Genomic DNA, 144,179 nt, shown 5'->3' on the forward strand with positions numbered 1-144,179 from the left:
ATTGGCACTCAGGAGTTTATACAGATAGCCTATGTATATAGGGTTAAAAGTTGTTAAATTGTTGCTGGACGCCCCCTGGAAGCCCCTCAAGGACCTCAGAGGGTCCCCGGTCCCCACTCTGAGAACCGATGATATCAATTAACAGGGGAGATGATAGGAACCAAACAGTTTCACTACATTTTGTCTGTGGAGAATGCTGATTCACCACATTCATCTGTGGTCAAAACAAGGGGAAAGAAATCAACTCGTTACCACCATCTGCTGGCCAGACACCCACCGTTTCTAGACCAGTGATTTTCAATTTAAGGCCCATTATTTATCCGGCATTTGATGAGATGTAGCCTCTCAGACCCCAAACTAAAGAATATTTTGTTGTCGTTGGATAAGATTTTGTCCAAAATTCCATGCTGTATTGATGTTGGTACCATAGGAGAGATAACAGGCAAACAATCAAAATAACAATTATTCTACAATCTCAAATTGTGTAGACTTCTTGTAAATTAGGTAATGCAGATGTTTAACAATAATGTAACTCTTGAGAGCGTAAAACTAAGAATTAAAGATCTCTAAGGGTCCATTTGTTTAGCAACTCTCCATCATTTAGCTGGGGACCACCTGGAACCCCCTCAAGGCCCACTGGTGGTCCCACTGGTTGAAAACCACTGTTCTAGACATAGGTTTATAGTATACACATCTGTATTCTGTTTCGTTATTAAGTAGTGTCATGAAATAAAATGAAAACAAACCATATGTACACAGTTGTTGCTGAAACTACATTGACGTCTCCTCAGTTTCAATCAATCTGATTAAAGCTTCCATAAGGTTTGAATGTTTATTAAATACATGAATCCAGCAGTCTTGAGCACTTACATGGCCTCTGGTGATACACTCATAGCTTTTCAGAATAACACCTTCATTTAATAAGGCTCAAAAGAATGGATGACAGTATTTTTACATTTATGCAATGGTGGAAAGTAACCTACTACATTTACTGTAGCCTACAATTGTGGGGTATTTTTACGTCACATTTTCAATACTTTATACTTCTACTCATCTACAACAATCCTGAAAACGTATTTACAAGTTAATGTGTAGATAGATGTAGATTATTATCACAAGCCCCTATTTTATACTTTGTCTGTATATCTGCCGATATACAAGCTCACAACGAACTCCATTGCATTGAATCATGTTGCTTTGATTTTATGTTGGTACGTGTAGCATATTTTGTATACCGTACTTTTGAACACAGAATCTTTACTTGTAAGTTGTAACAGAGTATTTTCACATTGTGGTATTTTCAGGACAGGAACCCCTTTTGGTGTAGATCTGCTATTTTTGAAAAATCTTGAAAATGTGGCGCAAATCTTTGAAGAGAAAACGTTTTTAACTCAAATCTTTGCTTCTGGGGGAGGTCCCTGGAACAACATATTTTCAGATGGGGGTCGGCGGCCAATTCCATATATTTCTGGGGGTCCTTGACATGAAAATGTCTTAGAACAACTGACATAGAAACAAGAGGTTCAGAATTTTGAAATTTGTAGAATCGTCCTCGGGTCTAAATGGCTTAAGTACTTAATCCACCAGTGCCATTTAACGAAGAAGTCATTTTACACAGGGGTGGTGGGAGGCTTTTCTGACTTAGTTAATTTCAACAGTCTCTGGATGTCAGGCTCGATGTCTATTGTGGGGAACTTTTTACTGTATCTTTTAAAGGGCTCGCCCTCTGGCCCGATGAGAAACTTCTCAAAGTTCCAAGAGATGTCAGACCTGCAGATGGGATTCCACACCAGGAACTTGGGGTCCTGCATGAGAGAGGTGGGGTCATCGTCGGGGAAGGGCAGCTTGTCTTTGAGGTAGGCGAACACAGGGTGGGTGTTGGTGCCGTTGACCTCACACTTCTCTAAGACGGTGAAGCCGGGCTGGAAGCCTCCGCCCGGACGCACATGCTTCAGGCAGTTCAGGATCTCTCCGTTACTGCAGTTCTCCTGAAAATTCACACACACACACACACACGCACGCACACACGCACACACACACACACACACACACACACACACACACACACACACACACACACACACACACACACACACACACACACACACACACACACACACACACACACACACACACACACACACACACACACACACACACACACACACACACACACACACACACACACACACACAATATTGTTGATTTTGATGTAAAAATACATATAAATGATAATGTTTGCAGTGGTGGAATAAGTACTCAAAAAGTTGCAATACCACAAAATTCATCACGATGACAATACATTATTTATTTCCCCCTCACTGTGTGACTAATAAACAAAGTGCTTTCTAATGATCCATAATGAAAACACATTAATTTACTTCCATTATCTTATTAGTATTGCTAATAAAAACAAATGGAAGAAATGTGACACTCACTGTCAAATAAACATCTCCATATATGGACATATTGGTCGAAATGGTGGTGCAACATGTGTGAGCACTGTAGTGGCCAGAACTCTAGATGTGAGGGCTGTGTAGCATAGTGCCCCCCCACCTCTAATTTAGGTAAATGTCCTGTGTTAAAAATGTTACTCAGTAAAATAACTTAATCTAAATAATATTTACAGTAGTAAATGTGTTCTTCACTTTAATGCTGCAGCTGGTAAAAGAGGGGCTGATTTTAATTACTTAATGTGCTGGGTAGCTTAACCTATAATAATACATAATTCATCAGTCAAAGTGTTTTATAAATCTGTAGTAACCAGTAGTATAACCATAGTAAAAAGTACAATACCTGTAGCTTTGCCACCTCTGTTCTCTACAATTCAACACATTTGCTGGTAGCAGTGTGTTTGACTGTTTCCAAGTACTGCTGCTATTGACTCTAAGTACTATTTAACCCATTTAGACCTGGTGTAACCTATATGTTGTTTTCAACCCTATCTTCATATAATTTGGTCCTCACAAATGTACAAGCTCATTATCCAAGACTACAGCCTTTCTCTCCTGCAAAGTTAGCATGCTGAACTAGAAGCCATTGTCCAGGCATACATCAAAGAAGCTCAACGTTAGCAAACCTGTGAGTCGTCTCTGTCCGGTGGAAACCTCATCTGTCCAAAACTTTTATTTTTGAGGATCCAAAAGTAGCAGATCTACAAGCTCAAAGAACTTACACATCTGCTACTTTTTAGTGACACTGTGGTATGATCAATTAGGGGCGTTCATTTACAAAAATCTATGGAGATAAGAGGTTATCATCATCATCATGTCACTGACCTGGTAACCAAACTGGTTACAGGGGAAGCCCAGGACCACAAAGCGGTGGGGGTACTTGCTCTGCAGCTGGTTGAGCTCAGTGAAGTCCCGGGTGGTGGTGCCTCAGAGAGATGCCACATTCTCGATCAGCACCACCCTTCCCCTCAGCACGTTGAAGTCCATCTTGTCCCCTTCCACCGTGGTGGCCTGCGGGACATAGGGGTCATCACCGTCGTGACATTTTAGTTGACTAATAATTAATTGTCATATAAAATTGTATAACTTATACAATTGGGTGAATGTATTGTGTCTCCCTGCTCTTCTATTTAGATCGTGTCAAAGGTCATGTCTCACCTAGACACAGGATCCGACACGAATGGAAGCGATTCTAACGATTATACCAAAAAGAATTGTGATTATCTCAAATGAATTGTTATCAGTCGATTATATACAGTATATATCGATTAAAAATAAATAAAACATATACTTTCAATTTGCCTTTGGCACGCTTGCATCCAGTATACTGTACATACAAACAATAAGAAACACAACTAATAGGCCTACATAGATTACACTAATGCAATGAAATATAAGAATTGTGACAAGCGTATCACCTGCAGATCGTAGAATGTCTTGGCGATGTATGCCATCTTCTTGTCCCGTGCTGCGACTCTGTGACACACTGATGGCAGACAGGATCCCAGCGTGTGACTGTACCCAACACCCTGACAATCACCTGGCTGATGAGAGAGAGAGATAGATGGAGAGAGAGAGAGAGAGAGAGAGAGAGAGAGAGAGACAGGATCCCAGCGTGACTGTACCCAAAGCCCTGAAGATCACCTGGCTGATGAGAGAGAGAGATAGATGGAGAGAGAGAGGGCTCGCTTCCACGGGTGTCAAATGGCCCAGTCTGTGGGCAATCAATATGTACCTGACACCCGACACTCTCACACGGTGTAGGTAGATTACTATTACATATAAATCAAGTGGGTTGATTGTCTATAATATAGACTATAATATAGACCGATTGTCTATAATATAGACAATCAACTACTGCGATATATACTCTATATATCGCAGTAATCACATATGGCACTTTATCAAGTCAAAGATAAGATGCAGTTGTGAATGGTACAACTTATATTTGTGACATTTTCTTGCGTCAAAAAATCTCCAAATACTATGTGAATGAAATGTAAGTGTAAGTAGTGTGTAGATTAACTAAGTACATTTACTCAAGTACTGTACTTCAGTTTTTTACTTTACTAGATTATCTACAAGCTCACAATATATTCTAAATTCTATTTTATACATTTGAATTTGAAAACATGTGAAATGGGACATTCTGCATAATGATGACTTCCACATTTGGTACTTTAAGTACATTTTGATACCAAAACTTTTACTTAGTAAATTTTGAATTCCAGACTTTTACTTGTAACAGCGTATTTCTACATTGCTGTATTAATACTTTTACTTACTAGCGAGCATACATGATTGGTTACAGGTAGAAAAGGGCTACACGTGTTCTGTTATGATATTCATTTCATGACAATGTTGTGACCCATCTTGGCTTCTGGGTCATAAAACATTTAACAAGTCATTACCTTTCTTTTTACAGCATGTGATGAAAAATGAATGAACACTGTGCAGTGTCTGTCTCCCTCAATGGGCCAAACTACCCCCCTCAGTCCTATTCTGGAGTCACCATGACTCTGCAATTCTCACATCTCCAATCAATCTGCTTTTGACACTCAAAATGAAAGTTTCTTCAAAGTTTAATTTCCTTCAAAAATATCAAATTTAAAATAAAATATAAAATACAATTTCAGTGACACTTCGTTTCTATGTCAATTCAACGTAACCATTTGTTGCCCTCGAGAGGACCACCACTTCACCCATTTTCAAGCTATCCTCACTCATTAGAAGAAATTATTTCTGTCTACTAGTACTCGGTCAGAGAACATGCCTACAAGTACCAGCCAGGTAGGTTTGGTCATGTCAAACAAGATATCAAAATTCAACTTCTTCATAATTATGCAAGGCCAGTGGCTTCAATTTCAGCATTAACTTTTCCCCAGGAAGAAAAAAGGCTGTGGCTTTCAACAGACCTGGTGGACAGAGTAGACGGAAATGGTGCCATTTTATAATGAATGAGCAATTGAAAATACAAAATTATTAAAACTCAACACACAACAACACAGTAGGACTTTGAACAGTTTCTCGTGAAGATCTTTAGCCTTTTCCCCAGGACCAAGAAATCAGCCACCGAAACAGCTGGAAAATCTGTCGATTGTGTTTGAAAATGGGTGAAGTACTCTTGCTGGTACATTCTTTGTCTAAACTGGTAGACAATAAACATGATTTGGATTTACGGTCATCTTGTTGGAGAATGACACGTCTATTCCTCATGCAAATAAGTGAGGCGAGGTAAATTAATCCCTCCTCACCCAGGTGTGGGTTTCACGGTGTAAATAATTTAAAGTTTGTCCTCTGGCTTCCTTGACGTTGACCCTAACCCAAACCACACCTTTAGTCACCTTAAATAGTAGGCTACTTATGTTATACAACAGTCACACAAACACACTGCTTACTGGCAAATGTGTCGAATTGTACATGTGTCGAGTATTGACATATTCACAGTTATAGTTAAAAAGTTATAGAAATATTTTGTGCAAAGACATTTCTCAGAAGCAAGGCTATCACAGCATCATAGTGGGAGTGAATCAATGATAAAGAAAAAACATATAAACCATATAAATATACAAAATATGTAATGGGCTTAAGTGTGGTTCAGATGGTTTTGCACTCCCTCTGCTGGTATAGTCAGGTACAACAACCTGCTTTCAGTCCATCCATAGGTGTACTGTACAACAAGTGGAAGTAGTATGATGGAAGGGAAAGAAGTGCAATGAACTCCAGGTTATAAAATTAAATAATAAAATAAGGGGTGCAGCATCGGGGCACCATCGATGGTCTTCGCTAAACATTCATACCATTTAGAATGAAATGCCCCACATACTATGCAATTCAGTGGTTGCCAACCTTTTTCCTTGGAGCTTCTATACATGTGACAAAAGCGGAGAGACTCCACGCAAGGATATGCAGTTTTCAGACATTTAGGCTATTTTTGAGTGACATACTGTATTGGCCTATTGGGTATGTCATATACAAAATAGGGATGGAAGGTTATAAGTGTTTTTACTGTCGGTGTGGAAGCCTCATATGTCCAAAACTGTTACTTTATAGGATTCAAATTCAAAAGCATCAACAGTAGCAGAGCTCAAAATACGAGCTTGCGGATCTGCTACTCGCTAATTTACAAGAAAAAAAGTTAAAATATGGAGATAAGAGGTTTCTGCCCGACAGCAATGTTATGTTAAAGTTAAAACGTTGAGACTACCTTCAAATCAGACAAGATCTTTGGCGACCCCCAAGGGGTTGGGAACCACTGCTCTGCATGAAGAGCCAGACACAGTGGTGAAAGGTTTGGCACCATGAGGGTTGGTTTTGTGGCTAGCAGCAGGAGGAGGTCTTGTTGGCATCGTGGGGCTCTTGAATGTCCTGGGTTTCCTCCAGAGAAACGCGGTCTAGATACTTATCTAGTGATCCTAGCAGGTTGGCCGCCTCTCTGTTGTGAGCCTGCAGCACCAGTTCGGTCAGACGAGTGAATGACTGTGTGGAAGGAGGAGGAGGAAATACGTTTTTAAGTACAGCAACACTGTCATCATGGGGGGAATTTCCACAAACATGAATGACTACACGCTTAGCTAACTTAGACATCATTCTATCAATTACTTATTTCATTAATCGAATAACTGAAGCACATTTTCTAAATTCTTTGAAACTGCTAAATTTTAATGACCTTTTAATTGATTATTAACTTAAATTATTTTATTAAATTAATTTAACATTCTTTTATAATTTAAATTTAAGATAGGGTAAGTGATATTTTTTGGTTGAAACACTATAGCAATGAGTACTATCAGAATGTTTAACATGTTTTAACCAAAGAAAATCACTTGCAGTACCTTGAATTAGTTATATTAACTGTTCCAGCTCTATTTGCTCACTGTGCTATTATGAGAAACATAACATTTGTGACATTGTGATATTTGACAATATAATTTAATAAGTTTAGCCCTCAAGATGTTGCTCTGAAAAAACTAAACTAACATAATACATAATACATAATACATCTATATTTTGAGTGGCCTACCTCATTGATGTTAGTGTTTTTAGAGGCACTGGTCTCAAAGAAGTCCATGCCATTGGACTGTGCCAGCTACAAAATGAGAGTTATATGGAAGAAGATACGTTAGAACTTCTGTCAGGTGGAAACCTCATTATGTCCAAAACTGTTACTTTTCAGGATTAAAATTCAAAATGTGTTGCTTTGCACCACGTTTTGAGCTTGTGGATCTGCCTTTGATGCTTTTGTGTAACACTGTAGTATAATCAGGCAGGGCGTTAATTTACAAAAATAATACAAAAGAAATGTGACACAAGAAAACTGCCCGACAGTGACGATATTAAATCATTTAAAAAATAAATGTTTTTTCAACTTCATGAACTAAAAATAAATTTAAAATGGTAAATGGTGCAGACTGGATTGGAATGACGTCTGAAATGTGTACCTTTCTTCCTTGTTCCTGGGTGACCTGCCTCCTCGGGTCCTCGTCAGACTTGTTTCCCACCAGAATCCTCTGGAGCTCACCAGGCCCGTACTGCAAATAACAGCAACAGGACACAGTCAGGAGTCAGTACCCAGCTTATCACTGACTCACACACTCGGCAACCTGCTGCTTCAAATTCACTAGAGGTGCTGCAGTTGGCTCATTAAGACCTGATGCCGATTTAATCAGTTGCTGTCAAACTTTTTCATATCAAGGACCCCCAAAATTATACGTTTTGGCCACCGACCCCCCTCAGCTCACCTCATCCACATCACTTGCCCACTTCACTATGTGCTGAAAGGAAGGCTCGCTGGTGATGTCGTACACCAGGACGATGCCCTGGTTAGGATGACAGAAAAGGGGAAGCATGAGGGTTAACCTCGCACCACCAGACTTTCCATCTCGGAGGAAAGCCTGTTCTGTGTTCCTAAATTGTTTAATTAATGTTTAAAAAGTGATGATGTTTGAAAAATGTTTAAAAAGCAAAAAGCTCTCCGTTGTTTGTTTTTAAGTCTCGCCAGTCGCTACGAGTTGGAATAAAATATGGATATACCAAACAAACTGTTCCAAGAAGTACTTGAAGAAATTACTCTGAAAAGCCCTGCCTTCCATTTCCCCCAAAACTGGGAGGCATAATCTTCCATTACTACCTCACACTGTGAAGCCTGATCTCTCTTTAGAAGCGTTAATATTCAAAATTAGATGCTTGGTTGAGTCAGAAATTAGGAGAACATCATCAACAGCAACGTATATTCAGAGATAATAGCAAGGTTTGTCGGGGCTGTAAACAAGAAAGTGAATGCTACGCGCATGAGCAAAAAATGTCTGGGAGCTCTGTGTAACGCGTTGCCTAGCAACGGGAGCTGTCAAAGAATAGATATTAGCGATTCGGTTTTATACCATTAAAAAATACCTAAAAACTTCTCCAGACGTCCTGGACCTCCTACGGTTATAATTATAAAGACTATGGGCACGTCTTGGGCAAAAATAGTGTTAACAGGTTAAAAGTTAAAACCTATGAATAACTAGAACTGCACTCTGCCGAGTGCATACTTGCTTGTTGCACACTAGTAGGCCATAAATGGCCTACTAGTGCGCAAGCAGAGCGCGCAAGTACTTTCGACCGCTGGAAAGTATCACATCTCAGTATCTCTGTGAAGGAACGTTTGAAATGTATAATCATTACGTGTAACTATTTGCTACCTAACTACTTTTTTACAGAAAAATGAATCATTGATATGTGATGAAAAAAAAAGTAGATTTACAAATTACAAATCACATTACAAGAGTATGTAGTTGTAATTTGATTAGCAGTATACTGTGGTTACTTGGTTCCAAAAAGTGAAGCCAAGTTTTTTTCAACCGTAAGTCTGTGCCTGGTTTGCTGGGACCAGTTACAACATTACGTCATCGTTGAGAACTGGGACCAGAGTACATGGTGTGTATATGTATGACTAGCTCTCAGTGATGACGTAAGAGATATGGTCATCTGTGTAGTCTGGTCCCAGCAGACCAGGCACAGATTTACAAATTACAAATCACATTACAACTACATACAGAGTATGTAGTTGTAATTTGATTAGCAGTATACTGTGGTTACTTGGTTCCAAAAAGTGAAGCCAAGTTTTTTTCAACCGTAGGTTTGTGCCTGGTTTGCTGGGACCAGTTACAACATTACGTCATCGTTGTGAACTGGGACCAGAGTACATGGTGTGTATATGACGTAATGTTGTAACTTGTAACTAGTCCCAGCAAACCAGGCACAGACTGTATGTAGTTGTTCTAGTTACAACTACATACAGAGTATGTAGTTGTAATTTGATTAGCAGTATACTGTGGTTACTTGGTTCCAAAAAGTGAAGACAAGTTTTCTTCAACGGTAAATCTGTGCCTGGTTTGCTGGGACTAGTTACAACATTACGTCATCCTTGAGAGAGTACATGGTGTGTATATGACGTAATGTTGTAACTTGTAACTTGTAACTTGTAACATTACGTCATATACACACCATGTACTCTCTCAAGGATGACGTAATGTTGTAACTAGTCCCAGCAAACCAGGCACAGATTTACCGTTGAAGAAAACTTGGCTTCACTTCGAAGAGACCAAGCGAAACGATTACTTGCGCGCTCTGCTTGCGCAAGTAAAAAGGGATATTGATCATAATAATTATCAATGTGTAGAATACTCACCTGGGCCCGTCTATAGTACTGTTTGGTAATGGTCTGGTACCGTTCCTGTCCAGCCGTGTCCCTGCAAAGAAGACCAAATGCAACCACACCAAACAAACTCAACAACTGCATCAACATACCAACAAAACAGCATTATATCCCAATCTCTCTCTACGCCATTTCACTCACCAAATCTGTACTCGTACCTTGACACCATCTATTTCTAGCGTTTTCATTTTGAAGTCGACACCTGCGAAATGGAAGAAAACATGTTTATTGTCTGGGACGGACGGACGGACGGACGGACGGACAGCAGAATCATCACGATCAAATGAAACTTTTAGTTCTTTTCCATGGCCTGTCACGATTATGACATTTTACGTGACAATTTATTGTTTGTCCAAATAATAATCTGTTGTTGAACATTGTGAATAAAACTAAATCTTTTGGCTTTGTAAACAAAAATATGAACAGGGCATAATTTGACAAATAACTGATATAATTTTGACTTTATACTTAGTGAAGTGAAGATTGACAGCAAAGGTCGTCATGAACGGGACTCGAACACGTAATGCACTGTCATGCCAGAGCCTATATGTGGCATACGACTGGACCACAAGGTCAGCGGGCGCCCACTACAAGCTCAAACGCATCACAATGAAACATGATTCAGAGACACTCATATCCCTAAAAGGGATATGAGTTAATTTCAAGTACCTCCAGTTTTGAATACATTAACCATGGACACCCAAGAAGGAAAGACATCATTCATAAAAATCAACAGTCAAATGGTCAGAAGTTTATATGATAGGGTTGCCCACTTCCAACAAACAAAAAGAAGAAAAAAAAAGCCTTTGACATCTTCCACCTCCTTGTCATTGTAGCATTTCAATTAATTCTCACTCAGAACCCATAACTCTCAAGAGTTAAATATGGGAGTCCGACTCCTTCAAATACAAATGTTTAATAACCACTCGAATGTGATGTGAATGTCTGGCCAGGGAAAGGATCACCATTAGACAAGCTCTTTTGTTTGCCATAACAACCCTCTGGTCATGTAAAACAAAGAAAAGATAATGTGTAAAACAGACCAGTCATTAGCTTATCTCAAAGACAGGAAGAGAGACATTAGTAATGCAGAACACTAAAGTTCAATTTGGCAGTCTCTACACATTTGATTGTGAAAAGGAAAAGAAATAGCAAATATGCTCTGATATTATCAGTAGGCCTACATTAAACAAGTCGTCTTTGGAAAATAAATCATCATTTGGTCTATTCAACACACTTCAAACGGTGTCCATGTGTTTATGTAATGGGGATTTATAGGAGCCTTAAGCCAAACTTCAAATAACAGTGCTGCCAGTGCCAATATGTTTCTTTGCTGCTCAAGCAGTTTGCACAATCCCAGCTAATGCTTGGGAGACCAGGAACTATAAGATTAGTCACAAGTACAATTGACTGTGGACAATTCAATGTTGAAACAACAGCTTTTCTACTCGTTTATATTGCAACCGAACATTGTCTATTCTAATCTAGACAAACTTCCATAGTAAGTTTTGGAACAAAAACGTCACTGCCTTCAGTGGCTGCTTGCTTACCGATCGTGGATATATGCGATGGATGAAAATCGTTGTCCGAAAACCTGCTCAGCAAACAGGTTTTTCCAACACCAGAATCTCCGAGGATCAGCAACCTAAGCAAGACGTCGTACTGCTTGGAAGAAACCATAATAACGATGTGGGTATTTATTTATTTAGATGCGGGTTCAAAGCCAACTTAGCCAAGTGTTTTTTGCTGCTCTGACTCTCACTCACACAAACAAGCCGGTGGAGAGAGAGAGGTGTTCTGTTCTCCCCATCACTGTGAAGTGAAGGAAGGGGCGGGGCGCAGACCGACAGCCAGACACAGTGGGAGGGGTCAGGTACAAAGTTAGCAGGTTCTCAAACTTTTTCATGTCAAGGTCAAGGACCCTGGTCGGGACCCCTAAATTAATGTGCATTTGGCCAGAAATATTTCGTGCCAAGGACCCCACACAAGATTTATGGTGTTGAAAAGGTCAAAAAAAATATTTCAGGATTTAAAAAAAGAAGGCCCTGGGGGTCCCCGGACCACACTTTGAAAACCCTGCACTAGACCAATGTGGATCACCATGGTAGTAACCTCGCCACACCAGGCTTTCCACCATCTCGGAGGAAACCATGGTAGTAGTCAGGTCCCAAATGACATAAGGCAGAAATGGATTTAGCACATAATTTTATATATAAATATATATATGCAAAATAGAAACATCACATTAAGTAACTTTCCTTCAGTTTCTGAAGGGTTTTTCTTTCCATTTGGGAACCAGACTATGGTCCATCCGTTATCTGGGGACCACCTGGAACCCCTCCAAGGACCAAGAACCACTCGAGTAGTTTATAGTGTTCTAGTTCAACATTTTGTCTGCTTGTTTCATTGTGTCATCATCACTTCCAATTTCACTTGAGTCTTTTTGGAAAAAGATGTGTTGGGTCACTTTTGTACTATTGTCTTAAATTATTGGATACAAAAGCTTTTGTACTTTTATTCAAGTATAATTTTTAAAATACAGGCCTTAATTGTAACAGAGTAGTTCTATATGGTGGTATTGCTAATTTTACTTAGTACTTCTTCCAACACTGCTCTTGGCATTCCTGGTGGACTTATGGAAGTCATACGTGTCCGTAAGTAGTTCCCAAATCTTTTCATGTCAACTTTCTTAAGGACCCACAAATTGATATGCATTCAGCTACAGACCCCTGTCTGAAAAGGTATTGTGCCACAGACCACCAGAAGAGAACCCCTTTAAAAATATATAATCTAGAATTATTGCAAATAATAATATTCTCAAATATCAATGTACAAGCTCACAGAGCAGCACAAAATGATGCGCTGTGAGCTTGTAGATATATATTTGAATAGCCAACATATAAATGGATACAGTGGTTAAAAGGATTGTGATGCTGTTAACTGTGAGGACCCCTGGAAACCCCTTTGAGAACCACTGTTTTACCAGAAAACTGTCCCAAGTTGAACGTGGTCACTACACTTTAAATTTTTACACACATTGCTGATTATAGCCTATCTACAAGCTCACTTGTTTTAACTGTTCACCTTACAGTGACATGATTCTCCTGACTGAACCAGCTTTCCAACCTTGGGGGAAAAAATGTAAACATCACAAAAGGATAAAATAGTTTTATTTATAGTCTCATAGTAAAGGTACGCCTCAACTTGCAAGACAATTGTTGGCAGTATGTACAACATACCTGTAATTTCCATGGAATGGAATAAACAAATATCTATTTCGTACACACTAAATTTACCTCTGCAAGAAGAAAAAACATAAGATATCAAACAAACATTCCCAGGACAGGCAAATAACTCCAGGGAAGGTTTTTTCCTTTGCAGAACTGACAACATTTACAGTATACAGTATGAGTATACAGTGTTTATTACTACTAACACACTGATATGGAGTTGTTTTTTTGTTCCAATAACAAAAATAAAAGGTTTACTATCTTTTTAACTGCATTGTGTAACATTCAGTATCCGTTTGGGGATTTGTTTTTGCTTTTTATACCCACCTTTTGTTTCAAGATAACGAAAATAAAAAACAAAATTAATAGTTGGACTGGTGAAGTGAGAAATATATTAAAACAAAGAGGTCAACATTGTTCGTCCATGTATGTGCGTCCACTGAAGAAAAAAAGAATATCCAAGCCAGACAACAATGTACATGAGATAAGAAATCAATTCAATTGTTTCATTTTAAATATATAGGGATTCTTTTGATTTCACAAACATTTCAAAGACGAGAGGAAAAAAAAAGAAAACTTCAGCCATCTACACTGATTCAGAACGGTTGCATCTTGCATGACATAAATTTTTTTTCTCCAAAGCAACTTCACATTCTTTTCTGGAAAAGTACAAATATTAAAAAGGTAAACTATGTCTAAGGACAATTTTTCCAAAGATCTCCAAGTCTCAAAAACTTTCCAACAAAGTTTGCAGAGGTTGCCCAAAAATGTTTAAACAAACGGGGGGGTTTTGTTGTCGCTGTACTCAGGCTTGATTTATACTCCGCTGCGTGCCAGGGCCGCGCGCCGTAATCACAGACGATCTTTTTTTTAAACATAGCGGATATACAAGCTCACAGCGTGTCATCTCGTGCCGCGAGCTTGTACATCTGCTATTCTTTGGAAAAATCTTGAAAGTGTGAGAACTACTGATTTTAGAAGGCATTTGTAGAATCTGCCTCGGCTCTGAGACGCATTGCCAACATGGATCGGCTTGTTTTCGGTGCGCGACACCCAGGCACGCAACGAAGCATGAATCAGGCTTAAAGCTTTACACACCATGTCATCTCCATGTGTTATATATGAATGGTAACCAGAGAGGGTTTCTTAAAAGCATCAAGTCCTTCAAAACTGCAGAGCTGCCTCACTTGAGGGGGTTGTGTGTGCGTGTGTCTCGGGAGTTGTTGCTGCTGTGTCACGAGAGAAGTGACAGGACTGTTTGGCTGAGAGGAACACAGAAAAAGGTAGACGCGCTTTTTTTAAGTTTAGACATACTGTAGTAGCAGCCCTCTCTCACGCCGTATCTCCACCGGTAGCTCCTGGACTGGCATCAGAAGGCTGGATTGGAGTGAGGAAAGGTAGGAGCGGCGGGGGGAGGGGGCAGGGGGAAAACAACAAAAGAGTCTCTAGTGAGAATGCCGGGGGTCTAGCCTATAGAAGAAAGACACCAAGGATCCGGTCAGTGAAGTCACAACTAAGCATCACCAAGACAGGAAGTGCTTCAGACTCGATGGGGGCCCGTTCGAATGCAAAAAAATGCACCATTGTCACGTTAAATCACACACCGGGGCGGGGGGTGGCTAAATAAACGATACGAAAATGCAAGCATTTCGCATCAAAAACTATTCATATAGTTGATGCTCCCCCTCATTCATACAGGCGGATGCCTTTAAGCTCAGAATAAATCAACCTTGTTCTGAATTAAAAGAATTCATCACCTTATCGCCACCTAATGTGAGAACTATGACAAAAAAAAATTTAGTCAAAGTAAACGGACGAGGAAAATAAATAAATCGCATGCCTCCGGGGCTCCGGTGTACGGACCCAACAGGCTCAGTTGGACGATCCTTCTTGATGGACATAAAATGCCTTTTTTTGGGTCTACATCGCTTGTGAAAAAAGCGTGACAAACTATATTAATGATGTCTGGGCCCCGCAAAACAGCTACAGGCTAAACACGCACACTTCCTTTCTGATTTGGTCGTTGTGACGCCACCGATCCTTGTGTGTCTTTTGGTTCTAGAGTCTAGCTGGGCTCCACGCGCAGCTTCTTCCTGGTGGGCGGCTCCTCAGGCTCCGACTCGGAGCTGGAGTCGGAGCCGCCGTCGAAGGCGGACACGGCGCTGCCCTTGCGGTTGGTGTACAGGCTGCTGTCCGAGGATGCGTAGTTGGCCTGGAGCTGAGTGTTTCCCTTGGCCTTCTCCAGTGCACGGACTGCTTCCACCACAGACAGGAAAGGAAAAGAAACGTAAAGTTACTTGCCGTCAGTCAGAAACCTTCTATCTCTATATTCTAAGTTTGTGTTTCTTTTCTTGTTTTTTCCGTAAATTAACGTCCCTCCTTGATCACATCACAGTGTCACACAAAGGCATCAAAAGTAACAGATCCACAAGCACGTTTCGAGTTTGTAGATCTGCAGATTTTTTTGCGATTTTGTGATTTGCGGTACGGGCCTGAAAAGGTCTAGACTTGAGGGTTTAACCCATTTTGGGCAGGAACCCCTTTGTGTTTGAAGCATTATTGAAAAATAGCAGATCTACAAGCTCATAGCGTGGCACTCTGTGCCTCACTACGAGCTTGTAGATCTGCTATTTTTGAAAATTCATGACAATGTGGTGCAAATCTTTGAATATATGCTTTCACAGAGAAAGTTTACAACTAAAATCTTGGTTTCTGGAAGGTCCTTGGAACAACATATTTTCAGATGGGGGTCGGCGGCCAATTACATATATCTTTGGGCGTCCTTGACATGAAAATGTTTGAGAACGATATAGAAACATGAATCTTTCAGAAAACTGTCAGGATTTAGAAGACATTTGTAGGTCCTCAGGTCTAAATGGGTTAAGCGGTTAAGTATATATTGGTATTCCCCCATGATGACTTACCCTGCTGCTCCAGCAGTGAGTTCTGCTTCTTCAGGTCATCGATGTCCTGCTGGTGGGTGTGGTTTTTTCGCCTCATGTACTGGATGTATTCTGTGGCTTTGTCTAGAATCTGTGCTCGGGACGCCTGTTTGATAGCGCTCTGTCAGCACAGAGTACAAGGATAAGACATGTGGCAAGTGCTACATCACACATACATAGTTATATAAACTCAGCAACAAAAGTTTGGAAACTTCACTTTTATCCATTATTTCCCTACTTTATTAATACCAATTGGTATTGTATTTTCTATCATTTTAATCTTTACAACGAGGTATAGATTGTAAGGATTGGGCTTTTAGGAAATGAGCAACACAGCTAAACATGTGGGTAGCAACTCCAACAAATGCACCAAAATGACAAGTGGTTGGTATTCACCCTTGCTTTGAGTTGCTTAGTGGATTGGATGATTGCTCTCTCCAACAGTAATAAGGAAAATACATACCGGTAACAAATAAATACACACATATTGGCAATTTTTACACTTTACACTACATTAATTTTAGCGTCGGGAAGATCCATACGCAGCCACAACAGCTTGGTATGGTATGGGACAGTATCTGTCTCACAGGCAAGAGAGAACTTGAATTTGTCATGAAGGCAATCTGAATGCAGTGAGATATCGGGGCCAGTGGCGATGCCATATCTTCAGAATCTGGGATCTAACGCCATCTCCTCCAGGATGACAACACGCCCCACAGAGCCAGGATCATCACAGAGTAGCTCCAGAATTTGGGAGTGGAGAGGATGGAATGGCCTGCCGTGAGACCCGACCTGAAAATTGTGGGATCAGCTTGGGCTATACGTGCTAGAGTGACCAACAGAACCACGTTGGCTGACAAATGTCAGCCTGACATGCAACAAAACCTGTTTGAGGAATGGGCTGCCATCCCACAGCAAAATGTTGGCTAGGTTGGTTGACCAGCATGGTGCCAAGCTGTTGCAGCTGCTTTTGGATCTTCCACCCGAGTGTAAAATTAATAAAGTGAAAAAATGGCCAATATGTGTTGTTTTTAACCTTTTTTCCTTATTACTGTGGGAGAGAGCAATCATCCAATCCACTAAGCAACTCAAAGCAAGGGTACCAACAACTTGCCATTTTGTATTTTTGTGGAGGCGCTACCCACATGTTTAGCTGTGTTGCTCATTCCACGAATGCCTCGTTGTAAACACCTCGTTGTACGTGAGGAGTATGAGGAGTAGGCCTAAACACAGTTGGAGACGGAGGGCATATTTTACACAGCACAAAGATGTCCCGTTACCGTGGATAGACGTGGTCGTATAAGGAGACCAAAGCCCTCACCGAAATATGGTCAGACGAGAACATTAAGTCTGTCTATCTGTCTATGGACAGTGTGTGGGGACTTAATTCATCTCGTTTAAATTAAATAAATGAAAGATTGAACACAAAAAAAACTGATGAAAATGGGTACCTCACCTCTCTCACTTTCTCCCCCTGTAAGGCAGGCACGGAGTCTCGTAAACTGTGAAAGCTGTCTTTAATGTGGTCCCTGCGTTTGCGCTCCAACGCATTGTGATGTGCTCTTTTGTCCGCCTGCAAACACACAAATCAAATGGTTATTTTTAAAACATCTCCTTTTCTTGCATGTAAGACAAAACCATCAAATTTCATGATGCAAATTGCAGTCAATAAAACCCTGATCAAACTCAGTATTGGGACCACAGCGGCACCATGGGAGCCACTCCACTCAGATTGAGTTCCATTTAAGAATTGTACTTTTGCCATATAATTAGCTGTTGACGTTTCTTCTCAATACGCAAATGATTCTGTGAAATAAACAACTTCCTTGGGGTTTTACACATTGTAAATGGCACCATTCATTCTAGTGTAACGGCATATGAAGGACACCACCCTTTACTCAACTCAGAAGCACATAATAGACATTTTGGAGCCTTTGGTGCAAAAAACATTTTACACAAAAATAACAATTTACAACAACTAAACGTCATGTTCATGGTCAAATCCTGCACGTCCCAAACTCCCAATTCACAATTTGAAAGGATTGCAGAGGTCTACAGAGTAATTACCTGAGAACCAGCCCTCCATTACTCAATTGGATCCGAAAATAATCAGATTCAGCCTAATACAATAATAATCTAAATACCGGTAAGTGGTTCTTAGAGAGGGTTGGTCACTTTGGGTCCTTGAAGGGGTTAGAGGTGGTCCCCAGCAAAATGTGTTACTTTAGCTTAATATTGTGCACAAAGATGCTTACACACACCAAAGTCCTTGTCGCGGTGCCGGCCCACGGGATAAAACTGAAGAGGGAATCTTGAAAAAACAACAATGTGGCTGCACACGCTAATAGCCAAAGTGCCAATATTTTATTAGGACGCAGCAGATTAAGACATCATGAATCCAACTTTTAGGTGGTTAATGGTGAAGGCTTAACCACCGAAACGTTGGATTCATGATGATTGTAGATATTTTGAATATTTGTGATAGATTATTTTGAACACCACAAATCTTAGAAGGGGGTCCCTGGCACAAGTAATTTTCAGGCCGTGGCCAAACTGGCCATACACACATCTAAATGTCATATTGTCCGTCGGGTGGAAAAGTGTGTTACTTTATTCAGGATTCAAATTAAAAAGTAGCAGATCTACAAGCTCAAAACGTCACGCACCACGTTTCCAGCTTGCAGATCTGCTACTTCCGTGTGCCGCTGTGTGTAGTATGATCAAGTAGGGCATTCATTTGCAGGGGTGGGGTGGGGGGATAATATGGAGAAAAGATGTTTCTGGCTGACAGTGACGATATCTTTACCCATGTAGGAAACATGTTATGATGACAGACTAGTAGGCCAATATGTGCCAGCAGAGTAACACATCACAGCTGATCTAAAGCTGGGGAACCAGCTTAGCCTAATGGGGGAGGGGAAGCCCTTCCCATTGCTATGGCAAGAACCATGCATAGGCTACAGTACTGCATCAACAATCAGACATGGCTTCAAATTAATGTTATATAAATAATGTATAAACTTAGTCATTGAAAAACACATTGTAGATTAGGCTAAATCTTTTTTCTAACTAATATGCGATTGTCCTATGAATACATAGCAAATCCCCCTTGTATATCAAGTGAGTACAAGCAGTTAAGATTTCTTACAGGCACAAACGCACACTCTACAGGGGAACTTGTTAGCCTAAAACCCCAAAGTCTCACTGTTTGCGTTGGCTAATTGACAAAACATGGAAGCACGACAACAACAGTTCTGTTCCACTACCCATAATCTGTTCTCGTACGGTTACATAAGAGAATGCAAGCTGGCTGCTGGCAGCAACATGGCTACATGTAGTTATAACACACAAGCTAGTATGACATCTAAAGAGATCATATTGAAACAAAATGGGACATATTTGTTTTACACTGCTAGTTGTCAGCTAAATATAGCCAGGGACAGGGACACGCTTGCTTGGGTTTATGGGATGGGATTACGGTACCCTTTCGTGGATAGTATTTACCACACTTCCCCATATGCATGTCTTTAAAAAAGCAGAACTTCCAGTTCCAAAGTAAAAGATAATGCAAAATCGGTGTGTACTGTGTGTGTAGCTATTCATTAGCTATACAACACTATATCCTGCATGACATACAGGCTTTGCTGCTGCTGTACGTTACACCCACCACCACCATCATCATCATCACACGAGCTCAGCTGACCTTATTTTCAATGCAGTGTGTTTATGGTCGTGGCAACACAATCAACAACAACAATCCACGTCACGTCTAGAATGTCATTTTCTAGCGGCCTGAACAAAATGTCAACCAGATTGAAATAATGATCTACTCAGGCCAGGGGTTTGGTGTTGGTTGGTGGGGGATGACATTCAACTAAAGGCCGTTTCAACTCTAAAATGATCAAGGGCTTGCTTATGTAATGTTATGGGGGCAACGCTGGGTCTTCTGCTTCGAGGCTGCATGGCCCCAAGAACAACAACAAGTGGCGATGCCACGCGTTGTTAGCTTGTAGATCTGTTATCATCATTATTTTACAACAACACGATTACTGATCCACTGGACTGAGCTGTGCCTTTGCTCTGACGTGATCACATCAGATCTACAAATGTATGGCCTGTTTTTCTTTCTATTTTTACCGAATCAAGACCAGTAGGCTTAACATGACCGTTTACTGACAAACATACTGGGCTGGGCCGTAAAAGGGGAAAAAAGGGTTTATTTTTCTCCCACCCCCCATCTGCTCTTCTCGATTCCGTCGCAACGTTAGCCAACCTTTAGCCTATCTTGGCTAACGGGCCAGAATACAAAAAACACCAAGGATTCACAAGTGACGTCACGGGCCAACATCGACTAGCAGGAAATAAACGGGGCCTCCTCTGGACCGCCACGTTTTTGTTATTGTTATTCTGCTGCCTGCAATGCCCTGCATACATATTTGTACTATTATATTTTTAAACACGTTATAAAACATATTTAGAACGAATTATTTGGCGATCTGTCAAATAGCCATACTTTGTATTTTGTTTATTTTAAGCTCTATTTTGTCATTTTATATATCAACTTGGATTGCTATTATTTAGTGCACTTAATATGTATTGTAGACTATGATGTTCTTCATAAATACATTAAAGACAATAACGCCTGGGAGCGCCACCATTGTGGAATTAAAAGGCATAATGTAAAGAAGACACAAGAGTTATCAAATCAAGTTAATAAAAAAGGGGGACACTGATTGGAACTCGTGGAAATAAAAACGTCTGGGTTTCCGAGGCTACTGCTCAGAATTGTATTGAAAGGATAGCCTTTAAGCATCTCACTTTAGAGGGGGTCCCGTACACAGGGAAAAACATTACATACATTAATTGGGATACTGATTGGGAGACAACCATAGGGAGACAACGCTAACACTTCCCACTCGCCTGTGGCGTCATCGACCCACCCTTGCTACCTTCGTCCGAGTTAGCAGAGAGGGTCAGCTAGGGTAACGTTAAGAGCAGAAATGTGAAAAACACGTTAGGAGGGTTTTAGCTTCTCCCACTAGCTGAGACGGACGAGCCTTTTTCTAGGAGCTTAAACACACGCACAAACACTCACACACAAACACCAACCAAACACTTACATCACTGTCGACTTCGATGTCATCGTTGTCGCTCATTCTTCGGTGGAGGAGGACGAGGAAAAGAAAAACAAAAACAAACAAACGGCTGTCTCGAAAATAAAAAGGGGAATGCAGCAGCAACTAACACGCCAATAATAAAAAGCTATGGGAGCATGAATCTGGCTGCTACTACAGCAGAGACATCATCATTATGACGACGAGCCAAGGATCCTCTACACGTGATTCGCCTACACACATGGACGGGAAAACACAAATGGCGCAGGCGCGGCGACCGCGTGGCTCCCTGGGTAGTGGAGTCCTTCATTGCAGTGTTGCCAGGTTGCGTGAGAGAAATAAGCAGCCATGTCAATCTTGAAAAAAAAGAAGACAAATACGGTATAATAATTATGGATGTCTGCAGCGTTGCCATGTCTGCTTATTTTAAGCGGCTTGTTTTCCCTGTATTTATAGTTGTGTAATTGGGGGCTTGTTTTTAAAGTTATTTGGGCATACAAAATAAAAAAAATATATATTCAATTGTTTAAAACTTATCAAACACTTTTTTTCTTTTTCTTTTCAAGATAATTTTGAAAATAGCAGATCTAGGCTACAAGCTTTTGTGTTGGTAATGTGTTGTGATCTTGTAGATTGGCTATTTTCGAATAGCCAATGTATATAGTTAAAAAATGCTTCTTTTGGGCTTGTTTCCATAGAACCAGCTGCTAATATTCCTCTAACAAAACCTGGCAACAGTTATGATGATGATCTGCAGGAGCAGTGGTTCAGAACTTCAGCCCTTTGAATCACTTTAATAAAGCCTCTACTCTATTCTCATGACCTGACTTATAACCGTACTCGTTCATGGGCTGTTTTTGTCCAATCTACACATAATCTCTTGGGACGCAGGGGTTCAAGTTCACTTTCAAGTTAATTTCTATTTTGGTCAAATGTTCGCCTTATTTATGCCGAATGTTGGCCTATCACGTGGTTAAGCCTGCAGATCATGGGGCTGCCTGCATGCTGTTTGCTGTGGTGTTCAGCCAGACATCACGGTATAGTGTCAGCAGCAACAATAACCTCTTTGCAGCTATCTATGATTATGAGGCCAGATGGTGGCTCAGTTTCAGCATCCCTCCCCCCACATCAATGCATGCCCCACTCGCCATTCTATATAGGGTATAGATAGATAGACTACCCCAGTGTCAAGAATCAAGCACTTTGCCCATTCCTGAGTGTAGCCTATAGGCCTACAAAATCACTGCTGCAACATACACTAGCATGATTCATGCTTCATGAGCAGGGTTCATCAATATATGATATGTCCAACATGTATACACAGACAAATGTGTCAGTGGCAAAGACTCGGCCTTGGCCTTTCTTCTGTTTTACACACCATGTTCTTATTTTGATCATACTAGGTTTACAAGTGAGTGTGCAAATGCATCCTCACACCTTGCATACACGGTAAGCAGCACAAATTTTGGCTTCAGTAGGACTGGTGTCACTGCCAGTATCCATCTGCACGTAGCTCTGGTCCATAGCTCCCTCTAATGCCATCATTAGAGCTATGCTACTCGCATGAAATGCAGACCAGTCTCTCGACTGGAGTGGGGAAAAAATAATGTTTTCGCTAATCACCAATACAAAGGCGGCTTGTGTTATTAGAAAGCCTACTTTCCTTGGTGGACGCACTCTGAGCCCCCGCCACACGTAAAAAATTTACTTTTTGGCCAGAAAGGGATTTGTTTTTCATCGGAAGAAAAATACTTTGTTACTCCACTGCGCCCTCTACCAATATTGCTAAGAGAAAACCCCATATATTTTTCCTTCCGGTGGGAAAAAAATCCCTTTTTGGCCAAAAAGTGTAGGCCTATATTTTATGTGTGGTGTGGGGGCTCAGAGTGCGTCCACCGCGGAAAGTAGGCTTTCTAATAACATACAAGCCGCCTTTGTATTGGTGGGTGGCGAAAACGTTCTTATTATTTTCACTAAAGTCGAGAGACTGGACTGCATTTCATGCGAGCGCAGGAAGATGAGAGTAGCATAACTTTAATGAAGGCATAGAGCTATGGACCATATAGCTATTATAGCTAATCCGCACGCAACAGTGCCTCAACCACCATTGAAGCAGAATAGGGTAATATTTGTTCAAAGCAAACGTTTAGTTTCAGCTCCAAAAATTCAACAAATTCCTTAAGAAGATCTGCAAAGACTAAAACTAAGCTAAAAACTAGTAATTTCCAATACAAACATGTTTCCTACTACTATTTATACACTCGTAAACCTAAGTAAATTTTATATTGATCACATACATTATGTAGCCGCACGCATGCATGCAACGTTATTAAAATACCATTCCCCCTGGGGGGAAAAATCACCATTACACCATTGCCTGTGGCAGGGTGTGGATTGATGATTGGTGTTGCCATCAGCTGCTCCCTCTAAACATCTGTAGACAGTTGTCACAAAGTAATTGCCTGGCATTGAATTCACTCACAACTTCACAAGTTCCTCCACATTGATCACGTGGGATTCACTCACAAGTTCCTTCACGGTGGAGGAACTTGTGAGTGAATCCCAGGTGATCAGTCTGGCAATGCCACTGGCAGTCCTCCTCACTCATCAGCCTCTTTGTTCCAATGCTGAATGACTCTGGAAACTGGTTTTCCCTGTTTCAGTTCTGCAGGCAGCAGTAGAGTGGAGCAGTGGTCAGCCTTTCCAAAAGCAGGGCGGGTGAGGGGTTTGGTTTTATAGTCTCTCTGAATAGACTGAAACAGTTATCCAGGGTGTTGCTCTAGTAGTCTCTCCTGGTGGGAGGTGAATCTGTGTTGATGAGATTTTGGGAGGACCTGCAGGTTGACAATCTGTTAGTTAGGAAGCTCTGTACTCCTCCTACAAAGGAGGAGTCACCAGAGAAAACAAATAGGCCATTGTTTGCTTTGTAATTGTTTAGTTTTTTGTTTCCTAGGATAAATTAAACAACATATATAGTCAAAATATTAAAAAGAAAATGTAAACTAAAAAAGTCACAACCTTTCATCAATTAAAAACAATTTTCAAAAAATCATATAATTTCTAATAGAAAAAAAAAACTTTAAGGACGTGTGAAAATAGCAAATCCTCCAGCTTGCAACGTGTCACGAAGAAACGTGCTGTAAGCTTGTAGATCTACTATTCGCTCGCCTTAAATTACGCTTGCATAATTTCTTTCCGTCGACCCCTCAGTGGGCTGGTTCTTGTATTTGTTTTACTGTGAATAAGGTTAGACATTTTTTTAGGCTTCGGCATAGTTTGTTTGAGTTTAGGAATAGGAACAGGGTTAGGCTAGGAGTCTAGGACACGAAGACGCTGCAGAGATAATAAATGGTGCAACTGTTCACGTGTTCTATGGGCATAAGTCTATTTAGACTAGGACTCCAATGTGTTCATGATTTAATGTTCAAGGTTGTCTTTGTCTTCCTTAGGAGAAATTGAGAGATTTGTCTAGTCAGGCTTTTGTGAACAGCTTTTTTAAGTTGCTTGATTCAGTATTTAGATATTTGATAGTCTTTTTAGCTGCCCCGCCCTGTTCCCATACAAACCCATTGTAACTTCATACTTCATACTCACCCATCCTTGGTTCTGGTGACTGATATTTTCCTTTTAATATGAGAGGAGGCCGTGTTTTGTCAATTACTTTTTACAACACGAGAGAGACAACATGGATGTAAATTTGTTTTTATTAAAAACTAGTACAAATACTGAATAGAAAAACTATCATTGATTCACAGAGAAGAGTTGTGTGCATCAGCGAGATTCTGCCATTTGGTGTGATGTTATGAAATGCACAGTAGCCTATGTCAATATCATTTGTAATCATGCATAGTATCTGTTTTATTTATAAGTTAAAGGTAGAATAAGTGATATTTTTGGGTTAAAACAAAGGCCCCTGTTATTGGAAAAACTCTAGCAATGATTATTATCAGAATATAGAGCTATTCACTTATTTCATGAACAAATATCACTTACCCTACCTTTAAATAGCTCTCTATAACACCATAGTAATCATTACTATTAGTGTTTGTTCAATAATAGGGCCCTCCTCTATCTTTGCACATTTTCAGGTTGGGATACCAACTTCATCCAATCCGGAAAGAGAAGGATAAACAGGATAAACAAGTGAAAATCACTGGAACACTATAAAAATTGAAGATGGGTTCTCTCTCCTGATTGGATGAAATTGGTGTCTCGCCACTGTTTATTGGAAGCTGGAGAACCCTGTTAGTGAATATACTCTCTAATAGAGCAGAAAATATAGAGCTTTTTAACAACAACAAAAGTGTTGTTTTAACAAAAAAATATCATTCATTAACAGCACCTTTAATGAAACATTCACGTTCAGTCGTAGCAATATGATAATCTTCTCCATAATGTATACAGTGGCTCAATATAAATAATGTATTTAGAAAGCCACAGCGAGGCTGCTGAGTAACCCCTGCTTTGCTTCGATGAATGCAGCCCCTGGAAGCTTTCACAAGCTGTAGGCTACAGTGACTGGGGAATGGACACAAGAATATAAAAATGTCTCTTATTTGGTTCAATCTCACTATATCAGTGCGAGATTCTGTTCTCCCTTTTGCACAATTTAAACGCTCGGCCGTACGACCGCATTGCGGACTGAAAATAGTAAATAGCAGATCTATAAGCTCACAAAACGCTCGCTATTTTAGGCCCGCAACATTGTTGTACGACTAAGTACAGTATATAAAATAAGCTTTTGTCCTCCTCTCCACTAGTGCTGCTGGTCTTTCACATGGTGACATCTTGTTTTGGTTTGACTCTCTTCCAGTGGTGACACCTTCCCTTCCTCTTCTTTAACGTCAACAGCACAGTATATCTTTTCTGTGTGAAAGAAAATGAAAACGTATAAGCAAGCAGGTCACACAATCGCATAAATGTGCAAAAGAAATAGTCAGTCTTTGGGACATGGGTTGGATCAAAAGCAATACCGAAGTGGCAACGATAAACAAAAGATAAAAATAAGATGCAGGGGTCCCTGGCACAAAACCTTTTCAGTTGGGGGTCCACGGCCAAATACAAATCAATTTTGGGCGTCCTTGACATGAAAAAGTCTGAGAACCACTGGTGTACAGTAGTTCTCTGGGTACCAAACAGTGTGTGGGTCATGGACCAATTTTTATGGGTCACAAATAAAAGTATAGATTTGACAACAAATTCCATAAATAAATATTCATAATGAAAACGTTGCTTGTAGATCTGCTATTTTCACTAGTTTGGGTCTCGGGGCAAACGTCAAATCTCTCCTTTGGTTCTTGACCTGAAAGGTTTGGGAACCACTGCTCTACGGCGTGCGTAGCCCAGGCAGCTGTGAGCTTTCTTCTTACCCTCGGACTCGGTGGGCGGCCGGAACGTCTGGTAACATCTGAACAGCAGGATGAAGAGCAGTGCCTCGCCTCCCTGGAAGATGATGTAAATGAGGGGGAACAGATAGAGGGGTCCGATGACCTGGGGGGGAAAGGCCACCTTCAAGATGGTGCCGCACAGCTGGATGTTCTGACAGCCCGTCTCCATGGAGATGGTCCTTCTACACCTGGAACACAAAGTGCAGTGGTATAAAGTAAGTAACCAAGTATAACTTTGAGGTATTTTTTTTACTTTACTGGAGTTATTTCCAATGTTCAGTAGTTTCACTTCTACTCCACTACATTTCAGAGGCAAATATTGTACTTTTACTCCACTACAATTATTTGAAACTTTAGTTACTACTGTACTGTACTGTAATGTAGTTACTTTGAAGATTTTGATTATTATTACAAAACATACATTAACCACTTCAGCCCTATACATTTCGGCAATTTGAATTTGTTCTCCAAAGATGTACTTAAGTTCAGTAACTAAAGTTTATGTGCTTAGTTAGTTACTGTCGACCAACCGAGCACATTCTGTCCAGAATATTGTGTGCAGGTGTCTGACAGGCTATATGCGGCTTACCGATGGTTGAGTTTGAACAGGGTGGACATGACATATCCGAGCATGTAGCCGATCAGTGGCATTAATGCGCCCACTGCCATGAGCTGGGGTGAGAGGACCACCCACACGGCCCCCCCGACCGTGATGCCAGACATGACACCTATCGCCACGGCGGATACGAACAGGATGCTGAGGCCCACCTGTTGAGAAGAACAGACGCATCATTTCAGAAAGATATGCTGTAGGAGGACAACATAAGCTTCACTTCTAAAACAGCCAAAGTAGTGGATCTACTTGTAGATTAACTTTTGGCTATTTGTTTGTTGGCGGAGAGAGAAAATGGTTGAAAATGTTGAATAATGACATTTCCAAAATGAATGAAATGCATAATATGCATAAAATAACGGAATTTGGTCAAAGTATCCATCTAAACCCGGGGTCTTCAACAGGGGGTCCACGTGACCCCTAGGGGGTCCTCGGAGTTATGAAAGGGCGGCCGCCAAATCATTGTGTGATACACTGATATTAAAGCAATTTGTTTTTTACATTAATAACATAACAACCCCCAACATCCCTATTGTGGGGGGAGAATCCCTGACTCTTCTTTCTCTCAGCTAGGGCCTAGCTTGGCCTTTTTTGGCCTGAAAAACATTGAAGACCTCTGGTCTAAACAAGTTGGAACACCATAAACCCAGGGCTAGAAACCGTTAAACCTAGTGTCTCTGGGGCAAAAATATCAGATCTCCAAGCTCTGACACGGTGACACGTTGTGAGATCAGATCGGTGCTGTTTCTGAGGACGAGATTTGATGTAGAATGGGTAAAAAGAAGGGGGCCAAGTACAGACCCCTGGGAGACTCTGGTATAGGCTTTAACTGGTTAAAGCAGCACTACGCAACTTTTAGCAACTATATAGCATTATTATTATGTCCCACAAAATGATAAAGTTACGTTTAAGCAATAACATTCATTCTTCCATAAAAGTCCCAGGGTCCCTGCTAGGGTCTTGACTGTAGGCCTATTACTATTTATAGGCGAGACAATGAGTTTCAACCGGGCATTTGCCAATTATGGCACCAAGGCAGAACTTCCAGTATGGCCACACACAGCGCATCCATGCTTGCAGAGACTCTTGGGAAATTAAGTCAAAGACATTGGCTGCCATGTTATTTGTGCCCACTTACTTATACCACCAATAGCCAAATTGGTCAGGCCCAGTTATGGCCCACATAATCCACTTACAGTTGGCTTACTTGAAGCAATGAATTACGACCCTTTTATGGCCCAGATCTGGTTTGCCAGAGCTGTGAAAACGGTATCAGGTATCGTCGCCCATGATCCATCTGGCCCTCGCTTCTTCCGCTGACCTCACGCCGACCGCTCTGTGCGGCGGTTCTTGTATTCGTTATTGTGTTTTACTGAGAATAAGGTTAGAAATAAGTTTAGGGTAAGCATAGTTTTACTGGGGTTAAGTTTAGGAATAGGGTTATGTTTAGGCAGTTTTACTGAGGTTAAGGTTAGGAATAAGATTAGGTTTAAGCATAAATTACTCAGATTACTTTAGGAATACCAGGCTGAGCAGTTCCGCAGGCTGTACGCCTGGGGCGAGTTGGTAAATGGGCGACTCGTTTGGTATTGGTGGAAACACTGTTTTGGCCCAGCAGGCCAGCACTGGGCCTATGTGGGTACATATAGTGCTGCTTTAAGATCACGATAGTATAGACTCACTTTGATGATGATGGGTGAATATTTGGGCTTGTGGTGGTTGATGGCGACGCCGACGGCGCACGGCACCAGGGTCATGATGAGAGCGAGGGTGATGCCTTTGTAGGGCACGGCGTGCTCCAGGTCGCCGAAGCTCTGGCAGTAGACAAACAGCAGCAGAGGCATGAGGCCCAGGGCCAGCACAGTGGAGCATGTTGTCATCACAATGCTACACACACACACATAATGAGAGGGAGGAGAGACGAGACAGTGGTCATGGCGGATGTACTCACATGTTTAAGTAAAACGTATGCCAATCACCACAATATAGAAATGTCACAAAGTTCTGTATTCACATTTTACTTCAGCCACCCTGGTCACCCCAGGCTGCAGGAAAGCCCCCAGGTGCCCAAATCATCGTGACATCAGCCCCCATATATGGTGCCCAGGTAAATAAAAAGATATAATCTTATCGAAGATAAAGCTAAAGAGGTAGGCCTGTGGTGTTCTAAAAGTCAGGAAAAGATAAAAACACTAAGGTTTGTTTGTTTTCAGAGTCAAATCAGGCCTTCTTCAGGGCAAGCATGCAGAAAGAAATACACCACGAAAACAAACCAGTAAGATAGTACAGTGTCCTGATCTGATCGATAAATCAAAGCTAATTAACGGCCTACTTGAATATATACTATACAGCGTCCTGATCTGATCGATAAATCAAAGCTAATTAACGGCCTACTTGAATATATACTATACAGCGTCCTGATCTGATCGATAAATCAAAGCTAATTAACGGCCTACTTGAATATATACTATACAGCGTCCTGATCTGATCGATAAATCAAAGCTAATTAACGGCCTACTTGAATATATACTATACAGCGTCCTGATCTGATCGATAAATCAAAGCTAATTAACGGCCTACTTGAATATATACTATACAGCGTCCTGATCTGATCGATAAATCAAAGCTAATTAACGGCCTACTTGAATATATACTATACAGCGTCATCGCACCGCATTTTGAGCTTGTGGATCTGCTAGTCTTGATGTTTTTTAATTTAAATCCTGAAAAGTAAACCGTTTTGGACATATGAGATTTTTTACAGAGACGATATAATCCTTTTCTTGGTTCACTCAGTCCAAACTGGGCTCAAAATACACAGGATGTTTTGGCGAGATGCTCTTCTGTCTCGTCAGAAAATCGACGTGTTCCTATCTTACAACAATAGAAACTTTGAAACCTGGCGTAAAAAGGGTATCGCATGCTTGGAGCATTGTTATATGGAGAGATTTCTTCAAACACACACACCACACACCACACACCACACACCACACACACACACACACACACACACACACACACACACACACACACACACACACAAGTATGTTTCATTTGATCTTATTCTTATCTCGGTCATGTGACACTGTTACTGCTGTCTCTGCTATGACACCTGGATTTCCTCATGGGAGTTAATAATGGTTTAATCTTATCTTACAATGGTCTGAACCTATAGGGGCATCCATCATATACCGTTGATTCTCAACCCTTTTCATTTCAAGGACCCCCAGGCCACTTTGAGATGCATTAGGCGGCAGGCCACGGCCCCGGACCCCCTTTTGATATAATGTTTTGTCTCTGGGACAAAATCCTCAGTGTTCACATAACTCTTACAGACCCTTACGGGTGCAACGTTGGTCCCCAGACCCAACGTTGAGAACCAGTGCATGACTATACAACAGTGTCAACGGGGGACATTCTGAGGGACATAATGTTCTAGAGTAAACTTGCCTCTGAGATGTAGTGGCATAGAAGCATTAAGTATCAATAGGCTACATTGAAATGCTCAATTAAAGTTAACGTGGCTTGAAATTGTAACTTAAAGTGGCATTATGTAACTTTCTTTTTATGAATGAAATGAAAATTTGTAATATGTTAATACAATATTTTGTCTCCCTGCTCTTGTGTATATTAGGTGAGACATTACCTTTGACATATGATCCTGTTTCTGGTTTGACACAAATTTTGAAACTGAAGGTCAAGATTAAATTCATCCCCCTGAGCAAGCAGGCAGGCTCTATTAGCGAGGTAGCCTGGCTACTATATACCGGGGTAGAAGAGGAAAATAACATTTTTAAGTACAGTAAACTTGAGAGTAATCGCTTTTCCCACCAAACTGACCTGAGGTTCATGTCCCCCCTCAGGGCCAGGGCGAATATGTTGGAGAGGTTTCCCCCCGGACAGCAGCCACAGATCAGCACCGTCACAGCCTCCATGGGCCCCAGCCGGAAGACCTTAGCCAGGCTGAACGCCGTCAGCGGCATGATGCCAAACTGGGCCACCACCGCGATGGCCACCCCTTTGGGCCTGACGATGTGTCCCCGGATCTTGGATATCTCCATGGTGCAGCCAAGGGACACCATGGTGATGAAGAGGATGATGATGGTGAAGCCGTTGATGGCCTTGTCCATGGCGGGGGAGATGTGGATCTGGAAAGCCTCGCCATCGCCGTGGCTCCCGTTGATCGCGCTGATGCTGTTGTTGTTGTTGTTGTTGTCGTCGTCACCTCCGTGGCCAAAGACATAGCTGACGGTGGACACGAGGCCATCAGTCGGGTTCATGGTGGTGAGCCCGATGCAGTCTGCTGCTTCTTACTGGGCTGGGCTTTTAACCTGCCATGCAGGGACAGCAAAGGAACTGTGTTAAATATGTGCAGTGGCTGTCGAATGTTTTCATGTTAAGAACCCACAGTTTGGTATATTTGTCGGAACAGAAACCTCCTATATCCGTGTTTTTGTGGGGTTTTTTCTCCCCGTAAATTTACTACAGGATCACACAAAAGCATCAGAAGTAGGAGATCCATAAGCTCGAAACGCGGCAGTGTATTTTGAGCTTGTAGATCTGCTACTTTTGCTAATTTGAAAAGTACGAGTTTTAAACATATGAGGTTTCCTTACTTTGAGAACTACTGAATTATGGTATTATGTCAGTTACGTCAGTAGACATTAGACATAGACAAAGAGATTCTGGCCTACAGTAACTTGTTGTTCTTTAGTTTTCATTGTTATATATCGACTTTCTTTTTTTGGTTTCTTTGATGTGCTGCTTTTGATGCGTTTGTGTGATGCTGTAGTACGATCAAGTACAGCGTCAATTAAAAAAACACAGTTAGAATATGGAGATACTTAAGAGGTTTCGCCCGACAGCAACAATACCTAAAATGACATGAAAGGTAGAACAACATAGACTTTCCAGGTCTTAACGGGTTGATTCACTCTTTGAATTCATAATGTCGCCTGATATGATTCAATGTGATTCAGGTTTCACATTCAAACAAGAAAACATGAGTGTGATTGGACAGTGCATGATATGAATGGAGGTTTTTGTCTGCATGGGTTTCCACGCTATCGACCAAAAAAAGCCCCTCGGGGAGGACCGGTGGATCTTAAAACACATGTTTGTCACCCCTGCTCTGGAGAACAACTGCTTGTTGATGATGGCACATCATCAACAAGTCCGGTAAGGCCTGGTGTTTGTGTATGTATGTACTGTACTGTATGCCTCGGTCTCAGCCCCAGGGGGTGGCAAGAACTCAGACCTGATGTGTGCAGCGAGGGGAAAAAAGCAAATGTCGTCATAAGGATCCAGGCTCTAATGTAGCCCGACACGACAGCGAGGGGCAGGTTCGATGCCGAGCCTGACGACCTTTGTTGCGTGCCACTCCCTGTCTCTCTCTCCCTGTGTCCCATCACTTTCTACTGTGTTATACTATCAATAAAGGCAGAAAAGCCCCAAAAATATCTTAAAAAACAAGTGATTATGAAATACTACCAGTTGCTAACAGCACTGACCTACACAGTGAATCACCATGCACATTACCGCCGGTAACTTTTTTGAAACACCCAGTGAATCACAGTGAATTACTGGAAAGTAACATTTGCACAACAGCCCATCTGGACGACACCAACAGTTCATGAAGGTAGAGAAGAGAAAAAAGGGCTCTCTGTTAAAAGCTCTCTTTGTGTCTTTAGTTCTCGCCTCGTTCCCTTGGTAGCTCTACTGACACCACTGCCTCGCCGATGGCATTCAGGCAGTGACACACAGTCACACAGGCCCAGACACAGTGGGGAAGCAACCCAATCACACATTAAACCAGAGGCCCGCCGATGGGGGGAAAAAGCACTTTCCTTATGCATGTCTCAGAGACACTGTCAGGTGTCTTCTCCATGACAAGACTGTCTGAGGATAGTTATAGATATTTCCTGCTTCTTCTCAGTTTTAGACAGTATATATAAGCTTTAAAATATCAATGAATCTTGCGTACACATCTCCTGAGATCAGATTATAAAAATGTCTTCTACATCCTGACAGTTTACTGAACTGTGGTTCTTTGATTTTTCAAAAATAGCAGACCTACAAGCTTGTAGATCTGCTAGCTAACAGCTAAAGCATAACATAATGCTAACACCAAAAGGGAGAATGGGTTAAATACACAAGTTAAAATTAGATATCCAAGTCGGGAAAGCACTGATATCAAATGTAATTTATATCACATTTAGGTCCCATACGATAAGAATTACATTTCTCACTTCATGGTGTAATTTAACAAAAGGAACTTGACAGCCTTTGTCAACAAATCCACCAAATCCAGTCTACTTACCCCCTGAGGTCCCATGCCTTAAATTAACTTAAATGAATGTATACATTCTGATCTTTTAAGCATCTTAAACTACAGATACTTGAGTAAATGTACTCAGTTACTTTTCCACCACTGGGTTAATTACATGCCTGAACCACTTAAACCCCAGCATCGCGTTGTGAGCTTGTCGATCTGTTATTTTCAGTGAAAGCTTTTCACACAATAACAGAAAACAGAAAATACACTAGTATTGAGCCCTGAAGGACTCCAGTCAACCACATGGGGTTTAAGTGGTTAATATAGCTGCTGGGTGCTCAAGTTCCAACAGTGGATATTGGTTAAGTAAGGTCAGGAATGTCGGATTGCACTGTCTAATAAATGCAGAATAAAAAATAATGTTTAACTTCATAACAGTTGTCAATATCAAATGTTCCCTGACAGAGTTTAAATCACTTTAAAACAAACCTAAAACTAAACAGAACTATATAGTACTAATGTATAATAAAGTGAAGTGTTTTTTCCCCTACCTTCATAGTTGTCCATGTCCTGCTCGCTTAAATCTTAAGGTCCTGTCTGAGCGGTTCTCCCTCCCCGATTGTATTATTCTCTCCTAAAACACACACACACACATACACGCACGCACATGCACACACGCACACACACACACACTCTCCCCATCCCTCCTCGCATTCTTCTGTCTTGCCCCATTTCTCTCTGACCCCCCCACTCCCCCCCCCCCCATGTCACATGGAATCATGATCACATGGTACAGGACAACCGTGTGTGCAACAGTTATCCTCTGATGCATTATGAGGATAACTGAACCCCCCCCCCCTCCCCTCACACATTCTGTAATGAGCTAAATTTAACCCAAAAACACTATTGAACAGTGGAGTTCAATAAAAGCAGTGGTTCTCAGACTTTGTTTTTCATGTCAGGTCCCCACATTACCCCATCAAGACCTGAGGCTGATTCTACAAATGCGTTCTAAATAAACCTTTTCATTTTTAGGCTTTGTTTTTTTACTGGGGCCAGTTCCGAATTGCAGTCACCTGTATGTGCTCTTCGAGAGAGTAAGGATTCACACTTTCTTATGACTGGCATTCCACATTTTTGTGGCATTGCAGTAGAACTAATTTAACCCCTTGTTTGAGCCGATATCTGGAGCTTCGACTGGTAATTCTTTATTTGTTACAACGTTTCGACCACTGTGGGTCTTCATCAGGTATGAGTACACAACATCAAGAGGCGAGCTTGTTCCTTGTAATAATACGCCTGTTGTTGTGGTATGTCAGGTATGTTGTGTACTCATATTGACGAAGACCCACAGTGGTCGAAACGTTGTCACAAATAAAGAATATTCCTGGGAGCTACAATTCAGTGTGCGGACATCACTTGAATTCACTTCCTTTTTCATGTTACAAAAGTCCAACACAATCCCCCCACACATTCCCCATAACCAACAACGACATGCTATTAGATCTCAAACGGTTTTATTTCAAAGACCCCCATTCCATTTGGTTCCATTTGTACACTCTCAGAGTTACAGACATGAAAGGGTCCATTTGTGACCCTGGGATCCAAGCCACCCAATAGGCCGGGATGCTACAGAGCAGAATTTAAATGCTGAAAAGTAACAGTTTTGGACGATATATAAAAAATGAGATGCTATAATGTTACTTTTGTTAACTCCGAGTATAGTGTACAATGTGCATTATACCCCACTCCAGTCCTGGGAAGATTTGCTGGGTCATCCAAGTGCTATATGGTGGAAAAAATGTCCAAATGGATTCAACAAGGTCAGCTTTGACTGACCTCGTTGAGTCCAAGTCAAGTTAAGTCCTAGGGGGGGCGAGTCCAAGTCAAGACCGAGTGTGGGAGGGGGTCAGGTCTGAGACGAGAACGACGGGAGGCGAGACCGAGTCAAGGCCAAGACAAGATTTATTTTTCTTAGATTTCATTGGCTGAGCTCTGGCTTTGGCTTATAATGCAAGTGCTCTTGGCTGCCTTCATATCCAGAATTTAACCAAGAGAAGAGGCAGGACCGTCAGATCCGTTACTTAACAAGCTAGCTCTCTTATGAGTGGATATAATATGGATATAATAAAATTATTCCATTTCATTGTAGTGACTCATGACTCGAGTGGACGAGTGGAAGAGTCCCGAGTCCCTTGGCTCGAGACCAAGTCAAGTCCAAGTCAAATTAAGGGCGAGACCGAGACGAGACAAAGTAAATGAAGATGTGGACTCAAGACCGGACTCGAGACGAAAGGTCTCAAGTACTACAACACTACTAGAAAGATACAAAAAGTTGAGCTGATTTCAACTTCAGATACAAATATCCTGTGTAGCTTTGTATCATTTCTGCCAGTGTGAATTATGCATTAGGGTCCAGTAATAATGGTCAAACTGATTGCTTTTGGTCATTCTACCTAGCCAAATGGGAGGGAGATGTGTTCCCCAAATAGTATCACTGACAGAAACTCTGTACAACTCTTTGAATAAAGAAACTACCGGTACTAAGAAAAGAAGAAGGGGGGGGGGGGGGGGGGGGAAGAGAACCAGATGTCCGAAGGATAAAGGCTCTGTCTTTCATTTTCACTTTGGCTTTGAGGGAATTGGAAATGGAGGGCATCTCCTGTAAACACCTACCTAAAATGCCATTCTGTGCCCCCTATGTGCCCCCCTCTCCCCCTCCCTCCCTCCCCTGGCGTGGGAAAGCCCTGTTAAGCAGAGGCCTTCTAAACAGAATGACATTGTTGCGGTGGCACTGAAGAGGCCCTTTTATTCAACTTGGCTTCACTCACGTGTGTAAACACACCATTGATGAATATTCAGTGGTGGAAGAGGAAGTACTCACGTTTGTAACTTTGAGTAAAAAGTAGCAGTGCCGCAATTATACGTACAAATGCCAGAGCTGTTACAAGTAAAAGGCCTGTATGTAACTTTCGTCTTCTAACACGGATTTAATGTGAACCCGGTTTCCCATTCCTGTAAAAGTGCTGACATTTTTACCAATGAGCTAATATAGAGCCTGCCTGCTTGCTCAGGGGATAAATTGAATCTTGACCATCAGGTCAAGATTCGTGTAGTATTTGAGTGTACTACATACTTAGTTACTTTCCACCACTGTGAGTGTGAACATTATGCAACAAGACAGAGGGTTCAGTTGGCCTGCCTGGCAACGCTATTGGTCCTTTCTAAAGGTAAACCCACCCCCAGAGGCAGGGATATTATGGGATATCCCCAGTGTTGCCAAATCTGTGGTTTTTGGGGGTTATTTAAAGATGAAGTGGCTTCTTTGGGAAATCTAACAAGCCAACATTTCTTTGGTGTATATAGTATAAATACATTTCCCATAGGTTTGGGGAGGAGTGTGAGATATTGACTGACAGAATGGGTCTGGTTTTCTACCACAGTTTACCAACCTCTTGTGTCAGGGGACCCCCCATACAAGATTTGTGTTGTGTGTAAATGTCTCAAGATTTGGGGGAAATAGTTGCTCTACACAGTTTACAAGCTCATAGTCACACATTGTGAGCCTGCAGATCGGCTTTGAATTTCAAATAGCCAATGTACATATAAAGGTTTCAAATTAGTGAATTGATCAAGTTTTTATGTTACTGAAGTCCACGTGACTAATAATATTATTTTTTCATTATTTTTATTGTGTTGTCAACGTTTCTTTTTTGTTTGTTTTTAATCATTTTCCAAATTCCCTCAAAAATATAAAAATTGCATTTCAACAATATTGTTGTGAGCTTGTAGATCTGCTATTTTCACTAGTTTGGGTCCTGGGGGAGACCCAAACTAGTGATTTTCTATTTTGGGTCTCGAGCTAACAGGTTTGGGAACCAATGCTGTAGCAGAACATCAAAAGAACAATCTCACTCACGAGTGGAACGTATCTAACATCACAGTCACAGGACACAGACCAACTCTTGGCCTTTGGCCCTTATCTCCCTTATATTAGGAGAAATTTGAGCTGCATACAGTATATACAAGAAGAAAAACCCCATGAAATACACCAACATGCAAAACAGAGATATATTACACACATTCCCTTGATAAAGTGCACACATTGATAAAGTGCAATTCTAGTCAGTTAATCTCTGATTAAACATTTTGATTGACAGAGGAACAAATGAGTGCTTAAATCTATTATACACACACTGTGGAGTCCTATATCTCCTGCCTGATGGCAGTAGCTCGTACTCTTGGTTCAATACAGTACATGTATGCAAAGGGTCGGATACGATATTCCGAGATTGTCTTATTACTCCTTGTTCAAAAATGGCATGGGGAGTGATTGGGGGGTGGACATTCCAATGATCTTCCCAGTCATATTTGGTAGCCTAGCAATTTGAGATTTGTATTCAACAGTTAGGTTGCCAAACCAGCTGGACATACCATACCTTAAGATAGATTCTATACTAGCTCTGGAAACATAATAGCCTACTGACTCCGAAAAGCCTCAGGTTGAGACCGACTTCAGCAGTTTGGGGTTTGATTTCAGTTCAGTTTTAGTTTAACTAGTGCACAAGTAGTTTTAAAGTTAGTTTTTAGTGTTAGTTTGAGTTTTGAACGAAGCCAGTCAATTGAGGGGTGAAAACTAAAACTAAGTGGATTTTACATGCAGTTCAATTGTTTTACTTCTACCTTTTAGTTTCACTTAATTATCAGTTATAATTGTGCAACAATATCATCACGCTTTCACCCTTGTTGGAATTTTGTGTCTGCCCAGGAAGCTCTCATTATAGTTCATAGTACATTTCTGGGACATAATCCTCTGCTTGTGGTAATTATGGAGCTGGATTTCCAGCCTGTGTAGCTGACTGCATGTCAGCTGATTGGGCCAGGCGCTTCACGAGACATGTATCCACAGGCAGTCTGCAAAATATGCATTCTTCTGAATGAGCCTCCACAATGGAAGAGGTTTGAGCCTATACGACTACAGGAACAGTGGCTTTTTTGTGTTTTGGGGAAACATTTTCTCAGCTTTTTCGTTTCCTGAAACACTTTTGAGAGAAACTGAGTTTCATAGGAGAGTTGGGTGGAGAGAGCACGTACGTCATTAGGCTACAGGAGAGTTGGGTGTATGTCATTAGGATACCAAACTCATAGATAGTATGCCTAGTGCCTACCCTCCTGTATGTCGTTATCAGCCAGAAACATCTTATCTCCATATTTTAACCTTTTGTGTTTTTTTCGTAAATCAATGCCCTACTTGATCATACTACAGCATCACACTACAGCAAACAAACATGAAGTAACAGTGTTGGACAATGGACATACAGTACGGTTTCCACGCAACAGAGACGATATGTCGTTGCGGTCAGGCATAAACCTTGTTGTTGAAATATGCTAGTGGTGCAGAACAAAAAAATAGAATCAACCACTATAATCTATTCTTATTTTACAACCTTGAACCTTCCTTATTAAACTCATGTTAACCGATACCATACTGATTTGTAAGATTTAGGAGTGAGCAGACACATCACATGCCATTACATTTTCCTTATGACACCCTTCTTGAGATTCTAACTCCCTTTTCAGTGTCTTGACCTCAGTACAACTTAGGTTACCAGGTCATTTAGTCAGCCATAGGCTTTCTCCTTGAGTTTCAAATCCTCTTAGCAGACCCTGACTAAAAGGGAGGTCGGAAACAATAACAGGTTACCGAACTGTACTACTTTCTTTTGTAAACTGCTAAAATATTCAGTTTGTAGTATCCATTCATTCACACAAAATATAATATTTCTTATTACTTTGTTTTGTTTGTATTTTCCTAGCTAAAACAATGGATATTTTAAAAGAAGGTAATTGATGTGTGTGTGTCAGACATTGGACATACAGAGACAACTCTGAGGTAGAGCGGTTCAGGAGGTCGATCGGCCGCATGGGAAACGGATGGTAAAAAGTTCCCCCCCCCCCTGAATTAGGATCATTTTCCTCGAGTAAGACACAAACCCGTAACTGCTTCTGAAAATCAGGTTGGTGCCTTGCATAGTTCCCTCCGCTGTGTGTGTGTGTGTGTGTGTGTGTCAATGGATAAATGCAATGGACATTGTAAAGTGCCCTGGTTGATAATAATCCAAACAAATTCAATGTGTAATTGTGTACACCTCAATTCATATTTAATCAAAATTATCACATGATATATATACAAAGTCAATTTTAACTTAAAACATTTTTACAAATATTAAAACAATCTTTCCACAAAGGAAAAAAAAATGGTCCAAAAGGAAATTCAAAGGAAAGTCAAACTGAATCTTGACATTTACAATAAGCTGTACAATAATAATGTTCTTTTTTTTCAATTCGTATTGGATTCACCTGAACATTGTTTTACATCATCTCACACATGCCGACAGTTAAAGCCTAATTTAAACTCTGCAGTACAGCGGTGCTGCATGCCCCGCAAGAACTACAACAATAACCACTCGAAACGCATATGGTTGACCGGAGTCCCTCAGGGCTCTATACCTGTGAAGTTGCAGTTTCCCGTTATTGTGGGGAAAGCTTCCGCTGAAAATAGCCGATCCAATAATTTGATGACCGGGTCATGCCAGAGTTCTAGTTAAGGTTGGGCGCCCAGTTTTATTTAATAATGCACAGGTTAGCAAAGACGTTAAGACGAGGTATGTTAAATTAGGCTTAATCTATAGTTTTTAAAAATATGTTTTACCTTGCTCCGTCACTAGCCGCTAGCGTCCATGTAAGAAACCAAAATCCCCGAGTGCACGCGCGCACACCGGCTTTAGTGACATTATGGCTCATAAACAATATGAGGTACCATGATCGGAGCCTAATAAAACATTAATTCGAGCTCCCGCTAAACAAAACTACTGTATGATCGGCTCGCTACGCTAGTAGCCTCAGTAGACCTACTCAGTAGTAACAACAAGAGCTCTTCTTCTCTGCTCATGTTGCACATTTACAGTAGCTGGCACTCGGCACTGAAGAATGTGGATCTGACATGCTGCGGGAACAAGATAAATCCATCTTAAAACACAAAGTCAAATTGTCAGACCCAGGCCAGCCACGGTCAGTAGGCTACTGGAGACTCCGCCGGTCATCACAGACCCAGGCAAATTATTGCTTTAGGAATGCGATAAAAAACAAAAAGATGTATCCAAGGCTTCATGGGAAATAGAAATTACGGTAGGTAATGTTTTGGGTGAACTACTCCTTTAAGCCTTATACTGCAGATACATCTACAAGCTCACAATGTGATGTGAGCTTGTAGATCTGCTATTTTTTGGGAGAAAAAAAAGCTCGACAAATGTGAAATGTTTGAGACTGCTTTCAATTTTTTCTTTTTTAAGTATATTGTAAAAAAAAGATGTCGATTTTGTACTTTCACTCAAGTAACATTTTGAATGCAGGACTTTCACTTTGTAACGGAATATTTTGTGCATTGTTGTATTGCTACTTTTTTATTATTAAGTAAAACATTTCAGTACTTCTTCCACCACTGGCTGTGAGTAAAGCAACACCGCAGTGCAACGCAGTTGAGTCCAGCCGAAGCAGCAACGTGGAAACAAATAACTATTTTTAACAAACCTTTTCAAAGAACGGCGGAAGCGTCAAAACTGAACCAAAATGGCTGATCAACAGCGTCCTAGAGGTGAATATATCAAATACTCAATTTAGTTTTAAAAACTTATTTAGAACAGTAATTTCAATACACACCCGAATAAATTAAGTGTATTATTATTATAGTATTTTCAGGTGCCCATTGGTTCTCAACCACTGGTGAGCCGGTATAGGCCCCCAAATAATTGAGAACAGTTGAGAACCACTGCTCCGGTATTAACGTCACCAAGTTGTGAACACAACAAATTTTGTTTGAAAATGACATGAAAATTAAAACTGCTTAAGCTGGCTGGTGTTGCATGCCATAAATAGCAGATATACTATTTACTGTGCATGATGTCCGTCACGGCAAACCCAAGCATAACCGTGCGGCTTTACAGATGCTTGTGCATAGAAATGGAAAGTTAAGTACACAGGTCTCAAAGTGGGGTTCCAGCAGGAGTCAGTTGCCAAATATATCAATTTTGGGGTCCTCCTTGGCACTAAAACATTTGACAACTCCTGCCATACAGGGAGAAGAGATTAGGACTCGGAGAGGACATGATAAGCCAGACTGAAACAGTGAGAACATGTAGAGAAGTGATGAGGTTAGGAGAGGACATGATAAGCCAGACTGAAACAGTGAGGTTTAGGAATGTGACAAAAAACTAAAACAATAACCATGAGTCTCCATGGGGATGTAATGGGGTGAGTAAATCGGAAACCAAAAAAAAAGTCATGTTTTTGGGTGAACAATCTGTTTAAGTGGTTCATTTATGTATTTTTGGGTCCCGGGTAGAGATACCAAATGTATCTTTTGGGTCTTAAGGGAACTCTCATTTCGATGTTGTTGATCAGCTACTTTAGCTTTTTTGGAATTTGAATCCTGTAAAGTAAGTTTTGGACATACAAGGTTTCCACCCGACAGAGACAATATAAAAATAAAATGGTTTTGAGGAATTAAATCATATCAAAATAACATGCGACAAACTGACTTGGACAATGTAGTAGAGCAATCATCTAATCTAAAAAGCAAACTCCTGTGGAATGATGCAAATTAACTACTAGTTAATTTACAAAAAGCGAAATTCTACTTTTCTTTCATCACAAGGGGAGCAACTATCGATTATCTTCTTAGCGATTACTCAATGACTTATCGAATAATCGGAAAAGCACAGCTTTTGCTTATATTTAAATTGAATGTTTTCTAGTATATCAACAAATCGATGAACGACTTAACTTATTTTATTGTCGCACATCAGTGAGAAAACACTGAAAATGCCAGATCTACAATCTCACAGTGCATGTTGTAAGCTTGTTTTTAACCATTTAAGGAATTTTCTTTTTTTAATTGCCATTTGTTTCCATATCTAGATATTTCTATATTTCCATAACCTTTGTGTGAAATGATTTCTAAATATAATATTCAATATTTAGTTTTTTTTTTTTTTTTTTTTACAAACTTGTTGAAAATATGAGCATTATTTTAATAAGGTGAGCATTTTCTTTTCTTGTCGTTCTCTAAAAGCTAAGCCCATAATGACATACCCAAAATAGGGAATGTTATTAACCTATTATTGTATTAAATTATCAATAAATGCTTTATTTTTATTTATTTTATAATCGAATAGTTCGATTAACTGTTGCACACATACTCATCACCAAAGTAGAAGAAAGTGTTGCGTGAGAATTACCTCAATGACAGTCTAGTAGTTTTCCTAACATTCATGCATCGCTCCTTATGGCTACTTACAGTGGTTCTCAAACAAGGACCCCCGTAACTCTGAGATTGTACAAATGGAACCAAATGGACCTGTAAGGATCCATTTGGAACCACCCCTTCAAGGAGCCAACACTGAGGGTGCCTGGACCCCAGTTTGACAACCACTGGCTTACATGATGCGATACGTTTGTAGATTTATCCATTCATTTACACAAAAACATTGTTCATCCCCCAATAGCCGTCAGAACTCTTTCACTTTCTGTGTTTTTCCTCATTTTCAAGCTAAACCAATGGTTGTTTAAAAGAAGCTTGTGTGTCAGTGTGTGTGTGTGTGTGTGTGTGTGTGTGTGTGTGTGTGTGTCAGACATTAGACGTACATAATGTAACAATTCCTATAAAAGTTTTAAGCATGTATTTACATCTTTGCGATGGCGGGCTCGTTAAGAGCCCACCCACAGCGTCATTAAAGGCTCTTTTCGGCTAAGAAGGGTTAACCCAGAACCTTTCAGAACCTGAAACTTTACAGAACCATGAAGTCCTGTCATATCATTATCGTTATTATTATTAAATTAGGGTAGGTTGTTTGTTTTCAAAATGTTCAAAAATAGCTAAAATAACAGATACACAAGCTCAGGTGAGCTTGTAGATCGGCAATCTTCTCTATAAAGAAATAATAATTGGACCGATCCAAAGCAACAGCACCGCTTGCCTCAGAACTCCTTCCTGAGCAGGGGCCCAAAATTAGGTTCAGAGAACTGAGCCACAGGCAGCGTATGTACGCAAACAAACCCAGAACCCAAGAAATACGTTTCCACAGCACTGTTCACTTAGTTCTTGTAGTGGAAAAGAGCGGTCGGTCCCAAGTGTGTTGACGGCTGCTGTAGTGAGAAGCCTTTTTGGGGAGAGAGAGACCGTGGCAGGTTCACTCACAGACACGGTGGGGTGGTTGGGGTGTCTGGTACAGGATATCCTACAGAGGGGCTGTGGCGTGCTTCAGACCTCCTTCAACAAAGGCATATCTGCAAAGAGATAAACACAACCCAGCATTATTACACAGCACCCATTTAGTAAAGCTAAATAACATCTCATGCCTGAAAGATTTCATGCGATATCATTCTAAACCTCATGTTGCCATTATACATACAGCCAACCAGTTGAAGAAATCAAATCACTGTTTGAGGCTTTTGCTTTCATGACATTTCTAAGACCATTCGTGTTTTATGGAAGATAAATTGCTATTTTGCTAGTTTGACCGAAAATAGCCAATCTACAAGCTGCTATTGCTTTCAAAGAAGACATGCTTCTATGATATTCAAATGACTAGTTAGGCCATACCTAGTCTCACGTACTATTCCACAATAATGATAGTCTGGAACTAAAGAAAGGAAACCGTCATGTGTTCTCTGGTCTTACCGTCAGAGTAGTCCATTTCAGAGTCCAGCAGCAGGGGAAGGCTGTGCTGGTCGCTGCCTGTGGAGAGCCGCCGCTGCGAGGGAGCTGCCAGGGGCGCGGCGGCCGCGCCCGCTGCATGCTCCACACCCCAGCGGGAGGACGCGGGCGAGGGCGGTGTGGAGGAGGAAGGCGAGGAGGACGACGGTACAGGGTGGACCACGGCCATCTCCGAGTGCTGGCGGCCCGCCTGGGGCCCTCCTCCTCCTCCCGGGGCATGTTGGCCCTCCGACAGCACGATCTGCACCCGCGAGTCAGAGCCGAGGGCAGTGCCAGTACCGCCGCTCACGGCCTCCTCGTAGGTGGGCAGGGTCACCTGGACCCCCTCCACCATGATGGACACAGGGTGGCCGCTCACCCCCTGCTCCCTCCTGGGGGGGGCGGAAACAGCACTCCGTCACAACAACGGACCACCAGGGTGCTCCCAGTGGTGGCACAAGTACCGATTCTACAAAATGCCTGAGGTCTCAATCTTTTGGCCAAGGAACCCCAAAATGATATGCATTTGCCCGTGATTATCCCACTTATTAAACTGCTACTTATGTATTGAATTGACTCAAAGTATTTCATAGCTTACTGTATTGATTTAAAAGTTCTAAAAAAGATAATAAATCTTGAGAGCAATGTTTAGCGGTTAAAGACATTGTGTGCTTGTTTACATAGCAGCCAGGTTGGAATGGATACAGCACAAAATCAAGCGACGCAGATTGATATGAGCCAGGTGCTCTGAGCCTTTGATTAGACTACATCGGTATCGGCAAATAAAGCTGACATTAACCGATGGCAGTAGCCGATAAGCATACATTTTGGTTTGGAATCTACAGATTCTACAGAATCTCTAGATTCTGAACAAAACAGAACAAAATAAATAAATATCGGTATCAGTATCAGCTAAATTATAATTTTAAACATTGGTATCGGTCAAGAATTTCCATATCGGTGTATCCCTAAAAAATATATTGTGATCCGACTCACCGGTGGAAGGACTTGAGTTTGGGCTGCAGCAGCACAAACAGAACCACCAGCAGCAGGAGGAGAGCCACGGAGCTGGCTGTAGACGCCACGATGGACAAGGTGGGCATTCCCAGGGGGAGAGAGGGGTCTCGCTCTGCAAGGTGGACCACCACAAGATTCAGCAAATCTAAATCTACCTCGACAACTGCAGTGTAAAGTGGATTCTCGTGGTTCCTTTGGTTCTGAATGGACTCTTACAAGTCTGTAAAACCTCAACAGGTCCATTTGTAAACTGACAGAGTTAAGGGAAGACCTTGAAATGTAAAAGTTTGAGAACAATTGCTTTATAATTGCTGTCTAGCATCACATGCTGGATGAGTGAGAACTATCTCAAGTTTATTTTTGGGCCACCACAATGCTTTTCCAATGGGAGTCACATGGTTTGACCAAACATTTTTGTTTGATGAGGGGGGAGGGGCAGAACACCACCAGCAATCAAACACAAATGTTTGATCAAACCATGTGACTCCCATTGGTAAAGCATTGTGGTGGCCCAAAAAAAGACCAAACATTGCTTGATTGGTGTTTGGTACGTGTGAATGAGGCCTAAGAAAACAACTGACAGATTACAACTTGTCCAAAATGCAGCAGCCATAGTTTGAACTAAAACTAAGATGAGAGAACATATTACTCCAGTTTTAGCTTCACTGCACTGGCTTCCGGTTGTTTTTAGGATTGATTTTAAAATTATTTTACTTGTTTATAAAGGGGGGCTCGCACCTTCCTACCTACATGACTGCCTGCCTAAATATGTCCCAAACCGCCACCCTAAGGTCTTCCACTGCTGGCCTGCTCACTTTGCCTAAAATAAATGGCAACTAAAAAATACGGGGATTCGGGGAAGCAGCTTTTTGCTTCTACGGGCCAAAGGCGTGGAACAAACTCCCACTGTACATTCGACAGGCAGCCTCTGTAGACATTTTTAAAGCACAGCTCAAGACCCACTTATAGTGTCTAGAACGCCCGTTCACTGAGGTACAAGGCAGATACGCTACGATTAAACACCACAGTTCTACACGAGTACCGGGAGTCGTGTCTGCAAGTGATCACCGAGACGTGGTTGGACGAGTCGGTTCCGGACTCACTAGTTTCCCTGGACGGATTCACTCTGGTACGTTGTGACAGGACAGCTGACTCGGCTAAGAGCCATGGAGGAGGGATCGCGGTTTACATAAACAATAAATGGTGCTCCCAATTCACTGTGAGGGAGTCGTTGTGTAACTAGGACATTGAAATACTATGTCTAAAGGCCTATTCATAGTCTGGATTTTCGGTGGTGAGCTGACCACCGCTCCGGTGGTGAGGTGACCACCGGAGCTGAAATAACGTTGAGCGGTGGTGAGTAAAAACAGAGAGAAGGGCTGGGGCGGTTGCGGTGGTTTGCTCTTCACCGCGGCTCGTGACGTCATGTTGTAGTTCGGTGGTCACCTCACCACCGAAAATCTAGACTATGAATGAGCCTTAAGTATGCGACCCTTTTATCTACCGCGCGAATTCGGTAATAGTGTGTTGTGTGTTGTTTACATTGCACCTAGCGCAAATGCTGCTAGGGCAGCCACCGCTGTAGCTGACTGTGTTCACAGGCAATTGAAACGCACCCCCGAAGCACCGTGTTTTGTCTTGGGTGACGTAAACCATTCAAGGTTCAAGGTTCAAGGTTATTTTATTAGTGTCCCCGAAGGGCAATTGGGTTTTACAGCAGGTCATAAGGCATTGAAACATGTGAATACATCAGTCAAACCAAAATTATTGCTGCTGGTCGCAAGCGTGAGCTGCGCCCGGGCCTACTTGCATCTTCAGAAAAGAAAGAAAAGGGATAGGGGGGGTGGGGGAGGCATCGAGTGGGTGAGGGGTATTGACAGATAGGGAGGGAGGGGGGGGATGAGGACATCATATCACATACAGTTGCATTGTGTAGGCACGGAAACTTGGGTGGGGTGGGGGTTGGGTTTAAGGTCAGAGGACAAAAACACACTGTTGTTCACATTGTAAACTTGCCCACAAATTCCCACATATAAGTCACTGCTTAAGACCGTTAAAACCATTTATGTGAGGGACAACGATGGCATCGAAACGTTGAAGGGATGTTTTTGTTGCACTGACTGGAGCCTCTTCCATAGCCTAGACCTGGAGGAGGCTACAGATACCATAACAGAGTATATTCAATTCTGTAAAGACAATGTGTTGACTAAAAAGACCATAACGATGTACCCCAATAATAAACCCTTCATTTCAAGGGAAATCAAAGAATGCATAGCTAAGAAACAAAGGGCATTCAAGAGCGGGGATTTATTAACTATGAAGAGCATTCAGAAGGAGATTAACCTTAAAATAAGGGAGGCTAAACGGAAGGAGAAGTTTGAGCGGTTGAGGGACCTAAATGTCCATCCGCTTATTATTAGATGGTACCATTCATTCCTAACTAAACGCACACAAAGGGTCAGTGTGAATGGAACCATGTACTGGAGCACCCCAGGGCTGCGTTAGCTCACCTGTCCTTTTTACTCTGTACACAAATGAGTGTAGAAGTGGCAACCCGAACAATTACATCATAAAATTCTCGGATGATACTGCCATCTTAGCCCTTCTGGATAAGGATAGGGATTTAGCTGACTACTTTTCAGAGGTACAGCACTTTGTTAAGTGGTGTGACGACAACCACCTTAGTCTTAATGTTAAGAAGACACAGGAGATGGTGTTTGACCCCAAGAGTATTGGTGACCACAGGCCTGTGGTCATCCATGACTCGACCATCTCACAGGTCTGCTCATATAAATACTTGGGGATCTGTATTGACAACTCAATAACTTGGAATACACATGTTGACAGTTTCTGTAGTAAACTACAGCAAAGACTGCACTTCCTCCGACGTCTCAGGGTTCATGGTGTTGACCAAAGATTTATGTTAGTGTTCTATCGAGCAGTCTTGGAAAGCCTGGTCAGGTTTGGCATCACAGTTTGGTTCAGTAACCTCTCAGTGCAACTGAGGTCCAAATTATTCAGATTGGTGCAGACTGTAGGGAAGATCATAGGGGTAAGACAACTCCCCTCTCTTCAGTCTATTTATGAGCAGGCTAGATTAAAACAGGCTCAAAGAATTGTCAGTGATGTTACCCATGTTTTAAATGGCGAGTTTGTACTTCTGCCCTCTGGGAGAAGATACAAAGAACCAAAGTGGAAGTACATTAGATTTAAAAAATCGTTTGTATCAGCATCAACTAAGATTCTGAACGAGGCTCTGAAACAGCGGTAACTACGTGAGGCCAGATTATCCACATCATGTGTGCAATTGTGTAATGATGTGTCTTCCTCTGTAATGTATTTTTGTTGTCATTGATGTTTTATGTGTGGCTGTAGCTGGGGTGAAAGCCCAAGACAAATTTCCCTTGTGGACAATAAAGTTTACCTTGACCTGCTTTGAATTGATATTTTTATTTTTTTTGTTATTCATGTCCTCACTGTATTGCATTACCGTTTATGCCTTGCTTTTCTTTTCTTTCTTTCTCCATTGCTCTGTAAAGCACTTTGAGCTGCATTTCGTGTCATGAAAGGTGCTATACAAATAAAGTTTTATTATTATTTAAACAAACAAGTGTTAATTCAACTCAAAGAGTGTACGTGAACAAAAACACTTTGCCTTACCGGCCAAGTGTTTTATGAGCTGTCAGCATCTTTCTGCAATACAATTATATGGTTAAAGACCTGTCTGCTATGCACTTGACTTCTATGGTTAAAGACCTGTCTGCTATGCACTTGATTTCTATGGTTAAAGACCTGTCTCAGTCTGCTATGCACTTGACTTCTATGCTAAAGACTGCACTGGAGCGCTCCTCTTCCCAGCGCAGGGTATCGTGCTTCAGCGCTCTCAGCGCCCAGTGTTTTTTTTGGCAGTGTGCTAGCGACGCTTCAAGCTGGAAAACAGTCAAAACCTTTGCAGAGGAGTGCTGCTCATCAATGTCACGCTTGATCCTGCAGGCTGTGTCTACTGTCTGACAACACATTCATTCATGACCTGATATTTCAGCTAGTCTACTACTTGTGCCAATAACGCAGATGGCGCAACGTTTGAGCAGAGCAGCGGTCAATATAGGTTTGAACGCTGTGGCCGTCAAATGCTCTGTGCGAGGCGAGCGCTCTGGTCATGACCTGCAAACCTCCAAAAGGCTTTAATGTGGACTCTGAGTTAAAGACTAAGGGCTTTACTGCAAAGTCTCTGAAATGGCATGGACAATAAGTACTTTCCAGGTAAAAGGTTCATCATGCACCACGATAACCGACTAAATCTTGATCATGTACTATGTACCATGTACTTATATATCAACAAATCTGAATAACCATGCAGTTAACCCTTTGTTATACTACATTGTACAAGTGACGTACAAAAAAATTGTTAAAACAGTTCACTTTCACATTTCAAATAATCGTTGATATTGATCTGAAGCCTTATCGACCCACCAGCCCCATTTCACATCAAACGATGAGGTGTGTTACAAATCCCAAGCGTCCAACATAATCCCTTCCTCACTGGGCACAGTGTGTGCACACACTGCTATAATAGTCCTGAGCATGTGCCGCCCGGCAGCTAATCTGCTCTCACCTTGGTCAGTCAGTGTGGAAGGTAGCCAAGACATTCAACCCACTAAGCGTGGGCATTAAGACATTCTAAAAGTTATGTCTTATAAATTCTAACAGTTTTCTGAAAAGAAGTTTTCATGCCAAGGACCCCAAATTGATATGTAGCCTATGGACCCACACTGAACATATTTTGTTCCAGGGACGACCCAAAAAGGGAATTTGATGGGACCCAAACTAGTGAAAATAGGAGATCTACAAGCTCACAACGTGAGATAAAATTAACTCACGATCCATTAAAATGTGTCCGCGACCCACAAATGGGTATGTTTGGGAACCACTGAACTATAGGACACCAGGTCAACACAAATGAACCACTGACCTTGGTCCAGGAGACAGCTGATCTGCATGGGGCCGTCCCACTCCCCATCCTGGCAGGTCAGGTATTTGTAGTCTCCTTTCAGGATGAAGCCTTCGTCACAGAAGTACTCTATCACAGTGCCGTGGGACAGCCTCCGGCAGGGGTTCGGGTGGCAGGCGTAACCCCCGTTCTCCGGCTCGTATGGGGGAAGACACACTGTGAGGCGTGCGAGAGAGAGAGAGAGAGAGAGAGAGAGAGAGAGGACGGAGAAACTGTCACGACTCATTCTCAAACTACTAGGGCCAGCAGCAGCGCGATCATTTCAAACCTCTGCTAGGGCCTGTCACAATTATTACATAATCGCAATTATAAGTAATAAGTCATCAGAATAATTTACGTGTTATTCAATCAAAGCAAACGGCGGGGCGTTGCCATGCCTATGCTCGGACACAAACGGAATTTGCGCATCCACCTGTGAAGGAAGTAGGGAAGGGGCCCAAATTCTTTCCAAAATGGCGTGTGTGCATAGAGCCCGATGCAACAGTATGCCTCGTGCCGGTGGCTGTACTTATACCATCGTGTGGTGGTGGTGTCTCTGTACTTACCATCGCTGCGTATGCATCGCGGCGGCTCAGAGGACCAGCGTCCCAGCGGGGTGCAGCTGAGGATGCTGGGACCGTCCGTCAGGTATCCTGAGTCACAGCTGTACTGCAGCACGGTGCCCACGGGGAACGAGCCCCTGTTGCTCTCCGTCAGGTTGGTTGAGCCGTGCTGCACCATGAACGGCCGGACACACCCTGACACAGAGAGTTAGAGGCCCGTAAGGGTCCATTTTGAATTGAATACTTAATTAGGCCCTTTATTACTCCCTCAAAAAACACTGAGGGTCCTTGGACCCCACTGTCCTAGACCACCCGAGTACTGATGTTTTGACAGATTAAAAAAAATGCATATACACGTTTATGTAATAAATTAAATATTGTGCATCACGCATCACACACACACACACACACACACACACACACACACACACACACACACTTAACATCTTTATTTGTATTCACATTTTACAAGAAATTTCTTGAACACAAACAATAGTGGATGCGCAAACTTGAGAAAAGTGCTTCAGATACAGATCACGGGTACAGAAAGCATCGTCTTCTCCATATATGGCGACTGCCAATTAGTGCAGACACTGAACAGAATTTTTCCGATGCCTTAGCTCTCGGCTTGGGCATGCCTGCAATCTGCAGGCCCCTCATGACTGATTTGTGGACATTACAGAGGCTTCCAAATATGAACACAAGTAGTTTACATCTGTAGCCAAGCTGTATAATAGCATCCTTAAGACGCTGGTACTTAAGCACCTTGGTAAGGAATGCCTCTTCCAGACTGTGGTCAAATGTACATGCCACTTCCAAAATGGTCTCTTTTAGTATTAGTATTAGCTGTGACATCTGAAAAAGCATCATTTTCATTATTGTGCATGAACATGGCAGTTGAAACAGTGAGTGCTTAACTGCTTATACATTTGGCAGATGTCATGAAACTTATGTCCTTAGCTAATAGGTCAACAATTCTGTCATGCCTAGCAATGTACATTCCCTTATATACATAGCAGCCATTAAGAATATGTGACAGTGTTTCTGTAACTGGAGTGTGGTCATGGTGCAGACAATGAGGAGGAAACGTGTTAGGGTACCACAGAGAGAGATTGAGTCTGGTTGGAAGGACCTGTAATCTGGCTTTGACTGTAAAGGTGACTATATCCTCATCGACTGCATAATTCTTGAATATTGTATGAGATACGGTGTGGTCTGCATCAAGAAGGAAAGCTAGCTTCCCCTGTAGTTTTAAACCAGTCCAGTGTTGTTGTTGTTTTTGCTGTTGTAACATTATAAGGTACCTCCGTGCATTGACTGGTGATACATGGTGTTCCGTATCAATTACAGTACTCCTTACTGAGATCAAACAGTTGGTAATAATGTCCTCAGAAACTTCTACAGATTCAGAGACAGAGTCAGGTCGAACCCAGCACAGAGATACTCCAGTTCTCATACAGAGGTCATTGAGGTCAGGCCAATCTGACGACACCCCAAACCCAGTAGCATGCGAGTCCATTTTAAGGTTGGGCTTTCTTCTAAACCCCAAGAAACTTGGCTCGACCTCTACTGCAAGTGGCACTTTACGCCGTTTCATATCTAGAAACAGAGAAGATCTAGAAAGTTCCCTGACAGTCGTGTCATCACTGTTTAGCATGTTTATCAAGTGAGCCAGCCTTGTGGCGTTATATATCCACTCCACGTTCGGCACGCCAAACCCACCGTCCTGTTTGGACTGGAAAATAATGTCTCTGGTGGTGTGGGTGTTGAGCCCGAACCACTTCCTCACAAAGTGAACTACACTGTCATTTAGATCACTAAGTGTTTTACATGCCAGATGAACGTTGGAGAAGAGGTGTTGTACTCTAATCAGGGCAACCTGCCTAATAGCCTCCAACTTCATCAGCAGTGGTAGTGGTGAAGCGTCAATCAGGTTCAGCCTAGCTGTAAACTCAGATGTTATGTACTCAACCTGTTCTTTCCATTCCCCTGCAATATTAAATCTATGCCCTAGTAAGATAGTTGTTTGACTCATGTAGGTCATACACACGTATGGGCTGTGAGTTGATGGTGAACTCAGCGGTTGCCACCACTACGCCTCTGGTAGAGAACAGCACACTTAGTGTGTTTTGCCTCTAGACCGGACCAGTCTAGAAATCTATCTGTTCTAGCGAGCATGTTTTTAATAACACTCTCTTCCCCACACACCCACCCACCCACCCCCACACACACACAACACACACACACACACACACACACACACGAAAGTGGGGTGTGCTCCCCTATTCCCCCACTGACACTAGCGTTCATATGGTTAAGTTAACAATGGGACAGAGAAGAGCTTGAGGAAGGAAGCAAACCTTGGTTAACACAGTGGATCTGCATGGGACCGTCCCACTGGCCATCCTCACAGGTCAGGTATTTGTAGTCTCCCTTCAGGACGAAGCCTTCGTCACAGAAAAACTCGATCACAGTGCCGTGGGAAAGCCTGCGACAGGGGGACGGGTGGCAGGTGTAACCCCCCTGCTCTGGCTCCGAGGGAGGCGAGCACTCTGCCGAGAAAGAACAAACAAACAAAAAGTCTTAAGACAACCGTGATGAAACAGAATAGAGTAAAGGGGATTATTAAAAACTGACATTCTCCTTTACTTGTGTAATTACGAGAATGAAGGCCAATTCTCAAATGATTGAGATATCAGCCATTATTTGACTTTTCCCCGGTACATTAATATCAGCAATATGCAATTGATCGATTTCATTGATAGATTTTTCTCGTCAGGACCCAGACCCAGCTATTTTCACTTTTTCACTTAGTTCAGAAAGATCATAATGTCTCCAAATGTACAAATTAGAATACTGTAATGGGAAGTATTACCTTCATCGGGTGATATCAAGATGACCCCGATGAAGTACCTTCTGCTATGTAGCTGTCCCTGAATGTTTTACAGCACGTGTGCAAAGAAGCATTGCTTTTCAACTAATAATTACAGAACGATGTCGCCGGGCACCTCCTTACCATCGCTGCGTATGCATCGCGGCGGCTCAGAGGACCAGCGTCCCAGCGGGGTGCAGCTGAGGATGCTGGGACCATCTGTCAGGTAGCCCGAGTCACAGCTGTACTGCAGCACGGTGCCCACGGGGAACGAGCCCCTGTTGCTCTCCGTCAGGTTGACCCAGCTGTTCTGGACCATGTACGGCCTCAGGCATCCTGGGGAGAAGACAATTGGAACATTTCGGAGAACTATTGGAACATTTCTCTGAGAACCGACGGTACCATATACAGTATAGGCTCTGATGAAGTCAAGGGACTGATTCACGAGCCAAGCAGAGATTAGAAAACCTTTTCTGCACATCACCGTTGATTTGGTCGACTAAAACTATGACGAAAAATGTTTGTCGATTACCTTTTTACCTTCACAGATATAAACTAAATATAAAAACTAAACAAAAAATTTAAACTAGACTAAAATCATGTTAGGGAGGTACTAGTAGAGAAGAGATCCAGTTAAAAGACAAGCCATTTTATGTTGGTTGCCCTCGGGTATTGCGCTCTGAAAATAGCTCAATGCGTTCTGAGCTTTACATTGAGGCTAGTCTTGTGTATCCAGACAACTATTCCACAATCTCCGAATGCTATATGTAGTCTGGAACTACGCCTCCCGAAATCCGAGTAAGGAAGTTGCTATTTCCGTTCACGAAATTATATTTTCAAATATCTTTACATTTTATTATTTTATTTTATTTTCTACTAAGCATTTTTTCTTTATATTAGGATAAATTTGCACGACTGTAAAGACAAATGGAAGTGGGGAGGAGGCTCCACATCCGCTTTATATTTGACTATATTAGCCTTTCCGTTGCTCCAGACTGTATGACGGAAGCATTTGGAAATTGCGAGAGGCAACAGCAACAGTCTGGCAACGCGAGACTACATTGAGGCCAATGGAGACAGGAGTTTACACTTCCAGTTCAGGACTGTTTTATCTGTCTCTTAGCAACCGAGAGCCATTCATACTTTGTCGAGGAGCGCAATCTAACATAATCAATGAAAACCCGAAATGACGAGATAACTCGTCAATGGCAGTAAACCGTTGGTTCAGACGCTATTTTCAGAATAGCAGACACCAGATGCCAGGGATCCTGGCCGCAGTGGCCGGCACAAAATATTTTCAGATGGGAGTCTGTGGCTGAATACGTGTCAATTTGGGGGGATCCTAGAGATGAAAAGGTTTCAGAAACCAAACACTGTGCTTAGTGTGCTATAAAACAATTTAGTACAGCCTTCTTACCTGAGCCTTGCCCGGTTGACAGCACGGTCAGGAGCAGCAGCAGGGAGAGGGGTTGTGTGTTGGTTGGGGCACAGCAGGGCCACAAGGCATTTGATATTGACTCTAACATTCCATTGCACATCTTACACTCCCCCCTGAGCAGAGCCAACGCAAACCTGAGGAAGATCAAAGCGGGTTCATCATTTAATTTCCACACTCGGATAGGCCCGACACAATCGCCTAATCACAATTAGTTGAGATAACCATCACAATCATGTTGAAAAATAACTTCATACATTCATCATGTCTTTTCAGACAATAGCAGACGCTAAACGCTCACAACCCACCAAGCATTTTGAACCTGTAGATCAGCTATTTACACCATTATAAAAAGGTAGGATAACTTAAGTGATAGTTCTTTGTTAAAATAAGTGTTATTGCTCTATATTATGATAGTAGTCATTGGTAGATTGTAAATGCATTTTCAAGTCAAGATACCAATTTTATCCAATCAGGAGAGAGAATTCAGAGGACATAGGATACACAGTCAAGTAGCCTCTGTCCCTCATCTGCGAAGAGAAATGCCTGGTCACAACCTAAGGCAGAAAGTGTAACGGCGGTAGTGATGGACAGTCAGATGCATTTCCCCCGGATATATTCCCCCAAGATTCACAATAGAGGGTATGCGCGTGACATCATCATCAAACCCGGAAGTTATACAGGAGTGCCTACTGAGTGTCAAAAAACGACTTTCTGGCCTTGACAACCAATACATCCAAACAGTCATCACTATCTGATTGCATTAAACAATGTTACACAATGTTAAACTCACTTTGCATGTTGCTTTGCCACTCGATGTGCCATTCACTTTAAGCATGCGCATCACTTTATACTTGTTTCATTCACGGAGAATGTAAACTGATTTGTAAAGCGTCGACGTCATTTCCTTGAGAAGTACTTCCGCCAAAATCCCGCAACTTCCGCACCCCAAAAAAGATAAATGGGTACTTTCTCCTGAATCAGGAGTCCTGATTGGCTGGCGATTGGCCACCCACCTGAAAATGTTTTTTCTGCATATTAAAGGGCTGGGGAGACAGGGAAGAGACTCCTGTTACTGAACAAACACTCTATGGCAATGTTAACTATCAGAAATAATATAGTGCTTTAACCTTTTAACAAAATACTTTTGGCTTTAAGCAAAAAATATCACTTAGCCTACCTTTTAAGTCATCAAATATGTTATGTCAGTCATGTTTTTTATTAATTTTTGTTATTTGTAATTTCTGCCATGTGAAACCACAGGGATGTTTAAATGTAGTTATTTATGTTTCGATGCCAAAAACACACAAATAATTAAATGTGTGCTTGCTAATCATGATGATATACTGCACACTGAAACCTAACTGCTGCATATTTATTTATTTGACAGGGACAAAGCTCATTAATCAACATGTCAGTTTTCACCTCAATGTAAATGGGCCAGGAGTTAGCCAAAGCTACATTACATCTGTAGTCCCTGGGCAGGCTCTTAAAAAATTAATGATAAAAGAAAGACAGTGTATAGCATAACCTGATGCCAAAAGAGATGGGGGGGGGGCGTGGGACAAAGGCATTAACCTTGGCATAATACATTAATAATCAACATGGCACGGTCAGTCACACAAAAACAAAACACACCAAATCTCAAAGCAAAGCAGTTCAGCTTGGTGGTAGGTAGGCTAATATGACGTGGCGTCAATGAATGAACTGCAGTGTTGTTGTCGCTATGTTGCCCGTTATAATAAAGCTCACCTCCAGATTCTAGGAGCTGTGTGTGTGCGCTTCAATCTCGACAGCTACAGTAAGCACACCCATTTTAACCCATTAAGACCTGATGCCAATATCTACAAATGCCAAATACTTAATGGTTCTAAACTAGCACGTTCTCAAGAGTTTTCTAAAATAGCAGATCTGTACAATTCTCGCTCGCAACGCGCTGAGATCTTGTACTGTAGGCTACTGCTATTTCTTTTTAAATAGCCGTCGCAAAAACAGAAAATGACACAGATGCTTTCGGGCAAGCTCTTTCTTGTTGTTATTGCTAGGTAGCATTAGCTGGGTTCATTACAACACAGCGGGACGGGACAGGACAGGGCCAAACTAAAGACAAGAAAAGTGGCACCACATTTCCCCATAAAAAGGAGCACTACAGCAAGCAGCCAATGCCATGGTTACCGTCCACCACCATCACATAAAGATGTGGACGAGGAAGAACAGGCAACTAGCTCTCTCCCATTGTTAGCTTCTTCCTGAGACAGAGAGAATCTTTTTTAGCCTGTGTCGCTTTACACAAAAAATGGCCCAACCGTGAGCCGTCAGCATTACCAACCCACCACGGCCCGTGAATCCGCCTCCCTCTTCCACGCTCAACTCCTCGGTCACACCACGGTAGACATCCAGTAGTAATGGAGGCTACGGCGACGCTGCTGAAGACATCAGCCGGAGAATGAGCTCAAAACCCGGCGGGGGACAGATCACTGCTCAGGAATAGCTGCTAACACAGTGAGCTAGCTAGCAGTGAGCACTGATAGCAGTCTACTGAGTCTAGTAGAGCGTTCATTCACTATCAGCTGGTGCTGCGTTCACTGCAACTCAGAAACTGTCCGAGGTTGGATGATGGACTATTAGCAGTGGTTCCCAAACTGGGGATCGGGACCCACGTTTGGGTCGCGGACTCGCGGCCCGGGTTCATTGTTATTGTTATGGGCTGCGAGTAAATTGAGTACATTTTGTTTCTTACATTTTGATTTAAAAAAAACCATTTGAACCATGTTTTGAACAAATTCCGAGTTGTCTTGAACGCAGCAGCCTCGAGCTCGTTCCGTCCCCCTATGGTTCCGTCACCATAGGAACCATGCACCTACAATCCGGGAGAGTTTCGAGTTTGCGTCCCTTAATAGAACTTAGTAGTATATTTGGTGTTGTTGGCAAATAACTTGGTTTTGTTACCAATTTGTTCTTTCTCACAGATGCCGTAATACGCCTACTACGACTGCAGTATTTGTAAAAGGTGGTTAATTATCCTTGTGAGCTGATATAAAACGGACAACAACATGGAAATTACTAAAGGCAGCTTGGAGAATATTTCTCGACCTGCGTCTAGTAGTAGTGAGCGAACATGCAGCCGTGTGTCCAGTGTGTCATTGTCACTCATCTCTCTGACCGACGCGGCTCCTGATAGCCAGGTAAGGGTTATGGCACCACTGGCTGTCTGGCTCTCAACCTTTTCAGTGACCCCACGGTGGGGTCACTGAAAAGGTTCGGGTTCGGGTTTGGGTAACTTATGTGAGTTAACCCTGGTATAGGGCATAGGCCAGGGCATACCCCGGAGCATTTAGGTGGACCAGGACTGTCAGCTCAGTTAGCCCGTGGAGCATATAAGGCATATAAAGTTTTCGCATGGCGAGTATGTGCATTTATACTCTCAGAGTAACTTGACTGCGTGTGCGTGCGTTTGTTTTGATTTGTGAGTTCTCTTGTGTACGCATAACAAAACCATGATGCTTCTATGCAACAATTGGTATGAAAAACATAATTGAAGCTGAGAAGGGCCATGCCTGTGGGTTAGGGTTGGGGTTAGTCGGTCATGCATGTGGCTTAAATAGTTGTGGTGTCAATTAAGGTGTGGTTGTGGTACTGTACTCTATGTTGTTGAGAAAACTGTACAGATGACAATGGAAACATACCTGAGATTCAAAACAAATAATTAAGTACATGATGAGTGATTAATGAAGGCTATGTCAGGTTTTAAAGGAATGCAGTGTCACAATTGTAGTTTGATTGGGGTGCCCAACCTTGATCAGAGCTGAGGAGGAGGTCTGAGGATCAAAGGCTTCCATGAATTATGCTTGTTGAGTGTTATTATGATTTAGTTGTAATTGTAATTTGACACTTTGAAACACTTTCTCTCAACTGACAAAAAATATAACAATTTACTTGCGTGATCAGCCCAACACCAGCCAGTGTTTGTGTTCACACAAACTCGGAAAGCTGGGCATACCCTAAAAATTGAGGACAGAAAAGTCAGGACGCCAAAAGTGACTGGCCGGAATGTGATTATGTATGATAAGAGCGCCCCTCGCTTCACACAGGTGTGATTTTTATTTTATTACTACTGGTATATATGATGATTTATATATCATACATACATGCATACATATACATCATACATATTACTGTATATTATGTTTTCTTTTGTCTTTAAATGTCTGGATGAATTGAATACACAGGACCTTAATATAAGCAAGCCCTGAGGGCTTATCTGGGTTATCCGTTCTTTTGTTGGCTTTTGTAGGTTATTTTGTAGTGCCACCGCCTTTTTGTAAACTGTTAATAATGTATTCAAAATAAAAATCACACCCGTGTGAAGTGAGCTAATATATTAAACTCATGGTGATTAGGTGATGTAATGGTTATGTAAAACAAACAGTGCCGACACAAACATTAAATAGACAATATGACGTAATGAGTTACATTATGACGTACATTCTCCCTTCATTGTCAATGGCGTTTACAAAACAAACATTGAACTAAAGACAAACATTAAACCTGTGTATAGGAGGGGCTAGCGCACCTCAAAAATAATGTTGCTTTATGATGACCATTATCTACTGTGCATTCCCACCATGCAGGACCAAGGCAGTTCTCAAGAGAACACTGCAGGTAAGATGTACATACAGACCAGAGGACTGAGTTGAATCTGCACCAAACATACTATAAAACATTAGCTCTCAACCTGTGGGTCATTTAAGGAAGGATTTTAAAACTTTTTCATACCTAAAATAAATAAATTTAATAATATAAAAAAGAGGCAAATTGTTGCTCTACAAGCTCAGTTATTTTAGGAGGATGCCAATTTCATCCATTCAGGAGGGAGATCTCATACAGGATAAACGTGTAATTGTAAGTGATTATACAGAAATGGGAGAACATGTTATTCAAGTGCTGGAGAGACAATGAAGTTGGTTCCTTCCTTTTCTTTTATGTAAAGCAACTTTGGGTACTTAAAAAGGTGCAATATAAATCTGAGCTAATTGTTATATTATAAATGCACTCATTCGGCGGTAAGTACTGTATAAATACAGTAGCCTATCTGTCTAACTACTATGTTTGTACTACCAGGACAGTTGCATGCAGATGTTGCCGATGAAGACAATGAGTCAGAACTCCAGAAAGCCTATGAAGAAATGCAAAGGCTCGATGACATTCTGGCTGCAAAGGTCCACAAAGAAAAAGAAGTCAAGGCCCAAGGGCGGGATCTTAAAGAGAAACTATGGCTGGAGCTGCTGGTATGCACATATTTCATCTGAGGACCCCCTTCGAAAACGAGCTAGATGCTGCATCTCAAGGGGATTATCCTCTAGTGAAATTTCTAAATAAAAATAAAACATACCTAGGTCAGTGGTTCTCAAACTGTCTAACCCTAACCCAGGGTGGGTCCCCAGATGATTCTTTAAAATGTATTTAATTTAAAAAAATGATTAAGAACCAATGACCCAGGTCATACTGTATGTTTATGATGCGCTTGATCAATGCTCCTTTATCTGACCCTATATTAGTCAGATAATATTATCAGAACCCTGGGAATCAGAACCGGATTCCCAGGGTTCTGTTTTCACTCTACAATACAAAATATATTTGCTGAAAATAGCCACTGCGTTGTGAACTTGTAGAGTGACTATTTCTGCCAAATAGGGATCCTATGGGTTTGAAATAGCTAAAGAGTGAACAGATTTTGGATGTTTAAGTCTATTTTACATTTCCGGTGCTCGGGTGGCAAGGTGGTGGTTTGCCCACCACCATGGAGTGAAGGATTTGGAACCAACTGTGTTGCATCTGGCTTTGAGATCTACAGTACGTTCTTCCGGAGGGCGGTCCTCACTGACAGGTGTAGGATACAACAGCAGTGAGAACACAGAAATGTGTGGGGACTGAGGAGGAATTAACCCATTTAGGCCTGACATCGAAATTTAAAAAAAAGTCTTCTGAAAGAATATATATTCAAAGATTTGTGCCGCATTTTCACGATGTAAACATAATGCTTAGTTAAAACACCAAAAGGGGTTCCCGGCCAGAATGGGTTAATAAACTTTCTTTTAAATTTCATATTGTTGATCTTGTCTACAAACTAAGACAAAAACTAGGTTTTCTGTATAGCAATAAATTCTGTTTTCCAAATTCCAGTAAAAAAAAGCTATTATTGAGTCCACTTTCCTCTCGGTCCTGGACTACGGGGACATTATTTATAGGTCTGCTGCTCCTTCACTTTTAAAGAGGCCGCTAGACACTGACCACTCTGCCTTGCGGTGCTGGTGGATTACTGGTACTGATAGTTATGGTACCCAGCACTGTGCACTTTATGAGAACTCAGGTTTATCCTCCCTGACTGAGAGGCGAGATAAGCATTGGCACCTATTTTTATATAAAGCCATTGCTGGGATGCTCTCTGACTATATTTGTTCCATGATGGAACTGAACAATAGCACCTATCAGACCCGCTCTAGTGATTTCTTAAGGCTCAAGGTTCCTCAGGCCAAGACAGAGTTGGGCAAGACAGCTTTTTCTGTCAATGGCCCAACTTCGTGGAATGAACTCCAAAACTCTTTCAAACTGAGCTCCCTGCCATCCTTAGGTCAGTTCAAAGGAATGCTCCAGAACATTTTTCACCATGATTGCTCCTGCTTCTGATCTATTTTACTGATGGTTGTTCTGTATAAAGTTCCTTTGTAATTTATCCTGATTTATAATGTTGTTTGATGTATTGTTTTTTGACTGTATTTTGTGTATTGTAACCTCGGCTACATTGAAAATGAGGGCTTGCCCTCAACTGTATTCCGAGTATAAATAAAGGTGATGATGATGAATTGGAATAAGGACTGAATTGGGATGGGAAAAAAAGAAAAGTATTTTATATTTCTGTCCCTGTGATGGTGGTGTGATAATACATTTCTTAATGTCTCTGCAACAGAATAAATGTGAACATTCTTCTGAATGTGCCACTGAAGCAGAGAACACAAGGCTGTTTTTGTCCCTGGCTACAGTTAGTGGTATGTTTAAACCCTATACCATGAAACAACATTCTAATACAGTTGCAGTTAGTATGTTTAACTTGGCAATAAAACAACATTCACTCATGGAGACCTTTGTACCCATTATCATTCTCAAGGTCCCAAAGAGGAAGGTGACTTTGAGCCTGTCTTTGGAACGCAAGTCCCTGAAAATGAATATGACCTGGACAGCAGACACCAGGAGCAATGTAAGTTATTGTTTTAATTTAAAGCTGCTCTGTAACTTTCCTATTCTACCCTGGATTTGAACCACGGTCTCCTGTGCTCAAGTGCTGAAATGACCACTATGCAAATAGAGCTTGCCTGCTTTCTCTGGGGAGAATTTTGACCTTCATTTGACCTTCATTTTAAACCATAAACAGGATCGTGTCAAGGTTTTGTCCAACCTAGACACAGGATCTAAAGGTCTCAATAGAAGAGCATGGAGACCAAATACAACCACCCCCAGTTATATTGTATTATTACTAGTCTACATACAGTAGTACATACATATTGGACAAAATAAAAATGTATTCACACAAAAGTGAAATTTGTTTTTGCTGTAATCAGAGTAGACCATATGAGAGAAGTTGTCTTTTCGTCAACATACAATTGGATTCTGACATTCCCAGAATAATTAGTACAGGATCGGGGTCAATGTGAATACTCAAAATATCGGAGAATGTCTCAATTAGCCCTTCACTAAATCCCACCCCAAAAAGAGATTGTCCAATGCCAATCCAAATAGTTTAGCAACGGTTACTATGCAGGTCAAGCTTTCTTCGCTGCTAACGTGCCTATTGGACAAGGATGGGTTGGGGAGGGACTTAGTGAAGGGCTAATTATCTTAATCCGATATCTCTGATTCCGAGGGCAAATGGTGAGTGATCTCCAAAATTCGATATTATGAGTGCGTGCATGTTTTTGGCTTTTCTGCTGATAATGTATTGATAGTTTCTAGTAAAGACGTACAGGAAAGAGGTAGAGAGAGATGGGGAGAGACTTGCACCAAAGGTCGTCATGAACGGGACTCGATCATGAGACACGCTGTCATGCTAGAGCCTATAATAATGCGCCTGGACCGCTAGGCCAGCAGTTGCCCCCACAACACATTTTCTTTTTAAATTACATTTAAGGCCCGATATTTCTACAAATGCTACTACACACATTGCTACACAACCTGATATATGTGCCATGCATGTAAATACCTTACTTTATTTCCAACCATTTTCCAAAGAATACATTTATTCTTTATTTTCATATATTTGGGAAAGAAGAAAAAATACTAATTTAACGTTGAGGTACCCACAAGACCGGTATCCCTTTCTCCAACAGGTGACAGGGAACCAGGTGGGATGAAGATGGCGAGGTCTTCTGGCTTGGGCCAGGAGGAGAAGGAGCCAGATCCGTGTGAAGACAGCTACTGTGGAGCTCCCAGCAGCAAGAAGACACAACAAGACTTTGTCAAGAAAAACATCCAGGTATGTCAAAGTTCATCAGTGTTCATTTTGACGTTACAGTTTTCCAGTACAAATTACAATGTGATAGGTCAGGACATACTGTATTCCTTATATCCTTAGCCTGATTCATGCTTTGTCTGTAGGTCTGCCATTCTATGACGCTCTCGGTGTGGTACAGTACATCATTGCGTGACAGTTTCATATGACATGATTGCTTGACTTTTCTCTCTTTATTGGCGACGTTGAAATGCAATAGCTGGCCAGTGGCGCTGGGAGCCACGCGTTGACGATGAGCCAGACGGAGATGCAACGTCTGACCGAGCTCCTCCGAGAAACTGAGGAGGATGAGGAGGAGAATGAGGAAGAGGACAGCACCGTGGGAGCAGACAGCACGGTACGGTAATGAAGACATGATGGAGACCATCCATCACATGCTGGAAAAGGTGCAGTGGTGCCCACCTACTGAGGACCACAATGGAAACACTTAAGGCTCATACATAGTCTGGATTTTCGGTGGTTAGGTGACCACCGAACAACATGACGTCACGAGCCGCGATGAAGAGCAAACCACCGCCACCGCTCCAGCCCTTCTCTCTGTTTTTACTCACCATCGCTCAACGTTATTTCAGCTCCGGTGGTCAGCTCACCACCGGAGTGGTGGTCACCTCACCACCGAAAATCTACTATGAATAGGCCTTAAGTTATGCTTTTAGACTTATAGGGCCCTATCTTGTGCGAGCCTTACCCCTTATCCCTAAACTTATTAGCATATGTTTTACTATTAAGTAGTTCAACTAGCCGATCTGCATCGACAGCACGTTGTGAGCTTGTAGGTTGACTATTCGAACTATTTTAAAATGTTTTTAAAAATAGTAAAACATGGCAAAAGTTTTATGTTAAGGGCTAAGGTGGCGCGCCAGATAAGCCCTTAATGTCTTACTGTACCACGTGCTGTTTACATTTTAGTATTCAATCAATCAAAACGCAAGTAATGCTGTTGCTGTAACATCACTTTCCACAGTAACTAACTAGCAGTGTAAGTCATTGTAAGTCACATAGGGGACCATTTAGAACCCTTTCAGGGAACCCTGAGGGTTTTTTCTGGTTTTATCAGATGTTTTTAGCAGATTTATTGACCTGTACTTTCGTTGAACTTCTACAAACCGTTTTTCAATCAATCAATCAATCAATGCATCCTGGCATCACTTGTGGTCACAAATGAAGACAGATTTGGCTCCCTCTTTCTGTGAATGTGCAGAAGCATGTAAGCGTCAAGCGTCAGACAAGGATTACCTCACTGTACTGCTTCCCACTCTTTCCTAATGATGGAATGAGAGCCTTATGTCAACACAGTGAAGAAGAAGCAACTGTTAAAACCTCCGGCATTTCTCTGCATACTTGGAGAGTATCAACATCCAGTAGTGAATACCTACTGATAGACCCAGACTGTTATTGCGAATGTAGGTCGCATTTACTATAAAAACCTGCATTTCCCATCCGTCCATCAGTCCGTCACATAGAGTAATAAAAGGATAGAGACCGAACTGGAGCGTAAAACTCTGTCTTACTCTATGGCTCTGCTACAGGCTGCCTTGCTGTCGGATGAAATCCTTACTTTTCAGGAAATGGACAAAAATATATAAATATTAATAATTTCGCCCCCATCAGGATGATGTGTGGGCTGTGTGTGTCCCACCAGGCCAGGGTTACACCCCAGAACCATCCAGCATGGAGCAGCTGATCCACATCGACTCCACACTCCAGCTCCTCCGCTCTGCTGAAGACTTCCTTCATGTACCAAGATGCTACACCAACTCCAGTATGTGTCAGGTATGTACTATGTACCCTATAGTCTTAACATCACCAACTCCAGCATGTGTCTGGTGCTTTAATAGTAATGTAGATCGGCTATTTTTGAATAGCCTACTGTAAGTATATCTAGGTCTACAAGTCCACTATAGGTCTGCCTGTGGACTGTATTTCCTCCCTTTTCTTTTTTCCTTTACAAGAAATTCTCTAAGGAGAGAATAGCAGCACTCACGGACATGTCATTTGGTTTAAGGCACTTTTTATTCTTTTATAATTCGCACAGTATGCTGCAGAGCAGACAGCACAACGTACGCGTTTCGGCGTATAGCCGTCGTCAGCGTTGTACCAATCTGTCAACAACAGAAGTGTCACATTTTATAGTGTCTGTAGGGTGTGACACCTTCCACTGTCCGTGTTAATGCAAACAACATATAGCCAACAAGAACCCAACCCAAAAGTGCAGTCATAGTACAGACAAGGCAGAGGCAAGGAGGCAACCAAGGTGCTCAGGAGGTGTGCAGGTATAAAAATAGTAAAAAGGTGCTCCTGGGATCAATCGGGATAACACATCGATATTGAACAAAGGGGAGATCCGGGCACACTTGATGTTAAAAGGAGGAAAACTTTATTGAACCGACATGTTTCGACCTATATGGTCTTCATCAGGGCCAACATAGTACAGACAAATTCATTACATAACTTTGAAAATCAAGTAACACTAAATGGCCTTTAGACAATGTAAGAATATAGATACTAAAAGATCAAATGTGCAAAAAGGGCAGCAGGTAGCCAAGTCCTTCAGGGGGAGGGGGGGCAGGATTTATATTGCAAATAGTAGAGAATGTAATGTTCTTTCCATGATGAGAGGACAGGTTGAGCAACAACCCAAAACTAGCAATACACTTGTTAACTAATAAAGAGCATGTCTTCTCAATCAAAATTCAATTGAAGTCCACCCCTCTCTAAAAAGGTTTTTATTTTCCCCCACACTATTGGTTCCTTCTCCTCCTCATCATCATGGTTGCACAATGTGTTACCGTAATTTCGCTCAGCCTCATCAGCATCGACAGACACCACTGCCCTCCATTTTGGGCCCCTCAGCATAGCAATAACAACTCTCCTCGCGTTGTCTCCTTGCAGTCCATGTCACTGCCGACACTCCTAGAGGACCAGTTACACACCCTGCTAGATGAGAGCATGTTGACACACACTGAGGAGACTTTGGACATGACGCCACGGGGTCCTCCTGAGTCTGACAGAGACACAGAGGGTCATCATCAGAGCCTTGTGTCTCTCTCGGAGGCCCTGCTGTCAGAGCTGCTCACCGATGAATACACCACCAGCTTCAGTAGACTGGACAATGATGTGGAGCTGTGCGAGAGGAGCATCACTGCCAGCACACAACCGCTGCACTCTGAAGAAAGACATTAAGCACTTCAACCCTAGCGTCCCTATTCTGGGTGGACATTGGTTGAAAAATAGCAGATGTATAAGCTCACAATGTGTCACAAGTTCACAACCCAAACGCGTTAACCGTTAACTTGTGAGCTTGTAGATAGGCCTATGCCATTTTCACCCCCTTCTATCCCGGATAATTGTAGTCAAGAATCAAATATTAGACTATATTAGAATTCAGGACAAAAGTGGAACAAACTAAGATACTCGAGAAAGAATAAACGAAGGATGACATAAGTAGGGCAATATTCGCTATGGGGCATAGGCCTAATTATTTCACTTATTTCAGTCACAGAAATTCCACAAGAGGGCAGTATTGGATCATGAAAAACATTTTGTCCAAGACCAGCACAATTTTAAGACCTGCATATTGTTTTATCCTGAATAACAGTTGTGCTTGGCAAGCCATTACATGGATTGTTTATTAACTGAAGGTGAAATTGGGGTATAGCTCTGTGCTGTTACTTTGGGACTTTCTTTCATCTTATTTGCAGTTTTGCACAACAAATAAGTTTGTGCATTTATTTTAGGTTGTAAAGTCGCTGTGTTGTCTATTGTGACACAATAGACAATGGCATTTTTTATTAAAAATTCCCCTCATCTATACCAAATCCCATCGCTTAATTTAACATCTGAGATGGTCACAGAACACTTTCATTCAAATTACATTAAAATAAAGAAGATAGGGGAGTTAAAAGCGTCCAATGCCGTCCATCAACTTCCAGCCACTAGATGTCGCACTATACTCAACTAAATCAAACACTGCTGTCCAGTTGAATAAAGTGGATGCTGGGTCATTCATTCCAATATTGTGAGACAAGTAGTAGACAACAGTAGAGACTAGAGACAACAGAATATTGTGTGGTAGCAGACCTAATTACATTTTGCAACATGTTTATACTATAGGTTTAGTTTTGTTGTCCTATCTGCACTTTACATTTAAAGGACAATTATTTATTTGTTTTTTTCAACCAAGGTTCATGTTTTAGGTTGAGTGTTAAAGGGTTAGCAAAATTGCAAACAAATTATACTACTACTACTACTACTAAAACTAATATTGCATATAATAGAGCAATACAATTTGCGAGATGGGAAGTGGAGATGATGATAGATGACATACTGATAATTTTGAACTGCAGTGTAACACAATACACAATATCTTTTCAGTATTTTAGCCTGTTGATGTTATTTTACTTTCGTAATGAACTCGAATAAGTTAAGTTAACTTCACGGAGAGAATGGAGAGAACCAAGTACAGATCTATGGGAGAACTTGGACATGTCGTTAATAAATGCACCTGTGGCTGTGTCTGCTGTTAATATAATAGGCCCATAATGACCCATAATGGTCCTCTGAAGTCACACATGAAGAAGGGTTTGGCTCCCTCTATATCTGAGGCGCTGTAAGCTTCAAGCAGCAGGGCTCCAGCCTTACCTCACTGTACTCTTCCCTCCCTGGTGAGCTCTCCGCCCTCCCACTGTTTCCTTTAATGATAGATATGAGCCTTACGTCAACATTGTGAGGAAGAGGCAACTGTTAAAACCTCAGTAGATTGGGCTGGACCAGAATGTCAGATGGGGGTTGTGATGTGCTTTTGCTACTGATAATATATTTATGTTGTAGTTTGAATTTATTATATTGGGTAATTCATGGTGACTTTGTAAATGAGAAAATGGAATTACAAACCAAAGTGCATGGCTTCACGAAATATCTGACTGACAAGACACCCCTGGTTGCGACCCGATAGGCAGAGAATAGTAAATCTTCGTCCCCCCTACAATGAACACAGCAGACTGTCCCAATCACAAGCTGCGGCGCTCCTTCCAGCCCCTCCCTCCGTGGGACAGAAGACGGGGTATGGGACGGGTCACCTCCACGGTAACAAGAAGACTCGCGGGGGATTATCTGACGAGGTACCATTTTAGTGTGCAAAACCTTACATATACTACCACTACCACTACCTGACACGGCATAAACAAAGAAAACAATTCAAAACCACATAGTAAATTATCACCATACTCAAGTATTCTTCATGTTTTAGCAAACACAATACAGTTTCAGTCGCCACGTAAACTCCGGGCTGTCAAATGGTATGTTCCTTCCCCTCCCAATAAATGTGTATGTTTCAACTTTCAAGCATGCTATATTGCTACTGTCTGTGTACCGGTAATTGAAGAATGTAACCTGGGTCAAGAATGATGTGAACAAACAAACTAGCATTCAAAATGTTTGCTGCTGACCATGTGGCTATAACAAAGGGAAATGCGGAATGCAGATAATCAGAAAAAACATGAAAACAAAACATTGAAAAGGTGAGGCTAAAAATAAGTGAGAAAGGCAGTCTCTGTCTTTACCACAGACATGTAAATATGATAGTGGATTAAATATATTTATGTATTTATTGTATGTTATTGTTTATAGTACTGCTCTTTCATTTATAATACACCCCATTAAATGGTATAGTCCAGGCTCATTAGCGCCAGCTGGGTAGGCCTATAAAAGGCTACCACTTGCCAGTGAACTGCTGGGAGTGGAGAGCTATATGTATTTGTCAGTTGGTATTGTAATGTTCTTTTGGTGAATTAATATACCAGCTGGTTTTATCTTTGCAAAGGCTTCTGTACTGAATTCAAACCGCAAAGACGGTCATTCTCATAAGCAGTCATGGGGTTTTAAAAGTCATTAAGCCTGTAGATAACTGTTGTTTGAGTCCCATACTCCCTTACCGCGAGTTAGCCATACATTAAACGTACATTCTGGTGAGGATTGTACAGAGTTAGGATGTTTAGGTGGGTAACTGAAAACAGTTGTATGAGATTTCTGCCCGACAGCAACGATATGATATCTGTATGTAATATGTATAGGCCTACTGTGTGTTTTATTATTTTACCTTTTTACATCCTGTCTTTCTGTTCCCTCCTGCTTTCAATCTACTTCTATCCTTTCCCTTCTTACGAAAAAGTTAAAATAATTTTACCCACTTCTTTACACCTGTAAACCTGTGATGTGACAACAATAGAGCTAATTGTGACGTGATTGTTATTCTCCCATCAGGAAGATGTGTGGGCTGTGTGTGTCCCACCAGGCCAGGGTTACACCCCGGAACCATCCAGCATGGAGCAGCTGATCCACATCCACTCCACAGCCTCCGCTCTGCTGAAGGCTTCCTTCATGTTCCAAGCTGCTACACCAACCCCAGAATGTGTCAGGTATGTGCCCTATGCCCCGGTCATACCATCTACACCAGTGGTTCCCAAAACTTTCAGGTCGAGATAAAAAGTATTCTGTTGGACCTTATCTGCTTTGTTGCAGCAGTCAGTATCTATGTACAGCCACATCTCGACTATACAAAAAAATAACACCTGTGTGAACTGAGCGGTGCAACTATAGATGTATTGTAATAGTTACTGTGCTCTGTACTGTATTGTAGTGTACTGTGGAGGGGTCCCCAGAACATCCAGACTACCATAAACACGCGCAGGGTGCCGGCCCAGTTCCGACGAGCCGCCTCGCATAAAAAAAGATTAGATGTTTGCCCAGGACCCAAACTAGTGAAGATTACCGATCTACAAGCTGTCAAGCTCATACACTACTTATTATTAATATTTTTTTAATGACATTTCTTAGATTTAACTTTTTTATTAAAAAAATAGGCTATATATTTTCATGTAGAAAATAATGGTATCTTTTACTAGAGTCCTGAGTAACCAATAATATTTTTTCTGTGACCCACAAATGGGTCCCGACCCACTGTTTGGGGAAACGGTGATCTACAGTGTAGATCACCGTTTCCCCAAACAGTGGGTCGGGTTGGATGTAGATTCTACACCAACCCCAGAATGTGTCACCTACATAGTATGTAACCTACCGTATGTCTGTGCTTCTCAAACCTTTGATGGTGCACCCATATTGCATTAGGGCTACGGACCCACATCATTTTAGACTTTTTGTTCTGAAAATGTTAGATTATTCTTTTTGAAAACCTTTTAAATATGAATTGCTCTTCAACACTGTAATAGCTCTGCGTCTATACTTAGATGCTATTAAAAACCCTCCGCACAGCAGGCTGCTCTGAGCCAAGGTCATTATGTCTCATTACAAGGTCAACGCAGTAAGGCCTCCATGCCTCTTGTAAAAGACGTTTTGTTATCGGCCCTCAGGGAGTCCCGCCCACGCGGGGCGACGTGGTATTGTTACAAGACTCTGTGCTAATTTTGAAACTAATGGTTGACTCACTGTTTCCACGTGACGAATGTAGCCCGTTGTGCATCATTTTCCTCTAGTAAATTAAATGTAGGACATTTTAAACAAAAATGGGATTTTCATTATACAATGAAACAGGTTTAGACGTTTTGTGTGTTTTATGTGAGCCTTTGTTTTTATAACCAGTGTCTGCCGTTTATGTTCTAGCGGAAAATAAATGATTACATAACATTATTTTAAACACTTCACCCTGACACCTCTACGTTGGGACAGTGGTGGAAATAGTAGGCTACTCACATATTTAAGTTAGTTACAGAGTCGGAGAACTCCGGAGCTTTAGGGTGGTTCATATTGGGACAGTCATATGATTGGTTTCCAAAGCAGAAGGCACTATGTTTGTTAGCGTCTGTGTTTTAGTTATGTTGAATTTAGATACCACTGGACATAATATTGTCCTTGATCAAGATTCCAAACACCCAAATGATATTGTTTACCTGCTCACTCACTGATGCGCATCCATAGGGGTTAAAACAAATAGCAATTTCTTTCTCACCCGGCCTTAATAGTGAGTTTAAGTGTAGTGGCCTACATTTAAGATAGACTACACTCTTAATAAATCACTTTCACAACCAGACGTCTATTCTGCCTCAGTGGCGGTAAATCCAAGGGTGGTCGTAAAAGTAAATATGCTTTTGTTTTGCGGTTACCTTTCTTCTCAGCGGTAGCTTCCACCAGTCAGGGATTCCTAATTGAAACCTTTTGGTCTCGCACGTGAGGGAACCTGCTTTGTGTGACTGTCCATACCACTCTGAGGCAGTGGAAAGTGTCAACGTATGTAAAACATAACGCAAAGCTTACGTCTGTGCCTCAGCAGCAACACCCCTGAGTACTGAACCCTGTTCTAAATCAATCCACATCGGAACGTGCAGCCAAGGCTTTCCAGAACACTGATGCAACCATGTCTCAATTCAGATCGATGGCCTCTTATTGTCTTAGGTGGAGTCAGTTCATGACTCTGAGTGCTCACTCACAGGATGCGTCAAGACACAAATCTGTGGCTTTAGAGCAGTGGGTATCAAAGTGGGACCATGCAGTGCTTTAGTTTTAGAGATTGGCTTAATGCCTTAATCCATTCCTACTTTTACCAGATCAGTGGCCTTGTGGTTGAGTGTCCGCCCTGGGACTGGGAGGCTGGCCGGGGTTCAATCCCCAGCCAGGTCATACCAAAGACTCTAAAAAATCCTCCCTGCTTGGCACTCAGCATCAAGGGTTTGATTTGGGGTAAGTGTACATCAAGCTGTCTCACGCTACAGTAACAGGAGATAGGCTCCTGCCCTATGGGCCTCATGGCTCGGCAAGGCTACGTACTTTGTCACTTTTGCTGCTTTTTAATTTGAATCCCGAAAAGTAACCGTTTTGGACATGCTGTATGACTGCAGGTTTACGCCCGACAGAGATGACTATGTAGTATGTACATACTACATACAGTATATAACCTCTGGTGTCCATAGGTTGTAAATGGATGTCTTTGTTTACACTATGTCATGGGCATTTGGGTGGCACAGTTGAATGCACCGTGGTGCATCTGGCTGGAAGCCTGCGGGAAGGACAATGTTTGTTGCAACCCTAGACTCCTACAGGCAGTGGGTGTTGAACAGGAGGAGTGGGACGTAGGAACTACTGTATGTGGGGGCTCCGCACTGTCAGCTGAGCTGAGACAGTATATGGCAAATCTAGCAACACAGAAATGTTTCAGTAGGATGAATTGATTAAATGAGCAAACCGGGAGAAAATAATAGGCTACTTGGAGAAAAGAAAAAAATCTTTGTACCGGATACAATCATTAGGCCAGGGGCGGTCTTGTGTGCATCCTGCCTTAACATCAGACACAATGTGTAGCGTAGCATCAAAACATACCAATGCCCCTGGAACGAGCTATTTAACTTTGAAGTTCTATGTAATGCGAACCAGCGGCAGGTGAACATTGTACTGATTAAATGGAAGATGGCGTTAAATGGGTCATAAACCTCAACGAGGTCAGTAACTGTGGCGCATGAGAATAACGGCTCAAACGGCCGCTTCATAGCGAGTCAGGTCTATCATGTAGCGCCTATATGTACGAAGGGGCCTCAGATTCTCATCATTATCATTATTATGCCATTGTTTCCCAAACACTGGGTCGAGAGTCGGGAACCATTTGTGGTCGCGGACACATTTCTTTGGGTCCCTTTATTTTTTTGTTCAATTCAATCCGTTTTTTTCAGTAATTTCATGAAGAAATAAAAGAAAGATCAAAGGAATTCCATAAATTAGAAAACAATGTTTAAGAAGTAGTGAAAATACCCGATGTACAAGCTCAATAATAATGTGGCACGAAGCATCACTTCACATCTAATTTCTCTTTTTGGGTCACAAGCTAAAAGGTTTGGGAACCACTGCATTATGCCATGTGTACATTGTAGTACGTTCACCGCCAACCCTAATTGTTGGTCTTGGGGGAGGTGTAGAGTAACCACACCTAGACGACCACACCAGACCAATCTGCCAAAGATAAATAAACGATGTCGCCACAGTCACTTTTCACCAGACAGTGACCAGTTTGACCAGGAGGATGCGGAGGAACCTGATATCCCTCCCAGCTCCGCACCTTGCTGTAGTAGTCGCTATAGTACAGTGACAGAGATGGTCATTTCCTGCCTGTTTCCCGCCCACCAACACAGCCAATTGTATTTTTTCTTGGATCGCCCTGCCAAGCCAGAGACGAGACACCGCTGAGGAATGGTATCTATAGTCTCCACAGTGGTAGGCAGCAACCTTGAGGACCCCTTTTCCATCTGGATTTCCTTCTTTGGTAAAACATTTTGTTTTACTTTTTGACCCTGGGAAGAGGTCAGCCAGCCACGTATCATTTCAAGCTATACCAACAAGCTGCAGTAGAGTTGTCAGAGGGACACCGTTTTGCACCGAACTATAAATTAATCACTTAAGCCCTATTTAAAAAATAGCTAAAATAGCCAGACTTGTTTCCCCAACCGATAATGATATGCCCAAAATAGGGACGTCTGGGTGAAAGTGGTTAAGCTTTACTCACACAGTGAAACAGCTGCCTCATCAGGGTGGCCTGGGAACAGCTGGGCCGTCATTCAGAAAGAATATTAGGTGACAAAAAGCTACTGTACCTACGCCCACACCCGCGTGAACTGAGCGGTGCAACAATACTGTTATTGGTAATGTGCTGAACTCCTGTACCACTTGTACTGTACTGTACTCTGTAGTGTACTGTTGTGTACTGTAATATACTGTACTGTATACTGTACTGTACTATAGTGTACGCATACTGTACTCGTACTGTACTCTTACTGTACTTGTACTTGTACTGTACTAATAATAATAATAATAACTTGAATTTATATAGCGCCTTTCAAGAAACCCAAGGACGCTTTACAAAACAGAAAAACAGACTTGTTACTCATACTGTACTTGGTACTCATACTGTACAGTACTATACTCATACTGTACTCGTACTGTACTGCATTCATACTGTACTGCACTCGTACTGTACTGTACCTTACTGTACTGTGCTATGGTACTGTACTGTGCTCTGTACTGTACTACGTGCTCTGTAGTGTACTGTACTTTCTGTACTGTACTGTACTGTACTACTGTTTACCTGTATTGTACTACTGTGTACTGTAGCCTACTGTACTCTAGTCTGTACTGTAATCTGTGCTGTACTACTCAACAGTGCCACCCCAGGCCACATAGTGCTACTGCAGCTGTCCGTGCTGAAATGGACATGCATTGCATACTGTACATACACGGAGACGGACAGACATAGCCGGTAGTTGGAGTGGCTGCATCGCTCACAAATATTGAAAATAGTGGATCTACAAGCTCAAGCTTGCGACCCGTTCTGACATTGGTTGTAGATTCATTTCGCTGGTGGTAGGTAACAGAAGATGTTTGAACATGCCAACATAGGGGTGCCCAGTTGAAAGTGGTTAATTACTGTTGTATGGTTGTAGACCAGAATGGACAGGCATGGATTGAGGTGCACTCAGCGTTGATCTAAAATCAGATTAAATATAATTAGAAGAGCTGCATTTTGCGTAAAATGTGAACACTACAGGGCCCAAACTGAAGTCCCTGACTGGAAATTAAATGCAACGTTCTTCCCTGACCTATAACAGTTTTTCTTGGACCATGACAGTGTGGCGCTTGTGACGACATTTTGGTCTTTTTGTTTTCTGGAGTTTTCTCAGGGCTGAAGCAGCTGCAGTAGCTCATTCTTTTCATTAAAAACATGTGTTTGCGGTTGGCACTTAGCGTTAATGTACGACACACACACACACACACACACACACACACACACACACACACACACACACACACACACACACACACACACACCGTGTGGTGATGGTAATGCCTGCACCACCCATGTGTTCAAACCTCTGTGGGGGATGCTGTCATAAATGAGTGTCAATGGCTGGTGGGTGTAGTGTAGTGTTTGTATACTGTACTGTATGCTCTACTGGTTCTCAAAGGGAAGGGGGGGGGGGGGTTCCAGGGCGTCCCCAGCCAAATTAGTTCAATTATGGCATCAAAATCAGTTTAATGATAATCACTTCACTTTAGCCCTGTACACGTGGGCTTGTAAACCTGGGGAGAAACTAATTCACGTCTTGTATGGGGGTCCCTGCCCCCTGGCACAAAGTATTTTTTATAAAATGTTGAACATCTCTGAAGATTCTTCTGAATAATATAGTCTCCACTCCTTGGGGTGTTCTTTTTTCGTCACTGCGTATTTGCACATACGTGACATTTGTTCCCTGCATTTACCCATCCTGTAACTATAGGATATATTTATATATACGGAATGTGTAGATGTATAATTTATAAACAGTTTATTTTTAGACAGGTCTCCGTATGCCACATTGAGAACCACTCGTTTAAACCTTGATGTGTGTGTGTGTGTGTCATTATGTGGCACAGTAATAGTACCAAAGTATTGGCATCACAAATGTACCTTTCAGTAAAGTTGTGACCTTGTTCGCCCTGGCTATGAACATGATTGTGAAGTTTGCGGAGCCAGAGTGCCGTGGACTCCGGACCCAATCGGGGACCCGCCAGCCCCCAATCAGGGCACAGTCAGTGACCACAGAGTCAGTGCCAGGATGCAGGTTGATCCTCCAAATGCTGGAAAGGCTCGAGCGACCCAAAGGTGTCCCAGGCAGGAGTGGTGATGAAGACCGGAAGGAAGTGGAGTGCCCAGGCCGCGCCACAGAGTTCTGGTGTGCGTGGTGGCCCATGGCAGAGCAGACCTGGGGATGTTCCAAAACCACCTCAGCACAGGGAGTGCAAGGGAAAGGAGGAGCGAAGGCAGATGCAGTAGGAGGTCAGGACTGCAGTGAAGGAAGCAAGGACAAGCAGAGTGGCGGGTCTGAGGCAGCAGGGGGCCTGGACCAGATGGGAGCACGCTATGGACCCTAAAGTCACCTGGACGGATCTCTGGCAGACTGAGCCACATCTCATCAGCTTCCTGATCCGGGCAGTCTATGATGTCCTACCTAGCCCAGAGAACCTCTTCACACATTCTGAGTTCCTGCCCAAAAGCGCTGGGCCGGGGCCGTCACACCTGGCGCCACAACCAGGTGCTGAAACCAATTGCAGAAGCCATCAGCAAAGGTATCAGCAGCTGCAGCCTCCTGCACAACACCTCCTGCACAATCGCTTTTGTCAAAGCAGGTTAGCAGGGGCACTCGCTCCACAAAGCCTTAAATGCCCTGGGCATCACGGGAACAGCAAGGAGCAGAGCCATCAAGAACATCACTGAAGCAGCCTCGAGATGGCTCTGGATCCGGAGAGGAGAACCATGGGGACAAGTGAATGCCACCTGTACACAAGCTGCAGTCTGATCAACCACGGCTGGGTCGCCTGGGTGAGGGTGTCTAATATTGAAAGACCCAAAACACCTTACGACCCGAGTTTACATTACTTATTTTGTACAGGTGCATCAGAAGATTCTGATAACTAAATCTTTCAAAAGATAGCAGATCACATGGCATCACAATGCAATACATTGTGAGCTTGTGGATCGGTTATTTTCAAATACCACTAGATGAAGTTTAAAATGGAGCTAATTGGTAAATTATGTTGTGTATCGAAATATATAAATCTACAAACTCTAAGGGATCTAACATCTTTATGTGAGCAGTCTGTGTTAGATGTGCACACACAAACACACAGACGCAGGCTGCAGACACAGATTTAGAAGTGGAGCTGCACGTGGATGTAAATATCCATGCATAGCGAAATAAAAAAGGATTTCAGACCTATAACTATATTGACCATATGCGGACCGCGGCCATCTTGCCATTAAGGTAATGGCAGGGTGGTAACTTAAACTAGGTGCAATTTGCCATTGACAGTCCATACATCTGATTGTATTAAACAACGTCAAACTCACCAACATTGCGGCTGTAAAGCTTGAATTATCCTCTTTCTATTTGCAAAGTGTTTGTTTCATAACAATCCACTGAAGTCAATGGCTCTGCTCAGCAGAGGGACGGGTCAGACGTGCAGCAAAAAAAAATCACATTAATCATTAAAAAAATAAGTTAATAATCCAATCTTTTCCCGATCTTTAGAAAATCATGTGATCGGCCCCGATTTCCGATCACATGATCAGATTGGGAGTAAAATATAAAATATTTGCCTCTGATGTGTGTGCAGTATTGAAAAAGAAAGGAGGAATAAGTAAAAGGACCTCAAAATTATACCTACAGTACAGTTTTCTGTTTTCTGTTTTTGTGGGGAAAGCTTTTGCTGAAAATAGCCTATCCACAAGCTCACAGTGTGTTGTGTGCATGTCGATGGGAAATTTTGGGCTAAGGCTAGGTACAGGTTTAAGAAAGTGGTTAAGTACAGTACTTGAGTGAATGGGAAGTACTTGGTTACTGCATGCAACACTGATGCGTGCACTGTAGTGAACAGTGAGTCAGAAACGAGAGGGAGGTAGCCGGAACACGCCCTGTGGAACACCACACTGTGGCCGGCATGCAAATTAAGCTTATGACTTGTTTTTGAAAATCTGCTTCTTTCAGTCTTTCACATGAATCCGCAGTGGTAGACCAATTGCTCAGCGCACTTGACCGACTGTAACTGTGCCCAAATTTGGAGAATTTTAGGTCATCGAAATGAATTATAAAAGATGTGCAAGTGCCTTTTCTGGGCGGGTTAACACAGTTCTTCTTCGGTGTAATCCTCCTCAAATTGTCCAACTCGGTGTCGTGCAGCCACGCCCTTGTCTCTGGTCCCCCTGCACTCGTCATTGGATGAGACCGGCCTCATCCAATGGGGTGGTCTGTATAGGGCACATGTTGTGGGGGTCATGTGTTTGGCAGTCTGCTCAGTCTGACTGCATTCACCTCGCACATTTTGCATTGCATAATGGAACCCTTTCCCATTGTTATTGTTGTCACAGACCCGAAAGGGTCCATTGGGTCCAATGTGACTGTCTTGTTACACTCTCAGAGTTAAATGAATGTGCGTTCACACTCTTAAAACAGGCCTGTGTTATGCCAGATGATCTCAAGTAGGCTACAGTGTCACAGATGGTACAGATAGCACCTTCACTTTAAAGTTTTACTTTGACTAATGATCTTTTCCCCAGATGTAGTGTGTCTTGGCCCCAGAATTAAGAGCCTAGTGTAATTTTCAGTAGAACAATATGTTCTTACTTTATTGCCAAGCTGATCGACGTGAACGATAAAAGGAAATGAAGAATTTTATTCTCAGCGTTAAGTGTCCCCAAATTAAATATAGGAAGCTGTCCTCACTGAAATATTAAAAACACACTATCCAATATCCAAAAAGAAACGTGGATATGTTTTAATCTTTGGAGTGAGCTGACAGAAATGGGAACTTCTATTAACGACCAATAGTGAGGACCAGTTATACTTGGTTGAGTATCCTACTTGTCCATCCATCACTGTGTAGTCAGACATGACTTTTTTTAGGTGTAGCAGTTAGTGAGCAGTGACATAATATTACTACTGGCTGTTTTCTGTGCTTGCTCTTTGGCGTACAAACAGACTCATTAATTTAATTGGCTGCAGCTGTCTTTGCGCTGCTTTGACAACTTTTTCGCAACTCGCAACTTTTGTGTGTACGTGTCCGTCCAAGCACGGAAAAAGCGTTTTTTGACCACCAAGTGCCACTGTTGTGCAGCCTAGCACACACACACACACACACACACACACACACACACACACACACACACACAGAGGGCAGGGAGGAGAGCCAGTACAGTACCATTCACTCAGTACAGACGGGTCTGATTCTTTTTTTTTTAAACAAGATTTAAAAATATATATATATTTAGCTTTTAATTATAGCTTTTTATTATATTATAACTTTTTATCATAGCTTCCATTATCACGTTGCAACTTTTCAGGAATAGAAAGCCTGCAGTTTGTCACTGGTGGACGGGTTTCTGAACTTCCCACACAGCCATCCTATGACACACAGACAGAGTAGAAACTAATGGTGGCATTTTATCATGAACATTAGTGAGGAACACTTTGTTATCGTTCTTAAAGCTGCGTTATGTAATATCTTCCCTGAGTTCCCTCTTCTACCGTAGATTTGAAACCGGTTTCCTGCCGTCATTTTACCATTTAGGTAATGGAGCCGGTGTCGTATCCTGAGTCTATGAGATGTGACCTTTGACACGATCTACTGTAAATGTCTCAATAAAGAGCAGGGAGACCAAAGATGTCTTTTTGTGTATAGAGGGTATGCGCATCAGCGCATACCCTAAAGTGAATGGCACATCGAGTGGAAAATCGAGTGACAAAGCAACATGCAAAGTGAGTTTAACATTGTTTAACGTTGTTTCATGCAATCAGATAGGACTTTTTCGTTTGGATGCCTGCTTAACTTACGGGTTTGATGATGATGTCACGCGCATACTCTATTGTGGTTGTTTGTGCACTGTAGTCCACTGGGTGTTGTACATCTTAATAATTAAGATATTTTTCTCTCCGACAAACTTGATAATTTGTGAATCTATGGCTGCTGGGTGCCTCTCGTCTCTGTCCTGAGGTGAGACAGAATGAGATGGGAGTGGGGCTGCAATCTGTTAATCAATAATTAACACTTTTCATATCAAGGCCCATTATTTATTTATTTTAAATGTATCTATTTATCTATCTATTTATAATATTATTATAAATAGATAGTCCTACTGTAGCTGCAGTCCTAGATGGGGTGCTGTAGCTGCAGTCCTAGATGGGGTGCTGTAGCTGCAGTCCTAGATGGGGTGCTGTAGCTGCAGTCGTAGATGGGGTGCTGTAGCTGCAGTCCTAGATGGGGTGCTGTAGCTGCAGTCCTAGATGGGGTGCTGTAGCTGCAGTCCTAGATGGGGTGCTGTAGCTGCAGTCCTAGATGGGGTGCTGTAGCTGCAGTCCTAGATGGGGTGCTGTAGCTGCAGTCCTAGATGGGGTGCGGGTGTGTTGGCTTCTGAAACTACTGAGCTCTCTCTCTCTCTCTTGCTCTCTCATGTCAAGGCTTGGCATCTCGCCTGGCTCCACGTGGCATAGCCAGAGCCCTTTACTACTACAACTCCTTCACACTTGGAGCGAGAAGCGTGTAATGCATATAATGCATTGCTGTATTGACCCCAGCCCCCCTAGAGAGAGACACACAGACAGAGAGAGGAGAGACAGACAGACATAGAGGAGCATGCTGTTCCCATGCAACAACGGCATGCAGTGACTCAGTGTTGGCTATAGCTTCTCCTTTTCAGTGAGCTCAGAGCTAGGCTCCACAGTGTACACCCACGGTTCTCATAACGTTTTTATATCAAGGACCCCCAAATTCATATGTATTTGGCAGCGGACCCCCGATCTGACAATATTTTGTGCCCGGGAGTCGGAACCCCCAGAAGAGATGATTAGATGTAATCGTTTTAATTGGATAGCAGAGTTCACACCAACTCCACCAAAGAATATAATAAAGCTAATCTCTCCACTGTCAGCACCACTGGCCTAAACGCTGTTGTTAGTAGGAATAAACAATGAAGCACCCGGGAGGAGGTAGTGGACTAAGAAAGTGGGAGGAGCCAATCCGAGTTCCTGTCTGTTTACACAAAAGAGGAGGTGGTGCACCAGAGGCAAAAACCTACAATTTATTTTTTATTTTTAACCAAATGGGTTCCCAGAATATGCTTTAGCAAACGATTTAAAATTGCTTGCTTTTTAAAATTGCTTGCCAATAAAGTATTCAATCTATCCATCTACTCACAGCACAGTATGAACTTATCGTCTCTGTTGGGTGGAAAAGCCATATGTCCAAAACTGTTACTTTTCAGTTTTCAAAAACGGCAAAAGTCGCAGATCTACAAGCCCAAAACGCGTCGCTTCGCACCGCGTTTCGAGCCTGTGGCTCTGCTACTCTTGAGGCTTTTGTGTGTACTAGCAAAAACATTCAAATGACATTTCCGTTCCACAGAGACCACAGGGAGCTCTGTGAACTGACATCTCTTTGTGCCGTGCGTCCAAGATCCATAGGAATAAACTGAAAATGAAGTGTTTGGCTTGAAAAACGTGCTACTATATTTCTCCCCTGTTGTTGTTGCTCTGGGTATAACGCTGATCAGCCACTGCAGCTGTTCCACATGCTGCGCGGCAGCCATGAGTGACAGCATTCTAATGGAATGTAGCCTATTGATACTCCAGTGAAATGCTTGCTACGGCGCACGCACGCACGCGTTTTTGTTTTTAATCAGTCGGACATATGAGGCCTATGATTCATGTCTATGTATCAAGGACTCTGACCTCTAAAGGACACTTTTAGGCTATAGTTATTGTACTGATTGCACTGTGAAGTCTGTCTGTCTCTCTATAACACTTTGACAGGTCATTCAGCTGTATTTAGTTTTTTGAAGGATGGCAATAAAAATCTAGGTATGTTTTGGAGCTTTCCCCACATTCATCCCAAGCTGACTCCGCACGCAACTTTAGGTGCTTATCGTTGCTGTTGGGGCAGAAACCTCTTATCTCCGTATTTTAACGTTTTAATGTTTTTCTTTCATACATCTTTCATACGTCCTACTACTTGATCATACTACAGCGTCACGCAAAAAACTTCAAAAGTAGCAGATCTACAAGCTCAAAACGCGTAACGCATTTCGAGCTTGTAGATCTGCTACTTTTGCAATTGTGTTAATTTGAATCCTAAAAAAAGGGACATATGAGGTTTCCGTCCGACACTATATGGAATCCAGTGCAATTTGACTTTTATTGCATGCAGTTAATCATTATTGCCAGGCATAATGTCAACACCACAACCCAAGAAGGTATTCTTCCAGTGAAACGTTGCGACAGCAACTTCATATTCCATCCAAACATAATCTTTGCTGTCAGGCGGAAACCTTGTGTCTCCATATCTTTGTCATACTAGTGTACACAAGAGACACTTTCTCTTATTTCTCACGTCACGAATTAGGCCATTTAAATTAGGCCTTTTAATGGCCTAATTAGCGACGTGACGTGCATATCTGCCATTAGAAAAAAATCAGTTAAAGTGAAAGCGATAAGTCTTTTTGTGGAGTTTATGAATATTGAACCAATAAAAGGTAAGAAGAGCTTGTAAACACAGTGTCTTTTATTTTCCATTCTCTGAAAAGCAACTGTTTTGGACATGCAGTACATGGTTTCCACATGACATATATATATACATGCGATATATATGCACAATCCGTGAAGCTGTAATGGCGTTTGACATGTTTTTCATAGCTGAAGCCAACAAAGAGCAGATGCTCCGTGGCCTCCTGAAGATCTGCTGACCCAGATAGGAGATGTGATCATTTGGTAGATCTTCAGCAGCCTAGTCTCAGTGAAGATCTGCTGACCCAGATAGGAGATGTGATCATTTGGTAGATCTTCAGCAGCCTAGTCTCAGTGAAGATCTGCTGACCCAGATAGGAGATGTGATCATTTGGTAGATCTTCAGCAGCCTAGTCTCAGTGAAGATCTGCTGACCCAGATAGGAGATGTGATCATTTGGTAGATCTTCAGCAGCCTAGTCTCAGTGGCGGCGCTCAGAAGTGAAGCCAATTATCCTTAACTGATGTAACAGATAACACAGAGCCCTATTAGCTTCTCCCCAGTCACTCACCCTGAGCCTCAACAACCAGATCTGCTTTTAGAAATACTGAAGTCTTCAAAAGTTACAAATTACAAAGTACACTTTCTCTTTTTTTCTATAGGCCTACTGTAGGCTATGCACTATATACTACAACAAATCCATTGCATGTTCCAAGAGAATTAAAGTAAGTGATTTGTTTTGGTTTGGTAAAGTAAGGGTTAAATATGTTATTGTGCTCATTGGGTGTTTGTTCAGTAACAGGAGTCTCCATAACTCCAGCTCTTTATTGACCAGGACGGGACAGAGAACTCATACATGATACAGGATAAACAAGTGACATCGGAAGTGATTTCACAAAGCAATGAGCAAACTGAATTGAAACTGATAAATGGGTAGCCTATTTCTCTCCTGAAAATGTATTTTCTGTTTATTAAAAGCTGGGGACTCCTGTTGCTGAACAAACACTCTATAGCAATTACACAATATCACAATATAGAGCTTTAACTTAAAAACAAAAAATATCACTCACCCTATTAATGTCAGAATACCCTAAACAGACACGCTCAATGGTGCAAGATCAGTGGTGGCATTTTTTCCCCGGTTACAATATACTATACCCTCACCCAAGACAGAGGTGTGACATGGGTATACCCTCACCCGAGACAGAGTGACATGGGTTTTAAGTGGTTACAATGTTTCTACTGCTGGCACAAAGGAATGAATCACCACCATTTCATTTGACTGGCAAACAATGCCAGTTCCTATACGAAGGCAATGGCAAGTCTTCACTGTCTTCCTTTCCTATTTTATTTAATGTAGATCCAGTCACCTTTTAACCCACATCTCAAACCCAATAATTTACATCCTTGTTGCCGAGAAAAATTCCCAAAAGACTTGTAGTAAATCTCAAGTATTAAGCCTTTTTATTTGTATAACTGGGTATATCTTCATTGAGGTATTGATACTTTTACTTTCACTACACTCCTCATTGGGGTGAATATTAACAACATATTGATGGTTGTCCAGGTTCAGCAGCTCCACAGCAGCGTCGAGTGGTGTTCCAAAACAAACAGAGAAACTGGGTCAGAAGGAAAGGGATGAGTCATGCCTGGACGCCCATTGCATGGACTGTAAAAAAATATATGGACGACGGGAACGGTGACATCAGCCATTGGTTTCTACCGACTATAGTTTTTAAGCCACGTTTTCAGTGAATTCAAATCTGCACATCTTGGAAATAACTTCCGGCCCTGAACAGCAACCGAAAACCAATAATGTTATTGGCTGGAAGGGCAGCGATGGTGGCAAGGGTGGGTCTTCACTACTAACCCTCTAAGACCCAGCGTTGCTTTATAGCAACAAGTTATATTAATTACTTAATTATTATTATTTCTTTCTGTTCTTTTTTCACCTAAACGTCATCAGTGATGTTCATTGCAATGCCATTTCAATGCCATTGGTTATGATATTTGCATATAAATCCATCCATTCAGCCATGCAGTGTACTTGTACATCATGTCCAGGGGGTGTACCTGTACATCATGTCCAGGGGGTGTACCTGTACATCATGTCCAGGGGGTGTACCTGTACATCATGTCCAGGGGGTGTACCTGTACATCATGTCCAGGGGGTGTACTTTCCAGATGGAGCTTAGAATAGAAATAGGGCGGTAGTTGCCAGGGTCTAATTTTAATTTACTCCCTTTCTTGTGCAAGGGGGTTACTTTGGCCAGTTTGAAATATTGGGGGACCACCTGTCCCTGTTTGATGGAGAGGTTTACTATGTGGGTGATGATTGGAGCTATAGAGATGGCTGAGTCTCTGAGAAATTTGGAGGGAATATTGTCATGGCCAGTGGCCTTGTGGGGTTGGAGGGCACTCAATTTCCTCAAGTACCTCATCAGTTGTTACCATAACTAGTTTAAAATCGTCTTTACAAACACCTAGGTTTCTGTAGAAGGTTTTAATGCGCTCTACACCAAAGAGCCCAGAGTGGGAGGGCAGTTTGCTAACCAGCGTTGTTGCTATGTTTGTAAAGAAGATATTCAAGTAGTTGGCCACATCACTGACCAGTGAATGACCTGTGGTTAAGTCAAAATTGTGACCTGTAAAAAACACTGAGCGGCTCTATAAAAGTGCAGCTAGGTCACGAAAACATGGCTGGGACTGGGAGGTTGCTGCCAACCGCAGGCTTGTTTTTGAGCAGCCATCCTGTGCCATGTGGTTGAAGTCTCCATCTCTCTTGGTCAGCCTGCATGCCAGGCAGGCCTGCGTGCTGTGTGATCTAATAACGTTGTAATTGATGGATATTTCATGAAATGCAGACAAGTCAATAGAGACTTTCTTTGCCGGGTATAAATGGTGGGTTTCTTTAGACAGTTGGATCCAGTGAAAATTATGAACTTAAACACCAAGTTAACAAAATCCACTCTGACACATTTATGGCTGGATGTAATCTTAGTTTAGCTTTCGGGGCGGGAGAGAAGCTAGTTAAATTGTCCAGCGTGGTCTATGGAAGATATACTTATCTCCCTTTGTCTTGTCTGTGTAAGCATTATATTAGGCTACATAATGAATCATAATTGTTCAAAAACTCGACCTCCCGTTCGTACGGATTTTTTCTCGTTTTTCCCTACTCCCTCCAAAGTGCGTGTGGCCTCACCTAGCAATGCCCCGGCTCTCTGGAGGGAAGCTAATGACAGCTTCTATCTGAAGCCTGTTTGAAGTGGGGGTTATTAGAGAGCCTCTCTCTTCAGACACACGCACAGTCGCACACACAGACTACAAAAGCCTGGACCACTAGCGGCATGAAACTATACTGTGATGATCCAGGGTGAGAGACTACAGCATACCGAGCAGGGAAAATACAACATTAAAGTCTAGTTTTACCCACCCGCCTCCTCACACCACTAAATGCACGTTTCTAAAAAAAAGTCTGAATCTTTGGGAAAGACGGTTTATTTAGTTTGGAAAAAACATTGGTGACTTCTACCCTACTTCATTTCTTTAGAGAATTACAGATGGTAAACTGTACAACATTGAGCATGTTTTTCATGTATGCCGTTGACTCTTACACTGAAATAGTTCAAGCACTGATCGATATGTCATCGATGTTGCTATGATGCAACTGGATCTGTTCCAGGGACGATATTGCACGTGCCCCCCCCCCCCCCCCCAAGAAAAAAGAGACTGGCAGTGTGTGTGTGTGTGTGTGTGTGTGTGTGTGTGTGTGTGTGTGTGTGTGTGTGTGTGTGTGTGTGTGTGTGTGCTGTCCACGTATGGTTATTTTAAGACACAACATACTTGGTGATAACAAAGGGAGTACATGGTTGAATATTTAACACCTACATGTAGTGTATGGATAAATTGTTTTGTTTTGATGAAAATGTCCATTCATTCTCTGGTTTCATTTCATAGAGGGAGCTGTAGGGGGAAAGCAGCAGATAAAAGTAAAAGTTCCAGGAAGTGATCACTGCTATAAAAAAAATCACACCCGTGTGAAGTGAGGGGCGATAATATATTAAAGTCTAACTCATGTTGCTATGATTAGGTGATGTAATGAGGATGTAAAACAAACGTTTAATGTTTGTGTTAGGGACAAGATGACGTAAATTTTCGCTTCATTGTCAAATGCGTTTTTAAAACAAACATTGAACTAAAAACATGGGCTATAGCGTCCCTCAAAACTAAGGAGCAGATAAAAGTTCCAGGAAGTGAGGCTATGGGGGTTGTGTGTGTGAACGAGTGTTTGCATGGTGTGGGTGTGGTTTGACAAAGAGACATTATTGACATAATGTTGGGTGAGAGGAATATAATTTATTTTTTAATTATAATTTGGACTGGAGCATTACTTGATTTTTGGACAAATTTTCAGCTTTTGTTGGATATTACTGAATTACTTTGGAATACTTTTCATTGGAATCATTCAGGGAACTTTCAAAGACCATTACGTTAAGAGTCAAAAGTTCAGGGTTTGGCATGTTTTCTGTCTCCATGACGGCATAATGCATTAATGCAGGCGAAGGACCTGCATATACATGCATACTGTACATGCATACAGACAGACATTGAGGGTCCTTGAGAATGAGAACCACTGATACAAATAGGTATTTGTAGAAATGGCCTCAGGTCTTCATGGGTTAACACAAAGGAAGTGATTGTTCTCAGGTGGACTATGGAGTTGCTTCCAATATTACTGTTGCTGAGTGAAGCTGTTGACCGAATGCCCCCCACACACACACGCACGCACGTCTGCACACACACACACACACACACACACACACACACACACACACACACACACACACACACACACACACACACACACAAGCTTAAACAGTAGATCGGCTATTTTTGAATAGCCAAAAAATAGGGCTTCATTGGTTATTGCATGTTGTGTAGTAATCTAAATCTGCAAAGTAACTAAAGCTGTCAAATAATTGTAGAAGAGTAAAAAGTACAATATTTGCCTTCGACAGTAGAAGTATAAATGGATGAAAAATGGAAATACTACTAATACTAATATAAAGTAAAAGTACCTCAGAATTGAATTGAAAGGACGACCCTCCTTTATGTATGGTTCTCGAGTAAATGTACTTAGTTACTTTCTACCATTGCAGGAAAGAGACCTCCAGCCCATCCAATATCCAACATCCAACCACAGCTGGAGATGCTGGAGAAGAGCCAACACCCGATGGTGAGTTCAAAGCAGCTATGTACGCACGCACTCACGCACATATGCGCGCGCACACACACACACACATATGCGCGCGCACACACACACTCACACACACACACACACACACACACACACACACACACACACACACACACACACACACACATGAATGCTCAATGTAGTCAAGAATGTAGACATTCGTGCAGTAGGCACATGGTATGAACGAACACAAACACACACACACACACACACACACACACACACACACACACACACACACCCTAGCCCTAACTCATTCTCAGATAATGGGTGATGACAATACATCGGGTGTGGAGCAGTTGGTGAAATGATAGATTCAGGACAGTAGACTTGGACAGTTCATTGCAGTAAGGACACTTATCTTAGATGGTTATACTGTGTTCTGCTCTCATGACATGAATCATTATGCAAGCAACACTGTTGATATACCTACGTGTTGTTGTTCATTGTTGACGGTGTGAGGTATTTTATCCTGCTGCATCTACATTGGTGTGTCTCAAACTTTCAAGTCATATCTAGACCCCCGAATTGACATATTATTTGGCCCGCAGACAATTACCCTATAGCTTTCAATAATAGCATGATGTACAAGCTCATAGCTGTAACCCCCCCCCCCCCAAACAGCCCCACTTTGAGAACCCCTGTTCTACTGTACTCGTCTTGCCCTGTAACTGTATCTTAACTGCTGTGCTGACTTTGGCGATAGAATTTCCCTCTCAGGATCAAGAAAGGACGTATCTAGGCCTAGTGTTATGTCTCACTGACACCTGTTTGATTGTGCTGCGCTCGTTGCATATTGTTCGACCCCTCTCTCCTTCTTTCTCTACTCACTTGCTCCCTCGACTCGGTTACTAAAATAATGGTAGGTGAAGCTAATTAGATTATATATTAGATCAGGGGTTCCCTATATCCCTATCTGTTGTTTTTGGTTGAATATTCCCTCTCAGGACAGTGATGCTGGCGTGGGGTGGTGGTTAATGATTAGTTGTGACCAGTATAAGCCACTGTGTCAGTCGGTCAGTGTGTCAGGACGGTCTGTCTGTCGGCCCCAAAGTTTCAAGCGTAATTCAGCTCATCACGAATTACGCGCTTGTGTATTTATGAGCTCAACCCCCCCTCCCCCCCCCCCAGTGTTCTCAGTGAAGAACGAGAGCTTTTGAACGCACCGCTTTACGTGGCCACTCATTAACCACTTTAACCCACATCATCTCTGTCAGGTGGAAGCCTCATATGTCCAAAAGTGTTACTTTTCAACATTAAAATATTCAGATCAGAATATGCAGATCTGCTACTTTTGATGCTTTGGTGTGACGCTGCTGTAGTAGTATGATCAAATAGGGTGTTAATTTATGAAAAAGAAAAGAATGGAGATAAGAGGTTTCTGCCTGATAGCGACAATATACCTTACATCTACAAGCGCACATGATTCTGTAGTGTTGTAGAGCAAGCTCACAAGAACTTGCTGACAAATGTTTGCCCCAGAATAGGAACACTGACTATAGGGTTCATGTGGGTTAACTGTAGAGGTCCTTTCCTCCGTGTAGACTTTAATGACCTCCTTCCATTCTTGTCTTGGACTGAACCTCCAACAATATCCCCCTGGAGACTTTTGAGCATAGTCTTGGTAGGGACCCTCTTTTTTTCCACCTCAGAATTACAGCCAACAAAACTGCCACTCTTTTCCCCCAAAGCCCAATGCAGTAGCTAAGGGCACAACACAAGAATGTCTCCGGAACAAAGGCCCGCAGTCATGATTTCTCACTTCTCTTTGACATTCTGTGACTTAAATGTTTTCCGTGCAGCAGAGGAGAACTTAAGAGGTGGATCGGGGTGTGTTCAGTCATGTCATTGTTCAAGGGGGCAGCATGTCTTGACCTTCCACGCCAGGGTGCTTGTTTCATCTGGATTGTGTGTGTGTGTGTGTGTGTGTGTGTGTGTGTGCGTGTGTGTGTGTGTGTGTGTGTGTGTCAGGTCACAGTAGTGCTTGTGGTTAACCACATGAACGCTAGCCTTGCTATTCTGGGCTGAGCGTTCGGTGAAAATAGCAGATCGTCTATTTTTGGCAAAAGAGATTTCCTGTTTCCCAAACAGTGGGTCGGGTCCATGTTTGGCTCGCAGACTCATTTGTATGGGTCGTGGGTAAATATCCCCCTTTTTTGTTTTTGTTTACTACATTAAAAAATATATTATTTCAAATGATTTTTCAAAACAATTCCAACCAAAAGTATTTAATAAATAATTAATAATAATTTTTAGATAAATTAGATAAAAAAACTTTAAGAAGTAGTGAAAATAGCAGATCCACATGCACGCAACGTGGCACGAAGCAACGTTTTGCGAGCTTGTAGATCTGCTATTTTTTACTATAGTTTGGGTTTGACGACCACTAAGAGCGTGGCGACATGTGGAGAGACAGAGGACGGCCGGAGAGACGGCAATCTGGGACGGTGACTGTGAGGGTTGGGTTGGCAGTCCAAACCACTTCCTACCATGCATGAGGAGGAACCACAAGCTGCAGAGAGCGTTTCAAATCAGCCTTGTATGGTGCAGAGGCTGAGATGTGTGCTGTTCAGCCTTGTATGGTGCCGAGGCTGAGATGTGTGCTGTTCAGCCTTGTATGGTGCCGAGGCTGAGATGTGTGCTGTTCAGCCTTGTATGGTGCCGAGGCTGAGATGTGTGCTGTTCAGCCTTGTATGGTGCCGAGGCTGAGATGTGTGCTGTTCAGCCTTGTATGGTGCCGAGGCTGAAATGTGTGTCAGAAGGAGGAGCCAGGCCCAGACACGCCCCACAGCACCTGGAGCCTCTTAGTGTCACCAACATCTCATCAGCCATCTTCTTCATCTTGTGAAACATGCTACAGCCCCCACTGTCTCTTGGGAGACTGAGAGACAGTCTATTTACTGCGGAGAGAACACATTCAGTCTCGCAAGAGACAGTGGGGGCTGTAGCATGCCACTTGGACACTGGTCTGAACTGCCTTGGTTGGGTTGCCTGGAGGAGGAGGGTGTATGTTCCAGAAACAGGTGCACGTTTACAACACTGATGATGTGTCCAAGTTTGTGCATCAGTGGATGCTTAATTTACAGGGTCCCGGTCAAACGTCTAAGTTCTCTTTTGGGTCTTCTTGAGCTAGAATGTTTGAGAACCATGCACTGGTACACTGGCACACTTTTGTATGTATAGTATGTATTGCCATGCTTTTTGTTCTTGCTTAATGTAACTGTACCAGTCACTAGGCAACGCTCACTTCCTCTGTGGTCCGTCAATTAAATGTTTCCCCGCCGTACACTTCCATTATAAGTGCAATCTTTAGCAGCGTTTTTCTTAGAATTGAGGCTCAGGTTGAGGTGATTGAACAGAACGTCGATGTTAGCGGCTCATTACTAAATCGTCGCTCCCTCGTGGTTACGATATTAACGATTCTGATGACTTAAAGTTACAATGCTCACATTAGCTATACAGTGATTTTGCTTCCTGATTTTTTTTTGGGGGGAAGTGAAAGTGAAGGTTTTCATAAAATACCCATGCATGGGCGTCGATAAACCGAAGTCTTGGTGGTGTCTGAGAGGCTACATCTAATCAAATGGTGGTCCGTGGCTCAAATACCGACAAAATGTGCCTTGATATGAAAAGGGTTGAAAACCACTGATAACTTGTGTTATTATTTATTTTATTTTTGTTTTAAGCGGTGCCTAATTGCTCCAATGGCTAGCTGCATGTGTCTAACTGTCTGAGTACGAACAGCTGCAATACCGCTAGCCAGAGGTGTTGTTGAGCAGCCCAGTTATCACACAGCTCAGTTCACACAGGTGTGATTTTATTTCCCCCCTCTTCTTTCCTTTTCTTTTGTGGAAACAATCAAATATAGCTACAAGCAGTTGTTATAAGACGGGGTGGGGTCAAGCCCAAAAACAAACGAGAATATGGTTATAGGCAGCCATAATTTGCCATAATTTCTAATGTCAAATGAAGAGATTATTTCAATGAAACTACAGAGAGGCATGTACAATAACGGAGTGGTAGTGATATCATATTGATGACGTCATTCTTGCCCAGATATGAAGAGACGGCAGCCTGCATGCGCACATCGGTGTAGTCATGCATGGCAACTGGTTAACTCCTAAGTGAGGTCAGATCAGAACTCTGCTCAGTATTATTGCGAACGCAGTGAGCACTTACTATGAGACCTAGCAGATCATGTCTGTCTGTGTGTGTGTGTGTGTGTGTCCCCTTTGTGCCCATATATGGAGCTGAGTGATTTGTTTGTGATTGATGCAACACACACCATATTTGGACGTATAGCTGCTTTGGGGACTCCTTATATGGTTATCGCTAAGTTAAAAACTTAACTTAAAAAAAGAATAACTTAAAAAAAAATCTTAAAAAAAAAACCCAAATATGTACGAGCTGCGTTCGCTTCCCGCGTTTGCGCGTCTTACTGGTAATTATAAAAAAAATGATTTTTTAATTCCACTTCATTCAGGTGTTTTAAGTGGCTTTACTCCTTTACTCAGTGTTGTGCGAGCAGGAGATAGAAAACATATTGGGAGTCAAAGAGAGGATAAATAAATTGTCCATAAGGACACAGAAGAGGGGATAATAGAGAGACGGAGAGAGGAAGATTTGTACATTCCCCAACAGAACCTACAGTACAACGCCATCCAATTCAGGAAGGAGTCTCAATCTTCCCAGGCTAAGGTCCACCGTTCTGGTTGTACATACAAATCGAGCCACGACGACCTATACTGCTAAATGCCCAGAAATGTCAGGGCTGATGTCACGCCCACCTAGTTGTGACGTCATTCCCTCCTTTTATAAGGCACCTTGCCAGCACTAACCTCTGTCGGATTATTAATTGTCAATCTAGTCTGTATGAGAAACTAAAACTAAGCCTTGCAATTTAAGCATTCTTAATTTGCTCCTAAAACTAAGAAATCGCCAAGACCTAACTTCGGATAATACCAGCTGGTCAGCACTTTCCCGCTCTTGTGACCAAGAACCTTCTCCACCCTTACAAGAAAGGGACCGATCCTCAGAATCCTGTCAGCAAATCGCCAGCATTGTCACCAGCCAGGAACAAGGAGACAAAGACAAACCGAAATTGCACAGTCATCAACGGTTTACCAAGACGTTGACTCCACCAGGATAAGTACAGATACGTCAGCTGACTTATACAGGAATGAAGACTCACATCTGTAAACAGTGTGACAAGAGCTTCAGTACGTCAGGTAACCTGAAGACACACCAGCGTATCCACACAGGAGAGAAACCTTTCCATTGTAAACAATGTGACAAGAGTTTTACTGCGTTAAATAACCTGAAGAGACACCAGCGTATCCACACAGGAGAGAAACCTTTCCATTGTAAACAATGTGACAAGAGTTTTACTTCGTTAAATAGCCTGAAGACACACCAGCGTATCCACACAGGAGAGAAACCTTTCCATTGTAAACAATGTGACAAGAGTTTTACTGTGTTAAATAGCCTGAAGATACACCAGCGTATCCACACAGGAGAGAAACCTTTCCATTGTAAACAATGTGACAAGAGTTTTACTGTGTTAAATAACCTGATAATACACCAGCGTATCCACACTGGAGAAAAACCTTTTCACTGTAAACAGTGTGACAAGAGTTTCAATCAGAAAGGTTGCCTGAAGACACACCAGCGTATCCACACAGGAGAGAAACCTTTCCACTGTAAACAGTGTGACAAGAGTTTCAATCAGAAAGGTTGCCTGAAGACACACCAGCGTATCCACACTGGAGAAAAACCTTTTCACTGTAAAGAGTGTGGTGAGGGTTTCCGACAGTCTGGGGTCCTGAAGACGCACCAACGTCTCCACACGGGAGAAAAACCCTTCGACTGTAAGGAGTCTGGTGAGAGTTTCAGACAGTCTGGGGTCCTGAAGAAACACCAGCGTATCCACACTGGAGAAAAACCTTTTCACTGTAAAGAGTGTGGTGAGAGTTTCCGACAGTCTGGGGTCCTGAAGAAACACCAGCGTATCCACACTGGAGAAAAACCTTCCAACTGTAGAGTAATAAGAGTTTCAGTCAGATGGGTGACCTAAAGACACACCAACGTTAACGTATGTATCCACACCGGAGAAAAACCTTTCCATTGTAAACTGTTTTACTGTGTTAATGACTGCCAATGCCGTGATTTTTCCTAATGTCAATTCCTGCCATTGACGTGATTGATGTGATTGATTGAAGATTTATTTAAATTGATTCAGAATGGTCTCGCTAATATCTACAGAGTAGTAGATTACCAGTCGCTAGGCAACTAGCGCCGGAGTCTTTGGTGGTGTCTGAGAGGCTTAATATAATCAAATGGTGGTTCGTGGCTCAAATACAGACTAAATAATGCGAATTGATATGAAAAGGGTTCAAAACCACTGATATCTTGTGTCTGTTTTCTTTTTCCTTGTTTAGTGGTGCCTAACTGCTCCAATGGCTGGCCGCGCGTATGTCTATCTGTTTAGAGTACGAACAGCTGCAATACCACTAGCCAGAGGTGTTGTTGAGCAGCATGCACCGCTCAGTTAACACAGGTGTGATTTTTAAGATGCAGATCACTTCACCAGCAGAGCTCTCCATGTTGAACTGAGGCACATTGCACTGTACAGTCTACTATGTCTAAATTAAACATGAAAAGATGCCCTTCATACAGTGAGGTGATAAAACCTACAGCTGGCAGTGACAGCCACTCCCTTTACTTCAAAGCAGGCCCTGTATGCCGTGCAATCGGGAACTATAATTCTCTGCCTAATTATGAAAGGGAATGGACATTCTTTACTAATTGAGCCGACCGTTTTATCGCTGAATCGCGAAACTTCAAAAGCACCCAGGCCTCTTAAAAGGCTGGTTTTGTCTGACGTGTTGCTAGACATGTATAATGCACAGCTAGACTATGTGTCATAGCGGTTCATTATGTCATTCCCCACTCGACACTGACTGAAATGTAAATGTCACACGCATTCTGCATAACTTCTTTTTAACCTTTTCAACACAGTCACTCAATATAACAGAGATTAAGTTCCATTCCTTTGTAGAGAGCAAATGGGTAGGTAGGTACAACTTTAAAAGAGTCCAAGGCATAGCCTACTATTCCATTGAAAACATTTAAAAGCCTTTATTACAGACAGTAACTATTAAGATTAAAAATAGCTACAGCTGACCTGGGCCGTGGCTCAGTGGTCCAGGCACCTTGGCTGGTAATCCAGTCTGGCAGTGTGCCGCGGGTTCGACTCCCGATCCCGACGGCCTTTACTGCATGTCACCCACCCATCTCTCTCCCCATTTCCTGTCAGCCTACTTACTGTCTATCCCTCCATAAAAAATATAAAATAAAGGCGAAAGCCACAAAACAAACCATACAAAATAAATAAATAAATAGCTACAGCTGACAAACGCGTTTCGCCGACAGAGCCGTCGTCATCAGGGCCCATAATATAGTTGGCTTGCAGCAGTATAAACAATATTGCATGGCTTTATACAAACATCCTAAAACTAAAATGAAACGTGCAATACTGAACAGATTATGTCCAAATGAACTGAAGCTTGAAATCAATTCAGAAAACGTGTGCATGCATAACGTCTGCTCACAAAGACTCATATTGTTTTGTAAGAGATGATATCACTCAGTTATTCAGTATTTAGTATACCTCATCCAAAAGAACACCTTCTATCGCATATACAAAGCTTGAATGATGATTATGCTTGAATAATCACCTGGAGTGCATTCGTTTTCTGGGTCCTGCTGTGTCATACCTTTTCAAGAAGTCATCTTTAGTTTACTTTACTGTTTACGCTTATCAGTAACAGCTAAATGCCTGAGAATGATTTGTGGGTTCGCTCGGGAGTCAGACAATGATGTCAGAAGCCTTTGTGTTTTCAAGTTGAATCGACAATTGTTTTAGTCCTATTTTAGTCATCTGAAATTGTCTATTCTTAGACGACTAAATATCCAAACACTTTAGTCTTAGTATAGTCTTAGTCTTTAGTCAAATAAGTGTTTGGTTTGACACACACAGATGTAATAGTAATGTAATGTCTCATTTACATTTTAGTATCTAATGACACGAATAAGTATACATGTTGATGTTGATGACACCCAGTAGTTAATTTTGACAGCAAATTCTGATTTAGTCTTAGTCTTCTTAAGGCCTGTTCAATTCATACTCCAGTTTTAGGTGATAAGGTGGTTGGGATTGTGAAAACTACAACATGATGTCACACACATCTAACTACTGTTTCAGTGGTCATCCTATCACCTGAAACTGGAGTATGAATAGGACTTTAGTATTTTGAATAACATAACCTTTTGTTTGAGTACTTATTTAGTCATCTGAAATGGTTTAAATGTCAAATAGTCTTTTAGTCTTAGGGCCCTATTTTCACCATGAACTATTCAATTGTAGTATACTATTCAAATAGTAAAAAAGGCAAAGAAGTTTAGGTATACAGGGTTTAGCACTGATGGAAATATAGGGCCATTAGTCTCAGTCAACAAAATGTCACATAGTGAAAATGTATTTAGTCTGGCTTGCTGGAGAGCATTGGAAAAATGGTGGAACATACTAAAAAGGTCAGTCTCTCAAAATTGTTTGACACAAAAGTCAAGGTTGGATGAGCAGAGATCCGTCCCCATGCTTGATCATTGATTCCACTGCAGCGTTGTAGCCAAATGTATGGCCAGAATGCAGAAGACCTATATGAGCTCACTTGACTTTGTGAGCCTGTGGCGCGCAACACCGTCCTGCGATGAAGTGTAAATGAGGCATGAAGGTCGCACACATTAGGGGCCAGCTATTGGTGGAGAGAGATCTGCGTGATTTACTTCTTCACAGAGATTTATGTATACAATAGACGTATTGGAAACAGATCTGAGACAGCAATGTGCGTCATCATCGCAGCTTCTCCCTGTTCCAAGACCTGACATGTCCACACGCACACACACACACACACACACACACACACACACACACACACACACACACACACACACACACACACACACACACACACACACACACCAGCTACCAGGGAAATTTGTCTCCTTGCCAAGGAATCCCCTCTCTCTCACCTCTGATTTCCAGCCGTTCTCTGTTGCTAATATTTTCCTGTGTGGGAGCTGAGCCACGTGGACACCATCCAAGTTATTCCGAGCCCTAGACACAACTATTTGCAATTTACGTTTTAGGTTTTTAGAGTAGACGCTCTTATCCAGAGTGTCTTACAAGGTAAATAATGAATCACATGGAATGCAGAGAGAACAGTGTAGTGTATAAAAAAACTAGGACACCAGGCAATAAACCAAGAACCAGCATCTGTTTAATCAATATGCAATCTAAATAACATTCTGTACATTGAAAGGATACCAGGTAAACAATGAAGCTAGCATATATCTTTAAATAACATTATCTATATTGCATTAAAACAAGCCTAAGAAAATGACGTGTGGATCGAACGTTGTTCCAGGTGGCTTTCCTGTGTGAGCTGATCTGAACCTTTGGTTCAACCAAACAAATCTCTGACGTTGCCCTTCAAGGAAAACAAATTGGTTGCCTTGAAGGCCAACGTCAGAGATTTGTACTGTGTGGGCAGCAACAGGGTGCAGACAAGGGGGGAGATGTGAACATTTTTGCTGGTTGAAGAGAAGACCAGCCAACAGACCAGCATGCTGTGGCATTCTGCACATTTGGAGGGGCTTAAGTGAGCATGCTGGGAGGCCAGTGAATCTTTGTTGTGTTCAAATAGACCTCGTATCTTCATATTTCAACTTTTTCATGTTTTTCCCGTAAATTAATGCCCTACTTTTTCCTCATACAACATAGTGGATCTGTGAGCTTGTAGGCCATTTTAATTACAAAAGAACTAATAAATAATTTTTTAAAAATGGAACAGGTTTGGACAGGTTTCCACTGACCGCGATGATATTGTGTGACGTTCTGTCTCTTCCTAACATAAACACTAAGTGGGTGTTTTGCCGTGCTACTGCACCATGGACAGGACCAGCTGGATTAATGCACTCGGCAATAGATAGGCTACTGTAGCATCCTGCCAACCCATTGGCGGTGTTCCTAGATCAATTGATAGCATCCTGCCACCTCATTGGCTGTGTTCCTAGAACAACTGCAGTGCAGAGGAGGGACAATCGGAGTTTACAGTAAGTCAGGCTAACCCCAGTAAGACACTCCCCATGACATGTGTTCAGGCCAATATCATCAATCAAATACGGTAGGCTTGGATCTTGTGTGTAAATCCAGTAAATCAGTGGTTCTCAAACCATCGGAAAATGTTTTGTGCCAGGGACCGCCATGAATAGAAGATTTATGTTAGAAAATTATTCAAATATTTTCAAACTTTCCGATACATCTATATACTTATTTTAACAAATAACTTCATATAAATGGATAAAGTGGATACAATTATTATGATGCTATATACTTTTGCTGGGGACCTCCTGGAACCTGACCGGACCTTACTTTGTACTGTTGTACCGTTACTGGCTCACCTGCCAGTGAGGAGCCCCCACTGGGAGGACATGGCATGTCCTCCGTCCTACTCCTCCCGTTCAACACTATTGACAGGTGTCACCAAAGTGCATATAGAAATCATTAGTACGGCCAATTGTGGTTGTGTAGACGCTTGGATGCTCAAACGCCTAAACCAGACGGGTACTTTGTCCTTTGTGCTACTTGAGTGCATTATCCACTTTCTACACAATGCAAAGAAAACGTGGAATGCTGGGTCTTTCTCCCACTGTAACTTGACAAAGAGGCATTCCTGTTGGCATGCTATACATCAGAAAATATCAAAAGCTAAAGTTCAATTCACTGTATAATCCATTTTAGTACTGATCTTGTCGCCAAGTGACACACGCCACGCCTCTGTACAACCAAATGAATCACAGGTTAAATTCTTGCTGCCTGAACCCGGGGGGACACATACGGTATACTGTAGGTATAGTCAATAGAATTCCCCTCTCTCTTTCTCGGCACAGCACCGGGCCCTCAGGTCTCTGCTGTGGCCGAGACGAGCTGAGGTACGGTATGTGACTGAAGTGGATGACCCTGTAACATGAGCGGCCCACGCTTCTGTAAACTGGCCCTGAACCCAGTGTGTCTACAGCAGCCCAGCCGTGAGCTCTGCAGAGGGGAAAGGTCCATAGCGGGGACACATTAGCCTGGCTAATAAGCCGGACCGAATCAGCCATTGGCAAAAAAAATTGCCTGCCGGCGGATAGTGTTGTGTGATATTAATCTGTCTTATTAGCCAGGCTAGGGGGACACATCCACCGGTGGACTAATAGCGATCAACCCCAGCTATACTAGAGTCCCAAGTATAGATCACAAACATTTTAAGCATATTTTATATTTTGACTATTCAAAGAATAGCAGATAATACAAGCTCACAGTGTGAAAAAAAAGGTATAGTTCAGGGATAAGGGATGGATATGGATGAAAATAGAGCCTGTGGGGTTTTCCTCTGCATGAGGCTGCTGTGTGAAATGATCAGCATGTGATGCAGTACCATATTGTCGCTGTCGGACAGAAACCTTGGATCTCCATATTTCAACTTTTTGAACCAATGACAAGCATTACCAATTAAGAGCTTTTGAATAATAAAAAACTCATGTTGCTATGATTAGGTGATGTAATGGTGATGTAAAACAAACATTGTTATCAAATCTGAACAACGAAACAAATGGAACACATGGAAAGTGGAAATTGTTTTTTTCAACGGTAATCAGATTTGAACCACAGATGTGGTTCTAACTTGTTCCGAGTGTCTCAGTCTGGACACGCGAAAATAACAGATCTACAATTGAAGCTCACAATGTGTCACATTAAGCCTTGCCTACACCTAGAGTATATTGTACGGTTATAGGTCGGCGATGTCGGAAATCGGAATACACGAATCCAATCTGAAAACTTGCAAATAAGAATGTTAACACTCTTTCTTGAAAAACTAAGTTTACCTAAGGGGTGACTCTGGCACAAAATAGTTTTTGAGATGTGGGTCCCCCTCGACCAAATACATAATTTGGGGGGGATTCTTCACATGAAACATTAAGTAAAGGAAACACAGGGCAGAAGTACTGAAGTACTTCAGTGTGAATACTTATAAGTAAATGTCCACCACTGCTGAGGATAACTGTGTAGAAAGAAGTCTTGTCATTATTCTGGTATTCACCACGTTTTGGCACACCGTTGCCTCTCGCGACTGCAGACAGTGATCCTATCTCGCTAAAACAACTCATTTCCAAAACGATCAGAAACAATTTCCCACAAAACGTCCTGAATTGTGCCGGTACAGATCCTTCCGTCCTTGAGTGGCTTCCAGTCATGTCGTCAACATCCCTGGAAAGCAGTGTTTCCACTGTCATTCTAATACAGCTGTGGTGCTTCGGGCAACAGTTTGTGTCATAGCTGCAGGTCAGCAGGCAGTGGTGGAATAAGTACATTTGTTGCTTAAGTAAAAGTATCAATACTGCAATGTAGAAATACTCCGTTACAAGTAGAAGTCCGGAAAAATCTACTCGAGCAAAAGTACAAAAGTATTGGCATGGAAATGTACTTAAAGTACTCATTATGCAGAATGTCCCATTTCAAATTATCAGATGTATAAAAATCTTTTGAAAATATCTACAAAAAAAGATCTACAAGCTGACAATGTGTCGCATTGTGAGCTTGTACATCTGCAGTTTTCAGCGTGTGACAATTTGTATCATGAATTAAGCATTAGATCGGAGTGTTCGATCGGCCTTGACTTCCATCAGTAACCGGAAGAGTGGGCGTCTAAACATTGTGGCAAATTAAAATTTAATCTAACTCGATGTTAAATTGATATGTCCACTGCTGTCCAGTCTGCTGCAGTCCTGGACCCGAGCCGAGCTGAAGCCCAATGTCCAACTTTCAATACATGCCCCTTCCCAAGTTTCAATACATTTCTGGAGAGGGAGGGTGACATCCTATATTACGGCCCGGCTAGTGGGTGGGCGGACCACGCCGTCACACTGCATGTCACTATATGACTCAGACATAACCACCAGTAAGACATGGTGGTTACAAGAGAAGCGTGTTGCGGGCACGCATCCACCTTGGTGACGGCAGACTGCTGGGCGAGCGCTGGCGCTTTGGCATGGGGGGGGGTCAGATCAACATATGGAATGAATTCTGTACTGGCCATATATGGAGCGTGTTTTGACTGTACATGGTTTGATGAGGTCAGATCAACAGATGGAATGTCTGAACAGGAAGGACCGGTGGGGAGGATCAACATATGGAAAGTCAGAACAGGTCAGCTCCATACAGTATATGGAGATCTAAGGGTTTGAGGTCAGATGTAGAGTTGCTGGCCGGCTCCATATACGTATGCAGATCTAGATAATGATTCAGTCTCATGTATGGTTATCCAGGGTTAGATGAGGTCAGTGCCGTGATCTTCACCTTAAAGGCTCTCAACATGCGGGGACGGGGTGCTGATGGACTAGTCCTAGTGGTTAAGGCGCATACTGTATAATCATGGCTCTAATGCAGCATGACAGTGAGTCGTGGGTCATTCCCTGTCTGTCTCTCTCTCTCTCTCTCTCTCTCTCTCTCTCTCTCCCTGTTTCCTGTCCTACTGTATGTCTTCACTCTACTATCCTTAAAGGTCATAAATAAGGAGGACTCAACAAGCACAGATGCTCTGCAGGCTCTTGACAGATCTTGGAAACTTTTGAAAAACATAATGCGCACTCTTCCTTTCACTATACTCTACGTATATTTCACTTCAAGTGAAATTGTGAATGCAGGCCTTATTACACGTAACGGTAATTCTACTTTTACTTAAGTAAAACAAATTGAGTTCAACACTGGAGGAAAGGCATGCAGCGAGGAGGGGTGTGGGGGGGGGGGGGACATCACTCAGCCAGTAGCACGCCCTGTCTCCTCAGCAGGGGGTCTGCTGAGGTCGTCCCCTTTAAAGAGCTGTAGCACTTTAGCATTGCTGTAAAACTTGCTGTTGTGTGTGTCAGTACCCCTCCTCTCGGTACCCCTCCTCTCTCCTGTCTCCTGCATCCTTCCCTTGTCCAATTCAAAGGGCCTTTAGTGGCACGAGAAAACACCCACATTTACTTTGCCAAAGCAAAGGTCGAACAAAGCGGTCTAAACAAAATGGTGCATGTACAATTAAACGGGAATAAAGCGTTATATCCCAACTTAATGAAAACCATAAGAATTGTACGTGCTTTTGCCATCAAATAGTTTAAACATTTCAATGTATTGCATTCACTTTGTATACATTAAAACCTGTGGCACATTCATATTTTTCTTCAAATATCTGTCTGATGAGGAGAGGCTGTATAGTTTTGCATTCAACAACATGCCTGGCATTGGTTAGGATGCATTCCCATTAGAAAGCCATGCAGGCCTGTGGGGTACTTACTACATTTTGTTTTATTGCCCCATGCATTCAAGAACGCTCCAGACATGTGTCTCAACTGAACAGTGCATTTAAATGGCACATTCCTCAAGTTGCACTCAATAGAGGCTCCTACATGTTTTATGCACTTGCACATGTACTGTATTTGTAAAAAAACATGTCATAAACATGCATGCTCTATACTCTCCTCACGGCAGCTTGGTCTGCTATAAGCCAGGGGGGGGGGGGGGGGGTTCCAGGGGGTCCCCAGAAAAATATATTAATGTAGCATCACAATGATTTTAACCACCATGTGTTTTACTTTGGCTAATCAAAAATAGCAGTCTGCCATTCTTTTTTTTAAACATTTTTTGACTTGAGAACTACTGTGTTAAGCGCGGTCCAGTCTGCGTGGTGTGTGTGTGCGCAGTGCTCAGTTCAGTCACACAGGATAGCAGTGTTATGCACACTATGTGCACTTGAACCCTAAGTATCCCTATACCTTCTGCAAAGATATATGTAATGTATACACTTATAGTGTAGAGCGAATACAGCAGGGGGACCTTGTTTATATCGTTGCTGTCGGGAATCGACCTCTTATCTCCATGGTCTAACTGTTTATGTTTCTTTTCGTCAATTTAAGGCCTATACTTGATCATACTACAGCGTCACACAAAAGCATTAAAAGTTGCAAAACTGCAAGCTCGAAACCGCCACGCATTTTGAGCTTTGTTGGATTCTGCTGCTTTTGACACTTTTGAATTTGAATAATGAAAAGTAACAGCGTTGGAGATATGAGGTTTCCACCCGACAGAGACGATATAGGGGTTATTAAACTCATACTGTAACTGTACTGTGTGCACACACAGTATGTGTTGGCGATCGAGATGTGAGTGTAAAGTCTGTACGTGCGCCTGTGAGTGCTGCAGGGGGGGTTCATGTAGAGGTCCATCCAGGTTCATATAGGTTATGTATTTCGAATGCCCCCGCCACACACGCACGCACGCACGCACGCACGCACGCACGCACGCACGCACTCACTCACTCACTCACTCACGCACGCACGTGCAGACACACACACACACACACACACACACACACACGCGCGCACGAAGACAAGCGCACACACACACACAGGCTGAGAAAAGAGAGAACATTCAAAACAGTCAATCGGTGTGAGTCGGTCGCAACAAGGGAGGCAGTAGAACTAAATAAACACAAGTATACAACTCACATAAAGCAACAATCGTAACAACAAGTGAACCCAGGAGTCCTCAGTAAATAGACGGGTCTTTTAGCATGCTTTTAAAAGTCCCTAAAAGGTGGTGGTGGTGGTGCTCAGATTATATAGCGCTGGGTGATCGCAGGGGGGGTCATAAAGTCATTGTCTGGGGGTCTTCAACCTTTTTTTTTGGGCTGAGAGCGACGTGAAGAAGGGACCCCCACTTTTTGCAAAGACATCATGTTATATGTAAATGGTGCATTTATATAGCACCTTTATCCAAGGTGCTTTGCAGAGATTGTGCATTACTGTACATTCACCCACACATTCACACACCGATGCTGGAGATAACCATGCAGGCACCAACCTGCACATCGGGAGCAAGTAGGGGTTCAGACTCAGAGTCTTGCTCAAGGACACTTTGACACTAACTCTGGGGAAGCCCGTCCCCCCCAGTTACCATCTGGTCACTCTACCCCTGAACCACTATATGTTGTATGTATGGATTCATGTTCACGTTTCAGACATATAAATTACACCCCCTTGTAGTAACACAGAGGACCCCCTAGGTGTGCTGCCGGACGCCCCCTGTTGAAGACCTCTGGCCTAAGCCTCTGTGGTCTAAGGTATATTTCATTCTGGAGGCCTTTGAACCACGCAAGGCAGTACATAGATATATGTATGAACAACTGGCAAGACAAGCGAGGACTTTCAGCATTACAGATTGATCGATAACGAGTATTCGTGGGGGTGTAAGACGAGACGGAGGAATGTGAATTTGTCTGGAGCAGCTCGACGGGATCCCTCCGTGGAACGAAGGCATCTGCATGGACATCATCTCCTGTCTCGTCTTGGAGGACGGAGGGCCAGAGATAGCTATCACTAATAGTGGAGAAACCACTGCAAAGCAGCAGAAAGGTCAGCAAAGGGCACACACATTCTGCTCAGGGTTAGGAGGAGAGGGTGAAGGATGGCTGTGCATGCTGGGCTGAGACATAACCACTTAGGGAAAAAACATAAATAGGTGTGACTTTAAAAGGACAACTTCAACCATCTTCATATAGTTGGTCCTCACTAATAATAATGCTCATTATGAGACAAATGGTAAATGGTGCATTTATATATATGCTTTTATCCAAAGCGCTGTACATATATTGTGCATTACATTCACCCATTTAATACACACACATTCATACACTGTCACCGATGGTGGATGAAACCATGCAAGGCACCAACCAATGTCTTGCTCAATGACACTTCGACACTAACTCTGGGGGAGCCCGGGATCGAAGCAATTGGCTGCTCTACCTCCTGAGCTACTACCGCCTCTGAGATGCCACCATTTCCATCTACCAGCTGCCCGTTAATTACACAAGGCAGCTGGCGCTATCCCCAAACGGTATCTTACGGCCGTGGTACCCACTATTCATTATTATTTGCACCTGGAGGTGCGGCCATGGGCGTGTTGTTGAGCTATCCCTAAAATGACTATCTTGTCCACCCGCGTATATGGGGAAGCGCACAGCGGATTCTAAAAGCCACCCGCTATGCCAAATCTGTTTGGTAGAGCATTTCTGCAAGGAAAATGTCGGGCGCACAACATTCAGAGGTCTCTCTCTCACTCCTCATTCTCGAAAAAATCTCTGTGATTCTAATTTATTGGGCCCTTAATTCTTTCCATGCTGCTGTGCAGTGTGCATAGCATAGAGCACATTACATGAAGACAAGGTTGAAAATGGGTGAACTGCTCCTCTGAGCTCATTGTACGACGGGTCGCACAAAAATAGCCACAATGAAAGAAATAACCATCTACATGCTTGTTGATATTTTGGAAAACATTTCAGCAGTTTTGAAAAAAAGGAATTAGGTTGTGTGATGTCATTTTCACCTACACTAAAATTACATCCAAAATAGAGCTTCTAGACCAAATAAATGTGAGAGTTGAAATTGGTGCTACAGTATAACCAAATATTACTCTCTGTGTCGGATTTCACTCAAAGTAAATATTGACGCCTGAAGTTGTTTTCAAGCCTCTCCTCTCTCTGCCATGGTTTACACAACAACATATTGAGTTTCAGAAGGCTGGCTCTCTTCCCTTGACTGTGCGTGGCTGGCTGTCAGGAGTCTGCACTTATCAGTAGAACAACAGCAGTCTAGTCTAGTCTAGTCTTTGTGTGTGTGTGTGTGTGTGTGTGTGTGTGTGTGTGTGTGTGTGTGTGTGTGTGTGTGTGTGTGTGTGTGTGTGTGTGTGTGTGTGTGTGTGTGTGTGTGTGTGTGTGTGTGTGTGTGTGTGTGTGTGTGTGTGTGTGTGTGTGTGTGTGATTTGTTTTCTGGAAATGCTGATGCCATTGTGCCAATTTGCCTGTACAACTTTCAATTAGTTGAGTAATATTTGACCAGGAGGATACTCGAGAGGTTGAGTACTTTGTCCTTCACTGGCGATAAAACTCTTACACCCCAATACACGCTGCATTCCATTCATTCCAGCCTCCACAGGTGATCTCCCTCAAGAATAGCATCAGATTAGTGTAGGTTTCTGAAACTAGACCCTGTGGGACACCCCCGACCCCCAATCCCAGCCTCCACCCCGGTTTCATTATTTCGACCACCAGGATTGTAACGCAACAAAAGGCTGCCAGCTCAGAGAATCAATGTTTTGGGTGAGTCTTTGGGTGGAGTTGTGTTGACACGGTCCCTGGACTTGCACGCCGCAAGCAGACCGTCTGCACCTGGATGACCTTTGGTCCAGAGGTCGTGCCTGGCTGCACTCCGCTCGGCTAAACGCTGGACACCTATGGGCCTGTAGCTCTCACTCTTCACGTCGGCGCACTGCATTCTGACCCCAGTGCTCTTAGCTCTGAGCTGCAGGAATGATCTGGCATTCCACTGGCACCCAAAACACACACTGACTGGTCATCAGGTGAACCTCCAAGGTCACATCTCAGCACCACGCTTATCCTGTTATCAGTCAAAACTGAATTCTGTCGACTAAAAGTACCTTTTTTTCACTGACAAATGCAAATAGGAACTGAGCTATGATGACTAAGGCTAAATATATTGTTGACCATTTCGACAAAAAACTAGACTAATGTTAGGGAGGGACTAGTAGAGAGGACTTCCAGTAGAACTAAAATAAGTTGTGCCCGGGTGTTGCGCTCTGAAAATAGCAGATCTACAAACTCACAATACATTGCGCTGCAACGCGTTGTGGATTGGCTATTGTCAGCATGCAAAAATAAAACTTCAAGGCCCGTCAAAATGTTTGTAGACAAAATCAATTTCCTACAGATATTAGTCAACTAAAACTAGACAAAAATGTCAGATGAGTAAACTTGTGACTAAAACTATACACAGTATATATATTTTTGTTTCCAGTATTAACCCTTTATAAAAGCAGTGGTGGAACGCAAGTACCTTTCACAATATTGTCCATTAACCCCATATGGTTGAGCGGAGTCCCTCAGGGATAACCACACCTGGGGGTCTATTAGAGTAACTCCATAGACGCATACAAAACAGAAAAAGTACAAAAATCACGGCACATGAAGAAATACCTCAGAATATCATCAGCTTATTATAGGCTGCTCATTCGGTATGTGGACTTTTATGCTTGTATAATGCATGTCTTTTTCTTAAAATGGTGACTCATATGAACTATAGTTTAATGTAGATTATCGTTTTGTTTTTTATCAAATGTAAGTTGTATGTAATGTAGTTTAACCCCAGGAAGACTAGCTGTGCTTAAGGGCACTGCTTCTCAACCAGTAAATGTACAGTGTCCCACAGAAGCAGTAGCAGAGTCACAAGTAGCAGATCTACAAGCTCGAAACGCGTCTCGAAGCAGCGCGTTTTGAGCTTCTAGATCTGCTACTTTAGCTGCTTTTGAATTTGAATCCTGAAAAGAAACATTGTTGGACACTTTACCGACACATACGATGATATGCTGTAGTTCCTATTTGTGGTAAGGCAAAAACAGTGGGCTTGATATTTTGTTCTACTGACCTCCATTCCATATGGATGAGGTCAGCCTGACGTAAAGAGGCCTGAAGCCAACCGGAGATGCAGATGCTGTTGCACGTCTGGCTTTTCTGGCAGGACTGACCGCAGTGCTGGAAGACGTACTCTGAATTGTTTTCTTTACTTAAGTAAAAGTAGAAGTACCACAATATAGAAAATCGTTGCTGTCGGGAATGCTGTGCAGACAAAATGCTGTGAAACTGTAAAAAGCCTGTATTCCAAATTTGACTTCAGTACAAAAGCACAAGTACTACTTACAGTCAGTGCCAAAGTGAAAGTACTTTGTGAACTTTTTCAAAAATAGCTGATCTATAAGCTCACAATGTTGTTGACTATCCGCATGAGCTTAAGTTAAAAAATTATTCGTAACTGTCAAATAATTGTCTTGGAGTAAAGTAAAATTTTACTTAAATACAGTAGGCTACTCTTTCCACCACAGACTGAGCATACACTGACTGCACTGCTACTTGGCTCCACTCAGAATATAAATCAGCACATTTAAATTGTGTTGTGCAGATGAGCGATAAACCAGTGCAACTTCTTTGTTTAGCACCCTGCTACAGAAGCCAAAAAGCACAATCTTGCGTTCGTGCAATGCCTCGTCCACTTGTGGTACTGTACTTAAGTATAATTTATGTGAAATTTGTACTATTTTTTTTAACCAGCTTAAGTTCATAACGTCTTGTCGGATAGAAAACTCATATCTCCAAAACAGTTACTTTTCAGGATTAAGAGTTTGCAGATCTGCTACTTATGATACTTTTGTGTGACGTTTTAATATGATCAAACAAATACATAAACAAATGTTAGAATATATGGATATGAGAGGTTTAATTCTGCCCGACAGCAACGGTAACTTAGTGTTACAATAATGTCAGGGAGACATTATTGTTAGGTCTTGAGCTGGAACGTTTGGCTGGTTTTTACAGGTGCTGGCCTTGTGGCCAGTGGGACTGACCTGGTGGCCAGTGGGACTGGCCTGGGCACACTTCTTAAAGCAGCCATCAGATGGCCAAAGTGTCCCACTGGTCCATGCAAACAGATGTTGTTAGTCATCATCATGCATGACAGAATGGTTTGTGTTGAGTGTGTGTGTGTGTGTGTGTTGTATGACCACAGCTCTACTATACAGTAAGGTGGTACAGACAGTGAAGTGAATTGATACAGTGAAGTGTTTTCTAGAGGCAGACAGAGACAGTCAGTACTACTGTATTCTTCAACTAGGATACCTTTGTATCATGTACATTTATTGTCTATAATTTTTAGAATTTCACCATGAAATATATATATATTTGTAAACCTATTTTCGCCAGAAGAGTATGCTTACATATTTTATTTTGTATATAAAGTAAATGTGCTTCTGAATGTGTTGATTAATGCAAAAGGTTATCGATGGGATAATGGCTAATAACATATTTGATAGTTGCAGTGCAGGGCAGGTCGACTTCACATTGAGTTTTCCTACTGTTGGTTTCCTTCAAGGTATCCTCCCTTTCTCCAAGGCTTTGCTAGACTCAACAAAACTGCTCCTTCTGCTTTTCTAGGGAGTAGGTTTCAGTTAAAGCACGACATCACGGCCAAGAATCACTGAAAGATAAGCTTAGGTCCAAAACTATTTGGGCTAGCCGCTTAAATTAATTAGGATCCATTTGGCTCAAAGGAAAAAGCCACAAACAATGACAGATTATGTCAAGACATTGATTCATTTCCTGAAGTGTTTATTGTTCAGTTGGCATTACAAAATAACTGGTTTGAGTATAAACATCACCTGGGTGGGTAAAAACTATGGTACAAATGTTTATAGAAATGCTTCACTAATGTTAAAAAAAGACAGAAATACAAAAAGAAACAAAAGAAACAAACAAAGACATCCTCATGTCAGTGTGCAAACAAGTTTATACAGACAAAAACCTTTCCACATAAATTATTTAAATAGCATGTATCTACACAAATGAAATAACCTCTTTACATAAGACAAACATAATAATTTATCAACAAAATGGACAGAACATACAAATAGCACAACATAAAAACATTTCTCATCCATTACGCTCCTCTTGGGACTTTTACCTCTACAAAAATATCTTATATACAGTATATAATTGATTGTACTAACGTTTTGCTTGGAAGCCAACCAAATGCATAGTTACTCATACGCTGGTGAGAAAAGACATCCTTGTTTTGTTGGCCCTCAATACAAATATGAATAATAGTCATGAGGTATTATTTGTACATCAAGGGTTTCCTCCTTGGACCTTCCCTTGTCAAAAATGTACACACATGCCCAGCCAAACAATCATGCATACTGTGCTGAAAAAGATTAAGGAGACGCACTTTGTCCTTTTTCTGAAAGACTTTGGTCGGATACGACACGACACCTCGCTGTGAAAGCTTTTACTGTATTCAAGAATCCAGTTATTTGGACATGTTGCTAAGGGTGCGGTCACACCGAACTGTGACTCTGCCTATAGGGGCGGATTCTGCCAATGCTTTTCAATTGTGTTGTGGTTTTTTTGTTTTGTTTTTTGCAGAAATCTACGAAATAATGCAGACAAACCGTATCGGCAGAATCCGCCCTCGTAGGCAGAAGCAAACCCCGGTGTGACTGCACCCTAAAGTTTGCCTTTTCTTTTGGCAGATAATAAAACAAAAGAACATGTTTCACTGCCCATAACCTCTGGTGACTAAATAAATAAGAACGTATGCACTCCCCTTAATACAATTGGCCCCTCATGGCAGGATAAAGACTGGCCCTTTCTGTTCATGTCCCTCGATGCTTTCAGTAAAGATCATATATTATATAACATATTGGATACTAAGAACTCCTCCCAAACAGTTTGTTGCCGCCTCTGGAGTCCTGTCCTGTGCTGTCCTGGATCGTGTGCTCTTATTGCACAAATGAATCATCAATCTCGTGTTCTTCCCTGTTCACGGAACTGCCCTGTGGCTTGGCTGATCTGGAGACCTTGTACAGGTCTGCAGGGATCGGTCGGCCGGGAGACTCGGTGGGGGGAGTGGGGTGGTCAAAAGAAATACAAAACAAAAACAATTGGCTTGGCTGTCAGCCGTACAATGCTCTTCACGGGAAAACACAATCTCTCTCTCACACACACACACACACACACACACGCACGCACGCACGCACGCACACATACACACACACGCACACAGGCAACACTCGCTCTTTGATAGTAACAGTCAGTCCGTACTGTCCATGGTCCCTCAATAGTTCCTTCAAGGGCCATTATGATCGGCCCGGTCGGTCTAAGCAATGCCGCCTACTACTTTCTTCATATCGAAATAAGTCTTCTCGAGTCCACAGCAGATCTGAATTAACGCTAGAAAATGATAAAGTCCCCCCCCCACCCCCCCCCAAAAAAAACAAAAAACAAAACAAACGAACAATGCTCTTCCATTTGGACCCCCTTCTGGAGAGGAATACCATCGACCAGCTGTGGTCGAGGGGTGCATAGCAACGTGTGTGTGGCCCTCCTTTCTTCCCGCGTCGGTCGGCGCAAGAGTGAGTGGAGGGGTCGGCGTCGCTATGCGGCGTCTGTGTGTGGTGCAGTGGTGCAGAGTCATCATAAAGTCCTGAGGTCCCTTTACCTCACATCAGCTCACTACTCGCTCTCCGTTCCACCAATGTGCACGTCTCAAAGGGAAGAGCTACAAAGATCATTGTCCCGGGTCTTAATTTGCATAGTCGTCGCGTTGTTGACACAGATGGATACATTCTTCCGGCAGGACGTCTGCAGCAGTCCCATTTATGCGTCTGAAACGGATAAAAAAAAAAAAGAACGGTGTTACAATCGAAGTGCAAGATCGTTAGGACCTGATGGATATTATTCGTGTTTTCAAAAAGTAGGTAGGGTGGCGCCGACTGAGAGTGCAGGACTCACCTCTGCATTCGTATTTGAGGTCTGAGAAGTACACCATCTCCTGAGAGAACACGTAGAGCCCTAGCCGTCCACCCGCGTACGTCTTGTCGTAGATGTTTCCAGAATCGGCCATGATTCTCTTGCCCTCATACATCACCACTCTGAAGAGGAATTAACCACATTAATTCATCGGCACATCAAACGCTAGAAAGGTCACACCTATAACCCGTGGTGGAAAGTAACTGTTTACTCCACGACAATTATTTGAAAACTTTAGTTACTTTTTAGATTTGGATTCTTAAGCCCAATTTATGCTGAAATAGCAGATCTACAAGCTCACAGTGCGCCAAGATGCCAACCCCACTGTGAGCTTGTAATTCTGCTATTTTCAAAAGATTTCGAGTACCGGTACTTTTTACTTTTAATACTGAAAGTATACCTTGACGCCAATACTTTCACTCAAGCAACATTTTGAATACAGGACCTTTTTTCCTCTCATTTACTTGAGTATTTCTATATTGTGGTATTGCTACTTTTACTGAATTAAAAAGAGAGAAAGATGGTGACCGTGGTAGTTACCTAATGAGTCCGGTCTTGGGTCTGTGGATCAGGTTCCATCTGTAAGCGGTGTAGTCCTTCCATCCGATGTTCTTAGGGTCGTGCCACAGGGTGCGCACCTGGATGAAAGGAATCGCAAACGGTTTAAAATGTGAGAATAAAAACAACCCGATCCAACTTTCCACCACATTTAAAAAAATGTAAGTCTTCTGAAATGTGAGCCATTTTGCTTCATATATATATATATATATATATATATATATATATTCAGTGGTTCTCAAAGTGGGGTCCCCGGCAAAAGTAGGTACCGTAATATTGCATTCCAATAGATCCAGTAAAGTAAAAGTACCTCAAAATACTAAGTACAGTACTTAAGTAATTTACTACTAAGTAGTTACTTAGTTACTTTCCACTACTGCTAAGGAGTTTCGGTCAAAGCACAAGATCATGGCCAAGAATATATCTACAAGCTCACAGTGCGTCACTTTGTGCCGTGCTGCAAGCTTTCTGCTATTTCAGGAAGAAAATTACTTTACAGATGGGGTTTTGCGGCCACATACATATCAATTTGGGTGGCTTACGCTTGAGAGCCACTGCTGTACATATCGTTGGCCATCAACCCACCTGTCCCGGAGTGTCTCCCGTGTGCCAGAGGGCGTTCCTCAGATGCTCGCCGGGCCCCGTGGTGGAGTTGACCACCTTGATGGACAGGCCGGCGTAGCCCTGGGCCCGCGTGGGCGTGTGGGACCAGTAGGTCTGCGTGATCTGCTTCCACATCACCGTGTAGAAGCGAGCGCTCGACTGGTAGCCGAACACGAAGCCGGCGTAGTCGTCGTCGCGGTCCGTGTTGATGAAGAACGTTCCGCTGAAGTCCACAGAGTTGAACTCGTCGTAGCCTGCTCGATCAGAGCACAGGAGGAGGAGATGGTTTTTAGAGCACGATAGACCAATATATAAAAACTAAATTCAATGTTCTTTTCAGTAATTTCATGAAGAAATCAAAGATATTCCATGAATTAGAAAACAAATAGTAGTGAAAATAGCAGATCTACAAGCTCGCAATGCGGTGCGAAGCGACGCGTTGTGTGCTTGAAGATCTGCTATTTTCACTAGTTTGGGTCCCGGGCAAACGCCTAATCTGCTTGAGTTATTGTACAAGGATCATGCCGTGTTTACGTACCAACAGCGATGCCGGGGTCACAGTTGACGGTCTGTACCAGCTCCTTGCCCTGGTGCCGGACCACCCAGTTGGGGTCGATCTGGGACGTGCCCTTGGGGTCCAGAGGAACCATCTGGAACCTGCGGAAGTCCGTCTCGCTGATCTCAAAGTTCTCCGGGCACACGTCGACGTCGTCGGGCACTTCGTCTCCGTCGAAGTCGTCCTTGCACACGTCACCGCGACCGTCACCTGAGAGGAAAAGATCAGTGGGGATTAATACAATGGAGCGACAGTGATGTCATTTAAGATAGCTTTGCGTCGTGTGGATTGGTCAGTTGAGGTCCAACATTGAGCAACCGGAAGGGGGGTCCGGTGGGTAAAGTGACTCACCGTCAGAGTCCAGCTGGTCTGGGTTGTAGGACAGGCGACAGTTGTCCTTGTCATCGGGGACGCCGTCGTTGTCGTCATCGTGGTCGCACGCGTCGCCCTTGCCATCCTTGTCGTGGTCGGCCTGGTTGGCGTTGGGGATGTAGGGACAGTTGTCCAAGTTGTTCTGGTGACCGTCCTCGTCGATGTCCTGGTTGCTGTCGCACTTGTCTCCCACGCGGTCCGAGTCGGAGTCGATCTGTGTGGGAGAAGAAGAACGTCCGTTTATATTGTGAGGGAGTTCTGAAAGACTTTTCACACTATAGGACCTCTTGTCCTCCCCCCCCCCCCCCCCCCCCACTTCAATACGCCGCGGTGTCATTTCAGCCCCGGCCTCGATGTGAGCGTCTGTTCTCGTCATGTTTAAATGCACTCCCTTGTCTTCAGGCATGCTAGTAATGTCCTGCCCCCGCAAAGAATCCAGTGTCCTCGTGGCTTTGGCAACGCTATACACGTGCATTCATGTCTGTTCAAATAGGTGGGTTAATTGACAAGGAGAGGAGAGGAGAGGAGAGGAGAGGAGAGGAGAGGAGAGGAGAGGAGAGGAGAGGAGAGGAGGGGGCACCGTGCGGAGTTCTTCCCGAAAGCTCTCACATTCTTTCCTTTCATCATAAGAGCACAGGTGCATAGCATATAGACCTTGATCCTTGAGGATTCATGCATGCATATTTACATGAAGGCTCTCACTATCACCCCCATGGAGAGGTTTGCATTAGAAAGGTTCACATTCTAAAGGCGGGATGTGACGTTACCTGGGGTTGTCAGTTATTACATAATCGTCTCTCATCACAATTATTTGAGATAATCGCAATCGCAATTATTTGATCATGATCGTGTCAGTATCGAAAGATATTCGTACAAAAGCAGGAATGGCAATTCTACAAGTTTATGACGTGCGTTACGACGTTTTTTTTTAATAAATTAGTTTTCAGTTTAAGTTATTTATTTGTCATATCTGCCCTGTGCCTAATACATTTCTATTCATATTTTCCAGTGTTCAATGCCAAAAACTCAACAATTCAAATGTTAAATCGCAATTATTTTGTGTGACAATTATTAATCGTCAACTTCAATGTCTAAGCGTGACGTCCCGTAAGGTTACCTGGTCTGGGTTGTGCTCCAGAGGACAGTTGTCACAGTGGTCTCCGACCCCGTCCCCGTCCGAATCCCTCTGGTCTATGTTGTACACGTACGGGCAGTTGTCGCCTCCGTTCAGAATGCCTGTTGGGACCAAACGTAGAATTGTACTCAATAGTTTCAATACTGCAATATACAAGTAAAGGTCTGGAATTCAACATTTACTTGAGTAACAAAGGACAAAGGTATTTGCTTCAAAATGTTCTTAAAGTACCAAAGATAAAAGTACTATTTGTGCAGAATGTCCCATTTAAAGTTTTCAAATTAATAATAATATTTTGAAAATAGCAGATCTACAAGCTCACAAGATCGGCTATTTTCAAATGGCCGAAATGTATGTAGGGCTGATATGGTTAATGTATGTTTTGTAATAATAATGAAACTCTACAAAGTAACTATAGTAACTAAAAATTTCAAATAAATGTAGTGGAGTAAAAGTACGACATTTGCCTCTGAGATGCAATGGAGTGGAAGTAAAAGCATTTGAAATTGGAAATACTCGAGTACAGTACAGTACAGTACAGTACGAATACCTCAACATCGTACTTAAGTACAGTACTTTCCACCACCGTTAAAATGGCTGCGGTGTGCTTCGAAGGAGACTTACCGTCACCGTCGATGTCAATGGCACACGCATCGCCCTCGCCGTTGTTGTCCGTGTCCGCCTGGTCGGTGTTGGCCTCGAACGCGCAGTTATCGCAGCGGTCGCCGATGTCGTCTCTGTCTGCGTCGTACTGGGCGGGGTTGTACACCTTCGGGCAGTTGTCCTGAATATTCAAAGAAAGACATCCAGTTACTAAACACGGTTACAATGAGAAATGTTCCTGCAGACATTATATTCATGGCACTGCGGCTGCTAACCTAATGGCCATGTTAATGATCAATCAATCGAGTGTGTTCCTGCTTGGATCAATTATATTGTGATTACAATCTTTTTGTTTTGCCAATTATGTGAGGGCAATATTCTCACGACCCAACAGCGGGCCCCAGCCCACAGGTTGGAAAACTCTTGTGATGATATAGGGAAGAGAATTCATGCCGGGAGTTGGAGATCGTCTCTGTGTGGTGGAAACCTCATATGTCCAAAATGGTTTCAGGAGGATTCAAATTCAAAAGTAGCTAAAGTAGCAGATCTACTAAGTTTCGAGCTTGTTGATCTGCTACTCTTGATGATTTTGTGTGACGCCGTAGTATGTTCAAGTAGGGCGTTGATCGATTTACGAAAAAGCAAGTCAAGAAAAATAAGTCAAGAATATGGAGATAAGGGGTTTCTGCAAATTCTGCCCGACAGCAATGTTATGGCCTCTGAAACGTGATCTTCCACTGTTGTGAGACCCTAACATTTCCTCACCACAGCGGTTTTCTTCCCTGACTCTCTCCATCCACACACTATGAATTACGGGCAACGAGCCATGTTGTCCTGAGCGCCTGGTGGCTTCACGCCGCAAACGATATTATACTATTTATGTGCTACTGGCTTTCTGGTGGAAAATGGAGAGACACTGGGGAGTCGCTGTCGCTATACGAAGGGAAGAGGTCTGACTCCTGATTGCTGGGTCTGGCCGCTAAAGGAAACCAAAAGATCTCAGGGAAGTGGAAGGGTTTTGTGATGACTCACCCTGTCATCAGGGATCCCATCGTTGTCATCATCCTGGTCACACTCGTCGCCGAAGCCATCTTTGTCGTGGTCTTCTTGGCCGGAGTTGGGCAGTGAGGGACAGTTATCCTAGTATAAAGAAACCAACGTTTGGTTAGCCTAGGGGGGCAATAAACCGAACAATGGAGAGGAGATGAGTGATAATGGCCTTTTAGAACATCTGGCCTTGTGGTGGGAGAAGTACTCACGTCTGTTACTCAAGTAAAAGTATCATTACTCTGTTACAAGTAAAAGTCTGGTAATCGAAATCTTGTAGATGTTTTTGCAATAATCTAACTATACAAAGTAACTAGTAACTAAAGTTTACAGATAATTGAAGTGGAGTAAAAGTACAATATTTGCCTCTGAGATGTAGTGGAGTAGAAGTAAAAGTATTGAAAATTGGAAATACTCCATAAGTAAGGTAAAAATGAGAGAGGAAAGAAAACACCTCAGAATTGTACTTATAAGCACAGTGTACTTGAGTAAATGTACGGAGTTCCTTCACACCACTGGGGTCTGGCTAACCTTCTTGCAGTGGTAGGTGGCGTTCCCCATACAGAGTTACAGGTTACATACTAACCTTCTTGCAGTGGTAGGTGGCGTTCCCCATACAGAGCATGTCCTTGTTGGGCCATCCGTCCAGGTCGGAGTCCTCGCCGCAGATGTAGCCGTTTCCGGCATAGCCCGGCTTGCACTCGCAGCGGAACATGGCGTCGGAAAAGATGCCCAGGTAGATGCAGTTGGCGTTCTTGTTGCAGTCGTGGCTGCCGTCCAAACACGGGTTACGAGGCGTGCAGACCTAGAAGACACACACACAATACAGCACGGTTAATTAAGAAGCGCTAGTGACTAGCTACACATTAGCATCAACCGCACGCATATGTACAGTATGCAAGTAAGCCTTGTCGAGCCATGAGGGCCCATAGGGCAGGAGCCTATCTCCTGTTTCTGTAGCCATGAGGGCCCATAGGGCAGGAGCCTATCTCCTGTTTCTGTAGCCATGATGCCCATAGGGCAGGAGCCTATCTCCTGTTTCTGTAGCCATGAGGCCCATAGGGCAGGAGCCTATCTCCTGTTTCTGTAGCCATGAGGCCCATAGGGCAGGAGCCTATCTCCTGTTTCTGTAGCCATGAGGGCCCATAGGGCAGGAGCCTATCTCCTGTTTCTGTAGCCATGAGGGCCCATAGGGCAGGAGCCTATCTCCTGTTTCTGTAGCCATGAGGCCCATAGGGCAGGAGCCTATCTCCTGTTTCTGTAGCCATGAGGCCCATAGGGCAGGAGCCTATCTCCTGTTTCTGTAGCCATGAGGGCCCATAGGGCAGGAGCCTATCTCCTGTTTCTGTAGCCATGAGGGCCCATAGGGCAGGAGCCTATCTCCTGTTTCTGTAGCCATGAGGCCCATAGGGCAGGAGCCTATCTCCTGTTTCTGTAGCGTGAGGCAGCTTGATGTACAAGTACGCCCCCTGGACATGACGCTAGTACGTCACAGGGACTTAACCCCAATCCAACCCTTGATGCTGAGTGCCAAGCAGGGAGGTATGACCCGGTCCGGGGATCGAACCCCGACCTCCCAGTCTCAGGGCGGACACTCAGGTCAGTGGGCTAATAACGACGATGAGCCAGTTTAAAAAAGAATGCCCCCGAACCTGTTTCTTGGCGGTGGCCTGTGCCACGCCTGTCCCGAAGGGCTGAGGACCGGAGTAGCGGATGGGACAGGGCAGGCAGTTGTAGCCCGGCTCCGTGTTCTCGCAGCGGTGGACGCCGTTGACCGTGAAGCAGGCGTCGGGGACCTCCTTGCACTCGTCGATGTCCTTGCACGTGACGCCGTTCCCGCTGTAGCCTCCCGGGCACCGGCCGCACTTGAAGGTGCCGTCCTGGAAGCTGGTGCACCGCGCTCCGGGGAAGCAGGGGCTGGACAGACAGCCGTCTGTGGAGAGAGAGGAGGAGGAACAGGGGTTGTTTTTATAACGGCTTCTACAAAAATGTTTTCAGGATAAAAAAATAACTATAGCATTCAAAGATTTACACGATTTTTCAAAAATAGTAGATCTGCAGAACAAGCTCATATCGCGGTACGAAGGGATGCTCTATTGGCTTGCTATTCTATATAGCTATAGATCTTATAACTTGCTATATCTGCTACTTTTTTGCCAGAGTATAAAATAATGCTTTTTTAGCTTTCCCGCTCTTAATGGGTTGACTGATGCCTGTATAATGTGTCCTTGACTCCTTGTGCTTTGTTCTTACCGATGGGGCACTCCTGCTTGTTGCACACTTGTTGCACACCGCTACCGCCGAGGCACTCCTTTCCTCCATACTTGGGCGGGGGGTCGGTGCAGAGGCGCTTGCGGGTCTGGATCCCGCCGCCGCAGGTGACCGTGCAGGTGTTCCACAGTGACCAGGGTCCCCAGCCGCCGTTGACTGTGAAAGAAGACACCACAATGCATTTAGAATAAACATTTTAAGTTTTAACACGTTGGTTGTCCAGTGTCCACAGATGTCTTATCCAATTAAACTGCGGGGGTCTCGCTACAACATGCTCTACACCACTGGTTCCAAAACACTGGGCCGGGACACATTGTTGTGGGTCCCCTTATTTTCTCTTTCCTAAAATAAAATATATATAAAAAAATGTAAAACAAAGAATCCCCCTAAAGAATCTAAGAAATTCCAAAAGAAGTGGTGAAAATAGCCAGTCTACAAGCTTGTGGATCTACTATTTTCACTAGTTTTGGTCCCAATTACGAGTCTAATTTCTCTTCTGGGTCACGGGCTAAAACGTTTGGGAACCACTGCTCTAGAGTCTACAGTACTGCAGCCCTGCTACTCACTGGGACACGGCGTCTGGTGGCAGATCTCGGTTTGACGGCCCTGTCCCTGGCAGTCCATGCCACCCATCTGCGGCGTGGGGGAGTTGCAGAGGCGGATGCGCGTGATGACGCCCTCTCCGCACGTCACCGAGCACGATGACCAGGGTGACCAGTGGCTCCAACCGCCGTCCTGCTTGACTGAAGAAAAAAAAACACATTCGGTACCGTTTATTCCGATGATTCTTATGTGATTCATTCATGATTTATGATGACGTGGTCATGACACTGAGAACTTATTATTAATATTACAATGGGACTTGCAGAGTGACTTACAGCGCTTGTCGCATTCCTTGGGGTAGCAGTCACGCGTCTGCACAGAGGTGCCCTCGCAGTTGCTGTTGATGCGGTCGCAGGAACGACCCCGCTGCTGGATGCCTCGGCCGCACGTCACCGAACAAGGCGTCCATTCAGACCACGGGGACCAGCCGTCTTCTGCGTAGTCACTCGCTGTTTGTGTGCGGAGACATGACATGTGTTGTTATGTGGCCTAACCACATAAACCTGACATCCGTATTGTGCAGAAAACGGCAAGCTCACAGCGTGTCGTGCCATGCGAGTGATGTGACTAATCGATTAAATCGATTCCTGTGTGTAGATATTATATTACATGGCAGAAAACCACTAGTGTAATAACGTAATATGCCAAAAGCGATGTCGACAACTTACGGGTTCCGCAGCGCGGGCAGCACTCGCCGTCGGGCACTGTGGCGTTGGCGCAGGGCATCAGCGGGCAGGAGATTTTGCGACAAATGGTAGCAGAGTTCTGTGTGCAGAGGAGACGGTTGAATTAGTACAATAATGAATCGGACCCGGGCCGACCGCGACTGCCTGATTACACAACTGGAAAAAATGTAGCAGTGAAGTGTTGCTGAGGCCGTGCCAAGCCTAATTGCTCAGTTTCCTAACAATGAGGCGATCTGTATCAGTTGTAAGGGGGATCATGCTGTGCGCTGATGGAAAAATCTAACTCTCCTTTCAAAACACGAACGCCCTTAGTAGGTGTTTTTGATGGGTCAGATGGAAATAAAGAAAAGCCCCCACACTGCTTCGCTGACGGACTGGAAGGTCATTCCACAGACAGATGTCATGTGAGGAGAACGTAAATACCAGAGCCTATTATCACTTCATTAGGAAATGGAAACAGAACAATTGACAGCAATGCTTAAAGTTTACGCATTCTGACATGGAAAACAGGCAAATCCACAAGTGCCGTGACCTTGTGGATCGGGGCTATTTTCAGCATGCGACGCCGCTGTACGGCAGATGTATAAATCATGGCTGAACGGAACGCGGCAAAATCCAGGTTTTTGTGCCGTGAACGGGCGTGAATGTTAATTCCCTCACTGTTTCTCAACGTCAGGTCCGGGGACCACCGGGGGTCCAGGTGGACCCTTATTATACGGCTCTGTGACGAGCAATATATGGAACCAAAATGGGACCAATGACCCATTTGGTTGCATTTGTACACTCTCGGGAGATAAATGAACACTGGGGATTTTGCAGTGTAAGATCGGGGTCCCCGGGAGCACAAATGGTATCAAATGGGGGTCTGTGCTAATCGTCTCTGTCGGGTGGAAACCTCATGTGTCTAAAACTGTTACTTTTCAGGATTGAAGTGCAAAAGCATCAAAAGTAGATCTACAAAACCAGATCTACAAGCTTGAAACGCGACGCTTCGCGACGCATTTCGAGCTTGCAGTTCTGCTACTTTTGTGTGATCAAGTAGGGGCGTTAATTTAGTCTGTATAAAACAGGGAGAGGCTCATTGACGTTCCAAAGGTGTGAGAAGAATGGCCGACATTTCACATTTACCTGACAGGTACACTCGGTGCATCCGTCCACCGTCCACTCGTCCTTGTCGTTGTGCACCATGCCGTTGTGAATGCACACGCCGGCGTGGATCTTCATCTGGTTCTTGATCAGCTCGCTGTCCTCAGACTGGGGGAGAGACAAAGGAGAGAGAGAGAGTTTTAGCGTCATTTTATGAGAGTCTTTCATGAGAGTCTTTCATGAGAGCATTTATGTGAATTTTTATGTTGCCTGGGAACTCCGCAATAACCAAAGACAAGTTTCTACCGCTGCGTGATGATGCACAATAAAAGTTTAAAGATTGGAATCTTGAATCTAGAGAGAGAGAGAGAGAGAGAGAGAGAGAGAGAGAGAGAGAGAGAGAGAGAGAGAGAGAGACGGGGTGGACGGGGGGCGCTCAGACACGAGGATGGAAAACATTCTCGTTGCCAAGGTTCCAATGCGTATGAATCACAGGCCGACACCGTAATTAAGACATTGCTCCGACTCCACCGAAGCAGTTACAGAAAAGCGCGGCGACAGCCAAACATATTTTGTGTATTCACATGGGTCTCATTAAGGAGGACTTGGCCATTCGACTGTCATTACGGCAGCAAGTGACCGGTTGTTTAGGCACGGGGAGGAGAGGGGAGCGGAGACGTGGTGAAACTGGAGGCATGGTGGGAGGGGCGGGGGGGCTGGAGGGGCGGCGATGGAAGAGAAGAGAGAGTGAGAGAGTGAAAAGATGACAGAATACAGACCCCAGATGGCCCCCCTCTGTGCTCTTACTTACCACTTTACGCAGCTCGCCGGACAGCTGCTTCACGACCACGCCGAGTCCTTTGAGCTCTTTGAACATGCCAGCGATATCCTCACAGGAGAAGCCACAGACCGACTGCAGATCTGAACACGAGAGAGAGAGAGAGAAAAGGCCCGGAAAGGTCAATTACCTCATCGCCTATCAAAGTGGTGGAAGAAGTACTCGGAAGTACTCAGATTTAAGTTTTTGGTATAAGTAGAAATACCACGATGTAGAAGCACTCTTTTAACAATTAAAAGGTGTGTATTCAATATTTGACTTGAGTAAAAATATTACAGTACCAAAGTAAAAGTACTTAAAATGTTTGAAATTTGGTCAAACGTTTTAAAAAACATTGTCAAACTCGTGTTGTGAGCTTGTAGATCACTATTTTCAAATAGCTGCGGTATAGAATAGTGCCCAAGTGGTTAAAGTAGGCTATGTTTGGTAATGATCTAAATCTACAAAGTAACTGGTAGTTAAAGTTAAAGTGAGGAGAGGAGAGGAGAGGTGGGTCACCTTTGGATTTGTGGCCGGTGTAATCAGTCCTAATTGCGGGTCTGGAGCCGTTGACAGGGTTGTCCAGGGTCATCACATCAGTCAGGGTGGCTGCAGGGCACAAGACACACATACTAATTCATTAGTGTCACTGTCAATCCATTGTCATAATTATGTTGTGGTCGTCAAACTTTTTTTTCCAAGGACTTGCAAGGACCCCCCATAACTACGAGTGTAGGCTACATGTGGAACCAAATGGACCCTCTCTCAGAGTTACAGACCATTTGGAACCCCCCTCAAGGAACCCTGCATGTCTCAGGACCCCACTTTGAGAACCACTGCTGTACTTGTGTATGGCATCAACTTGCCATGAGACTCACCTCCACTTTGACATCCCTTATTTCTCAGAATGGTGTCCAGAGTCGTTCCAAAGACAAAGCGAACGTTCTGAAGCACTCCCTACAAATGGAACAATATTATGGTCAATTCAAAGCATTCAACTTTGATTAAGCACTCTCAAATCAAATCAAAACAAGATTTAAGTTAGCGTAACTCTTAAAAGTTGAAATAACAATGATAATAGCCAATCAACCATCATCACCACCATGAAATAACAATGAATTAAAGCTACTAAATAGGCCTAATACATCAACCGCAATCAGCATGAAACTCACCATGAATCGGTCCTTCAGAGCGCCCTTGCCGATCCTGAGGCGCGCGGTGCTCGTTATCTCCTGGGACAGCACCTTGTAGATGGGCAGGTCCAGCTCGGCCACGTTCACCTCCTCGCAGCCCACAAACAGCTGTGCGCGGTCGTCCTGCACGAACAGCGTGATGTTCTTCCAGTGGCCCGTGGCCAGGTCGGCGTCCTCGATGGACACCACGTGCTGCTGGAGGGGACCGGCCGAGTACACCAGGTCCAGCGTGTTCGCCTTGCCGTTGGACACCACCTGTTTGATCCATTGAATACTTTGTTAAAACCCCATTGAGACCAGATTATTATACAACATGTCTTCTAAATGACAGTTTTCTGAAAAACCTCAGAGGTGCTCAAACCTTTTCATGGCAAAGACCCCAAAAGTGTATTGTAATTGGCCGCCGACCCCCCCCCCCCCCCCCATCTGAAAATATGTTGTTCCAGGGATCCCCAATGCAGAAGCAAAGTTAAAAATGTTTGCTGTGAAAGAATATATATTAAAAGTGTTGCACCACATTTTCAGCTTGTAGATCTGCTCTTTTTCAATATATAAAATAATGGCTAAAGTGGTGACACATGCACAGGTCTTAATGCTTAACAGTGGACAAGCACAGGGACAAGCACATGTGACGTGTGCTTGCTTGGGACAAGCACAAAGGTCTGCCAAAAGGATGAACCCAATTAAGAAAGCTTGTTTCCATTGGGGTCCTCTTGTGCTCAATTCATTGAAAACATTAATGATAGACAAATATACCCAATACCCAATGCAACTTGAAATTGGTCCATTTATCTGGCGACCCCCTGGAACCCCCCTCAATGACCCCTAGGGGTCTCCGGACCGTCCACTTTGAGAACCAATAACGACAGTGTAGCAACTTCCTGTAGCCTACCTCGAACACTGGCCCGGAGCCGTCGGTCCGCTCCACGGTGAGCAGCGCGCCGCGCGTCCTCTTGAACTGCTTGAAGTTGACCAGCAGCAGGAAGCCCCGCTCCGCCTGCACGGAGTCCACCAGGTCCCGGAAGGAGGCGTCGGGCACCGGGGGGATCAGGTCGGCGTTCAGCACCTTGTAGGCCGGGCTGTAGGGGTCGGCGCCCTTCACCAGCGACACGCCGTGGTCGCGCTTCTTCACGCCGGCCTGCTCGAAGAGGTCGAACACGCTGTTGTCGTCGCCGCCCTCTGCGTTAAAAACAACAGGTTTGTTTTGTTTATTCGGCTTATTTTATTCAGCATGAGATGTTAAAAAAAAAAATGCAGGCAGGTGCCATTAATTGCCGCTGCATTTGCTCAAGTCATTACGAACGATATAGCCTATATAAAACACGTGTAACTTCAAATCTAAATTGCAATTGAATTGCCTATCTAAAACCACCGCTATAAACATATGATATGGTCAATGAACACCACGCCAGGCCTATATAGTTCTCAAACTTTACATTTCAAGGACCCCCCTTTTAACTCTGACAGTGTAGACAGCGGCTACAGATGGATTTAATGGAACCAGATGGACCCTATGTGCGGTGTCCGGGTCAATTTGGTTCCATGTGTAGCCTATGCTGTCAATTTAGAGCGCCTAAAAGGAACCCAGACAGAGAGTCCCCACTTTGAGAACCACTGGCTAAACCTGTTAATTTAACATTTGGTTACATTTTGTACACACACTCTGAGTTATTACACTTAGGATGTTAGCCTAATATGATATAGAAACACACGTGCATGGCCGGGGAATTAAGGAAGACAAAAAAGAACGCAACCACCGACCACGACAGCCAGTCAGAGTCATGTGGCTTTGAAAGCATCATTTGTTGTTCCATATAGGCTACATCATATTAGATAATAGAATAGATATGATCTTATCTTGCTCACCTGCCAGTCTTGCGCCTTCACAATGCCAAAGCATCAACGGCACCAGAAAGATGCCGCACAGCATCATCTTGAAAGCCCGAATGTCTGCTATTTCAAAAACAATGAGACATTTTTCATTTAAAATGCGGGGAAGATACATAGGCATTATCATCAACAGCAGCTAAAGTGAAAATGTCATTGTAGAGCTAAAGTGTGTCCATCAAAAAACAAAGAGCCGAATAAAGTAATTAACCTACAAACCTTATGAATAATAAACACCTCTTGCAAAAAAAAAAATATTTATAAGTGCTTGATCGTCTTGAAGAAAGTCCTCGCTTTATCCTTGATATTTTTGTCCAATTGTCTTCTTTCCAATTCAGAAATCCCTTGCGGTTGAATAATTTACTATAGTCACGTTTCTGTTATTCGCGGAGAACTCTTGTTGTTCTTTATTCCGATGCTTGGGTTATTCTGCAAGCCTTCAGACATAGTGGGCTATTTAAATAGTTTTCATTGCATTCCTGGGAGCTCGTCTCAGCCAATCACAGCTTCTTGGAGGAGAAAAGGGGACGAACTTATCCTCTTACCTCACAGCCAGTCACTGTAATATCACAGGAAAAAAAAATGCATTCCAGAGCTGGCTTTCCATCACGGAGAAATATTTCATAGACGCACATGAGCCAAAGGGTCGTTTCCTGTAAATTCGTTAAAATATTCTCCATTCTGTAAGAATGATGCTTTTAGATATAAAAATAGTTGTATGTTTTATTGTGGGCAAAAATAGCCTACGGTATGTTAGTCCCTAGGTCCAGAATAAAAACAAACACACATGAGTCACCATAGTGACACACACACACACACACACACACACACACACACACACACACACACACACACACACACACACACACACACACACACACAATGTGTATGTGTATGTAATTACTAATTATGCTGTTAAATGTAATAGGCTAGGCATTTTGAGGCACTTCTATTGAGAGCCTCTCATCTTGCTATTTTGAATGCAGCCACCAGGGGCGTCATTGAGCTTTGGCTCAAATCTCAAACCTGATCTCCCTCCCTACCAGTATGTTCACAATGAGTTGGACTGATCTGTTACTATTGCATTCCATTTGAGTCTACTGCCAGTTAATATATGACAACATAGTACTCACACACTCGCACACATATGCACACACACACACACACACACACACAGATACATATCTGATATTGATATTACAGTATGTACTCTATAACTAATTAGAACATTTAGATTTTGTGTATAGGCACATAGAAACTTGTGGTGAATTTTCCACAATGTCGCAATGTAAAAAACATTTGATCAAGAATTAACTTGCTTAGATTCTTTCCTTGTAATGACTCCACCAAGCTGGTGAAAGTGGATGGACTGTCATTCAAGGTTTAAGCTATGAGTCACCCCCCCCCCCCCCCCCTGCCCATCACGCATGCATGCACGCACGCACGCACACACACAAATCCCCCCCCCCCTCTCTCTCATATTCACTGAATCTCCTATGTCTCTCACCCATTCCATCTGGTGTTCCTCTAACAATTAAAGCAAGCAGCCCTCCAGAAGAGCATGAGGGGCCGTGTCATGACGACATACACTCTCTCCCATCATCTTTAACAAAGACTTTGCTCTGCGTTTCACCTTCTGGCCGGAGGTACAACCACTTGCCTCCTTTGTCATCCAAAATCACTGTTAGCTAATGCTTGGAATACAACCAGCAACCAGATGTGGGGATGTGGAGCAACTCTCTGGGAAAAGCGGGGAGCAACACTTTTTTTGTGTGACAAATTCTGGGGGCGAGAGAAACACAAGAGCACAATACCGCCAACGCACACTGCGATGACTGTCTTACACCCTAAAATAGTTGACGGTGTCTAAAAATAGGTCAGATGTTACGGACCCGTGGTGATGATAAGACACAGCATGTGGACAGCTGTTTTTCACGACTGTGTACAGACCGCTGGGAATGTGCATATGCGTCATAGTCTATAGGATTTACTGCATGTAGTTGGCCCACTCACCTTGGCGTTTTCCTGGAAGTCAAAGTCTAGATCGGTGCTCCTCAATTTGCGGTCGAGGGACCTTGGGGGGAGGGTTCCAAATGGATCCTCACACACAGACCCAGGGGGAGGGTTCCAAATGGACCCTCACACACAGACCCACAACTCTGAAGGGAAAAAATTAACCGAACCGAACCGGTTCAACCCCGGTGGAAAAGGGGCCTGAGTTTTCTGTCAGTGGTTCTCAACCTTTTTCATGTCAAGGACACCCAGAATTATCTGTATTTGGCCGCGGACACCATCTCAAAATATGTTTTCACTGTGAAAGAATATAATTATATTCAAAGATTTGCAGTTTTTCACTCATTTTCAAGATTTTATTTTGCAGATCTACAAGCTCGTAGCGCTGCACTTGGTGCCGCACTACGATCTTGTAGATCTGCTATTTTTCAACAGGTAAAGTTTAAAATCTGGTTAAAGTGGTTAAAAGCTTTGAGGCGACACCGATCCGGCCAGTCAGGTCTAAAATGGGTTAAAAATGTTTGAGAGCCGCTGTTATGAATTGTAATTATATGATTATGGGACTGTATCTGCTTGACCCAGTACATACATGTGTTGAATCGCTCTCATCTGCATAAGCATATACTGATACAATTGATACCATGACAATCAACGACTTTATCAGATAGACTGACGTCTGTGCACAATGATACAAGATGCATGCTCTATTGCTATGTATTTGATTATATTCACACAGGGGCCATTTTGCTCTGAAGTCATATTTGCGGGTTAGTATGCTCGTAAGTATGACTTACGAGCAAAGTTGCCATGTGAATATGTTGAATTCCTCATTCTGTTCTTGTCTCATATCTTATCTTCCAATACTGCATGCTGGGCTAGATAAACTTTTAGATCATCCCAGGTCATATACAGTATATCTGTCACGGCCTGCTCCTCAGCTTTTGACTGTATTCTGTCACTGTAATTTATTTCATACTGTTTATGTGTTTTGGTGTTTAGTTATGGTTTACTGATTGTTTAGTTCTGTAGCTCTCTCTTCTATTCAGTTTGTTCAGTATTTAGTGTTTAGGTCTATATTTCTGTTAGTCTGTTCTTTCGTGGCTGTAGTGTATCTTATTTTGTAGTAATGGTCTTGTGCTTTGCATTCTGCCCATGCATGTTGTTCCTCTCTTGTCTAACCACCCTGATTGTTGTTGATCCTAGTCACCTGTGCCCTGTTAGTGCCCCAGCCAATCCTTTTGTTGATTGTCCTTTTGAGTTCACCTGTGTGGCCATCCCTGTCTATATATACCCTTCTGTGTCCTTGAGTTCAGCTCAGTCTGTTAACTCTGTGTTAGTTGTAAGTACTTTAAGTGTCCTAAGCAGTTTTGTGCATTCATTGTTTGGCTTATTTAGGGACAAGTTTTGTGTGATCAAAGACGTTGAATTGTTCTGCCTCAGTCTTCTGTATGGGTCCTACTCAACATTCACCTTGGAATCACATGTTTTCTAACTGTAACCCTTGCTCACATAGGCTTGCTCGAACCAAGAAACCTAAGCCAATAATTATCATGATATCCACTCGTCAATCAGTCTTAAGCTTTTAATCGTAATTGTATTTTATGACATGGCTACTTTTCACCGTTCAAATGAAATTCCTCCCAACTTTATGTCCCACCTGCCGATCCTGTTGCACTCTTAAATACGTCATTATATGGAACATAACTCTTTGAAGATGCCATTTGAAATGTATGAATTATTAACTAAAATATAGTCACACTGCAATGCTTTGCGAGCTCTTTGATCTAATATTTTCTCTATTTTGTTTTACCGATTTATTTATTTATTTATATATATATATATATATATATATATATATATATATATATATATCTAAAATACGGCTGCCGGGTTGAAAGTGATGACGATGGGATTGTTATACGTATAGCCATGGAAAGTTGGCTAACCTATAGGAAGATGTGACCAGGCATGTCTCTGTACTCAGTGTACTGTATGTTTGCTTGTGACCTCACTGTGTGTGTGTGTGGTGTACGGTGCACGGTTGATAGGTACATGAGGGAGTGGATGCCACAGAAGTGCGACTGGGTTGGGCCGGGATATTATGGCAGAAACTCTGACGAACGCCCCCAAACGGAGCCAGGAACTGCAGCGGAAACGGCACATAGATAGTAAGTACACTACACTCTGTTGATGTGGGTGGGCTGGGCAGACAGGAGGCTTTCTGTGGTGGTCCGTCTCCCCTCGGGAGAGGGGTGTTGAACTCACTCAGAGGTCATCAGACAGTATGTCCGTACACGGACAAATGTGTCCGACTCCGTGGCAATACTTGTCCTGTCCTTGTCCGTGGCAATTTATTTATTAAATTTTTATTTTAAGAGTTTTAAAGATTTTCGTCTTGCGGTATTTCTTGATTGCTGGGTTTAGTCCCTTTTAGTTTTTGTGTTGTGGGGCGCAGTGAGGCTGTCCCGGTGCTTGTTCGGTACTCACCGCCGTCAGGGAGTACAGGGCCGCGCCGCCTGTGCCTACCTCCGCAGATACAGGCGGAACCGCCGCCCGCACCCCCAACATAACGTTATAGTGCTCTGATTTCAGTCTCCAGGTTTGGTGAGAGAATCTGTATGACACTATTATTATGACACTATATGGCACATTACACATTAGGAGTCCACTAGTGGTCCACTAGTGGTTCTCTAATGTTTTATTTTCATTTGTACACTCTCAGTGACAGACCTGTAATGGTCATTTAGGGCTAGCTCTTTATGTTTACTCATTTTGTATGCCAAGCCAGCATGGCCATGACCCCTGAACTCACTGTTTCTCAACTTCCCCACCCAGGGGTGCAAATGGATTAAAAATGCAAGCATTTAATCCCCCCCCTTCCCCCAACCCCCCCCCAAAAAAACATTATATAAAATTATACTAGGAGAAAGATGTTTTATTTAAAAAAAAAAAGGGAACAGAAAGTGTTAAAATTATGTTTTTAAGTCTTTATCTATTAGAGTAACATTAACTCCACAGACATATACAACATAGAAAAAGTATTAAAATCACAGCACTCTTACTGAATAATTCTCAGTGTTCATTTGCAGTGATTAAAGAGTTTGATGTTGTTGCTGTCGGGCAGAAACCTCATATTTTCCATATTCTAACTTTTTGTGTTTTTCTGTAAATCAACGCCCTACTTGATCATACTATAGTGTCACACAAAAGCATCAAAGGTAGTGGATCTACAAGCTTGTGTGCAAATGGAACCAAGCGGAACGTATGAGTTAGATGAACATTTAACGGATTTTGCAGTCTGTTGTCGGGCCTGCAGTTTCAAAACAGAAAGCCCCCTTCCAATAGGCACATCCATCTATCTCACGAGTACATCTCAGCCATACCTAAACATGAAGCATGGCAGTATTTGAAGTCCATAATTCAAATACTGCCAAGAGGGCTGTACATCAAGACACCTTAAATAAACATTCCACGCAGTACCATATATTTTATATTTCAAAGTTTATGCATTATGCAGGTGGAGGCTATATCAGCAGTCGGCAGATTAGTTTTTAACCTATACCTTGACACAAGTGGGTCAAAACGTTCTCTTCCAAGAATCTGGTGAGGAACAGATGCAAAAAGACATCCACCGTTTGTCCGCAGGGAGGATATCGTTCAATAGGAGCGAATGAATGGCTGCATGCTATAGTATATGCAGCGTGTATGCCAGCGATGGAAAGTGACAAAGTACATTTACTTAAGTCCAGTTTTGAGGTATTTGTACAGTACTTTACTTCTCTCTACATCAAGATCAAAATATTGTACTTTTGCTCCACTACAATGATTTGAAAACTTTAGTTACTTTGTAGACTTTGATTATTATTACAAAACATGCATTACCCACTTCAGCCCTATACATTTCATCCATTTGTGAAATTCTGCATTATGAGTAGTTTTATTTGTACACTGCAGTATTTACTTAAGTAAGACATTTGAGTACCTTTTCCACCACTGGTGTGTGCAGACATCTGTTATTAATATAAACATACAGTATACTAATGTATACAGCCAACAACTATAAAATGGATTATGCGCCATCATTTGTAGTTAGGATCATAGGCTGTATCGCTGCAATGTTATAGAAATAGTAGCCTACAGCTGATAGATTTCCTCTGCTAGAAAAAGTGAGAAAGTTGACTTTCTAATAATACTTCACAGGTCCAAAAACAATCAGTCTGGACACTTTTTATGTCGCCCCTTGATTTCAGTTCCCTCTCTTCCGGAGCCATACAGTATATGACCCATTTCTAGACTTTTTACAGGTTTTGTTCTGCTAAGCTACGTTGCTCACATCATGACAGACCGGAGGCAGTAAACTGAACTGGAACTGTGGATGTAGGTTATAATTTATTGGCGCGATTAGGCGGTGCAGGCGAGCACTAACGCACTGGCAGCTAATGGTCTCACCCTTCACCCTGGAGCAATGGAATTTTTACTACGAACTCTACTCTGTGAGTAAGAGAAAGGGAACATTTTCACTCCCTATACTGACACAAGCCATGGATGGAATTGATCCCAAGTATGTCCCCTGCAGCTATCATAAACCTATCATAATCCATTTCTCCCGAATAGAGCCACGCCTTGAAGACCAGTCTACATGTGTTGCCCGATATTGCGAGAGAATTGAAATAAGCAACCAGGTCCCTGAAAACAAGCCCAAAGGAGGCAACTAAAATATGACCACTTTACATCTACCAACTCGATGAAGCCAATACGCAAAACCTTTGTCTGTGTCCCTTTTATGCCCATATATGGAGTTCTTGTAACGATGGAAGTTGGAGATCCACGCCCCGCCCGACTCGAGTTACGTGCATTACAGCCGTACACACATACAGAGACTTGGTGCATTTATAGATAGATATATATTTTAACAAATCGTGTGCAGACATTCACTTATTCTTCACTTCAAACCTATATTCACCGGTTATTTCTAAATAGCTGATCTACAAGTTCACCTGACAACACTGTATAGCTTGTAGATCTGCTATTTTTAAACAACATTTAGAAAGAAAGCCCAAATTAGCAACTACACTTAAAAGCCGCAACCCGCAAAAACATAATATATGTATATACCAATATTTACAATCAACTTCACAGAAAAAGTCGCTTATAATAAGCGGAGATGGCAACACTGCCAGTGTACGATAACAACTTTGTTTTGGCTCGGAGGCCGTCCTGTATCATCCTCCTCCACACATTATACTGTAAATCACTGCCTCGAAACGGCCTGAGGGATTGATCTCCTGCATGCTCGTCATCTCTTATGGGGGGTGGGAAATTACAGGTGCTAATGAGTAAGAGGTCTTTACTGTACAGTATGTCTTCTAAGCGGAACAATGAGTAAGAGGTCCATACTATGTCAAAAGATCATGACCCAGTGACAAAGGAACAGGCCATTGTGAAACCGTCATGTGTAGTGGAACGCTGCGCGCATTCTAGAGTTTCTCAAACTTGTTTTTCATTTTCAGTGTGATATACAGTATGTCAGTGATATGCCTTGGGTGTAATGGCAAGTGGGACCATCTGGTCATACATTGCCCTCTGGGCCCGGGGAAGATACCTGGAACTCGTGTACCTGTACGGGTAGTTCGAAGGCGTACTGGCCTTTTTCCAGGTTGGGACAAGGCAGAAACAAGACACTATACTGTTTATGAATGGCCTGATTACACCTAAAAACTGGACTGGAAAAAGGAACGCAATGGTTTGGTTGGAGATTAAGTGAAATGTAAATCTGATGTTGTTTTTTGGTTTGTCTTTTTTCTGTTGTCCTGAGAGAGAGAGAGAGAGAGAGGGAGAGGGAGAGAGGGAGGGAGGGAGGCAGGCAGGCGTGTGAAAATATCTTTTGAAATATCCCCATTTTTTAAAAAGGGATATTTACTTGTGAGTCGTGACCCATAAAAACAGTTGCATGGGTCATGACTCATGCAACCAAAGATGGTGATGATGGCCAATGTACTTGTCCTTTCCCATATCAAATCCCAGTTGTCCAGATTGATTTGGATCAGAGTCAAAATAATCAGTCACTCTTTTTTCCTATCTGCCAGATTATAGCTTGTATGACCTGCCATAGATGTTTGGGAGTCATTCGTTTACAAGGGGACTTAAAGACTAGTTGTTTTGCCAGGCTTGGCCTAATAGTTTTTTCTGTTCAGCTGTTGGTGTTTAATAACACGCCAGAACCCTGAAATGAATTTGAAGCACCGGCCATGGTAAATCATTGAGGTAATCCCTGCTTGGTCTCCAGAGGCTAAAGAGGGAAATATGGATGTTACCAGTGGCTTTAAGGCTGACATAGCTTCAGGTGGAAAGTAGCTAAGTACATTTACTTAAGTACTGTACTTTCTTTAAGTACAATTTTGAGGTACTGGAGTGTTTCCAATTTTCAGTGCTTCTTACTTCTACTCCACTACATCTCAGAGGCAAATATTGTACTTTTACACCACTACAGTTATTAGGGAATTTATAGTTACTAGTTACTTTGTAGATTTGGATTATTATTACAGTAAGACAGTAACCACCTATGCATTTCGGCCATTTGAAAATAGCCAATCTACAAGCTCGCAATGCGTCGCGATTGTGAGCTTGTAATTCTGCTATTTTCAATATATTTTTATACATTTGATAACTTGAAATGGAACATTTTGCATAATGAGTACTTTTACTTTTGGTACTTTAAGTACATTTTGATGCCAATATCTTTTGTACTTTTACATTACATTTAGAATTCCGGACTTTGACTTTATATTGCAGTATCGAGTACTTTTTTGACCACTGCTATGAAATAACATTATGAGAACCTGCAGTCAACTGTGATTCTTTTCATTTGTTTGTCAATCTGCACAATATCTACAGGTCCAGGATCATCTTCTTTTTCACATTGTTCCGGCATGTTAAGACACATTTAAACGTTGTTGTGTTCATGCACACAGTAAAATCTTCACTTTTAGGGGTACATTTCTTTCAAAGGCAACGCTGATAAATAAATGACCACACAGCTCTATGTATGGGGTGATATTTTGCAAAAGATGTCCTCGGATGTACAATATGACGGGAAAGAAGATGATTAATACATTTCAGTGACTCTGCTCTCTGTTCCGGCAAGCGTGATGTCAGTCTGATTATGTTGGAAGGACTTCGCTTCGCTCTGGCGGCTTGTCTTCGCTCAGTGTTTACGGACAGACACCGCCTCATCCGTGGCGCTCCTTGCACGCCAACCATATTAGTACTCGACATGCACGGAAACCCTCACGTTCGGTGAGTGACGAGGATAATGGATGAAGGGCTTGTGTGCCACCGACTGTGCAGTGACTGGTAGTGCTCCAGCTAAATGCACACCTTTTGACTAATGAGCTGACAAACCACATGTCACTCTCAGCCCTCAGGGGGAAACTGTAGCCAGGAATGTTAAAGGTCTTTTGAAAGAGACATGCGAGAGAGATAGAGAGAGACAGTGTGGCTTCTGAATGCACTTCATGGGGCCATTACAAGATGTCAGCCAACAAGAGGTGTCATGGCAATAGAAGCTTGCAACGACCACACATGTGGATAATGACTTATGGATAGCGGACGTTGTTTTAAAAAGGACTTGTACATGACCATGGTGAAAGCATAATAATACCGCCAGTCGTAGAAGGTAAAAGTCTAGAATTAAAAATGTAGCCTACTTGAGTAAAATTACAAAACTGTTGATACCAAAATCTACCAAAAGTAGAAAGTACTCATTATGCAGAAATTAACGGATGTAGATGTATATAGGGATGTACAGTATACAGGGCTGAAATTCTTAGTGTGTTTTGTAATAATTAAAATCTATCCATGCTGTCATCTGCACACTGTTCATTTAGAACAGTGGTTCTCAAAGGTTTTTTGACCCTCATAACTCTTGAGAATGTACAAATGGAACCAAATGGACCTTTTTAACCCATTAAGACCTGAGGTCGATTCTACAAAATTCCTTCAGTGGTTCTCAAATGTTTTCGTGCCAAGAACCCCCCAAAATGATATGTATTTGGCCACGGGACTCCATGCATCTGGAAATGTTTTGTGCCAGGGACCCCCCCCATAAGCTTTGAAAACATATGTTGCTATACAGTATGTATAATGTAGAAAGGAAGGACAGGGCTATATGTATAGGTAAAAGCATTTGACATGATATCGTTTTGTTGCTGTAATTGTAAACGGTAAGGGTTCGACCACAGAAGCAAGGGAGAGCTGTGTGCACAAGACTTGATAATATCTATCATGAATTATGACCGTTATCTGCTTGACCCAGTACATACATCCAGTGAATCACTCATTATTGATACCTGGCCTTGTGGCCTTGATACGATGACTATATCAACTACTTTATCATATAGACTGACTGACGCCTGTGCACAATGATACGAGATGCATGTGCTAACCCAAATCACAACAATCTAGAAGAGAAAGAAAACAGGAGCTTCTCTACACTGACAGTGAACAGGAGAGCTTCAGCACATCAGGACTTAATTATGCAGTTTGTAAGGTTTTCAGAGAATATGGTAGCCTGACACTTCACTTCACTTCATTATTCAGACTGAAAGCCCTCCCCACGGCAGCAGTTTATGGGATGGGTGTTGTCAAAGCGGCAGTCCTCGGCGACCACTGAAAGAAACTGCAGTCACTCAATGTTAATAGTAATTGTAGTAGATAACGGTAGTACAATTTGAAATTTGCACCCTCTGGCCAGAAATATAATGTAGTGTGTATGAGGGGGGTAGGAAGGAAGTAAGACCAGTTAAATGTGATATTGGCAGGCCACAGGCCCAGGACCCCATACACTACAGTCTCATGTCGTTCAGGGTTTGGTGGATTTTCCTTTCGGAGGTGTCGATGATGTTTGGTGGAGTGAATCACGCCCTGGAACGTCAGCTGTCGTCCACATGCTGCGTCTCACAATAAACATGACCATTTTTGGAGAATCGACCGAAAAAGTATTACCATCATCGTCATTTACTGTTGAACATGAATTATGATCGGGTCAAATGGAAATGTTCGGCAGCAAGTAGGAGCTGTATCACGCTCGGCAAAGCACATAGTATGCGTAATTTGGCCACTGACGGGAACTGGGGATGCTTTCAGCTGGAATCATCGATTTGTTTCGGAACGTAACCCAGCAGTCACACTGTAAAATAACACAATATCCTGAAGAAATATTCTGCCTTCCACCGTTTCTGAAACAGACCGACTGCTGCTTTCTGCTCGCAGAGAACCACCAGAGGGGTTGCATATAAGCTTACAAACTCATAACAGATTAATGTGAGCAATTTTATTGGAGTGAAACAACTCCATGGTCGGAGCGGTGCGGTTGCTGAGGAGAGAACCTTGTTGCACAGCGAGCGCACACGGAACACCATCAGGGCCTGTCGCTCCCACAATTCCACAATAGGAAGCTGGCAACATAGATTTGTAGCAGAGTAAATGCTTGTCTGATGGTTGTGTGCATTGGGGATTACAGAACAAACCAAAGGTCAACAGCACTATTTCAGCCTCCCACGCACTCGCACACACACACACACACACACACACACACACACACACACACACACACACACACACACACACACACTTCCCGTTTGGTTTGCTCTGCTGCCCTGCTTTTCTTGGCCCGTCTCCCCTCCAGAGCTCCACATTGATTTGAGGAAGTGTGCGAGACTCAACATGTACACCAGTGGTGTAAAGTAGCCAAGTACATTTACTCAAGTACTTTACGCAAGTACCACTTGAGGGTATTTTTATTTGATTCGAGCTTTTCCATTTCTTGATGCTTGATACTTTTACACACCACTACGTCTCAGAGCCAAATGTTTAACTTTTTACCCGACCGCAGTTATTTGCTAACTTTAGTTTACTAGCTTGTAGGTTTTTATCAGTAATGCAAAACCCATATTCTATTCTTCAGCTATTTCAGAATAGCCCAACTTACAAGCTCAAGTTCCAAAACTGGAAACATGCACCATGGTTACCCTTGTACTCTTGTTACAAAAGGATAAATGAACACCGAGCATTTGTACTGTGCGCTGCAGAGCGACAGATCCATGCTTGTGCAGCGGTCAAGCAGAATGGAGTGAGTGGCGGCCAGGGCTCTCCATGTCGTCACCACCAGACACAAAGCACCCATTTAAAACCATGGCACTGCAGCGTGTGCCAGTCCCTGCATCATTCCCATGACATCATACAGCTGATGTAGAGGCTCTGTGTCAAGTCACTTAATCCATTAAAACCGGGAACGTACTTTAGCTGTTGAAAAATAGTGCCACGCTACGAGCTTGTAGATCTGCTATTTTTGGAAAATTTGAGCAAATCTTGGATTAAATATATTTTTGAAAGCGAACAAAGTGAACAAAGCGATGGGGGTCGGCGGCCAAAATATATAATTGTGGGTGTTCCTTGAGATTAAAAAGTTTGAGAATCACTGACATAGAAACATAGGTTGTTCAGAAAACTGCTAGGATTTAGAAGACATTTCTTTTCGAATCGGCCTCAGGTCTTCATGGGTTAATGGCCCTGGTTAGGACTCCACCAGGACAGAGGAGCTGCTGCTACAGCACTGGCTATACTGTGTATACAGTACGACTTTAAACAACTTCCATCCAGCGTTTCATTGGGCCCTTTAGGGCAGCACCGCGCTCTGGACGAAATCAAATATAATTTATACGTGGACTAAACTGTGCAACCCCTTGACCTAGTTTCTGTTTGACTTGGAGCAGAGGAGGTCGTGCAGAGTAGACAGCACCGTGTTCTCCTGGTGCTCGGGAGGTACATATAGAGCGGCCGGCCGGCCTGGGAGTCAGGAGGTTCAATCGGGTTCCCACCGGGTTTGATCCTTGGCTCCCCAGGTCTTCCTGCTGAAGTGCCGTGAGCAAGACACTTACATCACATACCTGCTCTCCCTTCAGTCCCTTGTACTCACTCTGAGCAGCACACTGCTAAGTCAAGTGCAAAATATCAAAGTATCATTACAAATAACTTTTATATATATTTTTGGGGAGCTTTTTGCCTGCATTGATAGATTACATAGTAGACTGACAGGAAACGGGGGGAGACACACAGCAAAGGTCATCGGGATTGGTAGTCAAACCCTGTGACACTGTCAGGCATCAGCAGCCTTTGGTGCCTGGACCACTAACCTAGCCGTCCGGGCCACAGATAACCTTTTTTTTGTGTCATAGGTTTTCCTCTCCGTTTTATCTTAATGATCTATACTTTCTCCCAGAAAAAAGCAATAAAACATTTGCAAGTCATTTCTGTCCCATTACAATGACATCAGCATATAAAGTAGCTTAGCGGATGTTAAATTTATAGAAGTGCACGCGATGGAAAGCGTATATATATCATGATTATAGAAAGATGAATCTTTGCAGAGGCACGTCCCTTACAGCCATACATCCAGACATACATGTCTCTCTTTTCAAGGAGAGCGAGCACACAGGGCCATGCATCATGAATACGTGCACATAAGTCACACACAGACGTTCAGCTTGAAGGAAGTGCACTCAAGGGCCGCTGGTTACTGAGTATTAACCCAGTAAAACGTTGTCCTTTTAGTAGTTAATATAGTGTCACAATCATTTTGCCCACTTTAGCCATATTTTATACTTTGGCTGATATACGTACATGCTCATATATAGTGTGGCACGCACGCATTTTGGAAAAATCTGGAAAATGTGTGCAAATCTTTGAATAATATTCAAAGCATATCACATTATATTATGTTTTTCAAAAGCGAACATTTATAACCCAAGTCTTTAATAATAATAATAATGGATTTAATTTATAACGCACTTTATATTTGTGAGAATCTCAAAGTGCTACAGCAAATGAATGAAAGCAAAAGAAACAACACACCATTAAAAACATCTAATAGAACAGGAACATTTAAAACATAAGGGCAAGGCTATAAAAATGCTTTGGTAAAAAGGAAAGTTTTTAGTCTTCTCTTAAAAGTGTCGACCGACTGTGGGGCTCTCAGGTGCGCGGGGAGAGCGTTCCACAGTTCAGGGGCGACCGAGCAGGTGCGTAGGTTAGACTTTATGGGTTTGAGGAGGTTGGTGTTTGATGAGCGGAGGGAGTGGAGCTCCACTGGGTTCCATTGGTATGCTCTCAGAGTGGAGCTCCACTGGGTTCCATTGGTACGCTCTCAGAGTGGAGCTCCACTGGGTTCCATTGGTACTCTCTCAGAGTGGAGCTCCACTGGGTTCCATTGGTACGCTCTCAGAGTGGAGCTCCACTGGGTTCCATTGGTACGCTCTCAGAGTGGAGCTCCACTGGGTTCCATTGGTACGCTCTCAGAGTGGAGCTCCACTGGGTTCCATTGGTACGCTCTCAGAGTGGAGCTCCACTGGGTTCCATTGGTACGCTCTCAGAGTGGAGCTCCACTGGGTTCCATTGGTACGCTCTCAGAGTGGAGCTCCACTGGGTTCCATTGGTACGCTCTCAGAGTGGAGCTCCACTGGGTTCCATTGGTACTCTCTCAGAGTGGAGCTCCACTGGGTTCCATTGGTACGCTCTCAGAGTGGAGCTCCACTGGGTTCCATTGGTACGTTCTCAGAGTGGAGCTCCACTGGGTTCCATTGGTACGCTCTCAGAGTGGAGCTCCACTGGGTTCCATTGGGTACGCTCTCAAAGTGGAGCTTGCATTCCACGCCGTCCGAGAGCGGGCCCAGGGATCCTCTTTCATCCCAGGTGTCAGGATTGACCTCCTCACGTGTATTCCTCCACGTTGACGGGGGTGTGCAAATCAACCTGGGAAACGTATATACCTCGGAAAAATATCATCGCTCATGTACAGGAAACATAGTCTTTATTATTTAGGCCAGGAGATCAGAGAGAATCTCCCACTGAGAGGTTGAACTATAGGATACACACACACACACACACACACACACACACACACACACACACACACACACACACACACACACACACACACACACACTTATACTATACATACACACTCATCTCCCTATGGTCAATGGTGGAAAGTACATTTACAGGTGCAGTTTTGAGGTACTTTACGATTTGTCATGTAAAGTTTACATGACAAATCTTCAGTACTTTATTCCTCTACTCCGTTACATCCCAGTGGCAAATTATTTGTAATATTTACTCCACTGCAATAATTTGATTTACATTGTTAAACTTATTTGTAAGTGTTGCCACTTCATATCTATATCTCACACTTTGGATATTCTATTGCATGTAGAATTGTAGATCATCTATAAAAGAAATATAAAAAAAATAATTGGCAAATTGACAACATTTTGAAACATTTGGGTACTTTTACTTGGTATTGTAATGATGATCTCTTACAGTATGTGCACGAGAATGCTACGCACACCAAAGTCCTGGTGCCGGCCCACGGCAGAATAATTTAAATATTAGGCTAGTCTTCAAGAGAAGGTGGCCCCACACACTGGGAGCCAAAGGGCCAATACTATATTTCTGGACGCAGAGTTAAAATACACTAATGTTTTGGCAGGTACCGGTAACTATAACTTACTTTTAACAGTATTTCTCCATTGTGGAATTGCTACTTTTACCTAAATAAAACCTCAGAGGACTTCTTCTCCCACCACTATAGCCTAGGAGGAGGGGGAGGGTCTGTCGGAGGTGAGCTGGTGTCGCTCACGTTGTCCTCCATGGTTTGTGGCACGTGACTGACCTACTTATAAGCTTTTTACTGCCTGCAGGCGCGCGGCAGCAGCAGTCTGCCTGTGCTTCTTAAATGTCTGGCCTTTGTCTCTGCCGCACGTCACTTATAACAATAACATTGTTTTCATACAGTAGCCACAGATTCAAATATTTTTACGACCCAAAATACCCAGGTTTTGGGGTCAAAAGAATGTCTATCAGTGGAATACCACGCGTTCTTGCAGATGTTTCTGCTCAGCAGAACCAGGTGGCGGTTTGCAATATTTTCCTGTAGATTTATTGTGGAGATTTGCCCCCAGGCTAGAGGTTATACTTACACTTACCATCCTGGGATTCCGGGCTCATATGTACACCATCTAGTTGTCTCTCTCTCTCACGTGTGACCTGATATACAAGAAGGTTCTCAGAACTGCACTTTACTGAACTCCAAGATAGCCCCGAGCGTGCCGTTGAACTTTGCAATATAAGGCAAGCCCATATTTATTTGCAGCTGCATCACATTTCAACAACAAATTTAAAAAAAAAACATTATAAAAGGACATTTAGAAAATAGTTATTAAAAAAAAGTTAAAATAATAGAAAATAAGAATAGTTACAGTTCAGTGCAAGTAATTCATCATAAAACTCAATAAAAGGCAACGGGCAAACTGAAAAGTCCTCAGCTTTGACTTGAAAGAACCGAGAGTTGTTGCAGACCTGCAGTTTCCTGGGAGTTCCACGCAAAGAAGTGAAACTGCATGAGCTCGCCCAATTCTGTGGGCTTTTTCTTTTGATTGCCTTCTCACTATTTTGGCATCTTTTTCAAGCTCTCTTAAATGTAGCGTGCAATATTTATTGTTTATTCAAAGTAGTTCTCTGTGTGGAACAATGTCCACTGGGTTCTGGGGAGTGGGCCATCTTCAATCATTCCACTGCTGCTTCTTGGAAACCAGCCTTATACCAAGTCTGTCAGGTTCACAGTGGGCTTGCTAATTAATGACAGTTGTTTTATTATCTTCGTTGCTCTTTATGAAGAGAACTCTTCTCTTTATTTAATGTCTGTTGTGCTACATCTTCCAGGCAGTGGCTAAAGGAGTGCCAATGCCCAGAGGCGTAGCATCAAATGAACGAGTTTCGGTTCAAAATCAATTGTTCTGCCATATGGCACAGCGATATAAAACATAGACAAATGGATCATTCTCCAGAGGTAGAGAACTCCTACTGCAAGATGATTGCTTGTGTTGAGAATATTCTCTCAACTTGTCTGCCGTGACATGCACAGGAAACTCCCATCAACCACACTCACCTTTCATTCTTTCCATTTGGACTATCCGCTGACTGTATCACTTTGCTGGCCTGCTTTAAATCGAATTGGCGTTTCAGCCATTTCTTTCTACCAGGAGTCACAGAAGCCATTGTTGGGCGCCTGGGAACGCTTTGGCTTTGGTGGATTTCATTTCTATTTTATTTTGTTGTGATTGCATTTCTCTTTTGTAAAAAAAAGAGACCTGCAAGGCCAGCAAAGAAGCTCAAAGTTACAGACACACATAAGTACAACATTATACATCGAATTAGTACAGATCAGGCCACTACAAATTAAACGAATGATGAAAAAGAAAAGCCACATCAAGTTATCCTTAATTGCGATACTCCATCATGTAGCGTGGCGGAAGTATCAGATCAACAAGCTCACGACGAGGCGTCGTGGCGACGTGCACGTGAACTTGTAGATCTGCTAGTTATAGCCGACGTATCAATCAGGCTTTACACGCGAGATGATTTCTGCCATGAACAGGGATTCCAGCTGAAGCTTGTGTGAGGGCTGTAACTACAGCAGCTTGGAGATCAATTAAATGGGAATTGCTGACTACTGGTTGTAGGTCTTGCCGTACATCTTGAAAATCTATCATCCGTTTGCCTTTTTTCAGCTCACAATGCTCACCCTGCCGCCACTGCATGGGGTGGACGAGGAAATGCTAGGACGTAAATGGAGCTGAACGCTCCCATGTGTGTGTGGACCTATATCTGTGTGGATGAACATGAGTTATCACATCTTCATGTTGGGGGATCATTTTTAGTACCAGGTACGGTTCTCAATGGGAGAACCACTGTACTAAAATGAGAGTGTATAGTCCATTTGGTTCCATTTGTACAGTATTTACTGCAGGCCTGTACGTGTCCCTTTTGGAACCCCCTGCATGGACCCCACTTTTGACGACCTCCGTTTTAGTAAGTGTAATGGAATTGGCCCGAGTGTTGAACAGGGCTTACAAGAAAGAGAGCTACTATCCAATGGACTGTCGGAGCTGTCGACTGTCAACTCAAATGGATATACTCGCCTACTCGGGGGTATTCAAGTATTACTGCTGTTGCAATCATTTAAATCATTTCCCTATCGCACCGTGCAGCAGATGTCCGTTGGTTACAGTGAGTTTACAGTATCTGTGTCGCCGGTACATAGATTGTTTGGCTGTATACCTACTGTATACGCAGAATGTATTTGTAACGCAGCGGTTCTTAACCGTTTCTGGATCAGGGCCACTTGGTTCTCAATTGTTTCTGGATCAGGGCCCACTGGAAAACACTTGAAAACTAAATTATGAATCGGTTATTTTATGAAATGATCCATTATCAATTATTTTCTATAGTTTATTAGTTTGATGCACCACTAATTCCCAACACACACACACACACACACACACACACACACGCACACAAATATAAACAGGTGTTATTTGTGACTAGACCAGTTGGAATGTAGTAGCCAGTTCTCCTGACCTGACTTGGCATAGATTGACCTGGCCTTCCCGTATATGTGTCCATGAATAAGCATGGTATTAAGTGTGAAAGAAGCTGGATTCCGGTCGGTTCATAGATCAAGCCAGTGTAGATGACCTCTGCGCCGGTTGCATTGTGGTCGGCATGCATGCAGTGAACTGTGAGTCACCCCGGCGCCCAGTCGTGTGTTGTCTCTGTGGGACCATGGATCACTTCTGCACTTATTTGTTTAGTTGGATACGGCAGGAGCAGATGTTCACTGTCATGACGTGATGATGTCAGTGGCGGTGTTGTTGGCGGTGGTCTGACACAACCCCCAGAACCACAATATACTTCTGTTTGTTACACACCAGTGGTTTTCAACCCTTTTCATATCAAGGCCCATTATTGGTTGTTAGAGCCACGGACCAGCATTTGTTGAGATTTAGCCTCGCAGACCCCAAACTAAGGGATTATCATGGGATAAAGCTTTCCACAATTCCATGCTGTATTGATGTTGGTACCATGGGAAAGACAACAGGT

General features: G+C 42.8%; 7 protein-coding genes across 13 annotated transcripts; 1 reads left to right on the forward strand and 6 right to left on the reverse strand.

The window, feature by feature from the left end:
* Positions 1-1,197: 1,197 nt before the first annotated feature.
* gpx2 (glutathione peroxidase 2) lies at positions 1,198-3,963 on the reverse strand. Its single transcript, XM_080783633.1, has 3 exons — positions 3,872-3,963; positions 3,279-3,464; positions 1,198-1,988 (listed from the first exon to the last, which is right to left on the reverse strand). The coding sequence occupies exons 1-3, from the start codon at positions 3,905-3,907 to the stop codon at positions 1,611-1,613; spliced, it is 600 nt and encodes a 199-aa protein (XP_080639759.1). The 5' UTR covers positions 3,908-3,963; the 3' UTR covers positions 1,198-1,610.
* Positions 3,964-5,023: 1,060 nt separating this feature from the next.
* On the reverse strand, positions 5,024-11,908 carry LOC308330167 (ras-related protein Rab-15-like). Of its 2 annotated transcripts, none has more exons than XM_080784899.1 (7): positions 11,703-11,908; positions 10,294-10,354; positions 10,126-10,186; positions 8,195-8,272; positions 7,895-7,984; positions 7,477-7,542; positions 5,024-6,932 (listed from the first exon to the last, which is right to left on the reverse strand). In XM_080784899.1, the coding sequence occupies exons 1-7, from the start codon at positions 11,830-11,832 to the stop codon at positions 6,774-6,776; spliced, it is 645 nt and encodes a 214-aa protein (XP_080641025.1). In that variant the 5' UTR covers positions 11,833-11,908; the 3' UTR covers positions 5,024-6,773. The 2 variants fall into 2 exon arrangements, with proteins under 2 accessions (XP_080641025.1, XP_080641026.1); XM_080784900.1 differs by having other exon boundaries at positions 10,311-10,354; positions 11,703-11,750.
* Positions 11,909-13,305: 1,397 nt separating this feature from the next.
* LOC308329095 (protein max-like) lies at positions 13,306-21,666 on the reverse strand. Of its 4 annotated transcripts, none has more exons than XM_080783295.1 (4): positions 21,445-21,666; positions 17,781-17,897; positions 16,307-16,445; positions 13,306-15,638 (listed from the first exon to the last, which is right to left on the reverse strand). In XM_080783295.1, exons 1-4 carry the CDS (start codon positions 21,478-21,480, stop codon positions 15,448-15,450), a joined length of 483 nt encoding a protein of 160 aa, XP_080639421.1. In that variant the 5' UTR covers positions 21,481-21,666; the 3' UTR covers positions 13,306-15,447. The 4 variants fall into 4 exon arrangements, with proteins under 4 accessions (XP_080639421.1, XP_080639423.1, XP_080639422.1 ...); XM_080783297.1 differs by having other exon boundaries at positions 16,307-16,430; positions 21,445-21,665; XM_080783296.1 differs by having other exon boundaries at positions 13,306-15,635; positions 21,445-21,660.
* Positions 21,667-25,124: 3,458 nt separating this feature from the next.
* On the reverse strand, positions 25,125-34,315 carry LOC308329373 (hepatic sodium/bile acid cotransporter-like). The gene is made up of 6 exons (XM_080783640.1): positions 34,264-34,315; positions 31,279-31,769; positions 29,121-29,325; positions 27,415-27,593; positions 26,808-27,013; positions 25,125-26,304 (listed from the first exon to the last, which is right to left on the reverse strand). Exons 2-6 carry the CDS (start codon positions 31,716-31,718, stop codon positions 26,195-26,197), a joined length of 1,140 nt encoding a protein of 379 aa, XP_080639766.1. The 5' UTR covers positions 31,719-31,769; positions 34,264-34,315; the 3' UTR covers positions 25,125-26,194.
* A 5,524-nt stretch (positions 34,316-39,839) lies between these two features.
* Positions 39,840-57,893, reverse strand: LOC308329435 (sushi domain-containing protein 6-like). Of its 2 annotated transcripts, none has more exons than XM_080783738.1 (9): positions 57,676-57,893; positions 55,325-55,479; positions 54,052-54,243; positions 53,396-53,587; positions 51,039-51,230; positions 50,455-50,649; positions 45,462-45,594; positions 44,451-44,857; positions 39,840-44,056 (listed from the first exon to the last, which is right to left on the reverse strand). In XM_080783738.1, the coding sequence occupies exons 2-9, from the start codon at positions 55,443-55,445 to the stop codon at positions 44,031-44,033; spliced, it is 1,458 nt and encodes a 485-aa protein (XP_080639864.1). In that variant the 5' UTR covers positions 55,446-55,479; positions 57,676-57,893; the 3' UTR covers positions 39,840-44,030. The 2 variants fall into 2 exon arrangements, with proteins under 2 accessions (XP_080639864.1, XP_080639863.1); XM_080783737.1 differs by lacking the exon at positions 57,676-57,893 and adding an exon at positions 56,136-56,490.
* A 502-nt stretch (positions 57,894-58,395) lies between these two features.
* On the forward strand, positions 58,396-67,088 carry fsip1 (fibrous sheath interacting protein 1; the record flags this gene model as incomplete). Its single annotated transcript, XM_080784218.1, has 9 exons — positions 58,396-58,527; positions 59,974-60,004; positions 60,464-60,630; positions 62,310-62,388; positions 62,508-62,597; positions 63,724-63,869; positions 64,105-64,242; positions 65,517-65,678; positions 66,798-67,088. The coding sequence occupies 9 exons, from the start codon at positions 58,396-58,398 to the stop codon at positions 67,086-67,088; spliced, it is 1,236 nt and encodes a 411-aa protein (XP_080640344.1).
* A 42,450-nt stretch (positions 67,089-109,538) lies between these two features.
* On the reverse strand, positions 109,539-125,589 carry thbs1a (thrombospondin 1a). Of its 2 annotated transcripts, none has more exons than XM_080784750.1 (23): positions 125,391-125,589; positions 125,151-125,234; positions 124,177-124,463; positions 123,264-123,539; positions 122,970-123,048; positions 122,611-122,700; positions 122,086-122,195; positions 121,317-121,442; positions 120,171-120,267; positions 119,778-119,951; positions 119,466-119,642; positions 118,882-119,055; positions 118,281-118,561; positions 117,215-117,433; positions 116,614-116,721; positions 115,603-115,762; positions 114,961-115,079; positions 113,823-114,057; positions 113,454-113,681; positions 112,898-113,169; positions 112,295-112,392; positions 111,737-111,876; positions 109,539-111,609 (listed from the first exon to the last, which is right to left on the reverse strand). In XM_080784750.1, the coding sequence occupies exons 2-23, from the start codon at positions 125,215-125,217 to the stop codon at positions 111,602-111,604; spliced, it is 3,525 nt and encodes a 1,174-aa protein (XP_080640876.1). In that variant the 5' UTR covers positions 125,218-125,234; positions 125,391-125,589; the 3' UTR covers positions 109,539-111,601. The 2 variants fall into 2 exon arrangements, with proteins under 2 accessions (XP_080640876.1, XP_080640875.1); XM_080784749.1 differs by having other exon boundaries at positions 125,151-125,237.
* Between the last annotated feature and the right edge of the window lie 18,590 nt (positions 125,590-144,179).

The sequence above is a fragment of the Protomyctophum bolini genome (assembly GCF_963924005.1).
Source record: "Protomyctophum bolini genome assembly, chromosome: 15".
NCBI classification, from domain to species: domain Eukaryota; kingdom Metazoa; phylum Chordata; class Actinopteri; order Myctophiformes; family Myctophidae; genus Protomyctophum; species Protomyctophum bolini.

Coding starts and splice junctions, on each gene's coding strand:
- thbs1a (XM_080784750.1), bottom strand. CDS start 125,217: ATGATGCTGTGCGGCATCTTTCTGGTGCCGTTGATGCTTTGGCATTGT. Junction 116,722..117,214: donor CCACCTACCACTGCAAGAAG/GTTAGTATGTAA, acceptor TCTTTATACTAG/GATAACTGTCCCTCACTGCC. Junction 115,080..115,602: donor CATTGACATCGACGGTGACG/GTAAGTCTCCTT, acceptor TGGTCCCAACAG/GCATTCTGAACGGAGGCGAC.
- LOC308329373 (XM_080783640.1), bottom strand. CDS start 31,718: ATGAACCCGACTGATGGCCTCGTGTCCACCGTCAGCTATGTCTTTGGC. Junction 27,594..29,120: donor ATTCACCCATCATCATCAAA/GTGAGTCTATAC, acceptor TCTTCTCAACAG/GTGGGCCTCAGCATCCTGTT. Junction 27,014..27,414: donor CTGTTCAAACTCAACCATCG/GTAAGCCGCATA, acceptor TTTGTGTTCCAG/GTGTAGAAGGACCATCTCCA.
- LOC308329435 (XM_080783737.1), bottom strand. CDS start 56,167: ATGGCACATCGAGTGGCAAAGCAACATGCAAA. Junction 51,231..53,395: donor GATCCACTGTGTTAACCAAG/GTTTGCTTCCTT, acceptor TCTCTGTGTCAG/GGTGTGTCCGGCCGTTCATG. Junction 45,595..50,454: donor CAGCTGTCTCCTGGACCAAG/GTCAGTGGTTCA, acceptor TCCACCTTGCAG/AGCGAGACCCCTCTCTCCCC.
- LOC308329095 (XM_080783295.1), bottom strand. CDS start 21,480: ATGAGCGACAACGATGACATCGAAGTCGACAGTGAT. Junction 16,446..17,780: donor AGGGGGAGAAAGTGAGAGAG/GTGAGGTACCCA, acceptor CTGTGCTGACAG/AGCGCTATCAAACAGGCGTC. Junction 15,639..16,306: donor CTCACTGCTGGAGCAGCAGG/GTAAGTCATCAT, acceptor CTGTGGTGGAAG/CAGTCCGTGCACTGGAGAAG.
- LOC308330167 (XM_080784899.1), bottom strand. CDS start 11,832: ATGGTTTCTTCCAAGCAGTACGACGTCTTGCTTAGGTTGCTGATCCTC. Junction 10,187..10,293: donor AAGGTACGAGTACAGATTTG/GTGAGTGAAATG, acceptor TCTTCTTTGCAG/GGACACGGCTGGACAGGAAC. Junction 8,273..10,125: donor AGTACTATAGACGGGCCCAG/GTGAGTATTCTA, acceptor CATCCTAACCAG/GGCATCGTCCTGGTGTACGA.